Source organism: Scardinius erythrophthalmus (assembly GCF_964197995.2).
Source record: "Scardinius erythrophthalmus genome assembly, chromosome: 20".
Lineage (NCBI taxonomy): Eukaryota > Metazoa > Chordata > Actinopteri > Cypriniformes > Leuciscidae > Scardinius > Scardinius erythrophthalmus.
In genome coordinates this window covers 34,741,638-34,885,816 of record NC_138240.1, presented here as the reverse complement: position 1 = coordinate 34,885,816, position 144,179 = coordinate 34,741,638, and the positions used below count along the sequence as shown (strand labels likewise).

General features: G+C 36.7%; 5 protein-coding genes across 5 annotated transcripts in view; 3 read left to right on the top strand and 2 right to left on the bottom strand.

Annotated features, from left to right (window-relative positions):
- The window catches only part of nr6a1a (nuclear receptor subfamily 6, group A, member 1a), a gene marked incomplete at both ends in the record, with an annotated part of 159,276 nt that extends 144,280 nt beyond the window's left edge, over positions 1-14,996 (bottom strand). The window contains 2 exons of the mRNA XM_081349554.1: positions 10,666-10,707; positions 14,966-14,996. Of these exons, the coding sequence (XP_081205680.1) occupies positions 10,666-10,707; positions 14,966-14,996 (73 nt within the window). The remainder of the gene's footprint in view (positions 1-10,665; positions 10,708-14,965) is intronic.
- Positions 14,997-32,773: 17,777 nt separating this feature from the next.
- Positions 32,774-60,025, top strand: nadka (NAD kinase a). The gene is made up of 12 exons (XM_081348531.1): positions 32,774-33,036; positions 35,452-35,630; positions 38,350-38,433; positions 40,985-41,114; positions 41,599-41,704; positions 42,507-42,592; positions 43,162-43,264; positions 43,881-44,020; positions 49,803-49,902; positions 56,051-56,208; positions 57,124-57,206; positions 58,346-60,025. Exons 2-12 carry the CDS (start codon positions 35,452-35,454, stop codon positions 58,491-58,493), a joined length of 1,317 nt encoding a protein of 438 aa, XP_081204657.1. The 5' UTR covers positions 32,774-33,036; the 3' UTR covers positions 58,494-60,025.
- Positions 60,026-65,833: 5,808 nt separating this feature from the next.
- Positions 65,834-89,652, top strand: wdr46 (WD repeat domain 46). Its single transcript, XM_081348533.1, has 14 exons — positions 65,834-66,295; positions 67,289-67,435; positions 67,915-67,995; positions 69,859-69,971; positions 71,101-71,188; positions 75,691-75,752; positions 76,810-76,914; positions 78,753-78,903; positions 80,271-80,506; positions 82,702-82,855; positions 86,142-86,292; positions 87,734-87,924; positions 88,892-89,005; positions 89,383-89,652. Exons 1-14 carry the CDS (start codon positions 66,233-66,235, stop codon positions 89,497-89,499), a joined length of 1,773 nt encoding a protein of 590 aa, XP_081204659.1. The 5' UTR covers positions 65,834-66,232; the 3' UTR covers positions 89,500-89,652.
- Positions 89,653-101,922: 12,270 nt separating this feature from the next.
- tubb2b (tubulin, beta 2b) lies at positions 101,923-105,988 on the top strand. The gene is made up of 4 exons (XM_081348089.1): positions 101,923-102,078; positions 103,368-103,476; positions 103,624-103,734; positions 104,796-105,988. Exons 1-4 carry the CDS (start codon positions 102,022-102,024, stop codon positions 105,854-105,856), a joined length of 1,338 nt encoding a protein of 445 aa, XP_081204215.1. The 5' UTR covers positions 101,923-102,021; the 3' UTR covers positions 105,857-105,988.
- Positions 105,989-106,720: 732 nt separating this feature from the next.
- On the bottom strand, positions 106,721-131,816 carry bcl2l16 (BCL2 like 16). The gene is made up of 3 exons (XM_081348090.1): positions 131,606-131,816; positions 110,390-110,974; positions 106,721-107,833 (listed from the first exon to the last, which is right to left on the bottom strand). Exons 2-3 carry the CDS (start codon positions 110,855-110,857, stop codon positions 107,702-107,704), a joined length of 600 nt encoding a protein of 199 aa, XP_081204216.1. The 5' UTR covers positions 110,858-110,974; positions 131,606-131,816; the 3' UTR covers positions 106,721-107,701.
- Between the last annotated feature and the right edge of the window lie 12,363 nt (positions 131,817-144,179).

The following is a 144,179-nucleotide window of genomic DNA, read 5'->3' as shown; positions in this document are numbered from 1 at the left end:
GTTTCAAAGATGGCCGCCGAGTGCAATGACTCGTCTTAAAGGGACTTTGACATACTCTGATCTGGAACATTGTGAAAATGGATAAATGGAGAGATACAAACATTAAGAGCTGGGTAACTCTGGCCATCAAGATCCACTTTCCTGCAGAGTTTAGCTTCCATCCTAATCAAACACATCAGAACAAGCTAATCAAGGCTTCAGGATTACTAGGCTGTGTCCCAAATCGCCCCCTAAACCCTTAAACAGGGCACTATTTGAGGGAACAGCCGTTTGTAGTGGTGTCCGAAACCATAGTGGACGTTATGAAGTGCACTCATTCAATCCCACAATACACTGCAATAACAAGTGCACAACTGAAGAGAATAATAACCACTAGAGAATACCCATAATGCACTGTGAGAGTCGCTCACAGAAATTAATTCCCGAGTCTCGCCAGAAGATGGCGCTCGCAGCTCAATCATCTATCCATTTTCCAAACCGCTGGTCCAATGTGGGTACAGCGTAACATCATACAGGTATACATTCCTTTTTAACTGATTATTAAATTGTTTAATTATGGTTTATACATGCTAGTTTTTTTGTTAAAGATAAATCTTTACATTTCTAAGGGAGCTGCCAGTTTGCTAAGTTTCAAATGACTATTAAACAGCAAGCACAAACTATACAAAAGCAGGTATAGTTTTCAGTGTCCGAATTCACTCACTTGTTTTCATTCACTCCTTCAAGTGGACTATATTAATGCAGAATTGTAGAGAATAGTGAATGAGGGTATTGGGGGTTATTGTGAACACAGCCCTAGACAACTACAGGCAGGGAGTTTGATCAGGGTTGCAGAAAAAGTGGATCTCGAGAGCCAGAGTTGCCCACGGCTTAAACCTGCTGTTTTTGTAAAGGACTCCTCCATCCTTCCCTCGGGTCATTTTGACCCAAAACTCTTTTCTTTTTTTTAAATTGAGTGTTCATCAGCGGGATCCAAGACCCTAGGACTTTTGTCGCACTTGAAACACGAAATACACACAATGGTTGAAATTTAAAAAAGTAACAAATTCTAGGAATGAATGGAATGCGAAGAATGCTTCAGTACACAATAGAAAACTTAAAAAATGCTCAAAATTCACACTAAAAATCCTAAAACTTTAGCAAAAAATGATTTTATAATGTCTTCGTGTATCTGAAATCTGAAAACGGACTTTAGGACCCAGCGGAACACCTCGTTCCTCCGTATAGAGCTATAAGGCCATCTAGAGGCAAGAGTCATGAAATATCATGTTATTATATTTATTTTCACAAGAGGTGGGCAAAGACACCCAATGTAAGATATTTTGAGCTGAATTAAAAGGGTTACACATGAAATTGTAAGTTATTTTGAATTTAATTTGAAAGAATGTGAGGAATGTGCTTAAATTACTACGTATTTATTATTTATTGATCAAATCTAGGAATTTAAAGGTAAATAAAATAAAATCTCCCAAAAAAATGCATTAAAAAAATATTTTAAAAAATTATCAAAATGAAATAAAATAAGCTTTCTGGACAAAAAACAAAAAACAAATGAAGTATAATTTTAGGGGCTTCGGGTCATTTTGACCCACGAGGGGAAAGATGTGTTACAAAGTGCGAAGGAAGGATGACGGTTAAAGACTTTGTCTGCAACCGAACACAAGACCGATTCAAAATACATGCAACAACGTTCTCAGTGTATTCTGTGTCCTAAACAGCACTATTGTCCGGTTTTGGCTGACCTCTAAACACGGTCCATCGGGCTAAAATAGATCTGGCCTGAAATAGATTGCGAAAACCCACTCCTGCAAAATAAATATATAAACGAAGCCAACAACAGTTCCCACTGAGGAGCAAAGCAACACCTTTTTCACACTCATCTCTGACCTTCCCACACGAGCGGAGAGAGAATCCATCAGTGCACTCGCTTCTTAAAAAGCTCGTTTCCCGCTTTTTCAGCAGGAAGAGAGATTGAATCATCTGGAAACAATCCCGACGTAATTGCCCTGTTTGGTTTGCTTTACGTGCTGGGAAATTTCTAACACATTGACATTTTCCAGCCAGCCTAAACCAAGCTTTTGTTTTATTTTTTCTTCTCCTCCCCGGTCTCGCTCTTTCTCTTCTCTATTTGTCTTTTACAGTGGAAAGTGTCTGAGGTGAAGGAGGAATACGGCTGCGGCCCATATGGAGATTTTACTATGGTGACCAGACCGAACTGTGACTGAGAGAGACCTGACTCACAGGACTATAATAGCATTAAAACCCACAGAGAGAAAGAGTCTGACCACAGTCTTGGCCTCGCATTTCTTGCACCCTAAATTGGGCTTTTGCTGCAGAAAACTCACTTAGCAATAGTTAAAGTGATCCAGAAATTCACCCTTGTGACTTTCTTTTGTGGAACACACAAGGAAAAATTCAGATTGCGATGGTCAATCTTTTCCATGCAATTATAACGAATGGGCACCGAAGCTTTAAAACAGGGCGAAAAAGCATTAGCTTTAGAAATATTCTGAACTTAAGAACTCATAAGGGAAAACGAATGACCACGTTTTAATGTTGTTATTCACTGATAATCTTCCCTTCCAGTGAGTCAGTGAGAAGAAAAATCATATTCAATATATCATATTCAAATTCAAAAGAAACATTTATTAACGTTAGTAAATTGTAGCATTACTACGTCTCTAATGACCTCATAAATGTGTAGATGAAACATTTTAAGTGAACACCCCTGAATAAGAAGTGCACTATTATAGCCATATTTAAAAAAATGTTTTCAGACACTTAATGGTATATTAACTGCATACTGAATGAAAATGTATTGTATTTTTAATTTATATTAAAAGCAAAAAGGACCCACTTAAGTACATCTTTTTATGTCATTTCAAAAATACTTCTATTGTACGGACAAGCATTTATGATAAACTATAATACACTTTGATGTAATTTCTACTGAAACTTGTATGTCATGTACTTATTTGTAATTATTCATTTGTAATTTAATACATTTGAAATATATTAACTTAATATATTAACAACACACTACAGTTAAAATGATAATACTTTACATGTTTACATCTGCTTCTTTAGAGCACGCTAAAAGTTTATTAAAACAATGATTTAAAATGTACTTTAAACATCATTACAAAGTGCACTATTTAAGTCATGAAGTACACTAGTGTTAAGTCTATTATATTATCGGCAAGTCATTTTATTTTATTTTTTAAATTTACTTTTAAGATTTGAAGTACAATACAAGTGCACATTCAATAGAATTAAGAACACATGGGTAACAACTTAAATTTCAGTTTCTCAAATCTTTCATGGCTTTTGAAGAACACTGCACACAACGACCCCCTTTATAATACTTTTATTGCACTTGTGTCCATTTCAAAGCTTTTATAGCCATTCATTGTAACCGTATGGAAAAACATCTCTTGTGTTTCTGGAAGAAAGTCTTATGGGTTCATAAATTATGACAATTTTAAGTTTCAGGGTCAACGATTCCTTTAAATGTGAATTTGACGTCCAGATCACTGAATATGGATGTGAACTACAGATAATCAGCATGACCGTCAAATTTATTTAGCGCTTTATGTAAACCGAACGGTTGAAGCATGCATTTCAAGCATGAAAATCTGTTTAGTGTAATTGCAAATTGGGCTTCTGTTTCCAATAACTCGAGTATGATATGGGTTAATGAGATAATCACACAGCAGGATAGGAAATGCAGATCTGTCGCATAAATCCGTGACTCACGCTAGTTCTCCCTCGCTGCGCGCGCTGATGCTACATGAAGAGACAGGAGAACAGTCTGACCCACTTCTGGATGACCGGGAAGCAATCCGGCAGTCAGACGCCACAAGACAACACTGCATCAAGCTTGAAGAGAAGAGAACACCGTATACAACAAACCGTCAACTGTTCTGCTAGCTTACGAAGTGAAACAAAGTAATGTCAAAATGCACAGGGTCTCATTTGTTGTCATTGTTTAATTGATTTGTTTCACCTGCTTCTTGTTTAGCTGTTTGGTTTCTGTGTGTATTTATAGCCCTCGGCTTGAGTTGTTCTTGGTTCGTTCGCGTTTATTTTCAGTCGGTTGTGTTTCTCCCGCCTACCTTTATTCTCCTGCGTGTTTCTTATTTAGTTTCAATTGTTAATAAAGGGACTGCTGCGATTAGATCCTGCCTCAACTACTCTTCGTTTCTGAAACCAACTGTGACAGTTTTATAAATCCTTTATATTTATAACTATATTTGTATATTTACATTTTATTAATATATTATAGATCATGTCGAGCACCTAAACGCACAATATTAAAAACATAATAAATAAATGACATTTCGGGCCTGTTTAATCACCTTTATGTTTACAACAACTTGCTGTAGACTATTAGTAAATATGTACATTCTGATTAAAAACTAAATAAATGCAAATAAAAGCTAGTATTTTCCCTTTATTTTCTCTATCGATTTTGGTTGGCAATGTATTATTAAAAAGACTTTATTTCCTCATGTATATACGCTAAATAAAAGCTGCCATAATTACATCATCATCCTTTCTTTAACCACATCAGCTCTTGTGCATATTTTTGTTTGTTTTTAGAGAATTAGGCATTTCTGAATTTAAAAGAGCGCCCTATATTGGAGTGAATTGATAAAAATTGTCTCATTTTACAGAAAACCCTCTAAATTTTAACATAGTGGTGGAATATTGCATATATTTTATTGTATTTTTTCACAATTTTAAGATAAACAAATAAAAAGTCAGAATTTGATTTTGATTTTATTTGTACTAATTTTTAGAATGTTTCCTTTAATTCCACTAGGTGGCAGTGAACAGAAAAAATAATCTACTTGATATCTCCTTCTAAACAAAAGTTACTGAAATTTAAGCAAACTCTTCGAGGACACATTAAACTCTCCTCTTTTTATCACTTTAGTTAACGTTTTGTTGCATTTTTTTTATAAAAAAGTGCTCATATTTCTAGAAAATCCACTGGCTGGTTTTGTACAGTAAACCATTCAGTGTGACGTGTCTATATGCAGAGATACCCAACACTACATTCCCTCTCTCACACGGGTAAAGAAAGCAGCGGTGTACGTGTGTGTGTGTGTGTGTGTGTGTGTGTGTGTGTGTGTGTGTGTGTGTGTGTGTGGGGAGAGAGAGGGAAGGTATGTGTTATGTGAGGACAGCAGAGAAGCATGTGTTGGACTGGAGCCAGCTGTCTGCATCTGTGTGTGTGAGTTCACTGAGGGCACATGAGGAGCTCTGCACTGCCCTCTGCTGACACACACACACACACACACACACTCACCTGCTGGCTTTACTGTACAGGGGACAGTGGGGCAAGATGTGTCACCACTGTTGCAAACTGCTCAGAATAATAGGCAGATGCCCAAGCATTCAGAACGAGAGAGATGCAGGTGGTTAGCATCTTTAAAAGGTAATCGTTGCATATCAACATACATATTTTACAATTTTAAATTCTATCATTTATAATTTATCTTGGTGTAAAACAAATAAATAAGTAAGCTCTCTCAAGATTACTATAGTCAGATAAAACTAAAACCATAAAAACCTTGAAGTTAACTAAAACTGAACAAAAAATGTATTACAACTACATAAGAATTTTTTTTTAAATAATAAAAATTACAAAAAATAAACAAAATTAAATTAAAAACAAACTAAAATTTAATCAGAACATATAAAAATGTATTCAAAATATGAATAAAAACTACAGTTGTAGCTCAATGTTATGAAAATACTTATTTCACTAAAATAACTCATTTATATTTATATATATATATATATATATATAAAAGTTAAAAAGTATATATACAGAGTGAAAGTGTGTGTATGTGTGACTGTGAGAGAGAGAGTGTGTGAGTGCATGTGTGTGTGTTTGTTTGTTTGTTTGTTTGTTTGTGTGTGTGCGTGCGTGTCTGAGAGTGAGTGAGTGATTGTGTGTGTGTGTGTGTGTGTGTGTGTGTGTGTGTGTGTGTGTGTGTGTCTGTGTGTGTGTGTCTGTGTTTCTTATCATGCACAGGTCACACAACACAACCCTTGTGTCAGACACATCATCCCGACAGCGACCCGCTCCACAAATCCACACAAAAACACCCGATGCCTCCGCGGCTTTGACACACACCCCGTGCGCTGACTGGCCCCCTTTCCCAATAATCCCATTGGTCACGCCAGCCACACACACTGGGGATTGGACGGGGGAGCTGGAGTATCCATGGAAACCAGAGGGATGGATGGGGAAGTTGACAGGTTGCTCAGATTAAGGGCAGTGCGTTTCTTTATTCGGGGTTAAGGCCCAACACAACTCTATTAGCACTGAAACTAATGCTGAACTTACCCTGCACAACACACACACACACACACACACAGGGTCAAACTGACTATTTATTTTGCAACTGGATTTGGATTATAGACTTGCCAGAATGAAGGGGGATGTGCAGTGACTAAAGCATCACTTTACACAGCGCTTCCCTAATCCGGGCCTGACGGGTATCGTAATATAGTACAGTAATTACAGTTATTATCACTGTGCGTTATGTTCGTTATATTGTTGAGAGGAGGCAAAGTTTAGCTGCTCAAAACAATTCTATATAATAATAAAATGTAAATGTAAAATGTAAATATACAAATGTAGGTATAGTTAGGTATGTATGTATACAGACCCTTTCCAAAAGATTAGAATATCATGGAAAAGTTTATTTATTCCCATAATTCCATTCAAAACGTTAAACTTCCATAGATTATAGATTCAGGGCCCACAACTTAAACGATTTCAAGTATTTAGTTGTTTATTTGTATTTTTATGACTTTTTTCAGAGCCATGCATAAACTATAAAAATGTTTGTAATTATTTTACAGGAAAATACTGTACAAATGCTACAGTAAAAACCTTATTACCCCTCTGGTGCCATTCGGTCCGACAAAGTTTAAGTTTTTTTTTGTTTTTGTTTTTTTACTCCATCAGAATGGTACGAAATTTGGTAACGGTTTTGGCACTTACTGTGTGTGAACACACAAAAAAATTGCTTAAATGGTCCTGATAAGACTAGTCACACTTGCATTGTTCGCAGTCTAAAACATTGCGCATTGGAAACGAATGGGCAGCGAATTTCCTCTAGTGGAAGCGTTTGGTACTGCACCCGAACAACATCTGACTGAAAGCTCATTTTTTGAGATGTCAACCTTTACAGTAAACCTTTACAGTTTTTAGTTCTATTTTCCACTTCAGCAATAATCTGCCAAGTGTCGTCTTTAAAAACAGACCAAACTTCATTCTGTGCTCCGATTTACAACAGTTTCATTTTCAGGTCTATGCTCAAAAAGTGGTTAACAGGTAATACATGGATCATAACTATTGCAGAAATATAATTTGGTAGCATAAAATACACAAAAAATACAAAATATTAAATAAAAAAGCATCATCAAATTAAAATATAGCATATTAGTTTTATTAAAATAAAACAATATATATATATAAAAAAAAACACCATTTAAGCAACACCAAAGGGTTAATTGTGAGTTACCTTACCATATATGCTGAAAAAAAAACTATAAATGGTTTAACATAGCCTATGTAATTTTACTGTAAAGTACTTTTATTTTTTGTATGTAAAAACTATGAATTACCGTATAATTTACAGTGCAAAAACTGTAAAAGGATATTTCCCAGAAGTCCCTACATGACAACAGGTATGATTAGACTTGAATAGTTTTATTTCTTCTAATTTTTGTAATCAGTAATGTGCATTACAGTGTTTTGTGCATTATGTGGCTTTCTATGAACATTACATCACTAAATGAAACATATGGCTATAAGTTGTAAAATATACAAACACCAATATGCCACACAATCTTGTTACTGTATTTTTACAGTGCATTTCAGCCAATCACAGCTGTCATTTTAGTTTTACTGTAGTTTAACAGTATTTTTTCAGTCAAACCAACATGAATACAAAGAGTACAGATCTGAGTCTGACGAACTTAAACTACATTTTTAAACGATTTTAAAGTAAATGTGTAAACGTACTGTTTGGTTATTTTATTATTGTTGACACTCTTATATGTCACTGGTCCAAGTAAGAAAAGTAATTATATGTCACTGGTCCAAGTAAGAAAAGTAATGCCTTATGTTGCTGCACACGGTTTACATTCTCATAAACCGGCCGAGAAAAGGTTCAACATTCAGAATATTTCCATCTTTTTGAACTGAACTGCATGCATGTGGATGCAAAGCTCACCATTAGGTAAGCCATTGATTAATTTATATTTTTAGCCCAGGACTAACTGTGGCAAACGCAACAACACACTTTTCCTCGGAAGCACTCACAGTAAAAGCCTGGGAACTTGTAAACACGACTTTGTTCCCGGAGGACTGGTGAATGCCGGCAAACCCACAACTCTCAGAAACTGCAGTAAGTTTGAGGCTGTGTGAGTTATCAGCGTCAGCAGAGATGAAACGGACAGATCAGAGTTTTGGGATCTTTATGGTTTTAGACGTAATATTAATGTGTTACAAATCTTAAGGTCAACATCAAACTGACACGATTTACTTTATTAATGGTAATCTGATTATAATTCTGCATCATCAATGAGAGTGACTCTAGAGTCCTGTCTCTCGTGTGTTGCTGACGCCTCTGTCCCTCCTCAGTTTCCCAGAGGTTTATGGGAAGCGTTCACACTGAGGTCAGCAACAGCTGAACTGAAAATGACCTTTCACTCTTACAGCAGACAGACAAGCAGATGGAGAGAGAGAGAGAGAGAGAGAGAGAGAGAGAGAGAGAGAGAGAGAGAGAGAGAGAGAGAGAGAGAGAGAGAGAGAGAGAGAGAGAGAGAGAGGAGAGAGAGAGAGAGAGAGAGAGAGAGAGAGAGAGAGAGAGAGAGAGAGAGAGAGAGAGAGAGAGAGAGAGAGAGAGAGAGAGAGAGAGAGGAGAGAGAGAGAGAGAGAGAGAGAGAGAGAGAGAGAGAGAGAGAGAGAGAGAGAGAGAGAGAGAGAGAGAGAGAGAGAGAGAGAGAGAGAGAGAGAGAGAGAGAGAGAGAGAGAGAGAGAGAGAGAGAGAATTTGCATTCTGCAGCCAGGCCAGTAGATGGCGATGTCACACACACATATATATATATATATATATATATATATATATATATATATATATATATATATATATATATATATATATATATATATAAAAAACTGGCTTCTAACATACAAAACCTTGAACCAAAACTTTGTCATTTGAATGAATATGTAAACTCAAATGTAAAGGACAACGTTATAAATAAATCATATCATGTTCATTTGTGTTCATCATGTTCAAATCGCAGTGATTTCAGAATTAAAATTGAAATTTACATATAGAAACAACCAATCAAAACCCTATGAAAAATATGAATCCAAGTAACGTGACAGGACAGGAAGTAGATTGTATTAATATTCATGGAGCCAGACACATGATCACAAAGGTCAGAGTTCAAAAACCATAATACACAATCCTGGACTTCAACACAAAGTCACTCTTAGAAAGTTCAATAATGTTCTATAGAGCTTCTGTAGCTCCGCCCCTTTCAGTCCCACTCGTTCGGTTTGTGTTTTCACTGCATGAAGGCTAGATCTTACAGATTTATGAAACCTTCCCGGTCTACTAATATTTGCCATGACATCCGCTTCAAACATTACAATGCTCATGATAACTTTCCTTAACTCTACAGTAAGTTAATCCACTTCACTTATACTCTTTGACAGTGATGCCATAGAAATATGCAGAGCTAAACGGAAGTTCAAGCACAAATGTTTCTCTGTCGCATAAGGTTCAATGTAGAACTCTAGGGTTCTTGACTCAATTCTAAAGAACACTTCATGCCAAAAAGGTTCTATATAAGAAGAAACATCTTAAAAGATTGCATGATACTTTCATGTTTAACGGGTTATTTCAATTTTTTTCTAGTGACAAAGTATACGAGTTAATTCATAATATTTAATTAAAATAAAATAAAAATTAAAACACAATTAATTCAAACTAAATTCCTAAAATGATTCCATGGTGGAACTCTCAGAAGGTTCTATGTATGAAGTGTCTGACGGAACCGGTTCTTCTGAGAGTGAGCCGCACCCGAGAGCTGGAACATGCTGAACTTCACAGAGGCGTCGCTCACATCTAATGTTTTCGTACATTCTGTCTGATACGATGATGGACACTTGCTATATATATATGTGTATATGTGTGTATGTGTATATATATATATATACATATATATATATATATATATATATATATATATATATATATATATTTCTTGAAACAATTCTGCTGCCTTTGGTTTCAGACACAGCTGTGTTCAAAGACATTCATTGGATTGCATTCACCTCAGCAACTTTAGAAACTACAAGTACGGCAAACACAAACATCCATCTCTGCACAAATATGTGTTAACCGAGGAACAGTGTTTGCTCGCAGTGACAGGACGCCCTCTGCTGGACATTTGATGTTCACACACTAGAACCTGGATAGTAGGCTGAGATTTCTCAACTCAAAGTCTAAAAGGACATCTGAACTCTTTTGTTATGAAACTATGAGCATAACCAGAGGCTTTTAATTCAGAAGAATAAAAATGAACTACATTTTATTCATTTTAAAAATAAATTGACCTTACCTATCCCATGCTCCTCTGTATCCAGAAGATCACCACAGCAACCTGCATTGAAGAGAAAAATCTTAATATTACATTTATAGTTATTAGACACAGACAGTGCCTCATACACACACACACACACACACACACACACACACACACACACACATCAAACAGTGTGAAATATCCTCTGAATGTGAAAAAGCACTGCAACATGAGCGCTCAGCATCCACTCCTCTATATAGTGGGCTGTGATGTTAAAAGGGTCCGTTATGGCATTGGCTCTGTACATAACTCAACTTCCAGTCTTCAGACAGCAGTGAGTCTCCACAACATGAGCGCTTCTCTATCAGACAGCCTTCTGAGAACTAACAACTAACTTTTACAGCTCTAATCTCCCCTATGTGAATTATGGCAAGGCGTCGGTAAGTAGCACGTCCCATCTCTCACTCACAGCATGTTTCTGGGTCGTGGGGTAAAATACTCGTTTCATTTTTATTTTGGAAGTAAAACAAACGCCTACAGTGGCACAGAGTTTGTAGTCCTTAAAAAACTATTTCTGTAAAAGCAAATATCTCCGTTTGCTTTGAACTGTTGTTTATGCTCAAACAGCAACATTACACACTAACTAAAGTTAGAAAAGTCAAATCATAATCAACCACCCCTTTAAACAAGCACAATTTTTCTTCCATGTTTTAATTTTAACAGTAAAGCTCTGTTGTGCAGCACTTTGCTTGACAAAAAATGCTTGTTTTCATTTGATTAAAAGATAAATTAAATTAATGTTTGTATGCCTTAATTTGCCAAAAACAACAACAACAAAAAAAACATTTCATAGAAATGGAAAAAAAAATTAATTAAAATAATTAGATAAGCTTTTTGGTTATTTAAATTTAATTAAACAATTAAAATGGAATCCAGAAAACAGAGGGAAAAAAAACGTATATTTCACTCATAGGGCCCTAAACATGTCATTTTTGTTAAACTTTTAATAAATTGTTGTTAAATTGTTAAAGTTTAAACCATTAAATTGGAGTCCAAAAAAATGAAAATGGAAAAAAATGCAATCCAGAAAAATTAAAAAGGAATAAATGATATTTGGGGGGGAATAAAACTGCCAAATGTAACATATGGCAACCTGTTACACCGAGAACAATTACGTCGCATCAACCCCTAGACTCTAGATTATGAGTAAATGTACACTTTGTCAAATAATGACTATGAAGATATTTATTGTACAGGGTGGGCCATTTATATGGATACACCGTAATAACATGGGAATGGTTGGTGATATTAAAGTCCTGTTTGTGGCACATTAGTATATGTGAGGGGGCAAACTCCTCAAGATGGGTGGTGACCATGACATACACTAATGTGCCACAAACAGGACTTTAATATCACCAACCATTCCCATGTTATTACGGTGTATCCATATAAATGGCCCACCCTGTATAAAGCAATATTGTGAGAGAGGCCCTAATTAGTAAAGACTGGATTGATTGGCTGTTTCAGAACCAGTGACTGTATTTGACATGGAGGGTCTCCTGGGACATGTGATACAGTTACAGCTAAGAAGAAGGACGACTCTGGGGGTTTGAAGGACAAAGAGAGAAAACAACTCACAGAATTCACTTCAAACCGGCTAGTTTCTCTCTCCAGCACCTTCAGCTTCACTCCCAGAAAAGAAAAGAAAAGAAAAGAAAAGAAAAGAAAAGAAAAGAAAAGAAAAGAAAAGAAAAGAAAAGAAAAGAAAAGAAAAGAAAAGAAAAGAAAAGAAAAGAAAAGAAAAGAAAAGAAAAGAAAAGAAAAGGTGGCATTCATCTGATGTGCTATTATGCATATTTTGGAAATCACAGACAAATCTTGATGTGATTTGGCATAACAATATGCAAATGGTTTATTTGAAATCATTAATTATCTAGTCAGGATTGACAAAAAGCCATTGATCAGACTATAATTCAGTAAAAAAACAAAATGACATTAAAGTAATTGATCCATTCTAGCATTATTTATCAGCCTTATGTCATTTCAAACCCATGTGATTTCATTCGCGGGACACAAAAGAACTTCAGCAGAATGTCCACGCTGCTCTTTTCCATAAAGCGATCTATGATCAAGCTTCCATGATCTACTGTTCAAGAGAATCGTCGTGATCTTTTAAAACAGCAATGACTGCCTAGATGCTGACAGGCCAAATTATATCATGTGTCTTTCACGCTTGGTGTCGCATTTGAAAAACAATTCAACAGCAGTGCGATGATCAAATTGTAGTTTTGGTTTAAATGTTGGCTTCCAACGATTATGAAGACGTGATCCTTGTGCCGCATGCCGTTCCTTTAAAGCGGTGTGCTCTCGCCCGTCTTTAAAAGCCTAACTTAAAGGGTCAGTTCACCCAAAAATGAAAATTCTGTCAGTAATTACTCTCCCTCATGCTGATCCAACCCTGTAAGACTTTCGTTCGTCTTCAGAACACAAATGAAGATATTTTTGATTAAATCTGAGAAATTCTCTGTGATTGAAACTTGCCAGCCCTGAAACTTAGTAAAGACATCGTTAAAATAGGCCGAGTGACGACAGTGGCTCAACCTAGGGCTGTGCGATATAGCTAAAAAAATGATCACGATATAATGTTTCATATCATTTGGTATCGAATTATTGACATTTTTTATAATCTTTTTAAAAAAAAAAGACAAGTAGAAAAGTTTGAATTGAAACCACTGTTTTTTATTTTATTTATCCACATTAATAAGGCAAACAACAAATGATATTAGATTTGGTAGTCAAAAATAAAATGTTAACAAAAATATCTTCTTCATGTCTTATATTAAGATAAAAAAGTAAGCGTTAAAGAAACTCTTGAACGTAAATAAAATGTTACAAAATGTGTGCAGTGTAAAAGTGAAACTTTTAGTTTTATAAATGGGGGTAATATATTTGAAGGATGAATAATGTTTTTGTCATCGCATTAAAAAATAACATTTAAAATATGATAATATTTGAGTTTTGAAGTGCTGGAAAAAGATGTGTGACGTAAGTTACCTGAAAGCATTTTACCATTCCTGCCAAACTTCCATGGTTACAGTTAGACTAGTGTTACTACAGTAAATCCACTGTGAATGTTGCTGATCTGTGGACTTAAAGCCTATTACTAGTTAATTCATGGCACAACGTCTACGGAGAGCCTGCCCACTCCCTATTAAGTCCTATTGTACCGAATTTTGGTTGTAGTTCCACCAGAGTTCCACTGGGGGCGATCGCCATGAGTGCAGAATGAATGGGAGTCTATGGGGCTAGACGGCTAAATCTGTCTCTTTCACCCGATTGCCGTTGAGAAATCTCAGATTTGATTGTAGGTTTTGCAAGTTCAACATGGGTTATAGGTCGAAAGTTGAATGAACGAGTACTTATGTCCTTTCGATTTCTTACAAGTTGAGTTGTTGTTGCCCATAACACGCTAGCATTCTGCTAATGAACGCTGATTGGTCAGTGAAGGACTGATTACGACCAGAGATACCGCTTGATGGCATCGTGGCATCCGAAGCGGGACCAGAAACAAACAAAACAAAAACTCTTCTAGCACGTGTGTTTACCTGTGTCAGCTGTGTTGTCGATGCCTCGAGAGAAAAGAAAGTGCAGAGCGCGAAAGCACCAAAGTGACTGAAGGATTGCCGTAAAGCCGTATCTCTGGTCGTACATGTGTATGACGTCGTACATATAAAAGACTTTTTAAAGCAAATAAGTGACTCAAAAAAATCTAACACACAGCAGTGTGTAATTTATTTGCATCTCCTTTCGAATACAACATTCAAATTACAAGACAAAAAAATTATATCCTGAGAAAAGTGGATTTTGAGGGGTATAGCGCCATAGACCTCCATTCATTCTGCACTCGTCCTGTGAGCGCCCTCATATGGAGCCAGAGTGGAACTGCAACCAGTTCAGAAGCCGGAAGTGTACTGAGAGTGCAACTTCTCGCCTTATTAGACATTCTCTGGCTGCACTCATTGACATTGATGGTCCAGACTGATAAACGGTCCGTGAAGCACAAAATAATAGCGCAGTTTCGTTCCGCTTTCATTACGCTTGCCATTTGATGCTGGGCAACGTTGAGGTGTTCGCGCCAGCGATGCGCGCGCATTTGAATGAAAATATTGAGCGCTATATCGATTTGTTTTTATGTCGTTACCGACAATGGTGTACCGTCGATAAATACCGAAACCGTTTTATCGCCCAGCTAGCTCAACAGTCAAGAATACTTTGTGCGCAAAAAAAAAAATCGACTTTATTCAACTATTCATCTTCTTCTGTGTGGGCCTCTGACCCATCTGCGTCATCTTCTCACTCTCGCGCATGCGTCAGAGGCCCACACAGATGAAAATGAATAGGGCCTAGTTGAATAAAGTCGTTATTGGGGGGGGGGGGGGCGTTATCTTGTCGCTTGATAAACTTATGGTTGAGCCACTGTAGTCACTAGTCACTTGGACTATTTTAACAATGTCTTTACTTACTTTTCTGGTCCGGCAGATGAAATGACCTAGAAGCCTATGGAGGAGTGATCCAGCTCTCAGATTTCATCAAAAACATCTTAATTTGTGTTCCGAAGACGAACGAAAGTCTTACGGGGTTGGAACAACATGAGGGAGAGTAATTACTGACAGAATTTTCATTTTTTGGTGAAGTAACCCTTTAACATCAAAATCAGTAAAATCATGTAACGTGACTGTGATAAAATGCAGTCTAGGGACATGCTTTATTTTAAAAAGAGTTATTTAAACTGCAAAAGAGACTGATGCCTTTATAGAATGTGACAAAATGTCCACTTTGGCGAATATTTACATAATGACAGTCAGTTACGGCGGAAGTGAATAAACAGTTGGGAAAGAAATCAGATGCGTGTCATTATATTAGACCTGTGCATTCAGTCTTAAAGCCTCATGCAAATCCCTGCTGCCGTCTGTCATTAAAGCCCCACTGAAGTGCCTTGGATCGCGCAGCTTTGTTTGATGCGTTGACGTAATCTCCACTGAAACAGGAAGCTAAGGCGGGACATATTGAATGGCTCCTCCCCCTTTTCAAATAGCCAATAGCGTTTAGCTTATATCACAGACTGACAGCACCATGGAAGCGAATCCGAGCGCTGATGATACGTTGAATTCAATAGTAGAAGTTTAAATAAATTCTAGCCATTTCATTCCTAACCAACGTACAGTTGGAAGACTTCATGAAACTGGAGCGTTTGAGCAACTGAACACACACTCAAACCCATATCGCTCCGTGATGAGTCAACACTCGCTTTGGTCAGGTGGTGTTTATAGCATAGGGGGCGGAGCTTCAGATTCTAGAGCATGTGATTGGACAGAAGATGTGATGAGAGGCTGAAGTCTGTGGTGATGTCATAAAAATCCCTGATCCATTTCAGCGAAAGTGAGACTGTAAGTTTTGAATGCTTATAACTATTAAATGCGAATTTTGTCCTTGTTTTGGAGCACACCAGCTTATTCATGACCTTAAGGCTAGCATATTCATACCAAAAGCTTTAAAAAAAATTCAGGAGGCCTTTAATGTTCAACAAAAGACAAAATCACTCACTGCTCTTGAGTGAATAACTTTAGTAGTTTTAAGAAGAATCAGAGTAGGCCTATATTTAATTCATACAATAAAGACTATGCAGTGTTTTGAAGTTTAACTCAGTGTTAAATGACGAATTTGACAACTGATTGTTTAATGCAAAACTGTTTTAATTTGTGCCAAAGGGCTGCCTGCGCATTGTGCACAATATATCGAAATTATCGAAATATCGCAAATGTATATATCGCGATATGCATATCGCAACGGCTTGCAATAGCTGGGGTCATGAACTAAAGACAAAGAGAAAATCACTCACTGCTCTCGGCTGAATAACTTTTGTAGCTTTAATAAGAATTATTTAATTCATAAAGTGAAAACTAAGCAGTGTTTTATTTCTACATTTGATTATTCAGTTTATGTAGGATAACCTGAACCCTGTGGTTTACACTGATGTTAAAATAACACTTCTTATGCTACAGTAAAACACTGATGTTCACTTTAAGAAGTTGTAGGGATGTTTTCTTGTCACAAAAATAATGTGAAACACATATGTAGGTTAAATAATTTTAAAGATATTTTAAAGTTAATTTAAGTTTATTTTACACACTTTGAGCATATCGCATTTTTCTTTGTGCAGCCCCTAGTGCAAATAGATAAGTCCATAGGCTTGTTCCAGTCTGGATATTCTTGATAGTAGGCTACATCTCAAAATTGGGAAGATCGTGATTCAGATTCATTGTTTGTTAAAAGATTGTGATATGAAATTTTGGGAAGATGCCCACCCCTACAGTGAAAGTGAATGGGGAATGACGCTGCTGAGCTCCAAAAGAGAGCGTCCATTCAAAATCATTCAATCTTTCTGAAGTCATGGCTTTGGGAGAATTTATGACAAAATAACAATGATAATAAAATCTTAAAAATAATGAGACTTAATAGTTAAAAATTCCCCTAAGCCAAAACTCTCAAATTTCATCCGTGTCCACATATATCTTTTTTCATATATTTTCTATTTTGGGCAATATTACTGCAAAGCATAATGGTGCAATCCAGCCATGTCCTTTGAATGCAACTTCAATCAAATCAAATGAAAAATTGGTTTCCGGCTTCACTGTGAATCTTCTGGGATGGTGTGGTTCAGATAAGGAGGCTGATTAGATAAAGCTGCACAAATTCCTGATTGATCCTAGAATTTGCTGGATGGGGGTGCAGGTTTCCCCAAGTTCAAAAGTTCACATTTTACAAGCGCTTAAAGACCAGTGACCCATGTCCAAATAAAAGCTTTCCTGTTATTGACTCCTCCTCAAATCTCTCCTCCAGTTTAACATTTCACAGAAAACACATCTACTGTAAATACTGTAAACACTACTCTGAATATACAATATCATTGGTAAAGGTCATTTTAAATCAAAGGGAAAAGCACACTTAAAGAATTCACTGAATTAATCAAATCAAAACAATCAACATGATACTGATACGTTTGATTTAAAAGAAGAACCGTCTTACCGTTGTCTGTCGTCCGAAAATGTTTCCTAGAAAACTCAGTCCCGTGTATTTTGTCCTCCATATTTCTTGGATCCCTATCCACTTATGCCAGGAATAATATGAGCAAGTTCACAGCTTGCAGGATCACATCAAACTTCCATCACTCTCTGCAAGCGTGCTCGCGCGTGGTTATGGGCGTGGTTATCAGCCCTCCGCATCCAATCACCGCCGCCCGTGAGTGACGTACCAGGACCACACGCTGCTTACAGGGATGGGTTCAGAAAATTTAATTAGAATGAAAACAAATGTTATAATTAAATTAAACAATTTTGATATATGGATGTATTATTCCAATGAAATTAATAATAAAACTTTTACTGTACAACTTTTTATTATTTTGGGAAAATTTCATATACACAAGAAGAAATTTGCTCAGGATCCAATCCAAGCCACATTTTATTCATTTTCTTCAGGAGACTAAGGATTATTGCTCCAGTCTGGAGAACATTGTCAAGAAAGCAAGACTTGTCATAAATGTAATAAATATACAGTTTTTGATTAATTAATCAATTTGTACATTGGCATTTTTTACTTTGTTTTGTTTTGGGGTGTATTAATATGTAAATTATGTATACTATGTATACTACTAAAGTTCGTTGGATAATAAAACAAAACAACAACAACAACAACAACAACAACAACAACAACAAAACAATAAATTCCAAATGGACAAAAATATAAACATTCAGATGAAGAGAAAGATTAGGTTACTCCAAGAAGTAAATTCTATTGGGGCTCCTTTGTAATAAATGTAAATGGGAGAAAGGCCTGGCTTTTGCCAAATAAATTTTGTATATCCAAAAAGGTTATTTTATTTAAAACCCTTCATAAAATCTTTCCTGTTAACTCATCCATTTCTAAATATTCTGATATTGATGAAATTTGCTCATTTTGTGGTTTTGTTAAAGAAACAGCTGCCCATTTATTTTGTTATTTTAGTAATAATAATAATACATTTTATTTCAATTGCGCTTTTCTTATACCCAAAGCGCTACAAGGACAGTACAAAAGTAGATCCATAAATAAAAAATAAAAAAAATTGCAGCAACAGGTAGAATATACATCCAGTGTCTCCAATTAAGACACAAACACTATCTTCAAAATATGTGTTTTTAACTGTTTCTTAAAACCTCTTAATGTTGGGGCATTCCAGTTGAAGGAAGTGCATTCCACTTGGGTGTGTGTGAAGGTGAGAGATTTCTGGATTGACATTTGTGATGTCTTGACTAAGATTACTCAAATTTCATTTCCTGTTGACCCAGAATATTGCTTGCTGGGGAACTTTATGAAAATTGATAAACCACTTAAAAAATTTCAAATAAAATGTTTGGAAATAGCCCTGGCAGTGGCCAGAAAGTGTATTGCTGTCACATGGATGTCTGATTCATGAAGTCTGAAAAATGAAAATAAATTATTAAAAAAAAAGGAAGTGCATTCCACAACCTATAGGGGCTGTCGCAGAGGAGGCTCTCTCACCCGTAGTTTTAGTCTGCAAGAAAGCTGTTTAAGGAAGAGTTGGCGGAGCGGAGGGATCGAGAGTGCATTTATTGCGTAATTAAATCATACATATATGATGGTGCAGTTCCTTGTACAGCTTTATATGTTAAAATAAGAGTTTTAAAATCAAATGTGTGGACCGGAAGCCACTGCAGAACATGAAATCCAGATCCAGCCCCTCCCACCTTACATATACCTAAACCTACCCATCTCCACCCCCTGATCCCTAAACCCACCCCTAAACCTACCAATCTCCACCCCTTTTATGTGATCCAACCCCGCCCCCTGGATCTTGTGTACTGCATTGAGGTGCTACTGGGTTCCTAAGCTCCCCAGAGACATGCTGATGAGGAGTAAGTGTAAGAACACGTGCAGCTGAGTTCTGGATGTGTTGCAGGCGCTTAACAGACTTTGCAGGTAGGCCAAGATAAAGCTCATTACAATAATCAACCCTACACTGTAAAACTAAAAGGTGCCTGGAAGAACCTTTTGGGGTTCTTCACTTTGCCACACCGGCGGAACCGTCTGCAGATCCTCTAGGACCCTTTAAAAAGGGGCGGTTCTCTGAGGAACCACACAGGTTTCCTGAGGAACTCTTTGGGTGCCTTCAGGAACCAAATTAACTGTGCGGAACCACTGTGTGGAACCACTTTGGGTGCCTCCAGGAACCAAAAAAAAATTTTTTTTATTTAATTTCATGTTGTTACTATGGTTACCATTGACATCTATTATAATAAACAAACTGAACCAAATACAAAATAAGAATTGTTTATTACATATTTTAGATCCATTTTAATACATACACTTCCATGCACTTGGGAAAAAAGCTAGTAATAGATTAATATCAATGAATACACAAAAAAATTGTATAATACATAATCGACCATGTACAGTGGGGAGAACAAGTATTTGATACACTGCCGATTTTGCAGGTTTTCCTACTTACAAAGCATGTAGAGGTCTGTAATTTTTATCATAGGTACTCTTCAACTGTGAGAGATGGAATCTAAAACAAAAATCCAGAAAATCACATTGTATGATTTTTAAATAATTAATTTGCATTTTATTGCATGACATAAGTATTTGATCACCTACCAACCAGTAAGAATTCCGTCTCTCACAGACCTGTTAGTTTTTCTTTAAGAAGCCCTCCTGTTCTCCACTCATTACCTGTATTAACTGCACCGGTTTGAACTCGTTACCTGTATAAAAGACACCTATCCACACACTCAATCAAACAGACTCCAACCTCTCCACAATGGCCAAGACCAGAGAGCTGTGTAAGGACATCAGGGATAAAATTGTAGACCTGCACAAGTCTGGGACGGGCTACAGGACAATAAGCAAGCAGCTTGGTGAGAAGGCAACAACTGTTGGCGCAATTATTAGAAAATGGAAGAAGTTCAAGATGACGGTCAATCTCCCTCGGTCTGGGGCACCATGCAAGATCTCACCTCGTGGGGCATCAATGATCATGAGGAAGGTGAGGGATCAGCCCAGAACTACACGGCAGGACCTGGTCAATGACCTGAAGAGAGCTGGGACCACAGTCTCAAAGAAAACCATAGTAACACACTACGCCGTCATGGATTAAAATCCTGCAGCGCACGCAAGGTCCCCCTGCTCAGGCCAGCGCATGTCCAGGCCCGTCTGAAGTTTGCTCTATCAGATGCCAAAAACACACAACAAACAGTGCTAATATACACTCATTGTGATGTAATATTCCTGAAAATTATGATCCTAACCTTTATCTCTATTCCGAAATCTCAGATGGTTAGTTATTCAGCTATTTTGAATCATAAAATGTTGAAGTCTGGGATGCCGTGAGACTGGAGACTGTAATGTACACTGTGGCTTTTGAAAAGCTTAAATGTGTGACTTGAATCAACAGTGCTATTAAATGGTTGTTGAGTATTCTCACTAGAAACAAGATAGAGGAAGTAGAAGTAGAGGCTTCAACCGGAAACAGTATTCCTTATATGTCACAACAAGCAGAAAACATTTTCCATTTTAACAGAGTTAAGGTGCAGTAAAGTTAGCTGTTGTTCTGTAAATGTTCACTGGTGAATTCCAGTCATTTCCATAAGAATCCACACAATCAGCAATTTCATGTGTGGTCTAAAATTTCACTATGGGACCAAGGTGGAATTTGCTGGATTTGACCAACAGAAAGCTGCTTGAAAGTGACTCATGTGTGAGCTGTGCTTCATCGCTACACTGCTGACAGTGTTTTTTGTTTTTCCTCTTTTCTGGTGGATGGTCCAGGCACTTCAGTGATTTTCAGGTCTACAGGAGGATTTTTATTCTTGTTCAAACTTGTATTTCAGCTTACCGAGATCCCTGCAAAGTACAAAATTTACTGTTAGTAAGGTTATTAAAGTGATAGTTGTGAAATTTAAATAATTTCCTCAGCCTTGTGATGTTACAAACCTGTTTGACTTTCTATCTGTGGAACCCAAAAGCAGATCTCAGGCATAATGCAATCCCAGTCACCATTCACTTTCACTGCATGAAACAAGCAGAAAAAATTGTGTAAATCATTCATTAAACCATTCTTATGTACACTTGTCTAGTTCAATTCAATGCAACAATTTATGTAAAAAATTATATTCTGTTAGCTCAAAAAATGTCTCAGAAAAGATCCTAAAAATATGAAAAATGAAGGGGAAAAAATGAGTCCACAACTCATGTGTTATGATTTGTGTTGTAAGTCTTCTGAAGCCATATAATAGGCTAGCTTTTTTTGTCTAAAAAGACTAAACTTGAAGTTATAATTCAGAGTTCAAATGTCTTATATTCAAATGCAAATGATTAAGGTATAGCCTATAAAAAATGCATAGCATTATTGGCTCCAAACCTGTGCTATTATTTCTGAGTAACATGAGATTTGAGAGCATGAGGGAAGATTTTCAGTAACTGATTAAAAAACACAAGTACACAGTCAAACAATTCAATTTCACACAGAAAAGTTCATAGTAATAAAGTACTTGCATGTGGTGCAGGTAACTTACTGTAATTCAATGTTGCCACTGAAATGTTCAGATTATTTTAGCAATGTAGGGGTGAATTCAGGTTGATTGAGACGCTTTTTGCCTTTGAGATGACTGGAAATAAGTGTCCCAATCAACCTGAATTCACCCCTAATGGTTGTTCTGGGGAAACAAAAGAACAAAGCTGATTATATCCATTCACAACATAATATTTATTGGCCAGTAAATGGCTTTAAAATGGTATTTGAGACCAGTAAGTAAACAAAAAGACCAAACTAACATTATATTAACCACTTCATATTCATAACAAACGCCAATTACGACAGCAGGAATCAACTAAATCAGCAATTTGAAGACACAGTTGTAGGCTACACACAATACGCTGAATTGAATGGCTAAAACAATTTAAGACAACAAGTCAATGATTTACATTTGTGCATTAGAAGTTAGCATCGCGGCTAAAACCTTCATACACATCTGCAATAAACGAGTGGTTAACACTGTAAAACGTAGTAATGTAAAATAGTGAGTGCGACCTGTAAGTTTCAGTGAATGATGAGATATATTTAGCTAAATAAAATTATCCTGCCAGAAGAATTGCGCAATAAATTTATTATTTATTTTCCGTCCGTATCGTCGGTGAGCTTTTGAGAGGTTTTACGCATGCGCTGTAAAGGTAAATTTAGCGATATAAGGAGTTTTACAAAAGTTTCTCATCCACACTGAAACGTCGGAAAACGGAATTTTTTTCTGCAGGAAATGCCTTCATTCTTCAATGTAACAATAGCTTACCTATTTTCTCTTGCTAGTTCACATTTGCCTCCCATGGTTGCCACTGAATGTTTTAAAAACATGCAAATATGACCCTAACCTGGGGTAAAAACCATAGACCAAAAAGGGTAGAACACACCCACTATTTGACAAACCATGAAGCCTTAATTCAATTCAGCTGGACAGCACAGTCAACTGTAGACACTTTACTTTTATAGCATTATACCTGCGGTATACAGGTACATACTGCACTCATTTACAAACAAACTTTAGGCCATCATTGGAAAAGTTTAAGAATTATGCTGTTCATGTTATTTAATTTAGATCACTGATCAAAAATGTTTTGTTGTGCTGTAGTAAAATATATTACTATATTATAATTTTGTAATATATATGAAAAACATGGGGTATCCAAAAACTCTTGACTGGTAATGTATGTTTTTGGATTTGGATGATTTTCTTAGTCAGAAAAGGCTTTCCTCCCTTCTCTAAAGCCCAGACAGATGGAGAATACGAGAGATAGTTGTGTGAATAGTCTATGAGTGTGTAGTCTATGTGTGTGTAGGGAGAAACTAGTGTTTGCCAGAAAAAGCTGCAGCTATTAATGTTAATGTTGCTGTCGGCCTCTTGACAGCCCTGACCAGTTTTCTCTTTGTCTTTTCATCCATTTTAGAGGGACACTCTGGTCTTGATATTGCCGTTGTTGCGTCATACTTTCTCCACTGATGACTATCTTCATGGTCGATCTATCTAATGTCTGGGAAATGTTTTGTAACCCTCACCTACAGTAAGCGATACCTTTCAGCAAAGAGACCCCATCAATGCTTTGTAAGCTCATTGTGGCTCTTGTAGCAGCAACCAAGATGATGTCAGAAAAATCTTAGAGTTAATCACTCACTTCAGTGTGTAACTACACAAAAATGTTGATGATTACAAAATAAAACAGCTTGATGATTAGTTGAACAGTCAGCCACCCAGTTATTAAAGGGTGTGCACATTTATGCTGTTGGGTTGGTTTTTATTCTTATCTCTTTTTTCTGAAATGTGTCACTTTGATTTTCAGTGGCATTGCTTAAAGCCTGTGGTGAAAGTCAAGCTTTTAAAGTTGTTTATATGTGGTGTTTTTAATATGCTTGCATGTGTAAATTCATAAGTCGACAGCATTGCTGAGTATTTTCTCCTTAAATCTGCATCAAAGACATCCAAAAACATGCTTTGAAATCGCTGGTGTTTCTGACTTGTAACCAGTCAGATCAACGGGGCTCATTTGCATATTCATAGAACCATGAATATACTTTAAGGCATGAAGATTTTTTTCAAGGAAAAAAATGTTTAAATATGTCATTTTGGTGATCAAAGATGAGTTTTAAGGGATAAAATTATCAACTACAGGGGGACTTTAAGTTGTAATTTTTACATTAAAGGTGCAAAAGTAAAAAAAATTACATCACAAAAAACAGCCGTTTTAACAGGGGTATGTAGACTCTTTAATTACAACTGCACCACAAAATCAAACACACAACACTCACCCTGTGGCTCCATCACCTTCATGTAAAGCCAGCAGATCTTCCCCTCTGCACGGGCTCTGGGCGCACAAAATATAAAATACCCTGTGGCTGCTGGGAAAGTAAGATTTGGGTGGGAAGAAATATTGAATTTCAATACAGAATTTCAATAATATTTTGCAGTGCCAACAATAAATGCAGTCGCTCAGCTGTGGCTGATAATCTCAGTTATCGGAGCTCTGAGACAGCTTTCAGATCTTGCTGGATCTGTCTGCTGCTTTTGACACACCAGATCCTCCTGTCAAGTCTCAAGATGAAAGGCATCTCAGGAACAAGTCTTACCTCTCAGTCTGTCCTTGCAGGGTGTCTTAGAGGGGTGAGTCTATAGGGGTCAGCACCCCTATACCTAAACTCACTATAGTCGGGGAGCCAAAGTCTCAAAAATGGGTTGAACCTGACATGGTCTGTTATACTTTTTATTTGTGTTTTTTCTGTTAACTTTGACCCTAAGAACCAATAATTGGAGGGTCTGCTCTGCCGGAAATATCGCGAAAAAAAATTGTGGCCATTTTAGTGTATGCACCCTTTATTTTTTATCAGAAAAATGTGAAAAATGATTTTTTCCCTCAAATCCTCAGTGGGTTTGGTAGGCTGTCAATAAATGCATTCCAGATACAAAGAACACATTTGCTGACAACATCCACTGAAAAAATAACTCTTAAAACACATTTCTACATGATTTTGCATCAATTTAATGCAAAAAATTAGGCGTTTTCTCACTTTTTTCCAATATTTTCATCTTTACTTCATTGGCAATCAACTATTCCCCCAAGTTATGACATCAGTCAATATGTCATTCTTTTCACCAAACAGTATACTCACTCCACAGAAAAAATCATAAAAATCCAACCAAAATCAATGGATCTGTCATGATTTCACTAATAGTTGATCAGCAGAACCTCAATAGAATTTTAGGCTACTCTCAAAATTCCGAAAGACATGTAGTCCATGAGCCGGGGGGGTTGATCGGTATCATCGGGGGAAAAAATGCTATCATTGTTATTTGGCAAGGTATACACCCCTAGTATTAGAAAAATCACTATAGCAGTGCAGGGGTGGTAGCGAAATCACTTTTTTCAGCTCATGAAGTTACTAACCCCCTAAGATAAATTCCGTTTTTGAAATCTGGTGTATATCTGGTTTAGGCTCATGCTAGGGATATTGTCAATATTCTATAATATGGTGCTTGGTATCACTGGAAAGGGGACCTTTTAGGCTTTCATTTAAGCCCAGTACTGAATCTGTCTGACAAACACAGAGGTCACATGACTTCTTTAAACCAGAAATAACACACATTTTTTCACAATTTCTGCCTAAACTAAAAATCCGCCTAAAATCGCTGTGCCATGAAAGAACACCACGGACACAAAAGTCAACAACTTCAATACTCAAGGCACTCTGATGACTCAGAAAATGTATAATATACCCATACTATTTATTTGTGAGAGCCTTAAATTAGACTTGTGCAGCCAGCACAAGTCTTCAAAATAGAATAGAGCCAATAGAATGGACAAATAGAATACCCTAGTCCAGGGCCAAATGTTGTAATAAAAACACTTGTAATTGGTGTAACAAAATGTTTCTATCATGTATTTTGATATTCACCCACTTTCAGTTAGAATGTCAGAATGTAGCTCATGCACTGAATGTTGATGGATTTTGACAAGGTTTTGTCAGTTTTGTGAAAAGATTGATGGAATCAATCGCTGTAAAAATCTGTTATTGTCTATCCATTCTAAAAGTGCATCTATCCATTCTAAAAGTGCATCTATCCATTATAAAAGTCCATCTATCCATCATAAAAGTGCATCTGTCCATTATAAAAGTCCATCTCTCCATCATAAAAGTCCATCTCTCCATCATAAAAGTCCATCTATCCATTCTAAAAGTCCATCTCTCCATCATAAAAGTGCATCTCTCCATTATAAAAGTGCATCTCTCCATCATAAAAGTCCATCTATCCATTATAAAAGTGCATCTCTCCATCATAAAAGTCCATCTATCCATTCTAAAAGTCCATCTCTCCATTATAAAAGTGCATCTATCCATCATAAGTCCATCTCTCCATCATAAAAGTCCATCTATCCATTCTAAAAGTCCATCTCTCCTTTATAAAATTGCATCTATCCATCATAAATGTGCATTTATCCATTATAAAAGTGCATCTGTCCATTATAAAAGTCCATCTCTCCATCATAAAAGTCTATCTCTCCATCATAAAAGTCCGTCTATCCATTATAAAAGTGCATCTCTCCATCATAAAAGTCCATCTATCCATTATAAAAGTGCATCTCTCCATCATAAAAGTCCATCTATCCATTCTAAAAGTCCATCTCTCCATCATAAAAGTCCATCTATCCATTATAAAAGTGCATCTCTCCATCATAAAAGTCCATCTCTCCATTATAAAAGTGCATCTCTCCATTATAAAAGTCCATCTCTCCATCATAAAAGTCCATCTATCCATTCTAAAAGTCCATCTCTCCATTCTAAAAGTCCATCTATCCATTCTAAAAGTCCATCTCTCCATTATAAAAGTCCATCTCTCCATCATAAAAGTCCATCTCTCCATTATAAAAGTGCATCTCTCCATCATAAAAGTCCATCTATCCATTCTAAAAGTCCATCTCTCCATTATAAAAGTGCATCTATCCATCATAAGTCCATCTCTCCATCATAAAAGTCCATCTCTCCATCATAAAAGTCCATCTATCCATTTTAAAAGTCCATCTCTCCATCATAAAAGTCCATCTCTCCATCATAAAAGTCCATCTATCCATCATAAAAGTGCATCTATCCATCATAAAAGTGCATCTATCCATCATAAAAGTCCATCTCTCCATCATAAAAGTCCATCTATCCATTATAAAAGTGCATCTCTCCATCATAAAAGTCCATCTATCCATTCTAAAAGTCCATCTCTCCATCATAAAAGTCCATCTATCCATTCTAAAAGTCCATCTATCCATTCTAAAAGTCCATCTCTCCATTATAAAAGTCCATCTCTCCATCATAAGTCCATCTATCCATTATAAAAGTGCATCTCTCCATCATAAAAGTCCATCTATCCATTCTAAAAGTGCATCTGTCCATTCTAAAAGTGCATCTCTTCATCATAAAAGTGCATGTCTTCATGTTCATTTTATGAAGTATACTTAAGTCATTTTCAGGTATATTTTTAAGTATACTTTATGTAGTAAGTATACTAATATCAATGTGTACTTGTAGTAAAATTGTGTACTATTTCAATACTGCTTAGGACTAAATTGGCTCACTTTTCGTATTTTTAGTATTTGTAAGAGTAGTAAACTAAGTACACAACTAGGTTTCTCATTTGTAATGCATCTGTACTACAAGTGAACTTATAAGTATACTAGTTTACTGTTTTAATACAAGTAGTACATTTTTTAGTTTATGAAAGTACACTGATGTGTACTCTCAGTAAACTACTAGTTTCGTAGTTTATACTGCAAGTGTACTTGTAAGTTTTCTTTAAGTAAACATAACATTATACTTTGCACTTAACATGTAACATTATTATTTTTGCACTTGAAAAATACCTTTAACTGTACTTTAAATTTAAAAACATATTAGCTTCATGCATCCTTTTTTAATCTTAACACTTGAATGTCAGTAAGTTTCATAAAGAAAGGCAACATTTTAAACAAAAAAGTAGAATTAGAGTAAATTGATTTACACGACCAGTGGACTAGCCTACAAAAGAGTTACAGTTTTTTTCAGTCGCTAACAAGCGTTTGTCCAGCCAGTGTTCACATTTTCAAAACTCTAAACACAATTAGCACAGCATCGGCCTTTTGTGGCCATACCATTCACACATTTCTTGTCGTTTTCACACAATATGCAGTCAGTGAACACATTTCCATAATGCTTAAATTTTCTTAACAGACAATCTATACCTCCCAACAAAATTATGGATTGTTTTTGTAGTATTTACAAATGTTAACACACAACATCCCACAATAGCAAAAACAATATTCCAAACCTTAGATACAGTATGGACTGCATACATTTACTGTATTTACCATTTACATGAAACTTTTACCATTTTTGTAAATTTCATGATTTTAGCAAAATGTGATTTTGATTGCTAGCAAAATGTGTTGCTTTTGAACAATGTCATGAAGAAACAAGCTTTTCGAGTCCATATGCATCTTCCTGGAGTAATGATGCTGAAAATTCAGCTTTTCATTACAGGAATAAATGACATTTTACACAATTTATTACATGGCATACATATTTTTAAACAGAAATCAGTTATTTCAAATTGTACTAATATTTTACAATATGAAAGTTTATAAAAACCTCTGCTTCTGCAATGATATCAGTTCAAAAACAATATATCAGTGAGAAAGTCAAGGAGCTACAACGACAATATGTCCAGGTATAGTGTAGTATATTCAATTCAATGTCCAGTTCTATAAGCTTTGCACTTTGCAAGTAGGTAACCTACACAGTACAGTATAGTATACAGTAATGACATGATTTACATAATCTTTGTTTTGAAAGTTATGGAATTGGAGGCCAACAGGCCCCTCATGAATTCATATACATAGATGAGGCAGGATTCAATCTGGCCAAAAGGCGTCGATCTGGACGAAATGTAATGTGGAGGTGGAAGGTTTACTGTATGACCATCAGCCACATGACCTGATGTCCTTCCTTGAAGCCATGGATGCTGGCTCCAAGGGTGGATCCGACATACCAAGCAGTTTTATCCCAGGTGCATCGCCTTGGATGATATCAGATGTGATCTTGATGAAAACATGAGGCCTAACCCTGAAGATCGCATAGATAAGATACAGTAATTTTATGTTTTTTTGTCCCCTTTTTTTTTGCTGTTGTTTTTTTGTTCACAATGCTCTTGTGAGTTTAATGGATATTTTGTTCACTGTAAGCAATACTGTAAAACTTTTTCTGTTCTATCAAACCGTGTTTCTACTGTACCTCCTGTAGTAAACAGTAAAGGAATAAAAACTGATTTGCTTTTTACTGGAATGATTATGAATGTGACTGTACTGTACATGTGGACATACAGTTCCCAACCAAGAAATTTAGTGTAAAACGGTGAATTGCTCGTTTTGCATGCAAATACCTGTAAAACTGAAACATAAAAGTCTATGCAGTTTTAGAAATGTCAACAATAGCCAGTATTTTGAAACCTGGTGTACTTTGATTGACTGCATGTACCTCGTGAAGTGAAAACAAGTGTTATTCTTTGACAGAATTATTTCATTTTGAGTCAGATTTCCAGTGTTTTGGTAAAGTTAGTGTGTGCACAGAGAAACATGTGTTCTGTTTTGAAATGAAGAGTTAGTATATATTTAACAAAATGTGTTTTTGAGAAGACAATTAACCATTTGGCCAATTGTGTTTTGTAGGTGTGAGTCTGTGTTAAGAGTTTAGAAAAAGTATCTGAAGTATGGGTAAGCGCTTGTTAGCGATTGAAAAAAACTGTAACACAACTACAAGACAAGTATACAGTACTTTGAATTCTTAATTATTCTTTTAAGCAGGGTTCACCAATCTCGGTCCTGGAGGGCCGCTGTTCTGAGGACAGCGGCCCTCCAGGACCGAGATTGGTGAACCCTGCTTTTAAGTATATCTGGATCAAAAGATTGAGTTCAAGTACAGGCCAAATATACCCGGGCCCGTATTCATAAAGAATCTTAATGCAAAGAGTCGCTCCTAGTGACAAAATTCTAAGAAAATTCTTAGAAATGTGGCCGTTTACTCTTAAAATTAAAGAAAAAAATCCCAGTAAAGAAAAAAGTAATTCAGAAAGCATCTTAACCCTTAAAAGAGGTCTTAAGGTCAAAATTGTTAGGAGCATGGACGAGGACTTTTAAGAGGCTGAAGAGTTTCTTCAGCAGAGGAGAACATGGCAGAAAGAAGAAGGAGAAGAAATCTGTTGCAGACAGTGGATGACAGTGAGTTAATAAGACGCTAAAGATTAGATCGTGCATGGATCATGTTTGTGACTGATCTTAGAGACGCGCTAACATCTCCGACACCGCAGAAATGCAATAGCGCCAGAAATGAAAGTAATCACTACATTACGATATTTGGCAACTGGGAAAATGCAACAATGCAGCAGTGTGTAATGTACACAGTCGCATGTAATTTCAAAGTGAAGGCTTAGAATAGACAAATCACAATTTTTTTCCTTCTTGGACTACCAACCAATCACAGTCTTCAAAAGATTGTGTCATACATAGCAACGGGGTCAGCCCCGCCTCCTCACTAAGATGAAAGTTTTTGTCTTTTCCTTGCTCAGAGTTGTTCTCAGATTGGCCCCGAATCGCTCTTAAGCTAAGACTCCTACGTAAAAGTTTTTAAAGGAAAACTCCGGTCAAATTTAACATTGAGCTTATTTTTTTGTAAATTTGGAGTGCTGTTAATACAGAGAACAACGACAAAAATCGGTGTTGCCTACACCATTTTATCCACTTTTTAAAATTTGCACCCTGTTGACTTCGATGGGGCAAGTTTTAAACCTGCTTTTAGCCTCTTAACATCCTTGATGTGTCATTACAAGTGCACAGCCATGTGAGTGATTCCTTCAGAGTGAACGCGGGTCAATCTGACTGCAGTAGATGTGAAAGATATGGATAAAAATGATAATAATTCAGCCAGCGCTCACATGGCTGTGCACTTGTAATGACACATCAAGGATGTTAAGAGGCTAAAAGCAGGTTTAAATATTGCCCCATTGAAGTCAACAGGGTGCAAATTTTAAAAAGAGGATAACATGGTGTAGGCAACACTGATTTTTGTCGTTGTTCTCTGTATTGACAGCACTCCAAATTGACAAAAAAAATGAGCTCAATGTTAAAATTGACTGGAGTTCTCCTTTAAGCAAAATTAAGAGTTTTCTGAGAGGATTCTTAGAATCTTTATGAATACGGGCCCTAGACTTTTCTCTCAGTATACATCAAGTACACTGAAGTGTAATTTTAAGTATATTTCTGAGAAGTACATAAAATGTAGACTGAAAGTATACTTTCTTATTTTAAGTTTAAAAGAAGTATACTTAGTGTGAAAAACACCAAGCTTACATTAGCTACTGCTACTATTCCCCACCAATTCACAAGCACAAGAGAAAAAGTATTTTGTACTTACATTGAATACCCCTGGAACTCAATGGATGTTGATTGAAGATGGTATAGTTATAGTGTTTTTATAACCAGTCAAGTCAACTGAACCAACAATCTTTTCACAAAACTGACAAAACCTTGTCAAAATCCATCAACATTCAGTGCATGAGCTACATTCTGACATTCTAACTGAAAGTGGGTGAATATCAAAATACATGATAGAAACATTTTGTTACACCAATTACAAGTGTTTTTATTACAACATTTGGCCCTGGACTAGGGTATTCTATTTGTCCATTCTATTGGCTCTATTCTATTTTGAAGACTTGTGCTGGCTGCACAAGTCTAATTTAAGGCTCTCACAAATAAATAGTATGGGTATATTATACATTTTCTGAGTCATCAGAGTGCCTTGAGTATTGAAGTTGTTGACTTTTGTGTCCGTGGTGTTCTTTCATGGCACAGCGATTTTAGGCGGATTTTTAGTTTAGGCGGAAATTGTGAAAAAATGTGTGTTATTTCTGGTTTACACTAAAATGGCCACACTTTTTTTTCGCGATATTTCCGGCAGAGCAGACCCTCCAATTATTGGTTCTTAGGGTCAAAGTTAACAGAAAAAACACAAATAAAAAGTATAACAGACCATGTCAGGTTCAACCCATTTTATTGAGCTTTTGAGACTTTGGCTCCCCGACTACTACTTCAGACGTATAACTTACGTGCCCTCCAGAAGCTTGTGTTCTGCAAGTGAACAGCGCGTTGTGGTGCCATCATCCCAAAGAGGCACAAAATAATTTTCACGGACCTTCACCTGGCTAACTCAACCAGAGACTTCAGCCATTTTCAAGAAACTGCTGGAGACACATCTTTAGCGTCAACAATTTACAATTTATATGATATATCATTTAATTAATACGTTTATTTTATTTTATCCAAGCCATTAAAAAACAATAACTTTGGTTTAGCATCTCAAACGTGGGGGAATAACATTATTTAAAAAAAAAAAATATTTGTAATCTTTGTGCTTCGTGAAAGACGCTTTAAGAAATGAATATTCATTGGCCAAGCCAAGCCAAGCCCCGCCCCATCAGAATGAGCCAATGGGCGCAGAGGTTTGATGTCATCTCGAGGAAGTGTTCGCTCGTGTATATATGACAGCTGAAGAGAGAAACCTGTTAACGTTAGCCTTTGATCCGTCCAGAAACATATAGCGATGGAAGTATTAATATTCTACATCCAGAGTCACAGGGGATAACGCAGGCTGTACTGCTAGCCTTATAGTGGGCTAAACATCAGCTGTTTTGTTTAGTTTTTTTGAAAGGATCGGGATCGAGCCCGTGTGAGGTACAGTACTGTGTCTCTCATTAGCGGCTAACTCATTAAACCTGTGCTTAAATGCTTTTATTTCATAACTCTTCTGTCAAACTGAACCGTTTATAACGATTGCGTATTGTGGCTCGTGTATGATTGTGGCCATCGCAGGTGTATGTATTGTTTTTGAGTCGGATCACGACAAAAATGCTGTCTAGACGAGCTTAGAAACAAGATTTTCTACTAAAGAACAATCCGTGTGTAAACTTTCAGGCTTTGTGAAATAGTATAACGAAGCCTCAGTTTATTGGGTCATGCCGTGTCAACTCAACCAGAGCCAGAGTTCACCAGGTGCAATGTTTGATTTTGATAATTAATCTGGTGAAAGAAATACATAAATGAAGAAGAAGAAGAAGAGACAAAATATTAAATGTCATAATTGGATGTATATTTGCTGAGTAGTTCACTATTTTGTAGAAGGGGTTAAAATGACAATTTTCACATGAGATGTGGAGGGTTTTTACCCCCAAATTACAGGGGTTAAAAATGACTTAAAGGGACAGTTCACCCAAAAATGAAAATTCTGTCATAATTAACTCATTAAAATCCATAGTATTTTTTTTCCTACTATGGAAGTCAATGGATGTTTGGTTACCAACATTCTTCACTCCATCTTCATTTGTGTTCAGCAGAAGAAAGAAATTCATACAGGTTTGGAAAAACTTGAGGGTGAGTGAGTAAATAATGACAGAATATTAATTTTTGGCTGAACTTTCCCTTTAAGAAAGATGGCAGCAGCATTACTTTATTTTATACACAGAGAATGGTTGGTCTATTAGTAAAATCTGCTGACTTAAGCAATCATTGTTACATAACAGTGACAGTTCAAAAATGGGGAAAGGCACTTCTTGTGTTATTACCCGAAGTTTGCATGTCTGTAACTCAGGAATTATTTAAGATCTCTTAATATACTTTTAGATTGCAACTTTTAAAGAGGAATATATGAAGAACTAATAATGTTGAAGATAGAAATGTAGGCCTATCTCGTTTTTTTTTAATTTTCATTTAAAAGGCCCTATACGGTTCACTCTCATAGATACGGCGATCTCAATGTGGCTCCATGTTCAAATTGTAAAACTTTACCCATTTTCAATGGTCGAAAACCAAATGTGGGTAACTTTCAAACAGCTGATACTTATTGTGTTTAAAGAGGAATGTCTTAAGGACAAAGAAAATTGGTAATGTGAAAGCTGTCATGCGAACCCGAGACTACCTGTAGGAGTGGCCTGAGTTTGAAACTGTGGCGCTGTTTGCATGAATGTTGGTGCGTTCAAGTCATGTCGAAACATTGTACTTACAAGTTGTATGTAAATACGAGTGTGAAGCTCAGGCTTTTCTTTAAGCCCCGATTTTTAGCTGTGAGGTTGCCAGGCTTTTTTATTTACAACACAATCATCTAATTCCCTGCGCAAAATATAGTAGCATTGTAATATAACAATATACTATGTAACGCTAAACTTTACAGTGGCTTAACAAACTAATTTAAAAAAAGAAACCTGATGCACATTCTTTAATTTTTTTTTTTAGAAGTTAACCCTAACCTAACCCTAAGTTTAAAATCATTGCTGTATTTTTGCGTAGTTAATTAAGAGAAGATACAAAAGTGACCTCGAATTTCCAGGAGGACTTCACTGTAAAAAATTATTGCTGGCTTAACTTAAAAAAGTAAGTTACCTGGTTGCCTTAAAATTGAGTTTATTGAAATCAAATTTTTTAGTTAATACAATGAAGGAGATTGGTTTAATTAACAGAAACTCGGAAACACATTCATTATCTAAGTTGATTGACAAAAGAAAAAAGTCCTCAAAAGAGTCTGCCTTCATGCAGATGAACAGATCATACAATAAACTCAAGTGTCGTTCACTCTGCCGTGCTTATTAGCACCAATAGAAAACACAGTATGTTTTCTATCATGTGCCATGCACGTTTGCGACGACGTAAGATGAACACAAATGCACCAGGGTTCAATAGGGTCAAGTTTTAATCGGGGGTCATTGTGCTCGGACTCTGACCACAGCAAACGTGTCCGGTGTGAAAGCTTCCTGAATCTGCAAGTGTTCCCAGCTCAGAAAAAGAATACTTGCACAAAATACCACAGAGAGAGCAACTATTTGACTTTTTGACCTTAAGAAATTGCTAAGTGACAGTTCCAACATTCAGGTCATTGTATTGCAGGTGCGCAGAACATTGACCATTTCAAGAAGTGGAACATTGTTGCTCTCTGTTAAGTGTTGTGTTGTTTTTTTCCTGAATGCGGCATGTGTCATGTTAGTGTGTGTAAGTCTGGGAGAAACTTGGCACTGTGAGACTGTGTCTTTCTGTGTGTATGCAGTGTATTTGTGAACTGATGCTCATATTTTATCTTTTTGTTCCAACGTTGCCATCCAGATGGAGAATTCTGGCGAGTCTAAATGGACACTAAAGTCAGATGCGAGCTCAGAGCCTTTTCCCAAGTGTTGCTCAGCCTGTGATAGCAGTGAGGAGCCTTTCCGTGGGAAAGTCTTCCGGAACAGGACTAAAACCAGGAGTATGTCTACGCCATCGGCACATTGCTCTTCTAAGTTCAGGTAAAATAACTATTTAGACTTAAAGAGGAACTATTATGTAAAAATACGCCATAGATAGTTTATTATAGCTTGTCAAATTTGCACCCAATTTGGGCGTGAGCAAAAACAGAAGAGGAGCCTTTACAGCTCGTGCTCCGGATACTCCGGCAACAACAAAACTGTAGAATGTCACGCAGCCACACTGTCATATATTGCAGATTGTCACCAGTCGTGGGCGGGGCTTATCTGGAATCGCTTGTTGTTTATGATTTATGGTAGGGCTGGCCGATAAATCGATTTTATCGATTAACTCGAATGTGTAGTTTACGTCGATTTGTTTGAATGAAAATCATTTTCTCTTTAACATTCGCCGACGCTCCCCTCTGGGCTCCCGTAGCTCTGAACGGGCTCAGCCCTCCCCCTGCGTGTTTGCCATAGAGATACACAAACAACATGGCAAACGAACAAGACCGCGGCAGCACAAGCACACCCGCCAAAAAACAACCTACAGTCTTACAAACTGAATCCGCAGGGCTGCCAACTCTCACGAATTCACCTTGAGACTCATGCAATCGTCACTTTTTACACGCTCTCACGCCACACATCCATTTTCTCACGCAGAGAAAAATCGCGAAGCAAAGAGGACACTGACACCGACAGACAAGACGGAGAAGGTTACTATTGCAATGAAACAAATTCTCAGCTCTCAGATTCTGTCAATATAATTTCGAAATTCAAACAATAAACACCGTTTTGTCGCTTGTAAATGTGACGTGACAGATCGCTGACAGAGTTCAAGCGGCACGTGAACCGATCTTCTGTTACTCTTTACCACTAGTTAATAGTAGGCTAAATAAACACGAATGATCAATAGGTAATTTGAAAGATAGAGTTCAACTTACCGAAATGAAATAAAATCGATCGATCAGTGTTTTTCAACCGCGGAAAGAGGTCCATAAAACAGCTGGAGAACAATTCGTCCCGTACCGTTACTTTTACCTCAGGAAAGCCATTTAATGACCATAGCACGTTAGTGGGACTTTAAAAAAAATTGCTGTAGAGAGGAGTATTTTGCTAAATATGATAACTATATTACATATTATTATGTTGTTGTTATAAAAAACGCATTATTTTTAATTTGAGATGTTATTTTTAACTTTTAATAACAATACCAGCTGACAGGGCTCTGTATGTTTACAGCATTAGGTGAGATGATTTTTATTTTTTTATTTTTTTTTTGGAAAAATTAACATGTATCTACTGTACCTAATATTTATCCAAAGGAATCGATATTGCATCAAGATCAGAATCAAATCACAAGAATTGTATTGAAATTGTGAAAGCAATAATAATACCAGTCATTGTTCCATGTAAACATTGTGTTGTCACTAAACTTAATAAAATTCTGTTTAGTTACCAAATGTTTTGACAATCACAATACACTTATTGTGATGCAAGTTTTTTTTTCTTCTTTTTTTTACATTCCCCCCCAATCCCAATCCCAATCCACCCATTTTATGTTATGTTACGTTATGTTATGTTACATTTTCACTGTTTACAAAGGCAGATCCTGCCATCTTGTCTTTTTGGCTTGTTGTTTCTGATTGCACCTTAACCCCAAGGGGGAAATCCAGATCAAATCCTAGAAGGGAAAATCAAAACAAAATAAAGTTAAAACTTGTTTTGAACAATTTCTTTGTTATCTGCAGATTGATTTTAAGGAGGGGAAGAAAAATAAATCGATTTAAATCGTAAATCGGATTTTTTGTGAATCCGACAAGGCCAAAGCCATATCGCCCAGCCCTAATTTATGGGGATTATAAAAAAAAAAAAAAGGAGTGGGTGGATTTGACATCACCAATTCATTCTTCAATTTTGCTGGAATTATATCATGGGCCTTTAGACTCGAAGTGCCTTTAATCGTGTCTGTTAGTATATATATTTCAGTTGACAAGGTGTTAGTGCTGTTTTATTGGAAAAGAAACACAGTCCTGAACTGATTCAACTGCAAGTTACTTTAGGCAAAGTTATTTAAAACCCAAGGACATGATGGGAGAACTGTATGGATGGTCTGCAGTATACAGCTTTCCGAAATACACAACCTATAGCTATGACAGTGAAAACACCTGTTTGGATGATGTATTACAGTGTCACTATCAGTTTCTCTCAGAAGTAGTTTCCTGGTAAGAACCTGATCTCAACAATTGTGTATATATATAGTTTCATCCAACACACAATTGCCTTATCTTACCACATAGTTTACATAACTACAGTCTTTCCACACTTGCAACACTTCTGCTTTACAAAATGTTTTACTAGTTCTGTACTGTGATATTGAATGTCATGTGGGTAAAGGGGAAGATATATATATATATTTTTTTACTTTCTTTTTACTTTCTTTAAAGTAGAAAACTTTTTCCTTTTTCCTATACACCATATATACCACTGCAGTCTTCCAAAAGTTTAATGCACCATTTTAAAAGTTCATGACTAGTATAGACTTGGGGAATACTGTATATATTATCATTATTTTTTATTTTATTTTACAGAACAACAGATATAGACATAGTCCTCTTTCATTTTAATGCATGTTCTCACTGTGCATTGTGTTTCTAGAGACACCAATTTGCGATGGGACCATAGTGCTTGGGCCCGTTATCGCTGCCTGCAGCTATATTATATACTTAAAATTAGAGGTCCATGCTATAGTCATGTTTGTCATCTCTCTGCTCTTTTAAAGGAGGACACAGTCACTTCATGGACCAAGCCCTGTCACCACATTCGGGCCTAAAGCCTGCATGCTGAGGAACCCTAAAGCTGTCATGTGAGTCGTTTTACTACGGTTGCCTTTTACTACAGATGCCGAGGTTAAATAATTGTGAAGAGTGTTGACTATAGTAAGCATAAAAGGTTGCAGCACTGAGACTTTAGCCCAGCACAGTCATGTCTGTTATGACCATGAATGCAATGATCTCACAATTTCACTAATGCTTTCATCATAACAAACACAATGTAAATAAGAGTTTCATTGTGAAGTGTAAACCGCATCATTGATTAAAATGGGGGTTTTGGCGAGAGCTGCACTGAACGGAAGTGCTTTTCGTAACGGATGATTTTCATTTCTACTAAGGGGAAGAGTTTTGATGGTTTGGTCACTGGCTTGATTTATGCCCGGTTTCACAGACAAGGCTTAAGCCTATAGAGGGTTTGCGTTGACGTCACTTTCCTGCAGGAACACACTCCCTCAGCCGGACTGAGTGGCAGAAGAGCTGCTGAGTGACTGGAGTTAATAGAGGGAACTGCGAAAACACGAGTAAAAAAAAAAACGATTATCGGTTTAAACTAAAGCTCGATATAGTGTTCCTTACAACTTACCAAAGATCCAGTGATCCACAGATATTGACATGCAGCAGGAATCATGTGTCCTGACATTTATATGAGCCTGATTTCGACGCCGGGGAAATACGTAAAGCAAATTTGCCTGTGAACGCTTTATATAAATACAATATAGGCAGATCTAAATCCATGTGATCACTGACATCAATGTTATATACATCATCATATCATCCAGCACTTAAACTTGTATAGTTTTTTGTCAGTGTTTATTTAAAAACATCAAATTATGCAGAATATACGATACAATATATAACAATACAATATATAGGGTATGATTTTACCCTTAAATCCAGCATATTGACTGCAAATCCACCTTTCTCTGCCTGGATCCAGTTGTTTCTGTGATTTGCAGTGATCTATTTGCTTCTCTGTTCTGTAGCGTTCAGCAGTCTGTAAAAATATACCGCAGATATCTTTTCAATCTAGTTGTACTGTCAATCTCAAAGCTGTTTTGTGGTTTTCAGTATTCATGCTCATTATCAACCAGTGCTGCCTTTTTGCCACTCAGTGTTTCTGCCACTCAGTGTTTCTGCCACTCAGTGTGTGTAACCGCAGTCACTCCGGCCGACGGTGACGTCATACCCTCTATTCTCAGACTAAAAAGCATGTTTGAGATATCTTAACTGAAAGCAACTTGCATTGACATATGCACAACAGTAATGTTTTTTCTAAGACACGTTTATAAAAGCTACTTAAATATCCTAATTTAACTAAGGCCTAATCCTAACTTAATCTATCTAAGGCTTGTGTGTGAAACCAGGTCATAGTGCTGCTTAAACAGCATTAAATGATTATGTGACTAAGAACGTCTGACTGTGCACGAGTCTTTGCGTATCAAAAATCTCTTATCACAGATTACACATTAGAATTAACATTGTTTCTTACATGTTGCAGCGTTATTATCAGGACCATCTTTCTATCAGAGTCTGTTTGCAAAGCCTATGCCAAATGGTGGCTTGTTTACTAAATAATCCACAGTGAAATGAACAGTTACAGAAATAATAATACTCTACTTTGACATTTACATAATTGAAAATAAACAGCCGCTCTTCTAATTCCTTAGGATCCTTAATGTCATTTTTAATTGCAGTGATTTAGACTGAGTAATTCTCCTGTCTGTCCTTATTACTGCACTTACAATGCGATGATGTAGCTGTTGTTACTCACTCGGCTGATCTCTATTACATCATAAAAACACAAGGAAGTAAATGAGTCAACCTGGTTTCAATAAGATCTCTTCTTGGACTTACAAGGAAGTCAGTTTCAATGGTATGTTTTGTGTGTTTTACAGCACAATAATCAGTTGCATGTAAAAAAAAAAAAAAAACTCTTTAATCCTTAACATGTTTAAATATTCTTTCATCACCCACTGAACGTCAAATGTTAAATGTAACAACACTATATTGTAGGGGTGTAACAATATATCGCAATACAAAAATGCAACAATATGTATCGTGGATGGTGACAATCTATATTGTGTATAATTCACCAAAATGAAAATTACTAGGAGAAAAAAATCAAGTTTTCAGAGTTTTAGTGTCAGTACTACATTAAACTATATGTAATGTTTGATATAATGTATACTAATGCAATGGGGGAATATTTGTGGGTCCTGATAGTGATAATGCCAATTATATTATGTTACCAGTAAAAATGGCCTACATTATTTTAAATATATCTAGTCAGAGTTCAAGCATATTCATCTAAAATAATACTGTATTTTCAGCTTCAGAATCATGAATATTGTTATTCTGGTGTCTCTATTGTCCTGTGCGTTGGGTTTCAGCACCAAGTCCAAGACAATTCATTTACACACACAATTTAACACCAAATTTAGCTTTTTAATCAGCAGTACATTTTTTGTTAACTTTTTACCATATGTCTTGGAGTATCGTGAAATGTATCGAATTGTGACGCGAGGTTATCTTTACACCCCTACTATATTGACAAAAGTGTGTTGTTCATATCTATTCACTCAGGCATATACAAGATCCAGCCAGTCAGAGGTTGACATGGAACAAGCCACCCAAAAGTGTCCTTATTATAAAGAAAATCAGAGACGCCAGTCTGCTGCAGCCTTTCAAAGATCTCTGCGTTTTTCTGACACAGGTGAGAAGACAGAATAAAAAAGAGAAAATGCAGATGTGGCCGTGTAGTGTGTGCATCAAAGGGAAAAGATGGTTCAATGGAAAGCAGTGCTAATGATGATCTGCAGTTAATAGAGGTTCCCTCACAATATTGCGATCTTCGTGGCCATTGAATAGATGCAGAAACTGTTTCAGCTACACACTGGTACGGCGGTATGTAAAAAATTCATATTGTACGCGAACTTGAGACTGGATGAACCGGTGTACCAGCCAGCAATACTGTGTAATATGCACATTACTAAAGGCCACATCTGTTTGTAAATTTGTGGCAAATTTGAATGAGCATCTTTGATATGTCACTGATTGCATTAACAAAAATGCTTTTGTAAAGTGTTTTTTTTTTATTCAAATCAGTTGAGTAAAATCAAAGCATAATGTTTCCTGACATCTGTTCATATTTGCTCTTTTCTGTCGTTGTGTTTGTTCTCTGCATCAATGGCTTCTAGCAAAAAAATATGATTGTTTATGTGGAGAGAAAAGTCATTGAAGATCCAGCCATTGCTAATGAGAGCTTTGTCTCCGTCAAGAAGAACTTTTGCACTTTTAGAGAAGGTGAGGATTTATCCAAAACTACTTTGTTATTCCTTATGTAATTTGTTTGTGTGTGTGCACTTCAGTGTGTGAATGCACTGATGAATACATAATAGAATATTATCAAATTGTGTGCTGTCAGTTGAATATATTTCCATTACTTTTACACAACCACGTAATGTGCTACTTTGAAACTGTTACAATTATTTTAAAGTCCCTTTGTAGTCAATAATTTATCCTTTAAAACAAAATTACATATTTAAATGTTTTTTTCCTTAAAATATCTTGAATGTAACTCGACACCCTTGCCTCATTTAGTATACGCGGTTCTATGAATATGCAAATGAGCCCCGCCTCCACTCACTCACTCAGCTCAGAGATCCACTGGTTGACGATCACACATTGATCTGATTGGTTACAAGGTAGTTTGTGACGTCAGAAACACCAGCGATTTCAAAGCGTGTTTTTGAGACTGTCTTTGGTTCACTGCAGTTTTAAGGAGGAAATACTCAGCAATGGTGTCGACTTATGAATTTACACATGGTTTGTCTTAAAGCATATTAAAAACACCACATAGACACATAAACAATGTTAGAAACTTGATTTTCACCACAGGGGGACTTTAAACAGTTAATTCAAAGTAGTTAAACTACAGTATATTGTCAGAAATAGGCAGCTACATTTAGTTGACGACTGTTCTCCAATATATAAGGGAAACCATTGCAGTGATTATAAAATCTGCTTAGGACTTAAAAACTGAAGTGTTCCTGAGTAAAGATGTAATGTGTAAAATTTACATGTGACCTGTTGACCTGTTTCATAGATTATGACGATATTTCCAATTGTGTCGACTTCATCATTTGCTTGGGAGGAGATGGGACTTTGCTGTATGCTTCCTCTCTTTTCCAGGTTTGAAAATATTTTAGTGTTTTTATTTCCAAATGCTTTTCAGAAGCATCATTTATGCAGTTTGGAACGCAGTATATTTTGATACACTAGAATCATGGACTGACAGACAGCTGCTTTTAGTTGCGAGAGTGAGTGAGTGAGTGAGTGAGTGAGTGAGTGAGTGAGTGAGTGAGTGAGTGAGTGAGTGAGTGAGTGAGTGAGTGAGTGAGTGAGTGAGTGAGTGAGTGAGTGAGTGAGTGAGTGAGTTTTTCTGCAAACACTCATCAAACCTTAAACACATCACGAGTTGATGTAAATGGAATTGTCACTCTTTGTTAATCATGGCATCTGTAATCATAATCTTGATTATCATTTTTTTCAATGTATTTTGCGCCCCTGGTCATTGCTCATTTGCATAAAATTAAACTTTTATTTTCACCGCATTGTACATGCTCACCTTATGATGTTTATGTTGCCAGAGATTGCAAACTCAAATTGAAATTGAGTGGCTTCTTGCGGCTTTGTTACTGCAAATTGCTGTCACTGTGAACACCCTTTAAAAGCCTAAATATAAATGTGTGTGTGTGTAGGAGAGTGTGCCTCCTGTCATGGCCTTCCATTTGGGTTCTCTGGGATTTCTTACACCATTTAACTTCGACACATACCAATCTCAGGTCAACCAGGTTATAGAAGGTAAGTCATTACACAGTAAGAGGACATCTGGTTTTTCACAGTTTATATTTGTGACACTTTTCTCAGGTTCCAGGTTGTCAAAACGGTCTGAAATATTAAACTTTCCCATCTGGTTTCTTTCAATAATCTTTACACTTCTGCGGCTGTATTGTGCTTCAAAGTATCGATTTATAGGAATGATATTGCTCTCGTGTCACAGTAGTGAGGTAAATTGCTTATGAAAACTGCTTTACCTGGGACCAACAATAGACATCAGTTCAATCTAATAGATTTTAGAGTGATTTTAGAAGTTCAGCATGTAAAATCAAATGGTTACACTTTATTTCGATGGTCCTCTTTAGACATTCTACTGACTAGAAGTAACTTTGCAACTACTAACAGTCTACTAATACTCTAATGAGTGTCAGTTGACATGTAGTTGCAAAGTTACTTATAGTTATTAGAATGTCTAAAGTGGACTATTGAAATAAAGTGTAACTGATCAAATTCTTTATTATGGCTTGTTTGGGTTCACGCCGTCTCTCTTTTCATGAACAGCATTGTTTTCATGCAGTGTAGAAATGTAATGGTTGTATGTGTAGAGGATTTATGCAGTGTTTTCTTGTTCTGTTTGTAGGAAATGCTGCGATTATTTTACGCAGTCGTCTGGAAGTGAAGGTAGTGAAAGAGTGCAGAGAGAAGGGACCTGTGGAGGAATCGAGCTTAATCATCACTAACGGAGACTCTGAACCCAAACACAAAACTATGCAGTATCAAGTGAGTGCCACATTTCCTGTAATGATCCAGGGAATTACACTTCTTTTCCAGTATTCTCATTACACTGTTCAGTAGCTTCTTGCATTACATATTGGATTTTTCATTTTAAATGTCCCTACTAAATTAAAATGATTGTCCTTTCAATGTTTGCATGTCCGTCATCAAGCAAACCATTTAAAAGGGTCATAACATGTTTTTTTTTATTATTTTAATAGAGATTTTAATTGTTCCTTGAGGTTCACTTATAATGTTAATAAAGCTTTGGGTTTTTTTTGCACCAAAAACAAATGTATATGAGGAAAACTATTATTTTCAACCCTCATTCTTACCCTCTGTCTGAAATGATCCGTTTTTATTGGCTAACGTCATTGCATAGGAAACAGTATCAACACCCTCTCACTATTGATAAAACATTATCCATAAACATTTACAGACAAAGCATTATAAAATCATTTATTTGCGGTTTACGATGCAGCTGCTGTCTGATCCAATACAATCGCTGCTTCATCTTTCAAAAAAAGATTCTTTGCAAACTCTCCATTACACTGTGCCTTGCTGACTAAATAATATGCTCTGAACAAACATATAATCCTCGACGTGATCCTCGCCATTAAAATAAACATCCACTTGTTTCTGTTGCTGAGATCCTTCTTAATTCTGTACAGATACGCAAACAAGCTTTTTAAACTATACGCTCAAAGTGAACGTTCTTTCACTCTTACATTTGTCCTGTTGTTGACAGACTCAAGCACGTGGAGTTCGTCAGAAGCTGAACACACATCTGTATACTGTATCAGTGTATCAGCGTCAGTCATTATAATCTGAACACACATCTGTATACTGTATCAGTGTATCGGCGTCAGTCGTTATAATCTGAACACACATCTGTATACTGTATCAGTGTAGACAGCGTCAGTCATTATAATCTGAACACACATCTGTATACTGTATCAGTGTATCAGCGTCAGTCATTATAATCTGAACACACATCTGTATACTGTATCAGTGTATCAGCGTCAGTCATTATAATCTGAACACACATCTGTATACTGTATCAGTGTATCGGCGTCAGTCGTTATAATCTGAACACACATCTGTATACTGTATCAGTGTATCGGCGTCAGTCATTATAATCTGAACACACATCTGTATACTGTATCAGTGTAGACAGCGTCAGTCATTATAATCTGAACACACATCTGTATACTGTATCAGTGTATCAGCGTCAGTCATTATAATCTGAACACACATCTGTATGCTGTATCAGTGTATCAGCGTCAGTCATTATAATCTGAACACACATCTGTATACTGTATCAGTGTATCGGCGTCAGTCGTTATAATCTGAACACACATCTGTATACTGTATCAGTGTAGACAGCGTCAGTCATTATAATCTGAACACACATCTGTATACTGTATCAGTGTATCAGCGTCAGTCATTATAATCTGAACACACATCTGTATACTGTATCAATGTAGACAGCGTCAGTCATTATAATCTGATACAGTATACAGATGTGTGTATCAGTGTAGACAGCGTCAGTCATTATAATCTGATACAGTAAACAGATGTGTGTATCAGTGTAGACAGCGTCAGTCATTATAATCTGATACAGTAAACAGATGTGTGTATCAGTGTAGACAGCGTCAGTCATTATAATCTGATACAGTATACAGATGTGTGTATCAGTGTAGACAGCGTCAGTCATTATAATCTGATACAGTATACAGATGTGTGTATCAGTGTAGACAGCGTCAGTCATTATAATCTGATACAGTAAACAGATGTGTGTATCAGTGTAGACAGCGTCAGTCATTATAATCTGATACAGTATACAGATGTGTGTATCAGTGTAGACAGCGTCAGTGATTATAATCTGATACAGTATACAGATGTGTGTATCAGTGTAGACAGTGTCAGTCATTATAATCTGATACAGTAAACAGATGTGTGTATCAGTGTAGACAGCGTCAGTCATTATAATCTGATACAGTATACAGATGTGTGTAGACAGCGTCAGTCATTATAATCTGATACAGTAAACAGATGTGTGTATCAGTGTAGACAGCGTCAGTCATTATAATCTGATACAGTATACAGATGTGTGTATCAGTGTAGACAGCGTCAGTCATTATAATCTGATACAGTAAACAGATGTGTGTATCAGTGTATCAGCGTCAGTCATTATAATCTGAACACACATCTGTATACTGTATCAGTGTAGACAGCGTCAGTCATTATAATCTGATACAGTATACAGATGTGTGTATCAGTGTATCAGCGTCAGTCATTATAATCTGAACACACATCTGTATACTGTATCAGTGTAGACAGCGTCAGTCATTATAATCTGATACAGTATACAGATGTGTGTATCAGTGTAGACAGCGTCAGTCATTATAATCTGATACAGTAAACAGATGTGTGTATCAGTGTAGACAGCGTCAGTCATTATAATCTGATACAGTAAACAGATGTGTGTAGACAGCGTCAGTCATTATGTAAGGGATAATGTATAATCCGCTTCGCGTCGGGATCCCGTTCAGCCTGTCGGGGTTGTTATTCACTATAACAACCGGCTCACTATACATTATCCCGCTTATTACATGGCTACCTACAAAATAAATAAATAATTTGCCGCGAATTATTGATTTAAAAAGGGGTTATTGATTTAAAAACGATTGTATTGCTTCCGCTAAAGAAAATAGTCCGTTCCGCGTCCATAGCAACGCGCTGTTTTTCATGGCAACGGTCTGTTATACTTCGCAGCGGTCTGTTATAAAGAAATAACAGACCGCATTCTATATCGGAATTCAGCCAAGCCATGTAATAAAATCTGATACAGTATACAGATGTGTGTATCAGTGTAGACAGCGTCAGTGATTATAATCTGATACAGTATACAGATGTGTGTATCAGTGTAGACAGCGTCAGTGATTATAATGGCTTCTGTTTGCTGTTAAGCAACTGAAAACCAATGGGCGGGGCCTATGGTGCGATGATGTAAAACAATTCGACGATGTCTTGCTCTCGAGGCAGTCATATGCAAATGTGTTTGCCCGTGTGACATCACAAATCCCGCAATTTAAAATGAGCCGTTTTTGGAGCTTTAAATGCTTTGTTTATAATGAGGAGAGCTTTTTAATCTATGAAACTTGCAGGATGTTTTAAAGGGCACCTATTATGCCCCTTTTTAGAAGATGTAATATTGGTCTTGGGTGTCCCCAGAATGCATTTGTGAAGTTTCAGCACAAAATACCCCACAGTTAATTTATTATAACCATTTGAAAATGTCATTTTTGGGGCCTGTTTTAAAAAGAGCTGTTTTGGCGCCTACCACTTTAAATGTAAATGAGCTGCATATCCCCGCCCTGCTGCTGGACCCAGATGATGAAGAGACTCCGGCACAGAATAAACACGAATGAGAATGGACTAAACGTCTCGGAATGGTTATTTGATACATTTATGTACTTACAAAGTTTTAATCGCGTCCCCTTTGCCATTATGGATGTGCAACACACACACACACACACACACACACGAACTGTGATAACGTTCGCGCAATTTTTTGAAACTAGTAACGTTACACACACACACACACACACACACACACACACACACTACTGTGATAACGTTTGCTAAGTACAAACGATTTATTTATTTATTTATTTATTAAGGGGAGGGAGATAGATGTTTATATAGCCTACTGTCTATGGAGATAGAGCAGACCTTAATTTATTTACATTTGTAAATGCTGCAAAAAAATGCCTAGGTGACATAAAACTGTCTGACGTTGTTTGTTGAGACATCCTATGACGACGACAATAAATAGCTTTAGACGCATTTGTTGTTGAACTGGCTGACATCGATTGAAATGACTATTTGCTCAAAAATCATAAAATACACTTACTTCTTCTGGAGGTGATATTGGATCGCGAACTGTAGGCAACGATCCACACTTGAGGATTAACTTTGACCCTCGTTCACTATAAACAGTCAGTCAGAAAATGAATCTCGTATTTAGGAAGTTTAAGTGGTGCCTTTTCTTCATAAATAAAATCCATCCGCTGCGTTTTCGGTGGCTCTGATGTCAGTGAAGCCTATGTCCATTCTTACATCCCACAACAGAACACCTACTGCTACACTTCTTAGGAGACATTACCGGCTGTCGTTGATGGAGGATGCAGATCACCGAGGGCGGGGTCTATGCCAAAACCAGATGTCAATCAAATCACGTCGGTGTGGCTTAGCTAATTTCTACGTCACAGTGAGAGAAATCTAGAACAGGGTGTTCTGAGACAGTGCTTATGATTTATTGAGATAGTAAAAAAACTATTGGGTGGATTTTTATCATTCTAGGGTGGTTTTGCTCACACACTGCCAACACACATTTATGTTCAAACACCATGTAAAAGTGAATTTTGCATAATAGGTGCCCTTTAATGGTGCAAAGACCTATTATATATCAAAAGATCAAGGCAAATTTGATTTCTCATGTTATGACCTCAAACTGCATGCAATACAAAAGAACAACATTACACTAAAAAGTGCAATAAACATTAATTTAATAACATAAGATGTAACATAATACCCTAATGCACATCACTGATAACAAAAAACTAAGAAGAAATGATAAGTGCAAAAAGCTGTTATTGTCCTACATGTAACACAACATGGTGTGGTGCTCCTCGATGGTGTCTTGTAACATCACAAACATTGAGATTGCTTTCTTTAATAATCAGCGACGCTGCCTGCACTGCAAACAAGAAATTCTGCACGCTTACATTGCACAGTAAAGCACTGCATGCTGTCAAACCATTTATTAGAATAAAAGCAGTACTTTTGTAACAAATTCTATGCAGTAGTTTGCTCTGTGCAGTTCTCCTTTTCTTATGCAGAAATGATGTGTGTGACTGATAGTATCATGTACTGAAAGGTCATTTAGCATATTTACTTGTTGAATATCTCTGTCAGAAGGGCTAAGATTAACAACTACAGTATATATCCATGTCACTAAGAAATGCCTGGTGTATATGACTCTTAATAATAAAAGGCTTTCTCAGTAGTTACTTGTCTTTCAGGCAGCCAACTGACTAATTAATTTTAAAGGGGACCTATTATGGCCAAGACGTAATACAAGTCTCAGGCGTCCCCAGAATGTGTATGTGAAATTTCAGATCCACAGATCATTTATTATACCATGCCCAAAATGCTACTTTTTGTGTGAAAGCAAAAACTTGCGGTTTTGTGTGTGTGTGTGTGTGTGTGTGTATGTGTATCTTTAAATGCAAATGAGCTGCTTCTCCCGCCCCCTTTCCAGAAGAGGGCGGAGCCTTTACAGCTCGTGCTTCGGATACGCCAGCTAAGCACGTCTACATAGAAAAGCAATGGACAAGTGAGATGGAAAAACGTGTTCTGTGTTCATTGATACAGGATCGTGGGCGACACAATGTAGAGAAACCGCGAACGACTCATTTTGAGTCACTGTTTATGATTCATGGACAATATAATAAAAGGAGTGGGTGGATTTTTACCATTATAGGGTGGTTGTGTACACACTGCTGACACACATTTATGTTCAAACACCATGTAAAAGTGATTTTTGCATAATAGGTCCCCTTAATCCTTAATCTGATATCATGTTAATATAACCAACTTGAACAATGATATTTTACTTTTTGGGCAGTTATTCAGTTGTTTTATTTGTTGCTTTCAGATATTTTCATGTGTAAAGCTGTTGTTATTTTCTGTAAATGATAAATCTGTCTTCCTCTGTCAGGTGCTGAATGAAGTTGTTGTAGACCGAGGTCCATCGTCCTACCTCTCTAATTTGGACTTGTTTCTGGATGGTCACCTGATCACCACCGTTCAGGGAGATGGTTAGTGTGAACCAGTGTAATCCAGTGAATTACTCATGTTATGACAGTCTATCAGTCTATTATACTGCAAAAAACATCAGTTTTATGTCCTTTCTGTTTGTTTCCTGTAAAAATAAAATACCTACGTCCTTAATGGATTAATTTACGTTTGAAGTTCCCCTATTATGCTATTGTAAAGGTCACTAGTTTTGTTTTGGAGTCTCCTACAATAAGTTTACAAGCATCCAAGGTAAAAAAACACTCATAATTTCCATTGAAGCATCAGCTCTTTTCTCACAGTGTCTGAAACGGTTCGATCAAGGATTCAGTTTCTCTAAACCTGATTGCTCTGCTCTGATTGGTCAGATGGTCCAGTCTGTTGTGATTGGTTGACTACTTACAATGCGTATCGGAAACCAAACTCCCACTAGCATATCTGAATTTCAGCTCTTCCTCAGCCCTTGATACACAGTGATACGGTTTTATAGTATTTTTTTTATCTGTAAATTTTAGAAATTCTTTTTGCATAAAGGTTCCTGACAACAAGCGAGTCACTGTTAAACTCAATTCATGTGAGTCAAGCAGACGGAACGCAAAAGAAAGGAAGCACAATAATACTGACTAAAACATACAGTTTGCTAAGATATTTCTTATCCAAAAGGGGAAGCACTTTAAACCTCTTCCTCCATTTTACACCATAAACTGCAGTACGAAGATTTCACCGCAATATTGATAGACTTTTTTTAAAGACCGAGCCAAAGACTTCATGATCTATACATCACCTTAAAACATTTCTTTTCGCCAAACGTTTTTCCGTTTCATTTTATGTATGCTTATCTGTTTCTGTACGTGTTCTCTATAATTGCTGTCATGTTATTTGTTATTGCATTGTAAAGTGACCTTGAGTTTGCAGAAAGGCGCTGTATAAAATAAACTTGTTGTTTTTTCACCCCTTCTGTACCAAAAACATACCGAACAAAAAATAAGCATGTTTAGCATGCACACCAATATGCTGATAACTCACAAAAATCAGCATAATGAAATAACCTGTTGTCCCAGTTTGCATGCAAACTAATAAACTGACAGTGCAAGTGAACTGTGTTTACGAGACTTTACTAATAAATCAGGTTATTTCCCGGAACGTCAAAACATAATCATTCATGTATCTGACTCGGAGTATTCCAATTGTTATGTGAGTTGTGATTTTAAATAAAGCGTTAAAAACACTCGTGTTCCAACATGTCGGCTCAAGGAAGGAGGAGGCGGGAACCAGCAAATGTAACTTTACTCACAAAATAAACCAACACAACAAAACAAAATTAAAGCAGCAGCTCCTCACTGACGACTCACAACTTTATGTAATTGGTGGTATGTTCTCTTTGTCAAGTAGGTCAATTTGATCTCATTTTACAAAACGACCACAGATTAGGATTAGTTAGGCTATCTGTTTAGCCTTTTTTTCTGTTCCAAAAATAATAATTAAGGTAAATTAATTAATTGACTCCAAATGAGTAAAAACGATTTGTATTATTTTAATATGAGATGTATCATTACTCACATCATCACTATGCCTGCTTTTCATATATTTGAAAACATGAAGCCTACTATTTTAAACCTTATTATTTTAAGCAGTAAATTTTACTTTTACTGCTTAAAGTAAAAGTAAAAAAAATTATCCAGTTTTTCTCACTTTAATTCATTGAGATGTGGAAAATATGGCATGCTTTAGTTTAGAGGGAGGATTTCTGTGCAAAGCGCCAGGCGCGACGCAAGTGTTTATGCTAGTTCCAGCCTGAAGCAGTTTTCATCTTTTACATTGTTTAAATAGCAAATGCATTTGCACCTATTTGTGTGCCCATGGGCGGCTGGTCTGAAAACCAGGTGTGTGTTCAGGCGCATTGTTGGTGTGTTGCTATTTTGAGGAACTGAAATAGACTGAGCCATTGACCGACTGAAACCTGCTCTAAAGTCAATGGCACATACGATAATTAAATAAATAAAAGCGCTGTTATGAACATGCATGGAGCGTCTCAGCGGCTCAGTTTACAAACTCCATCTCTGCACATGCTGTGAGTTTGGGTTGCTTATAACGTTCATCTGGGAACACAAAATGCGGCATTTCATCAGATTTGTAAGATCTCAAATCTTACATCATCGCGATTTCAAAATAAAAGTTTAAACCTTTTCTCTGAGTTTGCATGTTTTGATGTCCACATGTTGTTTTTCTTTCATAAGTATCAGAAGTGGCCAAATATTAAAGATTTCAAACGAATCTTTAATATGACTCGAGAACAACGAGTTGACTCAGAGAGTGATTCGTTCATTTTGTGTTGAACGTGCATGCGCAACGTCCTATAGGTTCTGTACAGAAAACAGAAATGATTAGTTCACCTCTCGAGACTTCGAGTCGTTCGTTCTATTGTTGTATTGGATACCACAACTCCCAGCCTTTCTTACAAACAAGCTTTTAGTTATTTATTTTTTATTATTGGAGTTACGTGACGCGTTTCTGGTCTTAAATTGTAGCTTTTCTATTTCTTATAATTGATAAATTTGTGAATTTCTGTCATGATGGTAATGGTTCTTTTCCATAAAATTGAATATGGTAATAAAGAGATGGTTAATGCTTTAAACTTTATCCGTATGATGGAGAAAGTGTTGTCTTTGTTGCAAGATACTGAGCCGGGAAGAGGTCACATGACAAAAGAACGAACGACTCGGACCTGAAGACTCGAGAGGTGAACTAATCATTTCTGTTTCCGGTACAGACTGTATAGCTTCAGACTGGGGATGTGACGGGACAAAACAAAAGGGCGAACGACTCGGACCGGGAGGTGCAGGTGAATTAACACCTTGGCTGTATTATAGTGTTTTTCTTATTTGAAATGTGATTAACGTTTCATAAGTAGATGCGGTGGGGAATTTGGCTATTAACATGTAACATTTTAATTGTATTCTGCTGAAATTAACGAAATGACTTGAAAAAAGATTAATTTATTTTGATGAACGAGATTCAAAGATCCGAGTCTGTAAAATGATCCGAACTTCCCATCACCAGGCCGCTGGCGCCCTCTGCAGGCATTTGATATAATGCGTAATGTACATAAATTGATTATATTTATATTATGTATATTAGAGTATGTATTTTAAGTAGGGCTGTCAACGTTGTCGCTTTAATTTTTTCCAGTTTAACGCGTTGAAAATATTTAACGCAGCATCCGTTTCTTCTGTCATCCGTTGGCTAGCGTTACATTATATGACCACTCTCCTATTCATGCAAATGCTTTTAAACTATTCAAGTGCAACAAATCAAAAGAGGACGCGCTGCCTGTGAATATCCTCTTTATGTGACACACATAAGACCCACAGAAAGACGCGTGCCAGTATCATAGACTGTAAAAAAATATGGACGTAGTGTCCGTGACGTCACCCGTATGTTTCTGAAGAGAATTTTTATAGTGGGCGGAGCCGGCCGTCGCCATCTTGGCAGCGTTACTCCCTGATAACCGTAAATGCAGCGAGGTGGATTAGCTGAGGTGACGTGATGCTAACAGACAGCAGACAAACAGCTAGTAGTGACATCAGCGGCAATCCACCTGTCACTCAAGTGGCCACGCCCTTAATTATGCAGAACTTTAAGGCTTGATATAATTTAAACGGATGAGTTATAAAAATATTCACCCCCCTCACAGTCGTCATGAAGGGCAAAATTAGCCATATAGACCAAAACCACTTTTTGCACCAGGCTGTAAACATGTTTTTTGCTGCAGTAAAGTTGGGCATTTTAACATGCGGGTCTATGGGATTGACTCTCTTCTGCAGCCTGTCTCTAGTGGCCAGTCGATGAACTGCAGTTTAACTCACTTCTGTGTTGGAGTCAAGAGAGAGACTGGAAGTTGCCGCTTGGTCAGAATCGAGTTCTCTTTCGCGCTTGAACGAACAATAACACAGTTATGCCAAACTGTCAGTTTTGTCGAGTATCCTCATAAGAGCAGTTTTAAATGAGTTAACCAAAGTCTTAAATGAACGTAAAGAGTTGTGAGAGAATGAGTGTGAGATCAGCAGCGGCTGCTCTTAAAGTGACAGCAGCCACTAATTCTGTCTGTTGATTTAGCGTGCTTGTTTATTTAGCTACTCATTTAATAATTTACTTGATTTTATCACAGGTAATGACATATGCAAAATCTAAATCTCTGTCCGTTATTTTGCAAGCAATTGTTGATAAAGGAAATTTTTGCACAATATTGGAAATATTTACATTATAAACCATGAAGGCGAGTCAGTGGATATCACAGAAGCAATGTGCAAACTTTGCTCTAGAGTTATGGCGGTGGAGAAGTCTGAAACCCCAGTCAATTATTACCTACAGAAGGAGAAAGTAAAAACGTGACGCTGCATTAACAGTGCACATTCTCTCAGAGACGATGAGAGCTTAATCTGCTTTAACGTGCTGTTTGCGGTATATAACTGTCTTCATTTATTTTCTTAATATTTCTCTTGTGGACCAAAAGTAGTGAAAAAATTAAAGAGAAGTACTTCGTTTTAAACAAGTTGTTTTTGAAATGAGGAGTAAGCCAATCTTACTCGTCTTAGATTTTCCTCGCAGCTCGTCGGTTATGGGGTGATGCGCTATAAAATTATTGTGGGGAAATTGAATTGTAGCTAATAGCCTATTAGTTTAATAATAAAAGTAATAATAATCATTTATTGGGCCTACATTAATTGGAAATGTCAAATCCTCTTGATAAGGCCGTTAGCTGCTGCTGATCATCTTCTGATCATCGTCTATCGTCCGCTACGCCACTGAGAACCACGTAGGAATTAATCAAGGGTGTCGAGTTACATTCAAGCTATTTAAAGACATGAAGAATTTTTTTTTCGAGGAAAAAATGTTTAAATGTGTCACAACTGTTTATGTTCACTTAAAGTCCCCCTGTAGTCAATAATTGTATCGCTTAAAACTTATCTTTGATCATTAAAATTACATATTTTAATGTTTTTTCCTTGAAAAAAATCTTCATGCCCTAAAATATCTTGAATGTAACTCGACACCATGGCCTCATGTAGTATGCAAATGAGCCCCGCCTCCACTCACTCACTCAGTTCAGAGATCCACTCAACCTACTTACTGAAGTAAACTCTGCACAATGGTTTCGCTCTTTACAACGTCTGACACATAACGGTAATTAATATGATTGATTAGCCTTTTGCTTGACTGTTATCAAACTGCTAATTATGTTCCTGTTCGCATCTCAGCAGCCTAGAAACGCTACAACTCAGAACGTCAGTGGAGAAAGGCATATAATTCATCATAAAATCATTATATACATCACATACATAATTCACCCGCTATATTTCTGAATGTACCCGATTTTTCATATCAACAAAAACATAGGCTGGGATTGAGACTCGCCTGCTAGTTCACTGTTAATGATATGCGAAAGCCCACCGGCCTCTTGACCTTGAAGGTAGTTTGTGACCTTAGAAACACCAGCGATTTCAAACTGTGTTTATATGTCTATGTGGTGTTTTTAATACGCTTTAAGACAAACCATGTGTAAATTCATAAGTCGACACCATTGCTGAGTATTTCCTCCTTAAAACTGCAGCGAACCAAAGACAGTCTCAAAAACACGCTTTGAAATCGCTGGTGTTTCTGACGTCACAAACTACCTTGTAACCAATCAGATCAACGTGTGATCGTCAACCAGTGGATCTCTGAGCTGAGTGAGTGAGTGGAGGCGGGGCTAATTTGCATATTCATAGAACCACGTATACTAAACGAGGCAAGGGTGTCGAGTTACATTCAAGTACATCGACATTATCAAGTAAAGTAAAAAATAAAATTTCAAGGAAAAAAATGACATTTTGGTGATCAAAGATGAGTTTTAAGGGATAAAATTATTGACTAAGGGGAGCTTTAAGCCGTTTATGACTCGTTAACATGACCACACCTAAGCATAATCGGGTTAAGAACGTGCATGTTAATGCGCTTGGAGACTTGAAAACAAAGGTAGAGACCAAATCATCATCATCATCTGTTCAGATATTTTACTGAAAAAGACAAAATACCAATGAGGAAATTCATGTTCAGAGATTCTCCTTTCTAAACATTTACAGTCTTTAAAGAAGATAAAAGCATCACTGCGCTCTCTCTGCCCTGTCTCAGGTGTGATCGTGTCGACTCCCACTGGAAGCACCGCATACGCAGTTGCAGCAGGAGCTTCGATGATCCACCCAAACGTTCCTGCCATCATGATCACGCCGATCTGCCCACACTCCCTGTCCTTCAGACCCATCGTGGTGCCGGCCGGCGTGAAGCTCAAGGTGAACGGCCTGTGTGTTTACTCCCTGTCAGACGGGAAATCACATGAACATGACATTATTATGGGTTTATGTGAGGAGTGGTGTTGAAGATTTTATGATTTAGAAAATAAGTAATTTAGCTATATATTTGTACATTATTATTTCCTCTGTGTGTGACTTTGGTTTTAAATTATTCCTTTTTGGAAGCCTGAAGTATGTCACATGGTACAAGAATATCTATAGGGTGTGTTACCAATTTTGGGAAAGGATGTATGGTATATATGTGTGAGCTGGGCAAAGGTCTTGAGTGATCTTCTGCAGGAGATGCTCGACTTTGTTGTGAAATAAAGTAATATTTCTGGCATCAGAGATCTCTGAGAAAGTGATTTCACAAAAGAGAGAAACCACAACATTGGAAGGGTTTATGTGAGGATTGTTTTAAGTTCACTTTAAAAACGTTGAAGCCTAATAAATTAAAAAAAAAATCTATAGCTTTCAATGACACTGTAATGTTGAATGGCTATAATTAATGTTTAAAACTGGGGGGAAAAATCATTTTCATCGAGACATCGTGTAGACATCAGTGATACTGGCCTTCATTCGTAAAAAGATGCCATTAAACAAGCATTTAAAATATATGTCTTTATGTTGTCTCTACATTAATTTGGAGATTAACTATGAAAAGATTACATTATAAAATATATTTAAAAAGTGATTTTAATCTCGATTAATCACAGCAAAAATGTTTGATTAATCTAGTTTTTTTTTTTTTTCATTGATTGACCGCACTTATTTTAAGCAGTGTTGTTCAATAAAACCGTACAATCACTTGCTTTTATTACTTTATTTGAACCAATTATTGCCCCGTTGTCCACAGCCTCTGCTCGTGGTCTTTGACTGCACGAGGACCTTCACTGAACCCTGATGTGCTTTCAGATTATGCTGACCCGTGATGCCAGAAACACGGCCTGGGTGTCTCTCGATGGAAGGAAGCGCCAGGAGATCGCATATGGGGACAGGTACGTGACTTCAGCTTCCACATTTAATGCTTTCAACACGGGGTGTCGACATGCACATCCCACAAAAGAAGAACAGGATCTACACACATCATTTCACTTTAAGAAGTGTTTCTCAACATTGCAACACTGCATGTTTAAGCAGCTCCTGACGAACACAATAATTGTTATTTGAATTATCACTCAGTGAGTTATTTAACCATGTTTTACTGTCTCTGGAAGGCTTTTGTCCATCAAACAATTCCCGTAATGTCATGTGTACATGCACTGTATGCGATTCACCAACTTTTTTTCAGCTGAACCTCTTTGACCTAATATGTTCACTTCAAGAACGCTCTGAGATTTTAAGTTAAAGTCCCCCTGTAGTCAATCATTTTATCCCTTAAAACTCATGTTTGATCACCAAAATTACATATATAAATGTTTTTCCTTGGAAAAAAATGACTTCATGCCTTACATGCTTGAATGTAACCCGACACCCTTGCCTCATTTAGTATACGCGGTTCTATGAATATGCAAATGAGCCCCGCCTCCACTCACTCACTCAGCTCAGAGATCCACTCGTTGACGATCACACGTTGATCTGATTGGTTACAAGGTAGTTTGTGACGTCAGAAACACCAGTGATTTCAAAGCATGTTTTTGAGACTGTGCTTGGTTCAACTACCTTGTAACCAATCAGATCAACGTGTGATCGTCAACCAGTGGATCTGAGCGAGTGGAGGCGGGGCTCATTTGCATATTCATAGAACCGCGTATACTAAATGAGGCAAGTTTGTCGAGTTACATTCAAGATATTTTAAGGCATGAAGAACATTTTTTCAAGAAAAAAAAAACATTTAAATACATAATTTTGGTGATCAAAGATGAGTTTTAAGGAATAAAATTGACTATAGGGGGACTTTAAATGGATTACATTACTAACTACATTTTTGTCATGTAACTTGGAATCTGTAACCGACTACAATTTGTATGTAATCTGCCAAGCAAAGTTGATTAGCATGGAAAAGATGCCTTTTATGTGTCACGCCAATGTTTTTGCATCACGTCTGGTTAGGGTATGATGTAAGCATGCATGTCAAAGCAGACTGGCGTGTGCTTCCTCGTAAACCTGATGCATGATTTTCCTCTCTACTCTCTAGCATCACCATCACGTCTTCATGCTTCCCTGTTCCTTCCATCTGTTTCCGTGATCCGGTGAACGACTGGTTCGAGAGTCTGGCTCAATGTTTACACTGGAACGTTCGCAAGAAACAGAGTCATCTGTGTTCTGAGGATGAAGAGTTCTGAACACATTCCCAACACTATTACACGTCTTTTAACAGACTTTTAACAGTCTATCTTCATTAAAACAAACCACTCCCATTTCAACTAATTATTACAAAATTATATTTTGCTTAAAAAACAACAACTATTTTTAGGACCATTAAGACTTTTTGCATTGTGACAGTTTTGCCCCAAAACTTTCTGCGTGTGTAATTCTGATGATTCTCAGTACTGTAATAGCCATTATTATTGAATGACAGTAGAAAATGACTGCAAAACAATGATTGTTTTATTTAAATATGCATAAAAGGAAGACCGTACAACTACTACAGCCATGATGTATAAATACTTAAGAGGTTCAATTTTTTTATTATTATTTTTCGATAATGCAATTGTTTTGCATTAAGGTAATGAGATTTTTTGGGGGCACGAAATAAAGGCATCGTTTATTTCGTTTTCTTCTTCACGTTTTGGGTGAAATGTGACCCCAACATGCGTGGCCACATATTACGGCACATTTACTTTTTAATCGTCATCTGTTCATTCCATTATAACTTTGGGTAAAGTATCATGTATTGTCATTTTTTGGCTGACAAGGTCCTTTAAAGCAATAAGTGAATTTCAATAGATTATATTGTGCCTTATAGAGCATTGCATCAAAGTCTGTAATTTGGGGGAAATGTATTTATGGCATATTTAGAATGTATCATACATCTTGGTTATTGAGATATTACATATCTGAGTTTGAATATTCATTGGCAATTTTTCTTTTTTCCACTGGATTTTGTCCCGTTGTAGTCTTACAGACCAACAAGCAGCCGGATTAACTATGAATTCAGCAATGAGTTTCTTAAAAACTACAACAGGGAAAGTGAACACTACAAAAAAAAGTCCATTATGTGTTTTTTTTTTTTTTTTTTAAGTTAAGTCAGTTGTTTCCAGTTCTGTTATGAAGGTATGTAAAGATGGGCAGAAGCAAATCAATAACCATAATACTTATGAAGGAACCTGAGAATCATTCAGGGTGATGTTTGCAATTTTTCTTCAATAGGCTATTCAATTGAAATGTAAGCTTTTTATGAGATATAAAACATTTTGTAACAGCTTCACAATTAATCATTGAGCGTTTACTCTGTTTACATCATATCTGACCTCTGCTTCTGTGTTATACCACACCCTGTCAGAAGCCAGGTTTTATTTACTGTCAGAACTTTTTATTATTAAAAAGAACATTTTCATAGCAAAAAAAAAAAAAAAAAAAAAATCTGTTTATCCTTCTCGTCTCTTTATGTTTTCAAAGGTTGGTTTTATAGCTGGTAATTGTGTATTTGCAATAACAAATTTGTAAAGTGACAATAATATATTTTTAATGAACTTGAGACATAACTGCATCTTTTACAAATTTAGAGAAATAAGAATGCATTGTAGTTGATAGACTGATATATTTCTCTTTTTTTGCTCTTTTGTGACACCATTAAACTCATTCTAATTTATGAATCATTATTTTTCATAATTTACATTCATAGATAAGACAATAAAACTCCACTTTATCACTGGCTTTCTCTTAGTGGTCAATTAAAGAAAATTGTGTCATGCATTATCTTTGTTTGCCTACTTCGGCCCTGTCCCAAATAGCACACTTCACATGCATCATAATGATCGGAAATATCCCACTTCCCACTTCTGAAGTCATGATTACGAGCTCATCGCATTCAAATTTTGACTTCAGAGGTCATTCTGACTCGTCCATGTCCAATTTTTTTAACTAGGAAACTAGTATTTACGATAAACTAGTAAGCACGATCGTCACAATCATGGTGCACTGTGGTCTATGGATCTGTCTGGAATGTAGGCTACATGTTGGCAACTTGGCATAGACAGCATGCTGGCTGCATCTGAAATCACACTTCCCCACTATATAGTAGGCGAAAAACAATAGGCCTATGTGATAAAAGAAGTACAGTGAGGAAAATAAGTATTTGAACACCCTGCTATTTTGCAAGTTCTCCCACTTGGAAATCATGGAGGGGTCTGAAATTGTCATCGTAGGTGCATGTCCACTGTGAGAGACATTCTAGCTGATAGACAGGTGTTCAAATACTTATTTGCAGCTGTATCATACAAATAAATAGTTAAAAAATCATACATTGTGATTTCTGGATTTTGTTTTTTAGATTATGTCTCTCACAGTGGACATGCACCTACGATGACATGATAATGACAACATGGCGAATGTAGTACGTCTGGGACTCTGTTTAACTCCACTTTCAGGTAGGCCTATAGACTCTCGAACTTCCCTAAGCACTTCCCCTCGGGGGAATTCCCGCCGCCATTGTTGTGTTTCATTTTATACTTACAAAATGTGAAAATGTGTAAAAGAAATGTGTCAAGAACTTGCTGTTGAATTCTGCCATTTTGAAACTTCCCCTCATGGGAATCCATGCCACCATTTTGACCTGCGTTCAACTTCGTCAAGTGGGCGAGGGAAGTTTATTTGGACACTTTCATGCAGATCCATAGACCATAATTACCTTATTTTACCCCCAGCCCACACAACTCTAGTGAGCTATTTTGACATTTAACCACATTTAATAGGCATACGAGTAGCTAAACTGACTGTTTTTACACAGATAGTTTATTGTATAATTTTCGTTTGTGTATTTTTTTTAAATATTTTCTCAAAAAGCCCACATACAGAATGAAACAAATTCATAAGGGGAAAAAACTATACATAATAAATAATTTCCAGTGTGGATTGTGATCAAGGGCTTTAGTGCGTTACATTTAAACACATTTCAAGGGCTCCGCCAGTAGTGGGCGCTCGCGCAACGTAACCAATGATGTACAGGGTGGGCCATTTATATGGATACACCGTAATAACATGGGAATGGTTGGTGATATTAAAGTCCTGTTTGTGGCACATTAGTATATGTGAGGGGGCAAACTCCTCAAGATGGGTGGTGACCATGACATACACTAATGTGCCACAAACAGGACTTTAATATCACCAACCATTCCCATGTTATTACGGTGTATCCATATAAATGGCCCACCCTGTACATCCGAGTGACCGAGAGGACATGCATTCACTCAAGATAGTATGCGATTTCGAACGAGGGGTCGAGGGTCAGTCCAAATAAAGTTCCCTCGCCCACTTAACGAGGTTGAACGCACTTCAAAATGGCGGCGATTGGGAAGTGCTTAGGGAAGTTCGCGAGTGCATGAAAGTGAAGTAAAACGCAGCTTGTGAGTGTTTACTGTGCCATTTGGACAGTGCCTATAAGCTCTTCCTTCTTCCTTGTTCCTGCACTCTTTCATGAAATGGGCATTGTTTCACAGAAGAAAGGGTGATGGCTGTACAAAGATTACACTGCTTTATTATGTAATCATGAGGTAGGGTTTTTTTACACTATAAGTTTCCTTATGTCACTTTAACTTTCCTCTATTATCGCTTGAAGCAACAATAGATTGACAGGGAGTTTTCTCTGGTCTAGACAAAGAAAGAATGCCAGCAGGAAGTCTTAGAACATTTAATAAAAACATAACTAATGAGTGATCTATTTAAGTGATTTCTCTGGTGCACACATTTTTTACTTCATTCAAATATAAATTCACTAAACGTATAATGTAAAATATCAGATTTCCCCTCCAAAGTAATATCAACTAAATAAATGCCATGGTATTAAAAAAAAGTGAAAAATACAAAAGATAAAAACAAATCCAGATTCCGTCAAATTACTGTAAAATACTGTTTTGTACAACTATGCTACATGCAATAAACTATAAAAATGCAGAGCATATTTTACAGCCAAATGAACTGTTGATCAAATAAATTGTCAAAATACATTTAAAACAACTACATTTCAGATTATTCTCAATGTAGGGCTTTTATTAAAGTTGCTCTGTATATACAATAATTTACCTTTAGAAATAGCCCATTTCTTTCATGTACAATAACTAAAATAATAAGTTTATAGCTATAAAAGTGTTTATGCCAAAATATTGGGTTCTATATGTGGCTAGACTCGAGTGGAGGGTAAAGTGACTCACTATTAAATTAATCCGACTACGCCACCCTGGTGGAGAGCCAGGGAAATAACTCCGCATAAGGACACACAGGTAAGTTTTACCATTTGAAGACAGAGATGACGTGAGGAACAATACAAAAATACACTTTATTATAAAATCAACAGCGTCAATAAAATTCTCGCTCTCAGGAATTTCCCAACATGACAAAAATAAATCTCCAGGGCCAGGCGTAGTGGGAACGAGGCAGGCCGGCTGCAACTCAGGAGGTCGTCCAAACCCACCTCAAATCACAACAGATCAAACGCCACGCACCCACACAATAAAGAAGTGTTGTCAGCACACACACAACACACGGTGAAGCACACAGATGGCCTCCCGCGCTCCACACCTAGTCCTCATTGGCTCCTGGAGAAAGAGGGAAGAGACACACATTAACAAAGAATGTTGCCAAAGGCAAAACGAACAAAACTAATACAATGTTGGCGAGAATAAAAACAAACAAAACAAAGAAAATGTTCCTGGGAAGCAAAACAAACTCACAACAGGTGATGCGGCTTTGTCTACCGGCCAGTGTTCCCACACCTGCTAACCTGTTGTTACTCCTGAACATATCATCATAAATACCCCAAATTCAAGCGATCAAAATTTAGTGCAAATAGACATACCTGAAAGTGAACTCTGCCACAAACTTGCCACAATGCCAGCACCGCCCAATATTATCTGCCTGCAGAGCCGGAGGCTGCATTTTCAGGACCGCATTTCTAGGACCCTAGGTTTTTGTGACAGCGCCACCTACCGACTCGGAGAACCGCAGTCTCAGGAACGCATTTCCAGGACCCTAGTTGTGCCAGGCAGTATTTCCACCCACCCAGTTTCAACTACATTAGAGTTTTACAGTTTTATTACACCCAAATACTACTTTATTTATTGCAATTAAACCTGGTTCCTAGGAATGTTGAGAAATTATTGGGTCTAGCATAATATAATAACTCAAGTAAAATAAACAAGGAATCATGTTATAGTCTTTTCAGTCACTAGATCGACCACATTTTCAAGTATAGAGGGAAGACAATGACTCTGGGGGTAGATTGTGTATATTTTACAAAATAATATATCACACCTCAACTTGAACACACTAAATATTTTACAAAATAATATATAACAACTGAACTTGCACACACAAAATATTTCACAAAATAATATATAATAACTGAACTTGCACACACAAAATATTTTACAAAATAATATATAATAACTGAACTTGAACACACACAAAAACAAATTTGTTCATGATGTGGACCACAAACAGAACTTCATGGACAACATCATCACTGACTCCTAAGAGAGAGAGAGAGAGAAAGAGAAGTGAATTAAATAAGGAACATTTAGTTGAACATTTTCTACACTTTATTTTTTTTTTCTTAGTTACCAAACAGTGCACACATATCAATTAATGTTCATAATACTATTATTGCATACTGTTCAAAGATTTGAAAAAAAAAAAAGGTTTTGATGTTGTGGGAACAAAGGTTCTAGAAACACTCATGTCAATAAAGCCCATCTCAATTGAGAAATCTGAATAGAAATAACATTGACACGACTTTTTTTCTGACCATATATATATATATATATATATATATACACATTTACATGTATATAATATTTAAAGCACACATTATAAAACCATGTCAAAATGATGAGACGCATGTAGACGCATACTACACATAACTTGTATTGTGGGTAACGTTAAACAGGCTGACTGTGAGCACGTGACAGTGAAAACATTAAGATTATTTTAACTGACTTAAAATGGAAGAACAAGGAGTAATTAACAAGCTTTCAGAACGAACATGCTACAGTTTTATTGTGCTGTCAATAAGTCAACACAGGCTTATCACGCAACAGTTCCGTTAAATGAACGTGCTAACAATTCATTTTCAAGCATTAGAGGCTAAATACTATGGCTATGCATTCAAGACTATTTTTTTAGCAAATCACCATCACGTTTGCTACGTTAACTTTCCAATTAAATGCATCGCAATTGTAAAAATTTATTCGCATTTGATACTCACACTCTGATTGTCATCCATCTTCGCTGGTCCTCTAATTCGGTAGGTGGCGCTGTCACTAAAAACCTAGGGTCCTAGAAATGCGGTCCTAAAAGTGGGGTCCTGAAAATGCAGCCTCCGGCTCTGCAGGCAGACCCTACTCGCACCGCCAGACCCGCTCTAACTAACCTAGAAATAGAGCATATAACTAGAGCTATTCACATCAATACACAGTCAGAGAGAGTGTCAACATACCTCAGATGAAACGAGAATGCCAGAAGGTAAGAACCCAGACTTACGAGGACCCGTACACCCATCAAAATAAAGCTTCTACATCATTGGTCTGTCAGAGCAACACTTAACCAGAGCCAATAGGAGGGCAACATCACTTATCCTGCCACATATATAAAAATAAATAGGACATATGCCCACTTAAATTATCTAACAAATGATATATCCTTGGGTAAATGTTATTTACATTGAAGCTTCACATTCCTCAAAATAGGGAAACATGAAACATGCACATATTGCAGTCCAGAAACGACTGTACAGTGTGCGCTCTTATACTGCACAGCATTTGAAAGAGGATGATATGAGCCTGCAAGTTGCAAACATTCAGAGATTGCTGTTTGAGAGTGCCGTGTGAAATCAGCCTTACAAAGATCTCCTCAGCACAGGGCCGTAACCATCATAGACATCACTAGAAATGGCCAAATTGACCCCACCAATATTTGATATTGGCCCAGTCCCAAATGGCACCCTAAGCACTCACGGTCTTCCTACGAGTCTGCACTTTTGGGACGTAACGTCGCTTTGACTGTCGTCAAAAGTGCACATCAAGGGCACATATCGAAAGGGGACGCTCGCGGGCATCCTTCTACAAATCTAAAATGACAAATGGGACACCCTACGGTCTCATGGACTTCAAGGACAGCAGCAGCCATTGCAAGTCCACAAGACCGAAAGTGCATATGAAGTGTGCATTTGGGACATGGCCTGCGACGCTTTAGTTTTAAAGTCCCCATGAAATAATTTTTTTGGGGCTTTTAGTATGAATATGTTAGCCTTGCTGTTATCTATATTCAAAGCTTACAGTTATGGACAGAATGCTGTATTTTAAAGCGATATGGAGGAGATTAGGAGGAAACTGCTGGTCAATGGCTCTGGCCGAGCTGTGATATAAACTAAACGCTATTGGCTATTTCTAAGAAAAGGGGAGGAGCTGTTCGATATGCCCCGCCCTGTCTTCCTGTTTCAGTGGAAATTAACGTCAACACACTGAATAATGATGCTTCGCGTTTAAAGGCACTTCAGTGGGCCTTAAAGATCAGTTCAAACTACTATAAAGATAAAGATATAACTATATTCGATTCCACAGCAGCGGACAATATCATTCTGTTTATTATAAGCGCTCGCTTATATAAATTCCCTTAATTCCCCTTTAGAACTTATTTAATGCCTTTATGGAAAATGTACATTTAAATACAGAAATGCATTGTCATTTTACATATTACATTTCTAATTGAATATTGCTACCCATATGCTTCCATAATAGAAGACATGGTTACAAGAAGCAGCAGCAGCTTCTCCAGTTCGGCAGGGGACGGTAATTCACCTCTAGGTTGTTTGATGATTGCCAAATAGACGCTAGAAGAAGAGTTCTGCTCTTGTTGTCTTAAAACAAACATGGCGGCGCCAACGCCGGAGGATTCGTCCAGCACACACGTGGAGAAAAAGAGCAAGCAAAAGGTAAACATGATCAACCCCTGCTCTGGCTACAACAGCACTCGCTTTTCACTAAGATGTGAGAAGTCTATAGACATAGTATACATTTATTTTTTTTATTTCGGATAGTCAGAGTAAAGGTAAGATGTTGTCATCATCGCAAAATACGTCGCTTCTTGACTTTCACGGCTTTATAATATTATACTCGTCATTTCTTCCTGAACTTTTTGATAGAATGTAAGTAAAATCTATCGTTTGAAAAGTGTACAGTCAGTGTGGTTGATTGGTATCATGTGTGGTAAATAGCATATTAACTGTTATTTTCATAATATTTCAATACACCTCTTCTGTAATGAGCATGTTTTGAATTAATATTCATTAAGAAAAAAATTCTTATTGAGTAATGAAGTTCTTGAAAACATAAATATATTATCTATACTGTATTATTTACTTATCTTAATACACCTCTTCTGTAATTAGCATGTTTTGAATTAATATTCATTAAGAAAAAATCCTTATTGAGTTCTTGAAGTTCTTGAAAACATAATCTCATCATTATTTCCCAGAAAAAAAAAATATCTTAAAACATTTTCACTGCTTATTAATATTTGGAAACCTTTAATCCACTGAAACATTTGCAGACACTCATTACTTTCTGTATTTCTAAGAACTTCTAGATTTTTTGGGTTACCCTTTATTTTAAGGTGTCCGTGTTACAGTGTGTAATAATAATTATATGACTTACTATAGGGTTTGGTTTAGTTGCATGTAATTATTGTGAATAATTTATAGATATTACATGTAATGTGTAACAAGGACACTGAAAAATAAAAGGCTGCCAAATGTTATCATGGACAGTCTTATTTATTAACCCACCAAGGTGAATATTGTTTACCATTCAGGGACAAATGTTGTTATGATCATCTGCATTTATTTCCCATGGAAGACATTTGTTCCTGATTGAAAATGTAAAATAAAGAAAACATTTCTGAATGTGTTTGTCTTTTCCTCGCTCAGCTTTCAAAACGCTATTGGGAGGAATCAAAAAACACAGACCAGAAGAAACCCGAGGAAGAACTGAGTAAAGATGTGCAGAACCAGAGTGAAGCAACAGTAAAAGAAAGGTCATTAAAAAGGAAGAAAGGTGAAAGTGACCAACCAGTGGTAAGAGTTAGTTTTTCCATTCAGTGACTTTACTTTACTAGTATGCTATGTATGAATGTGCTAGTATGCTAATCAGATCAGTGCTTCTTCTCACGGCTTGACACGAGCTGTTTTGTTCAGCAGATGCTGTGACTTGTGGTTTTCCAAAGTTACTCAGCTTTGTCACTGGCCACAATTCTGACATATATCGACGATATCATGTCAAAATGATATTCGAATTCTGACGATATCATGTCAAAACATTTGAGAACAACTGCTTTAAGCATGAAATTTGCTTATTTTGCACCATTATCGTGGTTCCCAAATAATCACGATTAAGTGATTTAACAATTGCCAACGCACAACTTAATCACACCCTTAATTGTTTTAACTGCACCTTTGGTTTCCTGCACCTAGACGTTTTTGCTATGTCCTAATATGAACAATCAAAACGTCAATATTTCAGCAGCCCTTCTCATCGGATCATATTGTGTATTTAGAAAGAGGACCCTTTTCCCGGTCAGGCTCCGATACCGACAGAACGGCTCCAGAAGTTTCGGAGAGGAGAGAAACACAAAGCGGTGAGTCCCGATTTATACTTATACTTGTGACATTGTCCAAATGCGTTCCTGTATATTTTAACACTTGTTTTGAGTCTATTCGGCATATAGAAATGGATGCAAGTTGCTGTTAGGGGTGGGAAATATGATCTAAATCTTATATCACTTTATGAGAATTGAGTTTTTTGATGTAAAATTAATACATATTTTTACAATTTTATAAATATAAATATAATATAAATATTATAATATTTTAATATTTTTAAATAATATTTAATATTATAATATTAGATTATATTATAATAATATTTTTACAATACCAAAATGATAGATCGCAGTGAAATTTCATACATTTCAATACCAATTTCAATTCCACAGAAATAAGATATTTACCTCAAAATATACTGATAACCATCTGAACACCCTAATGTACACTACTGATGACAAAGATGTAAAAGTCACAAAATCACATGAGATCACGCATGGACTTCTGTGGGAACGTCCTTTTACTGATTTTCAAAGTTATACATCACTGTTTCTAGCCTTTGAGTTTGTTCCGTCACATCAGCGTTTCATTCACCAAACTTGCATACGCCATTGCTTGTATAGTGATTAGATTCGCGGTTTAGGATTGCAGTCTTAAACTAAGACTACATCTACATTAATCCGGATACGTTTGAAAACGGCGTTTTCGTTTATAAACGCTCTCTGTCCACACTAGCGTTTTCAGACGTTTCAGTGTGGATGAGAAACTTTTGAAAAACGCCTGAAAACGCTTAATTCACCTTTACTGCGCATGCGTAAAACCCCACAAACGGTCACTGATATGATTCAGGGGGAAAAATAATGACGTTATCGCGCATTTCTTCTGACAGGATCATTTTATTTAGTAAAATATGTCCAGGTCGCACGCAGTCACCATATGTTTGGTCTAAAACGCGACCGCTCTCATGTTTAGCCGCAGGACAGCAAATGTGAGTGTATTCTGTCATCTTTGCAGGACTGTGATATGAAGAGTGTGCAATGTAGAATATTAAGCGAACAGCACATAACAGGCACAATACTGGTATAAACATGAGTATCTATTGGTACAATATGCGTCACATGACTAAATTTACGTAATCGTTTTTAAATCCCACCGGTTTCACAGTCCACACTACAACGCAAAAACGGCGTTTTCAAATGTATCCACTTTGGAGAGCGTTTTCAAAGAGCTTCGTTTTCATTAATAAAAACGCCGTCTCAGTGTGGACAGAAGGCCAAACCGGAGAGAAAAATATATTAGTATTAGTGTGGACATGGCCTTAAATACAGAACTACACGACCAGTCGATGTTCTTGGCAGATTTTGTGAGATTCACACCAATAACGCTTGACACATTATCTGAAACTTTACATAAGGACTAGGGATGTACGATATATCATATCGGCCACACAAACGATGTGTTCATTTTCAATGTTATCGTTATCGGCCTGATAAGAACATTTGTCCGATATATTAAAGCCGATAAATAAGGTATTATTTCCTTCAGCTGAGACTCTTCAGATGCGCACTGTTCAACATTATGGTTTTGAATCGCTTGAAATATGATTGGAATCACTTCAATAAAGGAAAATGCAGTTCATGTGCAGTGCACGTCTGTCATATCGGCTGCATAAAATTATAAGAACAACATTATAATTGTGTGCTTGGGACATGGCTTTTAATGATGAGACTTTTGTTTTTATAATCCAAAATTTGGATTTAATTGTATCGTCCAGTATATTGGTTATCGACTTTTAAATATAAAGAGTTATCGGTATCGGCCAAAGGTTTCATAGAGGTGTATCCCTAATAAGGACTGTATTTCGGGTGTTCACACTCCTCCTCTCTGTGATGTGTCAGCCCGCAGGAGCCGGGAGAAAGCTGAAGGAGGCCATTGTGTTCTCGGAGTCCGTGTCTGAACTCGCTCAGAAACAGGCCGCACGATACGACCTCCTACTTCCAGAGGATGCTGGGTAATGTAGTTCACATATTGTGCCAGATGAAAAGAAGAATGACACTGACAAACACCCACATGATCTCATTCCTAAATGACAACGATTCAGCCATGTCTATTAAAAATACAGTCCTCTCAACCACACACACACACACACACAGTATCGTTATTTACGTTACCAATATTCAAATTAGCACGGATTTATATTTTGGCAATCAAAATAGAGCAAATCACCTTTTGAAAGTAGCTTAGCGCTTCAGATTACGATTGTGTCGATTACATCATTACACCAGTAGGTGGCGACAAGTGACTAAAAATGTATTTGTCATTGAATCATTCAAGAAATTCGTTCAGAAATGCTGATTCATCCAGTAATGAAAGTCCTTGAATCATTCATTCAGACCTATTTTTAAAATACATTACATATTATTTTGTTTGGTTGTCTGTTCAGAATCATGATCTGTGTTTGAAACAAAGAAATCGTAAATCTCAATTTATCCAGAATTGTGCAGCTCTACTTTAATTTATATATTTATCATCAAACTAATTATATAATCTTTTTCACATTTTTTTAAAACTCTATAAAGCTCCTCTGTGGTGAAAATCCAGCTTTTAATGTTGTTTATGTGTCTATCTGGTGTTTTAATATGCTTTAAGACAAACCATGTGTAAAGTAATGTGGAGTGGAGGCGGGGCTAATTTGCATATTCATAGAACCGTGTATACTAAATGAGGCAAGGGTGTCGAGTTACATTCAAGCTATTTTAAGGGTTTTAAGGGATATAATTATTGACTACAGGGAGACTTTGAGATTATTGGCCAGTAGGTGGCGATATGCACAATGTAAATCGCCATTAAACAACAATACTGTATTATGGCATGCTGGAACAAATAACCAGGAGTAAGAAAGATTTGGGTTAATCAACTGAGAGTTTGGGATTTATGTGAGGGTAAGTTGACCCTGCTTTCTGTCATTTCCCCCAGAAGCCTCAAACACTGAAGTTACAAATGGCAGTGGCTGCTCTTGGATAGAAAAGATTAGCTTGGACATTTGGTTTAACCACTGTTTGTGTGTTTGTATTCTTCATATATTCATAAATGTACACTACACACACATATAGAGCTCATGTCTGTCTGCTTGTCTTCAGCTTCCTGGAAGGAGACGAGGGTGAAGACACATGTACGATATCTCAAGATGACATCGCAGATGCTGTTGACATCACTTCTGGATCAAAGGTGAATTATTTTAGCACGTTTGAACGCTAGAAACTGCAGCGAGACCAATAATAAACAGAGTTTGTTGACTCCCCCCTTCACACACACAGTCTGTACTGGTAAAATACCGTTTAGAGATTGTATGTGAACCGGACTTTTTCAAAAATACCAGTTCTGTCGATTATCCAGTATGAAAAGTTGTAGGTTTTGGTATTGATTCAGATGTTACAATTCGATTCTATTTCGATTTTCGATTTCGATTAAATTTTCGATTTCGATTCTAAATTCTATTTCGATTCGACTCAATGAATATATATTTAATACAAATCCTATATTTATAAAAAATAAAAGAAGAAAAGTGAACAAGTTTACAAGTGGTTAATTAATAAAAAGAATTCATTATAAATTATAGACTAATCCTTATTAAAGTTACAAAAGTTCTTTAGTCAAGAGCAGTGAGTGTTTTTCTCTGTTCCCTTTGCTCTTTGATTAACTTTAGCGACAGAGATAATTAGTGGCTACTGTGTACTGTCCCTTTAAGAGCAGCCGCTGCTGACAGAGACGCGGATCTCATACGCGCCTCGTTCTCTCACGAGTCACAACTCTTCACGTTCATCATTAGACTGCTCTTATGTTATGAAGATACTCGACAAAAACACATTTTGACATAATTGTGTGTGTTATTGTTCGTTCAAGCGCGAAAGATAACTGTATTCTGGGCTGTCTTGTGCGCACGCACGATATTAGCGCGAGTCTTTCTGTGTGTCACAGTCAGGACATTCACAGGCAGCGAGCTCTTTTTTGTCTTATCGCGCATAAGAGCGGGGTCATGTAACACTAGCCAAAGGATGACAAAAATTAACAGATGCTGCATTAATTGCGTTAATAGCCCAAATATGTTTATTTCATCATAAATCACAGCATTTTGCGTCATATAATTGCGTAGGCTTGACATCGCGATTGCGAAATGATTAATCGTGCAGCACTAGTTGAGGTTATTTTATGATTAAGATAAAACAAACATAAAATCTCACAGCGTTAAGTATAAAATGGAGTTTGCAAGCCTATGAACAGTGGAGGAAAACTAATAGTGGCTTTTGGGTAATAGATAAATAAATATGGAAAAAAATCGATTCGTGGCGTTTGAGAATCGATTTTGAATCGACCACATTTTAAAAAACAATTAATTGAAAAATCTATTTTTTTTGCCCAGCCCTAAAAAGTTGTAACATTACCAGTATGATGCTATGTGTTAAGATTACCAGTATGAGGTCAAACGCGCTGATGTCAGAAGTCTATTATGGGCCAATCACAAAGCTCAGAAGGAGATGATGCGATTACTCCATTTTTCACCTAACATGATTTTTTTTTTTTTATTGCTTTATTTTTGTCCTTGCTTATAGACGAGTTTGACAGAAGTTAGCCACTTTTGTTCCAACATGAAATGTGTCGTCATCTATGAGTGTTTAGTGACATAATATCCCTATTAAGTGGATGCGTGAAAGAGACGTGAGACTGAATGCACTGAAAAGCCCCTGCGCTACTCGTCTATATATAAAAAATACAGTAGAGCTGCGCGATTAATCTTTAAAAGACTGTGATCTCGATTCAAACACGCACGTGATCTTCCGATTTGTCTGTCTATTAAACCTTTGACAAAATAATATCTCAACATTTAAAGCTGTGTTGGCGCTGACCCGGAGAGTCGTCATGAAACTTCGTCTTTTCAACTTCATAGCTTCATTATTTCTGATGCAATAGTTAAAATTATCATAGAAGTACTGAGATTAAAGTTTAAAGTTCAAATATGAACACTGATGTCCACAGTAGTGATCAAAATAGAGTAAATCAGTTTTTGATCTTAAACGTACAGTATGGAATTTTTCACCGCTAGGGGTCGCTAACCTATTTACAATAACAAAGGCGTAGATTGATGACACAACATTTGCTAAGAATTATGGATGTTGTCGTCAACGTCAAGCCGGCCGATCTAATAATGTTTATGGATGACTGAATACATCGATGTTTTTATCATGACTGTGATATGAAGCAGTTCGGGATTGCTAAGAGACAGCTATCAGCTCCACACGCGACGCGAGTCCCGCGGATATAAAAGGAATATGGACATTTCATTCTACCGAACTACACGCAGAATTACTACCCACAGGTCAGTTTATTAGACAAATTAAACTTGTGAGGTAACGCAGCGCTGTTTCACCTGGTCTAACATTACACTAGCACACTAAACTGCATTTGAATGTGTTGAAATGTATGTGTTAGTTTGTCTGTATGAGACTAGCAGTTAGCTAGATCAACATTAGAATAACATACAGATCATATTCTAACATTTTATCATTGTTGAACTGTATAACATTGATTAGTTTTATGTAAATGTGCTCACCTGTTCAATAAGTACATGTAAGAGCGGTCGAAGTCTCGGACGTGGAGCTCTGGTTTATATACTGTCTATGGGAGCTCTCGGCCTCTCGAAAACACCGCGCTGATATTGATTCTCGTTTTAGTTCTCCTTTTTTATCCAAAGTCTGCTTGCCATGGTCCATAATGTTTGAACGAAACAACAACAGCGTGCAGATAGACATTGCGCACTCCACAGTTGTCTGCGTCTGTCGCTTTGGTTAATCAGAGGGCTCTGCTCATAGCTCTGGTTGCCATGGCAGTACGAGCGGAAACCATAGGCGGAAACCAGGGACAACGCGGATATGACGCCATTGACTGCGACAAAACGGAAATAAAGAAACGTGCCGTGTCTAAAAATTAAATAAAAATTTCTCCTGGTTTGAAAGTTGTTGGAAACAGTCGGGATAATGTATGTACACAACAAAAAAAAATATATAACGTAGATATAGTGATTTTTGCTAATTTTAAAGCAAAAAAGTTACATATTGTGCCTTTAAACTTGGCACTTAAAATAAGGCATTTATCGATTACATTGTTCCGCCAGTAGGTGGCGACAAGTGACTGTAAAAAATGTATTGTTATTGAATCATTTATTAAAGAGAATGTAATATTGTATGATGCTTCTGAATAAAACTTGTAAAAATGACTCATCTTATACATGATGTACAGTCTGTATAAGTGTATGATTTAGCTTTTCCCGATGGTCTAGTGTTAAAAAAATCACAATGCATTGCAATATTGAATCGCAATACTTGTATAATCGTAATTCTTAAAAATCTAAATGCGTATCGGCACCCAAGTATCGTGACAGTATCGAATCGGGAGATAGGTGTATCGTCCCAGCCCTAGTTTTGAATAGTTTTGCTATTATACGTAAACTTGCGCTTGATGGACGTTGGCTGAGATTCATCATCACTGCGGCTCTGCTGTTGTGTGACGTCTTGTGTTTTTAAGAGCAAAAGTGCTTTCTGTGTGATCAGACCCTTTACGCCTGTCACTCAAAAGCAAAAAACGGTCAAATTGGACAGAAAGCGTCTGAAATGAAGACAACAGTGAAGCATTTAAGGGTCATTACCGAGGTTTACCGGTATTTCGGTGCTGATGGTCGCTTAATGGTAAAAAGACTGAATGTCATTAAAATTTAGATTTATGCATGATATGGAAGCTGAATAAATAAGCTTTTCATTGATGTATGATTTGTTAGGATAGGACAATATTTGGTTGAGATACAACTATTGAAAATCTGGAATCTGAGGGAGCAAAAAAAATCTGAACATTGAGAAAATCTCCTTTAAAGTTGTTCATTTATGTTGGCGATTGTGCTGCATTCACTCACAAAAATACATGTTTTATATATTTCCAGTAGGAAATTTACAAAATATCCTCATGGAACATGATCTTTACTGAATATCCTAATGATTTTTGGCATAAAAGAAAAATCGATAATTTTGACCCATACAATGTATTGTTGGCTATTGCCACAGATATACCCGTGCGACTCTGGTTTTGTGATCCAGGGCCACATATATAGTGTGTTTACCAGAAAAGTAAATCTGGTAATTTCACACTAAATTTAACATGTTTAATGTATAAAATATGGTTATGAATGTCACAGATGGAGGCATTATTATTAGCATTAGCATCACTGGTCAAAGTCTGGAATAAGGTGTTTTGAAAGAAGAGTCTGTTACGCTGCGTTTGTGTCCTCAGACTAAAGCCTTTCATAAGTGTGTCAAATCAGTCCCTGCGGCCTCGTCCCCGGATTCACAGATAAAAGCTTGAACATGAATGCTCTTTTCTGCTTAGATGTTCCAGTAATGAATCTATTGATTTATGTGCATATTTTTGGACCATATTTAATTGAGATCATCAAGCCACATGCAGCAGTGTTGCGAAAGAATCCAGAGAAATGAATCAAAGCAAATGGATTTACTTCTTTAGAAATCTAGAAACAAATCTTTGCTACTATACATTTGTTAAATATGACATTTTAGAAAACGAACAAGCATGTATACATATTAATCCGATTTTTACAGACCTACAGGTTTTTTAGCAGCTACACATTTGATATGTTCTACTAGGTGTTTCTTGTTCTCTCCCCACAGTACTTCAACCTGCATCTCTCCCAGTTTGGCCCGTATAGGCTGGACTACAGCAGAAATGGACGGTATGTGCTAAAGGTTTAAGAGTTCAGAACTGATGGATCACTGCATGTACTTGTGTTAAAAGGGTCAGTAACAACTAACAATGTCTGATATGATGGAAGGGAGAAACCTTTAGAAATACATGTTTCAGACATGCCAAGTTAAAACTTGTTTATTAATAAATGTTGGGAAAAAACACTCTTTATGCATTTATAAAATTAAAAACCCAGATGGGTTATTTAAAAGAATTCATTTACTCTTATTTGTTTGTCTAATATGTAAAAAAATGCACAACATTTCTTGTCTTGTCACTTCAGTTATGAATTACATGAATCATGTAAATTGTGCCATTTTCAATAAAAAATTAAAATGCAAAATTCGATATAAAACAGTTGAGTAGTTTACATCACTGGATATTACTGTCGATCATTAAACATTTATATCATAAAATATGAACAAATTTGTATTTTTATATGCTTGAAATTGGAAAAAATGTTTGACTATTTTTGTCGACACCTCAGGATTTCAATTATTGTACCTGTTTTTTCCTTCTTAATGTACATTGTTGATATCACTGTACCTTGTCTAATAATATTCAGACTGTTGGTTACATTGGGAGATTGTTTGGATTAAACTCGTAATCATATAAAGTGTGAACAGAAGTAGATTTCTGTTGCAATGCTCTTGTCTCGCTCACATTTACATGTACATTTTGGAACCTAGTAATTATATTTCTGTGTAAATCTATAAATAGGTTAAACACATTACCTGACAAAAGTCTGCCATTAATTAATTCAGACAACCCTGTTTTTTTTCCCCCTTGAATATCAGTTTTCTTGAGATTTTACCATTTAACTACCATAATTAATCTTATTAATTAAAGTAAACATTTAATCAGATTTTTAAGAAGAAAAAAGTGCTCTTTTTCTTTATGATCTCAGGACATATACTTCAATATACCATGAACATTTTAATCCAGAAATTTAAATCGTGTTCATTAAAGAAGAGGTTTATTTAAATTGCACAAATTTATGTGTATATGTGTGTGTATATATAATCAACTTGATCTGTCTGCCACAGGCATCTGCTATTGGGTGGAAGGAAAGGTCATGTGGCCTGTATCGACTGGCAGTCCAAAGACCTGATGTGTGAGATGAATGTCATGGAAACGGTGAATGACGTCAAGTAAGTGCACATTCATTAAGACGCGTCTCTTGATTTTAAGCTTTGCTTAGAAAATAATACATTTTTAGATTTTCTTTTGCTTGGCTGGCTAAAAAATCTTTTAATGCTAAGCAAGCAACCTCTGCCAAACTCTTGTCTTCAGTACATGAAGAGCAGTGCCACCGTCTGACTGGCCAGGTTTCAGTCCAGCTGATTTCTGCTTGTGAGCCTCATTTCTGTAATCTCTGGAAAATCAGAGGGAGTTTTTGGGTGCGGCAGCTTGAGTTAATTGTCTCTTACCATCTATAAATATACTTTAACATATCAGCCTGGCGGCAGCTTGCAGTCTTCGGGACTTGGTAGAAGGCTGGGTGATAAAACTGTTAAAATGATAATGTATATTGCTGAAGATATTTCTGCCAGTTGAAATATTTTTGTGTCATGGTTATACCACTTTCCGGCAATGCTGAATCTTCAAAAACAAGAATAACATTTTCCCAATTTGTCATTTTGCGGTCTTAAAGCTACACTGTGTAATTTTTTAAGTTGATTCTTAGCAAAAAACTAGGGCTGTCAAAAGATTAATCGCGATTAATCGCATCCAAAATAAGAGTTTGTGTTTAAATAATATATGTGTGTGTACTCTGTATAATTATTTTGTATATATAAATACACACATATGCTTGTATATATTTAAGAAAAATGTGTAATTTATATATAAAAAATATATATTTATATATAATATAAATTATATATAAATATATACAGTATATGTATGCAAATATTTCTTAAATATATACATGCATGTGTGTGTATTTATATATACAAAATAATTATACAGAGTATACACACATATATTATGTAAACACAAATTTTTATTTTGGATGCGATAATCGCGATTAATCTTTTGACAGCCCTACAAAAAACACTTTCTTTCAAAATTATATGTGCTTATTAATGTGTAATTACTTCTACCAGCTAATCAAGTATTCTCGTAAGCGTAGAATCTGCCATTTAGAATACATACGAGCGAGTCGCTTGAATGGCGGCAGCCATGTTGCGCCTCCATCTTGAAAATACATTAGCCTAAGAGGGACATACCTGGAAATTCAAGCTTCGTTTTAAAACTCAGTGGCACCGTGACGAATGCGAGGGGGAGATTACTCACGACTGCCGGCAGATCTGAAATAATACGGCCACCGTAGGAGTTAAAACGCCCTCGGGATGGGAGGGGCTAGAAAGTAATATTCAGTTTGTAGTGATATACAATTTCACCGCTAGATGGGAGAAAATCCTACACAGTGTAGCTTTAATCAGTGCAATGTTCATGACAATTAAAACTTTTTTTTTTTACTGTTTTTATTTTATTTATTTTTTAAGTGATTCCAATCATATTTCAAGCAATTCAAAACCATCATGTTGAACAATGCGCATCTGAAGTGTCTCCGCTGAAGGAAATAATCCGTTATTTTTAGCCTATCAGCTTTAATATATCGGCCAAATTTCCTTATCTTGCCGAATGCGTTAACATTAAAAATGAACACATATCGGCCGATAACGATATGGTGGCTGATATATCGTGCATCCCTTTTTTTATGCTTTTTTTGTGCATCCCAGATTTTAGACATTTTTGCTTCATTCACCCACCCCATCTGATCCGCTTCCTCAGCCAAAGCGAAGCAGCATGACAAAAACCCTGATTGCATTTCTTTGTATTGGACTGACACATTTGAAATTAAGTCAGTCCAGATTCAGTTTATTTAGGGTTTTTATCACTATACATCCTGTACCCCTGTGCTTCAGTAATGAGTATGTCTCAGTCTGGTCTCATTTGAAGCTCACTCTCTGTGCTCCTCCAGGTGGCTTCATACGGAGGCCATGTTTGCTGTGGCGCAGAAGAAATGGCTCTACATCTATGACTCTAAAGGTGTGGAGCTCCACTGCGTGAAGAAGTTCAACGACGTCTTGAAAATGCAGTTTCTGCCCTACCACTTCCTACTCGCCACTGCGGTGCGTCAGCAGATGCTTTTGGACAAACTTTGAACTTCTTTAACGCTTTGTTAACCTTCCACATAGGATTGACTGTGCACTGTTCTTTTAAAAGTAATGAAAAAGTTGTTCAATTGTCAATGTACAATGTATTCAATTCAGGCTATTCCAGAGATTAGGAGCCGAATGTGAGAAAGCTCTTCCTCTTCAAGTAGACTTGAATATCCTCTTGATAGAAGATTGGTTAAATACAAATGAGCTAGACTGTTTATGGCCTTATAATTTATAATTTAACAGGTAGACAATGTAGAGATTATAAAATGATATGATCATATTTCCTTGACCTGGTAAGAATTCTAGCAGCTGCTTTTTTGGATTAAATGTAGTGTTTATTGGAGATGCAGGACCTAGTAGTTCATTACAACAATCCAGTCGTTGCTGTCTCATATTGCACCCTGATCTTTAAAGAGGACCTATTATGCCCTTTTACAAAGTCTTGAATATGTTTCTGGGCTCTACTAGAACAGATTAATTCATTATTTTCCTCATATTCTCCATTGCTGCAGCTCCTCTCTTCCCAGTCTGTCAGTAACGCTCTGTTTAGTTCTGGTCTCTATGAAGCCCCTTCTCCTGAAAAGCACACTGTGCTCTAATTGGTCGGCTGGAGCAGTGTGTTATGATTGGTCGAGCGCTTCAAGAATGTCCCGCCCCTTACCATAACCGGCAGTTTCAACACGCTACTAACTTAAACAACCGCCCCTTTATTCTGCGTATTAATTATTTCAGGGATGCACCGATATGAAAATTTTGTCTTATACTGATAATTCTTTATATTTGAAAGCCGTTAACCGATATATTGGCCGATGAATCTAAATCCAAATTTTCATTTAAATTTTCAGACGACGACATCTTCTGATCATACGTCAGCCACCGTAGCTTCTCCTTCGAGTTTGCAATTTGAGGGATGGGCCATGAGTGACTGACTGTTTGCAATTTGTAAATCTCACCTCTAGATGCCACTAAATATCACACACTGCACCTTTAAAACCATCATGTTGAACAGTGCGCATCTGAAGCGTCTCAGCTGAAGGAAATAATACATTATTTATCAGCTTTATTATCTCGGCCAAATTTTCTTATCGGTCTGATAATGATAACATTGTAAATTACCATATATATCGGTCGATACCAATTATGGTGCATCTCTAAATTATTTAAATGATGAAAATTGTGACATGTTCGTTCCCGGAAGAAAACTCAAGACTCCAATGAAGGCAGTTCAGACAATCAAAGTTTTGTGTATGAAAAAGAGATTTCTCCCATTTGTATTTCAGACTGTATTCCTTACAGGTTTTCCATATGTCACTAATAATGTTTTGACCTTTCAGAGTGCCACAGGGTTTCTGCAGTATCTGGACGTGTCGGTTGGTAAAGAGGTCGCAGCCATCGGCACTAAACTGGGGCGTCTAGATGTGATGGCGCAGAATCCCTATAATGCAGTGGTTCACTTGGGTCACCCGAACGGCACCGTGAGTCTGTGGTCGCCCAACCAGAGAGAGCCGCTTGTGAAGATGCTGTGCCATCGGGGTGCTGTGCGTTCCCTAACCGTGGACAAAACCGGCATGTGAGTGTCACTATATACTGGGGGAATTCACTTCAGTGCCTGACTCAAGGATTTATACTAATGTGTCTGTTTGCTGAGTCTTGGTTCATTTTTTTATATATTAAGGCGTGCTCCAGTTCACACAGACCGAGACTGCTTTTTTTTTTTTTTTTTTACACATATTAAAGTAGACCTATTAAAGGCATACTTCACCGATTAGCATTCAGCTTTGCATCAGTAGAAACCCAGTAGTATTCTCGAGTGACCGTGCTTCCCTCCCTCATGTCCCCCTGAGACGAGAGATTTCTGTATTGTGTATCTGGGAAAAAACCTCAGATGAACAAAAATCGTAATTTATCGTCATCAGAGGATTTTCTGTCCAGAGGCGAGAGACTATAGGAGCTCGTCCCGCATGTCCTCAACCCGCACACAGGGGGATCTCACCATAAAACACCGTCTTTTCAGTTTCCAGTCGACTAGTAGCCTAGCTGTATCATTTCTCCTGATACTGCCCTCTGTAACCGGTAGGCGTGGCTTGGGTATGTCCTCGTAGGGCAGCGAAGCAAGTGCATTCTGGGAGTTGTTGTCTTTCATCCACATGAGCCAAAAATACATTTTCTGGCTTTTCTCAGTCTAGAAGGCACCAACTTCTAAAATAATTTCACATTTCTACTACATAAATGATAGCCTGGGTTTCCCCATGCTGCCTTGAACGCAGCGCAGTTTTATTCACGCTGCTAGGCAGTCTGGACACCATGGACCAGATTTTCCCCTCAAAAAGGGAACCAATCACAGAACGGGGAGGGAGCAGCAAGACGATGACGACGTCTTGAGACACACCGAAGCAGTTTGTTTATATCTATGGATCCAACATGGCAGCAGACGCGAAGTTGCCTTTCGATGCAGCCTTAGATAGTGTTCTAAGTAGTTTAGAACGCAAGTTTATTTAGTCTTCTTCCTCGTCGAATTTCTGCCGCTCTACATACGTCATCTGGTATAATTGAAACGATTGGATATGAGCTACGTACAGGCGCATTTGATAGACATTCGTATCGCCCAATAAACGGCTCTGGGCATTCGTAAACCACGCCTCAAATACGAGAAAGTGAACATGTGGTTCCCAGACCACGTCTCAATGAGAAGAGGTCTGACGTTAGCCAGGCTACATAAATGACCCCATTTAAATACACATTCATCTTTCCAGCGGTGAAATATCCCTTTAACAGTTTCGAATGATGCATTACTCATAATTATCTGTATGATAAGAAGTATTTTAAGTTGGCATGTGAGTATCACTATATACTGGGGGAATTCACTTCAGCGCCTGACTCAAGAAATTATATTGTTGACGCTGAGTCTCGGTTCATTTGATTATATATTAAGTTAATTATGTTTAAAAGTAGACCCTTAACAGTTTTGAATGATGCATTACTCATACTTATCTGTATGACAAAAACCAGAGCACTGTTTATACAGATCACTTTACTGGGGGAATTGAATTCAAGAAATTATACACATCTGGTTGTTGCATCTTTTAAGAAAAAGAAAAGAAAAACAAATTGTGCCATGGCAATACGCCAGTTCTTGTGCTTTCTGTGGGTATAGTTAAGTCAAGTCACCTTTATTTATTTAGTGCTTTTTACAATATAGATTGTTTCAAATTAGCTTTACAGCAGCTCTAGAATAAAGTTATTGTCCAGCTAAAGTCAGTTTTCAATTTATTCATTTTCATTTGTAAAAATCATTAGTTATTAACTTAGGGGCCGCTAACACGACACTTTTAATGTGCTCTGGCTGTTAATTTACACAAAACCGGTTTTGGTTTAGTCAGTGTGTTGAATCCATATGAAGTTTTGGTGGCCTGAGAACACAAACTTTGAAGTAGGTTTCAAAGGGCAAGTTATAGAAAACTCCAGAAATGTTATGGCAGTTTTTCAGAAAAAAAAATCCCACTGTAATCATAGCTTTAAAAGTTTCATGTTTGGACAACTTGGGTCATGAACTTTTCCTGCAGCATCTCATTGTGTGTCTGCTATTTTACAGATGCGTTTTGTACTTGTGTTCTTCACTACTGTAAAGTGACGTGACTATCAGATATTTTCCGTGTCAGTTTTAATTATAGCATCGATTATTATTGATTTAGTTGTTGCATGCTGGACCATACCTTACGAGACCCTTCATTTATAACAATACAATGTCATATTTGTTTATTGCAGGCACATGGTGACGTCCGGTCTGGACCGGAAGCTGAAGGTGTATGACATCCGAGCGTTTAAACCCCTTCACTCCTGTTTTCTCCCAGCTGGAGCCTCTTGCCTGTCTCTGAGCCAGAAAGGACTGCTCAGCGCTGCTACTGGAGATGTTGTACAGGTAGTGTACATGGACACATGATACACACACAAGATCAACATCCACTGTCCCAACCCAACCCTTAACAATAACCTATCCCTGAAATCAGACCAGCGCATATCCAGTTGCAATTATACCAAAACAAATCACTCTTAAGTCAAGTCATTTTATTCATGTAGCGCTTTATACAATACTTAATGTTTCAAAGCAGATTCAGAACAATAAACGGGGAAATAACACAATCAAATTCTGCTATAAAGCAGCTCTAAAAAGACAGTAGTGTCATTCTTCAGTTCATTTCAATAACTGTACATTTCAACAATAATGAAACGAGTTAATTTCAGCTATATGCAGCTCTACTGAAGACAAGTGTTATTCACTGAGTCTGTTCAGTGCTCATTCAGATCAACAACAGTGCAGATGTCGCAAACTTCATCAATTGTGTCATATTACTCCAGTGTTATTGCAGTCGAATCGATAATATTACTGAGTGTTAAAGTCCCCCTGTAGTCAATAATTGTATCCCTTAAAACTCATCTTTGATCAACAAAATTACATATTGAAACGTTTTTTTCCTTGAAAAAAAATTCTTCATGCCTTAAAATAGCTTGAATGTAACTCTACACCCTTTCCTTATTTAATATATGCAGTTCTATGAATATGCAAATGAGCCCCGCCTCCACTCACTCACACCAGCTCAGAGATCCACAAAAAACTGGAATCACCAAAACGCAAGAATTATTCTGATTTTATTACAATGTGTAAGTGGCGATTGATAGTGGACAATAATGTGTGTAATGTACTGATGCTGTTGAGGCTCGCGCAGACAAATGGATACAAATAAGCGCAGCTCACGCAAAAAACTCAGTTAATATACTGAGGTAAAAATTGAGTTTTTATAATTATAACATATGATACAGTTAAGCAACATCACACGATCAAGAGCGCTGTTTTCCTGAATACCATCATGATTGAAAGTGACACTGATTTCATTCAACAGTTCAATAAACTAGTAGTCACTTACATTTTAGATGTAATATTGAGTGTTTTTGTAATATTTCAGCAGCGAAAATAGATCCAAACAAAGATCACAGCAGAACCACAGCGCATCTCACAGCATCTCACTCCATTACTGAATGATCCAGCGTTTTGAACGAATCGGTTGAGTGAAAGATTCAGTGACTCACTCATAAACTGCCTCGTTCTTCAATGAATCAGCCGTTTGAATCAATGACTCACTCATAAACTGCCTCGTTCTTGAAAGAATCTGCCGTTTGAATCAATGACTCACTCATAAACTGCCTCGTTCTTCAGTGAATCAGCCGTTTGAATCAATGACTCACTCATAAACTGCCTCGTTCTTCAATGAATCAGCCGTTTGAATCAATGACTCACTCATAAACTGCCTCGTTCTTCAATGAATCAGCCGTTTGAATCAATGACTCACTCATTAACTGCCTCGTTCTTCAATGAATCAGCCGTTTGAATCAATGACTCACTCATAAACTGCCTCGTTCTTCAATTAATCAGCCGTTTGAATCAATGACTCACTCATAAACTGCCTCGTTCTTCAATGAATCAGCCGTTTGAATCAATGACTCACTCAAACTGCCTCGTTCTTCAATGAATCAGCCGTTTGAGTCAATGACTCACTCATAAACTGCCTCGTTCTTCAATGAATCAGCCGTTTGAATCAATGACTCACTCATAAACTGCCTCGTTCTTCAATGAATCAGCCGTTTGAATCAATGACTCACTCATAAACTGCCTCGTTCTTCAATGAATCAGCCGTTTGAATCAATGACTCACTCATAAACTGCCTCGTTCTTCAATGAATCAGCCGTTTGATTCAATGACTCACTCATAAACTGCCTCGTTCTTCAATGAATCAGCCGTTTGAATCAATGACTCACTCATTAAGATGGATTAGCTGGTGGTTTAGTTTCATGTTTAAATCCAATAATTTTTTCCTCAACATTTCTTATTTGTATATTAAAAAAATATTTAAAACAATTTCATAACATTTAACGCAGTTGTAATTGAATGTCAATTATTTAATTTGATTGATAACAGCCAGATAGCGCCTCAATATTCTAATTCCATTTATGGAATTTGAAATGAGATGAAGTATATCTTTAATAACATTAGGGAAAAATGCCCTTTTTAAAGGTAAAAAATGCCTTCGGGGTAAATATCACAAACATGCAGATTTAAATGTCAAAGCTGATAGAACACTGATGAGAGTATTGCTTCAGAATAAATTATATTTACACCACAAAAAAAAAAAATCCGGACAAGCAATTTTTTACTTGAGCGAGTGAATGACCAATTTATTGTTGAGCCCTGGAGACATTCCTTTATTTCTGATTTACTTGAGGACAAAACGGCATGTAACAAGACAGTACTGAATTCTTTTCAATATGTTATATATAGAAAATAATATGAAGAATATAAAGAAACAGCTGTGCATACACATAAGTTGCAGTTATGAATGTTACACAACAATTCAATATTGTAATATTAGAATACTTTCTAAATTGTAACATTGAAACAAGCTTTCTCTATAAAGCTGCTTGAAACAATATCTTTTGTGAAATACATATACACTATACAAATTAACTTGAATTGCTATTAAGCCTCATTCAGACCATCATTCCAAATTAGATTTTTTATGGATATCCGATTAGAATCTGAGTGTGAACGGCAAAAAAGCACACAATTTATATATATATTTATTTTTTTACAAACCCGTTATGAGCTACCTTGTGTTTTGAAATCAACTCAACTCAACTTTTATTTATAAAGCACTTTCAAAACCATTAGAATGGACCAAAGTGCTGTCCATAAATAGTAAATAACTCTAAAATACATAGAAACATAAAATAACATCAAAACATGACACCAAGAAAAACATACAACCAGTCACTCACAGTTCTCAGACCTAATATAAAATAAGTAAATCCCACTCAAATTGCATTTCTGGAAATACATTTCAGTCACACTGGATTTTGTGTGGTTTATGTAAGTTTCTTGCACCATGTAAAACATAAACATGTCAGATGTTCCTATACAGGAAACATGCAAAGTGTCAGACTACCAGAAAACAATATAATGGAGACATGTTTTGAGATCAATGCAGATATTCCGGAAAACTAAAGAGTGGCATGGACACACAAATCAGATCTGAACCGTTGTGATACATCATGTGGACAGTCAATACCTTAAATCAGATTCCAATCGGATTCACAAATCAGATCTGGACTGACAGTGTGAACGGGGTCTTAGAGTTGTCTGTATGCATCCACAGGTTTATAAGAACGCTTGTGGAAGCAGTACTTTATCCAAACCCTACATGGCTCACCGCCTGCGAGGGCAGGTTTGTGGGCTTGCGTACTGCCCGTTTGAGGATGTTCTGGGAATCGGACATGATCAGGGCTTCACCAGCATGATTGTACCAGGTAAGACACAAATACATCAAAGTTCACTCAAAGGACATGTTCACTCCTTCATACCTGCATGTATAGTCAGCTGTTTCATGAGCTCTGTTCCCAAACCTAGTGAAGGCAACATGACATTGTTTAATGCGAATGAGCAGCAGTTTTCGGGAGATAAGTCAGATAATGTAGTGTTTCACAGAGTTATTTTAGTGTTGAGATTTATACTTTTTCAGTATATTGCAGAGATCATGACTTTGGCCCTGTTTACAGCTGTATTAAGATGCGTTTTGGTCGATCGGATCACGAGTGGACGACTCTAAATACAGGAGTAAACGGGTCTAAAACGCTTTGAGCTCGTCCAGTTTCCTCCACTTCCAGAGTTAGTTGAAAACACATTCGACCGGATTGCTTTCGTAGTGTAAACGCTCATGTGACCGAATGTGTTCAAACAGCCACTAAAGACCGTCTTCTCTCCGTCTACTGATCTAATGCGGGAACATTATGGGAAGAGTGATAGAGCGGGATTTAAACTGTCGTCTGAAGACTCAAGTTTGGTTTGAAGATGAAAAACATACGAAGCTCAATGTTCTCTCTCCATTCCTGATTTCTAACACACACTCACAGTGTTCGGCTGATCTCGCGTCTGTCAGAGCACAAACTGAAGCTAATGCTCTCCGTGTGTTTCTCCGTCGTCTCCGTGTAAATTACGTGTGCTTATTGTCCATTAGATCGTAAGATCCGGAAAACCCAAACATTTCCTCACCCATAGACTCTCCCCTCGAAGAAATCAGGACAGAAGTGTTTGAAAGTGGACAGAAGTGACGGATTAAAACACCAGGTGTAAACGGGAATGTGTTTCCCTCGTCTACTTGTGATCCGATCAATTAAAACGCATCTTAAAGGGGTGGTGTAATTCCCCTTTTTACAATATGTAAAATATGTATTTTTTGTCCCCAGAGTGTGTGTGAAGTTTTAGCTCAAAATACCCCACAGATATTTTTTTATAGCATGTTAAAATTTTCCTTTTTTGAGGGTGAGCAAAAACACAGTTTTGTTTGTCCCTTTAAATGCAAATGAGCTGCTGCTCCCGGCACAGGGGGCGGAGCTTCAAAAGCTCGTTCTCAGCAGAGCCATATATAGCCCTTTGTTGCGAGGCGGGGTTTATGTAAATTCTAGGGTTGGTGATGTCACTAACCCGGGAGGAATGTTGTGTAGTCTCTACCAGCCGTTTATTAGTCCTTAAAAAGATTTGTGTGAAAGCAAATATCTCCCTTTGCTTTGAACTTTGAGTGTTGTAACTTTGCAGATGTTGTTTATGATCAAACAGCAACATTACACTAACTAAAGTTAGAAAAGTGAAATCATAATCACCCCTTTAATATCAGGTGTAAACGAGGTCTGAATGTACAGGTCACATTTCACTTCAAAAAAGGAGAATGCAAGCTCTTGAATGTCTCTCCAGGTGCAGGAGAACCGAACTTTGATGCCCTGGACACAAACCCGTACCGCAGTTTCAAGCAGAGGCAGGAGTGGGAGGTCAAGGCCCTGCTGGAGAAGGTGCAGCCTGAGCTGATCGGCTTGGACCCGGGACAGCTGGGTAAAGTGGACCACGCCAGCTTTGAGCAGAGGCACAAGGAACGGGTTGAGGCTTTGGTAAGTTCAGCACTGGTAACCCGGCACAAATACATATGGGCCAATATTTTCACAACATCAGAACATTTCATTTCACGATAAAGATGTATATCACGATTTGTTTTTATTTATGTTATAAAATATATATATGGAGCCCCTAGAGGGACATGAAGGGAAAAAATATGAGACGTGAGAAAAAATGTTTTAAGTTAATGCTTTTGCGTTCCCCCCGAGAAACTCAAAACGCAAGAACATTGAAATATTTATTTTTCCCTCTCATCTCACTTTTTCTTCATCACCATGTCCCTTTAGATGCTTTGTAAAAAAAAAATAAGAAGCAAATTAAAAATAATAGTACAAAGATACAAATTAGATCTCACAAAAAAAACTTTTTAACATGTATTAAGAAATACTGCAATAATCAAATGTAAAAAAAAAAAAAATACTGCATAGTATGAATGAATAAATTGATTCTTATTAAAGCTAGAAAAGTTATTCAGTCAAGAGCAGTGAGTGATTTTCTCTTTGTGGTTTAATTAACATTAATGACAGTTTTCAGCTTGTTTACTTTTACTTCAGACTAGACATGTATCAGGATTCGGTAATATATATCGCAATAATGAAACGTGCACGATACTGTTATCGTGGGCACTTCAAAATACTGTGAATAATTATTTATTCCAAATAAATAACATTTTTAGAGTGCATTTTAAGAATACTTTAACCATTTAAAATGCAAAAAAAAAATAACCAATAGTGTTTTAGTTTATCTCACAGTTCAGCCAGAGCCGTTGACCAGCAGTTTCCTCATAATCTCCTCCATATCGCTTTAAAATACAGCGTTCTGTGCAGAACTCAAATGATGTCTGAGATGTTTCCTGGTCTAACTCGATCATGTGATCCGCTCTGTGTTTCGTGTCTCCTGAGCTTACGAGAAACCAGACGGTTTGATGTCATTATTTCAGACTTTGTCTTGTCTTTATTTCAGGGCTATGATCCATTAGCAAAAGAGAAGTTTAAGCCCATAAAAAAGAAGAAAGGAAGAAGTTCGGCAGGTTCTGTGGAGAAAAGAAAGAGGAAAGTCGCCCATGAGGATCAGAGGGTATTTACTTTTTACTTTCTCTCTGTCTGTCTTCTTTAATGTATTTGCATGTTCAAGCTCAAGAGCACCTGACAATGTTTGTATTAGTGGTGTTTGATAGTGATCATGTTTGAGGTTTGTTAAAATCATTAACCCTAAGTATTAGACTGGTGTGTTTGGAATCGTCTTGCACTGTTTGAGACACATGTTTGCTAAGGAGGAGAGGTAACTTTAACCAAGCAGATTCAAATTTTGGTAAAAAATATAGAGCGTAACAGGCCAGAATATCATAGACTTGAGGGATTTGTACAGTTAAAGGTCTAACTTACCCACAAATCCTCTCTCAGTATAGTGTTTCTCTTTGCTCACATCACTTCCTCTCTCGTGTGATTCTGCAGGATATAATTCGACAATCTGTACAAGAGAAAATGGAAAGACAGAAAGAGCTGGAAGAGAAGTCCAAGGAGAAGAGAGACTTGGGAATGAAGACGACTCTTGACCGTTTCAGGAAGTAGAGCGGCGATCCCCGACCGCTGTGAACACGAGGAGTAATGCAAAGCAGAACAGACATTTTTATAACAGAACCTCCGGGTGTCATTTCCACTGTTCCTTGATTGTGTACAAAACTAAGCTATTTGCTTGTTTAATAAATTTCCTAGAATATCTATAAGAAATTGCACATGTATTTATCTTTAAAGACCGAGGAATTGTTTTAAACGCTACCCACACACACTTGCTTTTTGCAAAAGTTTCTTGTCCACACTGAAATCATCTTCACTAAGATCTCACTGAGACGATGGCGAGAGACCAGACGTAAAGTTCTAATGCTATTCTGTTCTGATCATTTTATTAGCAAGCGTTCGGGTCGCACTCCATGTCTGGTCTAAAACACATTCGCCCTTATGTTTTGATGCAGGACAGCAATTGGGTGTAAATCTTTTGTCGTCTTTGCAGGATATACAATATGAATATTGTATGAAGTAACATTTATCTTCATCAACACTGACAGTGAACAGCACACAGCAGTATAAACACATCTCTATGGGTACAATATGCATCACATGACTAAACATGTCATCGTTAGGGTTTGGTATAGTTTGAATTTTAACGATTCCGATTCTCGATTCCTAATTTCAATTCTAAATAAAGGTAAAAAAATATATATATATATATATATATATCATTCACATTTATTGTCTTGTTGCAAAACATTTCATTGTAGCTGAATACCATGAACACAAATCAACAGAGGAACAGAGGTTTAGAAAAACCACAGCAAAAACAACTAGCCTAACTAATATTAACAACATTTTCAAGCATTATTAAAGACAAATAAACAGTCATTTAAATGTAAAATATCTATTATCACACAAATAAATACAACTGAGCAGAGATACGATTGAAATAAAGTGTTTTAAGGTTTTCAGGTATTCAGAAACTTTTATCAAATGTAAAATAACTGCACTTTATAAATAAAATATATACATTTATAGTTAAGAACAGCGGGTGCCATTGTTTGATTACCGCTATTATAAAGACTGCAGAGGGAATATTAGGCCGCTGTCACTTTAAGAGCTGCACGGATCCAATACACTGAGACATAAATATGTCAACTGTTTGTTAACTTAAGATACAAGTTATAACCGACTGTTCACGGAGATATTTTGCCATATTTTTGTGTATTTGTCTGTTCAAGTTTTGAGGAGATTCCCCCTTCCATATGTAAAGCGCTTTGAGTAGCCTACTTAGAAAAGTGCTATATAAATGTATAAAATTATTAATTATTATTATTCAAGTGCAAAAAAACACGGAAGAAACTCAGTCCAGTATCACGCACTAAACCGAATGAGAGGCGGCTTTCTGTGAGTGCGCTTTGGATGTGAAAACAGAAAACAGCCTGCGGGTCTTCATGCGCTTGAATGGTTTAATATCATTTTTCCAGTATATCTGCATTAGTGTAGACGTGTCTGAATCAAATCACCGGGTTTGCCATGATTCAGTGCTTTCCTTTTCTCAACATGCAGAACTTCACTGGAAACAATCATAAAGGCATGTCTGGCTTCAGCTCAATCTTGCACCACAACATCACTGTTCAATAGGGGTCAACAACCACTCAAAATTGATTTAACCTGTTTCAAAAGATGTGACAACCAATATAAGCCAGTTCAGAGAGAACACAGGTTGTTGAAGGTGGGAAGGAACTCTTCTGCTACACACTCAAAAGTATGCACTTTTTCCTCAACAAAAAGAGTACATCCTTTTAGGGCATTTATGTTATATTATGTTATATAGTATAAGTAGGCGAATAGGCTAAATGCCATGTGAAATGGTTTAAGGAATTGACAACAGACTGCACAATTAGCTAAATGAGTTCAGGCAACTGAGAACTTTGTTCAGCCAATGGGTTTTAGTGTTTTAGCAATTGAGAAAAACTGTAATATGACGTGGCCACGACGAAACTGTGAACTGAGCATGTCCCCTCCCGCTCACCGTAATAATCTGCCAATGAATGGCACTCTGTGAACACTAGAGGGAGCCACAGTTATTAGTGAAGTAAAGCTGGGCGAGGCCTCAGTTCCCCACAGCGGAAGATGGCGTTTACAACATATGCTTTTCAGTGCCTTATTAAAATAGTGTTACTAATACAGCTGAATGACTTTAGTGTTCTTTTAAAAATGTCATTACTATAGTAATAACTATAAATTATGCATAATAACATGCAACTAACCCTAACTCTATAGTAAGTACATTTTAATTAATATTACTCAGTACCTAAATGTGTAATTATAGTGTAACAAAGACACCTTGAAATAAAGTGTAACCCTGTATTCATACGACACAAGATATCAGTTGAATCCAAATGAAAAAGCTGTAAATACACAAACAAGTATTCATGACTTCAATGAGCTCGTTGTTTCTGCCTTCAATTATTACATTGTTTAAATTAAGACGTTTTTAGCTAACTGTGATTTTGTACATGTACATTTCTGAAATACATAACTTAGACAGATCCTCTGATAATAACAGATCACTCTAAACTGTAATGTGGACTCACGATGTGTGTTGTGAAAAGCGCTATACAAATAAATAAAATTTTCATCATTTTTACAGTGAAATGTTTAAACCAATTCTTTGCATTAAATTGTAAATCTGCATCATGCTGGTACCATGTAAAAAATATTTTTCCAAGTTTAAATGAAACAATTTCAGGTTTTTGCAAGAAAAACAGGTTTTCAACTTCAAATTTTTGCATTTCTTCGTGAAATTTCCTTGCAGTTTCCGGAACAGCAAGATAGGCTAGCTCGTAATGATTAACCAAGATAATCTTGCTATAAGTATATAACACAAACCACTATATTCTGTGTACAGCAGAGTGACTTCCTTCTGTTGCGGCGGCTCACTAATGACCTTTGGTCCATATGAAAGTCTTGCTATTGATTGGGAAGATGCGAAACCCTCCCCCTAAAACCAATAAGCATCCAGAGCTCAACAAGGCCTTCAGGAAAGGAAAAGACAAAATGAGCTGTCCGAAGCTTAGTTAGTTTGCATAGCACATTTAAATACAACACGAGTTGGCCAAAGTGCTTTCCATTAAAACAAGATTCCAACAGCATAGCAAAAATACAAAAAACAGTAAACGCCAAACCAAAGGACAATTAAAATGCAAGACAACAGTGAAACGTAAAAGCCTGAGTAAGTAAATGCGCCCTCAAACGTGATTTATTAAAAACCCAGTGTATGACAACATCTAATATCCAAAGGCGGATTATTCCAGATTTTATTGCCGCAACTGAAAAGGCACGATCGCTTTTGGACTTTAGATGAGATTAAGGATCTTTAAAAGTGATATTTGAGATGACCTCACTGGCCTTGTCGTCTGATAGGCCTGGATAAGATCCGACATGTATTCGGGAGCGAGGCCACGCAAGGCCGTACAAACAAACAGTGAAACCTTAAACAACATTGGCCGAGTTCCCAGTATGACGAACCAGTTTCATAATATTATTTTAACAATAAAATGTGCTTCTGTAGCAATCTGTGCCTGTGTATTGTCAAACATATTCATAATGCCAATGGCAGCAGACATTGTCATTGGGTAAAACCGATATATAGTAAATATTTAAATTGAATAATATTGTTTTTAATAACTAAAGGAACTACAATAATACAAATATAAAGCAGATTAGGCTTTTTTCCCTACGTTTTTCCTCATTCCCCTGTGCAATGTTATCCTTGAATATGTTGGAGGGTTTAGAGTAGTCCAATAAAATGAATACATTTATGAGATCAGTGATAATGTTATTTTATATTTCTTCCGTGTTACACACTATACACACTATCTCAACATCAATGTCAAATCAGGTTTTTTCATGAATAATCATCTGCAAATTAATCATTTTATTGAATGACTTTTTTTGGTGACAAATTTTTATAAAAAAAATTACAAACGCAGTGTGAATAGATTGCAAAAACCACATAATCTCATTGTTAACACTTTGTAAAACTAAAAAATGGTTTCCAAATTAATTATATCCTCATTACATATTTTTTTACACTTTTAAAATCCTTATTCATCAATGACCCGTGTATCTATGCAGTGAAACGGTGTGTGTTCTGTGTGAGTCTCCAGGGTCTCATCAGCATTCCCTGCATGTGGAGAGATGGGGGGGGGCAGTCCATTAGCATTAGCATCAGAGCTCATATCCTGCTAGCGCTTCCCTAGAGAGACAAGAGCGCTTTAAACCCGCGTCTCAACCCCCACAGCACAACTCAACCCAGCATAACACACACCGGCCACTGTGAGAGAACTCAACTCAACCCAGCATACACACACTGTGTATCAGCCCAACCCAACCCAACCCAACCCGTTTACAGCGCGTCGAGGACGGCTTCTGCGATTCATTCCAGCTCATCAGAAGAGAGTTGAATATGAAAGGTGATTTTCTGTGGATGATTGACTTGCATGTCAATGATTTACTACAATGGAGGAGCATTACTCCACTCATACATATGCAAACCCCCTCCGGCCATCTGGATGTTTCCTCCAGATCCTGATCTCCATCTGCTCCAGTGATGAGGACCACAAGAAGCTGCATATACAGTTGTAGTCGAAATGACTCAGCCCCCATTGCAAATCAGGTTTACTGGCAGATTTACAGACGTTCAGCTGTTTGCAATGAACTAATCAAACAAAAGTGACTGAAATAGCTCAACACAACACACGTTTCAAGCGGTTTCCCTAAATTCAACTGAAAATGCAACTTTTAGTGACTCCTGTGTCTCTAAATTATTTCTAGCACAAATCTGCAGATTCATCTCTTGACTATAATATAACCATAATATAATATATGAAGAGTTCAGATGCAAAAGCCTCTAAGTGCCATCTGAAATTTTCTTCTAGAATGATCATTTTTATCAAGCTCGTATATTTAAGTTCAGTAATTTCACTTAAATGGCAATGAAAATTACCTATTAATTGTGATTTAAGTGAAATTACTGAACTTAAATATACAAGCTTGATAAAAATGATCATTCTATTGAAGAAAATTTCAGATGGCACTTAGAGGTCATAATTTTACATAATTTGAGGTCATAAAACATAATTTTAATGTTACAGTAGATTTCTATTTCAAATAAATTTTGTTTTTGTAACTTTCTATTCATCAAAGAATCCTGAAAAAAAAAGTATTGCGGTTTAAATAATAATATGAAGTGGCACAAATGTTTTCAACAGTGATAATAATCATAAATGTTTCTTGAGCATCAAATCATCATATTAGAGTGATTTCTGAAGGATCATGTGACACTGAAGACTGTAATGTAATGATGCTGAAAATTCAGCTTTAATCACAGGAATAAATTACACTTTACTATATATTCACATAGAAAACAGATATTTTACATTGTAATACTATTTCACAATATTACAGATTTTACTGTATTTTTGATCAAATAAATGCAGTCATGGTGATCAGAAGAGACTTCTTTCTATCATATTCAATAGGCCACTTAAAAGTATCTATAAAATAGCTTTAACAGATTAACCGGATATTTGTGTGCGATGTATTTTATGCTTATTACAGTATTACATTGTCAGCTTAGCAACATGCTAAGTTTTTAAAATAATAGAGCAAAAGAATGATCTCATGGTTTGAGCCTGAGCCAGGGCTGTATAAAGAGAGATCGTCTTGGGGTCATTGAGTTGTGTGTGTGTGAGAACAGCTGACTGTGGGAGTGGAGATGAAGTGTGTGTGACTCAGGATCCTGTGGGGGGAAGGGCAGCCGAGACACAAAGACCAACATGTTAAAGGGACAGTTCCTCAATAATGAACATCTGACGCAGCGGCTCATAACACTGCAGTTAATGCCTTATACTATATATATATATCCAGCGCTGGATTACTGATCATGACGTATCGATTTGTGTGGATCGGGATCATGATATCCTGTGGGATCTGGTGAAGCTCAGAGAGAAACAGCTGTTCATATGAGAGATATTCTGTGCTGAGATCTTATTCATGAGTAATGAAGAACTGCAGCCTCTGCTTTACCCAACACACACACACACACACACACACACACACACACACACACACACACACACACACACATTGACAGACACACACTCTCACACACGCACTCAAACACTAACACACACACACACACACACACACACACACATTGACAGACACACACTCTCACACACACACTCAAACACTAACACACACACACACACACACACACATTGACAGACACACACTCTCACACACGCACTCAGACACTAACACACACACACACATTGACAGACACAGCTCAACACACACGCACTCTCAGACACTAACACACACACGCACAAACACACACACTAACACACGTGCACACACACACACACTCTCACGCACACAGACATACACACACACACACACACACACACACACACACACACACACACACACACACACACACACACACACAAAAACACACACACACACACACACACACACACACTCACTCACTCACAAACACACACACACACACACACACACACACACACACACACACACACACACACACACACACACACACTCACAAACACACACACACACACACACACACACACACACACACACACACACACACACACACACACACACACAGGTTATTGCCCTGCCCTCGTCATCGAGAAGAGAAGAGAAGAGAAGAGAAGAGAAGAGAAGAGAAGAGAAGAGAAGAGAAGAGAAGAGAAGAGAAGAGAAGAGAAGAGAAGAGAAGAGAAGAGAAGAGAAGAGAAGAGAAGAGAAGAGAAGAGAAGAGAAGAGAAGAGAAGAGAGGAAGTTATTCTGATTCATCATTACCAGGAACAATAATGATGTGCATAAATCATTTAGTATAAACACTGCAATAGCCCATAAAAAACGAGAATTGTACATTTTGATTTACAGTTTTTTACAATCACTTTGCTACTATTTTCAGAACCTTGATGTCATTTTTCAAAACTCTAGACACAAAACTCAAAACGGTTATCACTTGTAACACATGCTGTCTAATGTTCAAAACATTGCATTGTGCATTCACATCTTTAAAGAAATCTTGCACTTGCACAATCATTGGTTCAAAAAACAAATTTACTGTGAATTACCGTTGAGACATAACTATAGATCACACACACACAAGCAACTGATAGTTTCATTGTGTCATTGTTCGTACAATCATTAAATATTGTAGAACAAAATAGTTGATACAGGTTTCATTATGGTACTACATGTACAGTAAATACATCTCTGTAAAAGTACTGCAGTTGTAGACAGAATACTAGACAGTGGAATCATTGAACAAAGTTTGTAATATATTGATGCAAAACACTACAGTACAATCACAAAAGGTTTATTTGAATCAAAGCAAAAATACAGTAATTAGCTATGAAATAGAAAAGACTGTAAAACATCAAATGAAGTGTTCCTCAACTTGCTTGCTTGTACTGTAAGAAACAGAACAGGAGTGATGATCTATACAGTGCAGTGCTGTCAATACTGTAAATAGTCTAAAAAGGTAGTACAGTATTTGGGACCATAGACACAGTGTCTGATGAAGCATTATGATAAAATATTAGGCTACATCCATGGATATTGTAGTCTAATTGGTTCATGCTCCACGCTAATTGGTGACAATGAATCTCGTTATCTTGAAACTTTCATGATTTAAACATGGAAGATTGTTTGTCTGTTTCCATACAACTATGCATTAAGAGTAATGCAACAGTAACTTATCATTTTGAGCAGTTGTATCAATTGATAGTTAGATCATTGTAAGGAAATGAATAGACACTCATTTGAAATGTAATGTGTGAATTGCCTTTTGAAATAGTAGTACTTTGATGTTAAGTTGTGTCATATTGAACAGGTGATTTTTGTTGAATGAACAAATGATCTAAGTTTTATGTGTATTGTATCCAAGCAATTGAGAAAAGGGTTAGAGTTTTGAAAAATGTGCATTTTGATCATTGGTTGTGAGTTTTGTGTCTAGAGTTGTGAAAAATGACATCAAGGTTCTGAAAATAGCAACAAAGTGATTGTAAAAAACTGTAATGGTACATAAGTATATTCAGTTTATTATTTATGTAATAAGTAATCTTTTTAAATGTATGCTAAAGTGTCCATTTCCACAAGAGTGTTTCTGCTTTACCAATGCAAACACTAATGCTAAAACAGACGACTGCTACTCTCTTCCTCATTAGTGTTCACAGTTCTAGCATCTAATAACCCTTCTGATATTTGATGATAATGACCAGAGAGATTTTCATAAGAATGATGTCGGGAACACAGGATTTATCATCCAGCACATGAGAGATCTATAAATCCTGAGTGTTTAATGCTTGCTTTAGCGAGTGCACTGGACCCACAGAGACTGCAGACGACTCAATAACACCACACACACACACACACACACACACACACACACACACACACACACACACTGCACTGCTCTCTCATGCTGTCATCCGGCATCGGTTAGATGGACAAAACAAAACAGAGTAACAACTTAGATGTGCAGCTTTGGCTCCCCTGTGGCATAATTGCTTATGTACAAAAAATGCTGATGGTGAAAGAAGAAAACACTCGAGTCCTTCCTCTTTTGCACTCATGCCATTCTGAAAAGAATTGAGCTTAATTGCATTGAGTGAAAAGATGAAATAAAACGCCACTTAATTGAACTTAAGTAGACTTTCATGACTGCTTCTAACAATGTCTAATGAGACGTTTTGCCTAAAATTTCAATCATTATGTTATAATGACGTAGACATATTTTGATGAGGTGTGAAGAGAGACAGGGTGTGGAAGATTAATAAGTCTTCATAATGTCTCTAATGTGATTTTCTGCAACACTAAGATGGACACTGAGTGAAAGTCAATGTGAATCTCTGTTTGCAACACATTTTCCTTCTGTAATGTCACATATTTCCAAATGAAACTAAGATATTTAACCAGGAAGAAAAATGTGTGACTCTAGTGGGGAAAAAAAAATACTAAAATGTATTTGCAATACATTTATTTTATGCTAAGTATACGATAAAATACATTTACATATTTATGTACTAAATATAAATACCCTGTAGTGTACTAAACTGATATACTTAAAGCCTGCTAAACTGGAACAACTAATTTTGCACTTAATGTACTTTAGTTTTCCAGAAATAGTGCTGAAGTTCAACTAAAGATATACTGAAGTATATTTGATTGTGCTAAAGAGAAACTATTGCAAGTATACTTTAAATATCTTTTAAATACTGATATTATACACTATGCTAATAGTGATATTAAAACATTAATATATTAATCATTAATTATGATATTAATATTAAGAAATGTGCATTGTGCAATAAAGAAGTGCTCCAAATAAAGTTTAACTATAATATTTATATCAGTAAGTATCAAGTGATATGTTAATAGTTTTGAAGTATAGTTCGTATGTCTTTTAAATAGATGTTTGCATAGGTTTTATACCAGTGGACTTCACTGGATTGTCTCGATCTGGCTATTATTGGGAAACATTACTGAGATGACTAGGTGACATTAATAGAGAAGGAAAGTCATTTCCGAGGAGGATCAAGTTTTCACATTTTGATTAAAGTCGTGATTAAGTGTAGAAACAGATCTTTTGTTCTGTATTGTGAAGGACATCTGAGTGTGATGGACTTGATGCTCTGCATTGGTTGTTGATTAAATTGCACTCAAACATGAATGTGAACTGGTTTTCAATTGAAGGGATAGTTCACCCTAAAATTAAAATTCAGTCATCATTTAATGCTGTTCTATTGTCGTATGCCCTTCTTTCTTTTATGGACCGCGAAAGGAATATTTAAAAAAATAAATAATTAAACCATCCGTTTCTTCACTGAGTTTAATATCTCCAGAAAGACATTTGAAGGATGTGAATGCAATAACTTCTTGTTGCGTCGTACACAATGGATATACTCACCTCAGAGAAGAAAGTACATTTATCGCGTTTTTGTTCAAATTGATTTCTCACAGTCGGAGTGAGACTAATAAACCATATTGTAAAGTGTTAACAATATATTAGATCTCACAAATATGATAGACATCATAAAAATGAAACTATATCTATAAACATGTATGCACATAACGTCTTTGTTTGTTCTCACTTTTCATCTCCACCCTCTTGTACTCACACCTTCCCTGGGAAACGAGCTCTTCATATTTCTCACTGCTTATTATATTATAGGCCTGTTCCTCATTCTTCAGCGTGCAAAAGCATTTCCAATGTGTTCAACATAAGAAAAAAGTCTTATGAGTTTGGAATAGTGCTGTGCAACGATTAATCACATCCAAAAATAAAAGTTTTTGTTAACATAATATATCTGTGTGTACTGTATATAATTATTTTGTATATATGAATACACACCCATGCAAATATTTAAGAAAAATGTGTTATTTATATATAAAATATTTATGATTATATATAATATAATTATATATGAATATATATATATAGTATATAAATGCAAATATTTCTTAAATATATTCATGCATATATTTGTATTTATATATACAAAATAATTATACACAGTGCATATATTTTGTAAACACAAACTTTTATTTTTTCGCGATTAATCGCGATTAATCGTTGCCCATCACTAGTAATGTGGGTTTGGAACGACAAAGGGGCAATAGATTTTGACCAAATTGCAAGCATACCTTATATAAAACTAACTGGAACTCATTAATACAGAAAAGCCTTCATGAAACTGCCATGACTCACCTGACTAATCTGCAAGTATTCACTGTAATTGACCTATTTTAATCGTGAAACAATAGTAGTACATAAGCCGTCTCACTTCAAATGATTTGAATCCCAGAGTAGCATCTGCTTGTGTAACAGTATCTGCAGTCTTATCTGGCCAGCCCTCGGAAAACCCCGAGGACTTTACCCATGATGCAGCAGGACTGGGGCAAACCCTCATTCTCCAGGTTTAAGTCACAGCAACTGCGCCATGGCAGATTACATTTCCATGCATTCCCTCTCCAGATTAGTTTTTAATAATACAACTGCACCCAAACCAGAGATGTGTCCGCCTGTGAAACATAAAACCCCAACACAACTACATTTCTCTCTTCTTCACTTACACACATACACACAAGACTTTTAAAGGGTTAGTTCACCCAAACATGAAAATTCTGTCTTTAATTACTCACGCTAATGTCTAGCCAGACTTTCGTTCATCTTCAAAACACAAATGAAGATATTTTTTATTAAATCTGAGAGATTTCTGACAGGCTACGCAACTACCGCTTTCAAGCCCCAGAAAGGCAGTAAAGACATCATTACAGTAATCCAGTGCTTCTGATTTATGGTAAACTTGGAGATTAATATTTTGTAAATAAAGTGGTAAATTGTGTTTCTCGTGTCGCTTCATAAAATCGGGGTTAAACCACGGTATTCACATGGATTACTTTTATGTCTCTGAAAGTGGTAGTTTCAGTAGCTGTGTAAATGAATAGTCTTGGACTTGGTGCTGGAAACCCAACGCACAGGACAATAGAGACACCAGAATAACAATATTCATGATTCTGAAGCTGAAAATACTGAATTATTTTAGATGAATATGCTTGCACTGTCACTGACTAGATATATTTAAAATAATGTCTGCCATTTTTACTGGTAACATTTGGCATTATCAGGACACACAAATTTTGCCCCATTTCATTATTATACATTATATTAAACATTATATATAGTAGTTTAATATACTGACACTAAAACTCTGAAAACTAGATTTTTTTCCTCACACATTAATTTTCATTTTTGGTGAATTATACACAATAAATATGGTCACTATCCACGATACATATTGTTGCATTTTTGTATTGCGATATATTGTGACACCCCAAGAAACAAGTGCTCTATGTAGTAAGTAAACGCAGGACAAATTAACAGCAATGTATATTTTTATTTAACACTTTGTGTACTGAGCTATTCTGTTTTTTGTTAAATTATGTATTCAGCAAAGCTTTTTTTTTTTTTTTTACATTCGTATACATTTTACTAGTCATGATCTTTATCCTTTTTTTTCCCTTCTTTTGCCTGCAAATAAAATTGTACATCTAGTTATTATACTAAGCTTGGGAACACATAACATTTCAGAGCCATAAACAAAGAAGTGTTTTCGAAATGTACAGCTTCATTACAGGGCTTTGCTTCTGTGGTATGTCAACTATTCTCTTTCTTTTTTTTTTTTATACAAAACAGTGCTGCCGCAGAAAGTCACACGTTAACATCAAATTTGATTGACAGTCGTTTAGGGCTAATCAGCATTCTCTGTCTCTACTGTGATTGGATAGAATGACAGTTGTGGGCGGGCTTTAGGCAGACAGCTAATGGTGTTCTGATACATACTAACCTTGTGTGTCCGGGGGCGGGGCTTGAGGAGTCTATTTATATGGGGGAAGTGTCTTTTCTCAACCAGTTGAAGAAAGAAAAAGGTTAGTTGCCTCCTCAAATCTTATTACCCAAGAGTGAAAATGAGGGAAATCGTGCATCTTCAAGCCGGACAGTGCGGTAACCAGATTGGAGCCAAGGTTTGTTTTTTTATTTTTTTCATTTTTTGTAATTATTAGATTTTTTTAATCGACATTTGCAGTTGTTGTTGGTTTAAAATGTGGTATTAGTGTTTATAGAATAGAATATGTAATAATAATAAATAAATAAAAAATCTAATCGTTAATATTTTCTCTAATGTGCCGTAATTGTTCACAGTCCAATAGTCCAAACTACTCTGATCTCGTTTGAATGCAATCTAGGTCATACATGTGCTTCCTCGTTCGGGTTTATTTGGTTTGATTGAAACGATTAAAAGATTTTCAAAGATTATGTATTTTAGCAGTTGGCCAAAATGCATATAAATAAGAAAAAAATTCCATGTCAATTCTTCGTCTCGCCGGCGTCTGTCTGGGAGCTTCCCTTTGTGAGATTCACTGCAGTGCGACAAAAGGAAGTGAACGTGTAAGCGCAGTCTAAATATAGCCATATCCCAGATTTTTTAAGGAAATAATGGCAATAAATATTACAAAAACAAAAATCTAATAGCACCGGCCTGTTAATTCGGATATTTATTTATTTCCGAAATGTAGACGCCCAATAAATCGATTAGGGTATGAGCGCACCGGAAATGGATTTCAGCCAACCGGTGCGCGTGGCGCGCGCGCGAGTTTTGCGCGGGAGGAATTCAAAGAAGATCATTTGTTAGTGACGTTGTAACTAATTTTAACCGAAATTAAAATATATAAAAGCGCTTTATATGTAACCATTTTGTATACACCGTATGAGGCCTAAAAGCATGTTAATGCGAAATATGGGTGGGAGTTTGTGAACAGTTGTCTTTTGTTAAGCCCACTTGGTGAATATTTGAAAAATATAGGTTTAATGAAAGAAAGACTTTATTCACAACAGCGCCATCTTTAATTTGTAACGGGAATGAAAGCGAGGCTGTGAGGGATAGACATCTCTTCAGTCTGTTATTTAATGTTTTTTTTAATTGTTCTGCTCATGAAACACTACAAAACATGTCTTTCCGAGACATGTGTTGAAAAAAAATCCCAGGCGATTTGAGCTTTGAAAAATAATTAATCTAGGAGCTTTATTCAGTTTACAGCAGATAACAATAAAAACACTTAAGTATCCCTCACAGCCTCTCTTTCATAAATCTCCGCTCTGAATAAGGTCTATTTCAGTCCACAATATACAAAAACATTGTTGATTTTAAATCTAGCATGGATTACTGAGAACATCGTTGTTAATTGTGGCATGTATGTAGCTTTAAGCACAATCTACTCAAGTCACTAATAATATTGTTTATTATATTCCGTAGTTCTGGGAGGTTATCAGTGATGAGCATGGTATTGATCCCACCGGCACATATCATGGTGACAGCGACCTCCAGCTCGACAGGATCAATGTCTATTACAATGAGGCATCAGGTACTTCCACATATCAATACTACCAAGTGCACATTATGATTTTTTTATTATAGGAAACATGGTAAAATAATTTTGTAATAATTTTTATTTTATTTTTGTATTTTATTTTATTAAGCCATATTAACCCTGTGTTTTATCATGTTTTAGGAGGCAAATACGTGCCCCGTGCTGTGTTGGTGGATTTGGAGCCGGGGACCATGGACTCCGTGAGGTCCGGACCCTTCGGCCAGGTCTTCAGGCCAGACAACTTTGTTTTTGGTGGGTATTGTCATTGATAGTGTTGTCACTATACTGGAATTTCCAACTTCGGTGTGATACCTTGAATAAATATAAATTTTTTGAGAATTTGGGTTGATTGTTTGGTGTTACATTGTGTGTAAATGAATAGGCTTTGACTTAGTCCTGGAAACCCAATGAACAGGACAATAGAGACACCAGAATAAACAATCTGAATAAAAAAATGTAGTAATTTTGTTGTGATGGCTTACACACTGAAAAGGGAGGCTTTATTTGAATCGTTGAACTAAATTGACCCCCTCCCCCCAAATTGCAAATGATAAAACGTATAAATGCAATAGAATAAAGAGACAAATTAAATAAACATGGCTTTAAGTTTTTCAGGTTTCCTAACACTAATTTGTGTAGCATTTCTTAACTGAATACTAAAGTAATCAAATGTACAATAACACTGTATAGTTTTCATTTTTAAAAATTAAATACAGATTAATGCTTACAATTAATGTTACAAAACAAGATCAACGAGTGATTTTCCTTGTCTTTTGTTCTTTAATTAACATGACCGACTACAGCAGGTTTATAAGGCTGTGGTCACGTCAAGATCCAATATACTGTTACACAACATGCGTTTTATCTCAACTATTCACGCTCCAAAACTGACTGTTCACCTAAATACTCTGCAAGACGGGCATTTCGACGTTTTTGTATGCATTTGACCATTTAATTGCAATAAGCAATAAGAAAAAGAAATTGCAATAAGCCATGGGAAAAAAAGGTACATTTGGATCTCATGGCTTTATGAGAGTGCAACTTCTATAGATCAGTGGTGCATGCATATTAAGTGGTGAAATTATGCGCTATTCTACCGGAGCGAATAAGACGAGTGAGTGACAGGAGGCGGGTGTGTGTCAATTAGCTGTCGTAGAGAAGAGATAGTGTATCAGTACTCCAGAAAAAGAGTATTAGAGCCATTTCCAATATTTCAGTATCAAAATATCAATATTTTTGACAACACTAGTTATTAATTAAACAAAATGCCATATAATTGTACAAATTGAGGATGTTTTAAATATTATTTACAGGTCAGAGTGGTGCTGGAAACAACTGGGCTAAAGGCCACTACACGGAGGGAGCGGAGCTGGTGGACTCGGTCCTGGATGTGGTTCGTAAAGAAGCCGAAAGCTGCGACTGCCTGCAGGGCTTCCAGCTCACACACTCTCTGGGCGGAGGAACCGGCTCCGGCATGGGAACGCTCCTCATCAGCAAGATCCGCGAGGAGTATCCCGACCGCATCATGAACACCTTCAGCGTGGTGCCCTCGCCTAAAGTGTCCGACACCGTGGTGGAGCCCTACAACGCCACACTCTCTGTGCATCAACTGGTTGAGAACACAGACGAGACCTATTGTATCGACAACGAAGCGTTGTACGACATCTGCTTCCGCACGCTTAAACTCACCACTCCTTCATACGGCGATCTGAACCATCTCGTGTCCGCTACTATGAGCGGCGTCACCACCTGCCTGCGTTTCCCCGGCCAGCTAAACGCCGATCTGCGCAAGCTAGCCGTGAACATGGTGCCTTTCCCTCGCCTCCACTTCTTCATGCCCGGCTTCGCTCCTCTCACCAGCAGGGGAAGCCAACAGTACCGCTCCCTAACCGTACCAGAGCTCACTCAGCAAATGTTCGACGCCAAGAACATGATGGCGGCTTGCGACCCGCGCCACGGACGCTACCTCACAGTCGCCGCCATCTTCCGTGGCCGCATGTCCATGAAGGAGGTCGACGAGCAGATGCTCAACGTTCAGAACAAGAACAGCAGCTACTTTGTCGAGTGGATCCCAAACAACGTCAAAACCGCCGTTTGCGACATCCCGCCGCGCGGGCTCAAAATGGCCGCCACCTTCATCGGGAACAGCACTGCCATCCAGGAGCTCTTCAAGCGCATTTCCGAGCAGTTCACCGCCATGTTCCGGCGCAAAGCTTTCCTCCACTGGTACACAGGAGAAGGCATGGATGAGATGGAGTTCACCGAGGCCGAGAGCAACATGAACGACCTGGTGTCCGAGTATCAGCAGTATCAGGACGCCACCGCGGAAGAGGAGGGCGAGTTTGAGGAGGAGGGAGAGGAAGAGCTGGCTTAGATCTCTCTTAATATACATGTCGTTTTCCAAGGTGTATCATTTTGCTCTCGTACAAGGAAAAAAATCAATTTTCTTTTGTTCTTGTCTCTTGTTTGTACAGATGTCATTAAAAGGCCTTTTCTTCTGTTAAAATGTCTTCCTCTTTATTTAATTACAGTAGTCAACATTTGAAGTAGATCAAACCCTTTCATCAAAGTTATACATGAATTACAACAATACCCGTTTTTGTCTTAGGACAACTTTGATTACCTTTTTTTGATCCACTTCAAATGTGTGTACACATGTCATTAAAAGACTTTTTCTTCCGTTAAGATGTCTTTCTCTTTATTTACTTAGTTTGCACTCAAAGGAACCCATCCTTATTCTTTACTGGTCACAGATCCTTGTCAAACCTGTCGAGTGTGCCTCCAGACATAACTGGTTGAGTTTACATTAACAACATTATCAGTCCAAAGTATATTTACGTTACCAGTCACAAGTTTTATAATCCTCCTTACATTATTAGGAGAATTTTAAACCCATACAACATGGTTCTTTATGTTAACTGTGCAGTTACTATTATGAAATAGAAATGAACAGTTTTTTACCATATTTATTAATCTTGATGTTAATTTCTATACATATTAATGCATTTTAATAATTAACAGTGAAAAGGCTCTGTTAGAATTGTTTATGGATACAGAAGAATGTATGTCTTTTCTTAGTTCATGATACAAGTGTTAAGTTATCAAAACTAATTACAACTGGTTTAGTTGTGTAGTGACCAGAAACGTTGAATATAGTATAATTTACTCATCTTCCTGTATGAACGACTTTATTCAGTAAAACACAAAAGAAGATATTCTGAAGAATGCAGGAAACCAATTTAGATTGAGCAAACCCTTTAATATCAAAGGGAGGTAATGACCAACGTTTCAGTCATGTACAGCAAACAAAAAAAAAATAAAAAAATTAAGCAGTATTAAGTCATAATTGGACAAAGGACGGTTACAATTAGCTGTTCTCACTAGAAACTTAATTTAAAAATGAAGGTTTATTCTTCACAATTACTTATACAGCATTATATAACAATTTGAGTTTATAGCTTTAAAACTAGTAATACTCAAATAATTATGTTATCATGATCTTACATTGATGCCTCATTAGCGTCCGTTTCCGCCATATTGGAACGGTCAATACCGGCCAGTGAACGACAGTGAGAGCAAGTTTACTGAGTGTCTGCAGCCCTATGTGTTCCAGGGGTGCCTGATTCTGCTCCTGCCGATCGACTGTCTGCACAGTTCATCTCCAACCCTAATCAAACACACCTGAAGCAATCAATTAAGGTTTTCAGGATCACTTGAAAATGAAAGGCAGCTGTGTTTGATTAGGGTTAGAGATGAAGTGTGCAGGACAGTCGATCGGCAGGAGCAGGATTGGGCACCCCTCATCTCTGAAATAGACTTCAGCAGATGATTTTGCTAAACTAACACAATGCAAAAAGACAAAGGCGTCAGCTAACACAACATTAACAAGTTACCATATTAAAAGTAAAAACATTAGAAGTAGGCTACCATAGTAAAAACATGTAGTAGGCTATTACATTTAAAACAGAAACCAACACGTTATCACTTTTAAAAAGTTATCCCATTTCTTTCCTTCGGAAATTTAAAATTGAAATCGAACATGTGCAATGTTTTGGCATCATTGATTACAGTGACTGACGACACGCTGACCGTTGCAAGATGGCGGGCGCGCCAACGTGTCTGGACTGGAGCGGCATCTACGTATACAAACCTATGCTTACCACGACCAAGCGAATCACCAGTGTCTTTATTACAGTTTCTCAGCAGATGGCGCTGTTGTCTAAGTTTTCCTTTTCGTCCATACAAAGTAGGATACGATCCCAACACACAGCAAGAGCAGAGACCAGCAGCAAGCCCTCTTCACCTGGTCTTCAAGATTCTGCTTCTCGCCAAAACGAGTGATAAAACCCGACTGAGAGCAAAGCACAAAGTTAGATATGTAATAACAATATTATTAACAAAAACAAAACAACAACATTTAATTACAATATGTAATAAAAAATCCACTTCATTTTGCTACGCAGAAATAATGCGACTTCCAATTAATTACCCGTCTTCCCATGGCTAAAGAATAACTGCAGTAAACGGTACAAATATGTGCTGTATGATTTATAATTGCGATTATAAATAAAAATAAAATCATAACAAATATCAGTTTACAACATACTAAAATAACAGCGGAAGCGTCGCACGTGTACATTCAAGTTAAAAAGAGCTCTCACTCTCACCTTAAAATTAAGGTGAATAAAATGTATTTTTTAGAGTTTACCACAGCACTAAATATTTTCTAATAAATAAACTGACAAATGTTTCGTTTACTCTACGCATATGATGGTGATAATAAATAAATAAACATGGTCATAAAATATGTCCCATGAGAGAAGCATGAAAAACCATGAATTTCTGACTAGATAAATCATGCTTGTTTTGCTCAAATCAGGGCATTATTACACTGATGACATACACATCCTAGAGGGAAAAGACAGTTACCAATGATGCAATTTGCTCCTACAGCTGCCATATTAAATTTTGATTTTCTTTTTTCTTTTCATATTTTCTCTGCTGAAAATAAATAAAAATCAGTTTGTTACAGTGCATTAAACTAATAGGACAAACTATTTTTCCAAGCATAGCAGTAGCATCCCCTTCCCTCACCTGTCGAAATGACCCGAAGCCGTAAAATTATACTTATTTTTTTTCTGTCCAGAATGCTTATATCATTTCATTTTGATAATATTTATTCTATTTGTTTATGCATTTTTTGGGAGATTTTTTGTAAAAATATATATATATATTACGTCTAAATTACTATATTTTATCAATAATTTAATTTAATAATATAATTTAAGCACATTCTTAACTTTCTTTCAACTTCGATACAAAATAACTCCAATACCTGCAGAAACTTGTTTAAAAAGCACAAAAAGTCCCACATTGTGTGTCTTTGCCGACCTCTTGTGGGAAATTAAATTATATAACATGATATTTCATGACTCTTGCCACTAGATGGCCTTATAGCTCTATATGGAGCAAATGAGATGTTTTTTTTTTTCTTCAGTATGCATTCAGGTATATATTTATTAAAAATATTCTTTTATATTTTATATTATAAAATAATTTTTGGGAAAGTTTTAGCATTTTTAACATTAGGTTTTTCTATTTATACTGAAGTGTCAGATATTGTAATGATTTAGATATTAATTTAGAATGAAAAAATGCTGTTATAATTTCACCATTTATTTAGCATAAAATATTCACCCCCCCCTCACAGTGTTCATGAAGGGCAAAATTTGCAATATAGACCAAAACCACTTTTTGTACCAGGCTGTAAACATGTTTTTTTTTTCTGCTGTAAATTTGGGCATTGTAACATGGGGGTTTATGGGATTGACTCTCTTTTGCAGCCTGTCTCTAGTGGCCAGTTGATGAACTGCACCTACGCATTCTGTAACTAATCCTTCCATTTAGGGTCAAAGCCCTAAAATTATACTTTTTTTTTTGTCCAGAATACTTATTTTATTTAATTTTGATAATATTTTTTATTCTTTTTTTCTATTCCATTTAACTCACAATTTCATGCATAAATCTTTTAATTCAGCTCAAAATATTTTACACTGGGAGTCTTTGCCGACCTATTGACATGATATTTCATGACTCTTGCCTCTAGATGGCCTTATAGGTCTACATGAGGAACGAGGTGTTCCGCTGGGTCCTAAAGTCAGTTCTTCAGCATTCAAACACACATGTAGACATTATAAAATAGTTTTTTTGGTAAAGTTTTTGCATTTTTAGTTTGAATTTGGGGCATTTTTAGGTTTTTATATGTGTACTGAAGCATTCCTCGCATTCCATTCATTCCTAAGGGGGTCAAATTCACAAGGGAAGGATTTGTTACTTTTTAAAATTTCAACCATAAAAACTCCTCGAATCCATTACATTTTTTTTGTGTTTTTTGGTTCAAGTGCGACAAAAGTCATGGGGAAAAAAACTCAAAAAATCAAAAAAAAAAAATCAAAAATAATGTCAGGGTCAAAATGACCTGAGGGAAGGATGAGGGATTCAAGAGGGAGACAGGAAGGTTGCCGTTTGGTCCTGATGCTTAAAGGTGCAGTCTGTAAGAATGACAACTAGTGGTCGAAATAAGTACTGCAATCCAATTCAAAATATCGGAGATCGTCGTTTCCCCCGCCTCCTCAGACTCGGCGGCGCTCACACGGGTCGCCAGTTTGAGGACACGCAACAGGAACAAGCGCAATGGACAATGAAAACTGGCAACGTCAATATCACAGACCAAAACAAACCAAACATTTCAAAGTAAAATAACTGGCTGTAGAAGTGTTTTCAGAGAAACGAGTATGTGAACTTAGCATGTTTCCTCAGTATATGCAAACATATAATGGTATTTTTATGCTTTAGTAGAGAGAAAAAGTTACATCCAGCACCTTTAACGGGAAGAGAAGACACTTACCCATCCTCCTCGGTCCCTGATCTCGGGGCAGACGACTCTCTCTACGTAACTGCCCACACACTCCTGGATCTGGGGCAGGACCGCAGACATGCCCCTCTCCTGGCAGTGCAGAGCCAGCTGTCCCGCCAGAACGAACACGGACAGCACCGCGCTCCAGGCCAGCTCCCGGCGTCGAGAGGGGGCGAAGTGCTCGTCCAGGATCGACACCAGGGTCGCGCAGGCCGTTCGCTCCGTGACGTCCTGGAACACACGAGGCCAGCGGCGAAAGAAGATCGGGAAGCGATTGATCAGCTCGTCTCCAGCGTGTCTCAGCGCGGCCGAGGCTCGGGACGGGGCCGGACCCAACGGGACGCCGGGTTTCACCGTCATATAGTTGATGTAGTCGTACGCCATCAAATAGGCCTCGCGCACCAGAGGGTCAGGACTGTTCAGGCCTCGGCCGATCACTGCGCTGTCCGACAAGACCATCACTTCAGATTATAGCAGTCAATGTCCAACAGCGTCTCTCTTCAGCACACACTCATGTCAGATGTTAGACTTTACGATGATCGTCTACATAAACGGCCTGCTCGAATTATCCAGGTTCTTGGGAATAAAAAGAAAATTCAAGATCAGATGCTTCAGATTAAACCTCATGTCAGTGATTCTCAATCTTTAGACCTTGTCCACACGTTTGAAAAAGCATATTTTTCTCTCTGGTTTGGCCTTCTGTCCACTGGAGTAAATGTAATTACTTACTGTATTTAAGTTTCTTTTTTGGCTACTTTGTAGTTTTACTGAGTTTCAAATATATGTACAACTTTTACTCTCTTCTTTGACTACATTTTTGAATAAGTAAATGTACTTTTTTTTGTGTCTCAGCGCGGCCGAGGCTCGGGACGCTTTAGGCCTTGTCCACACCAAGGGCGTCACTAGGCTTGTTTTAAGAGAGCTTCAGCCCCCGTAAATTTCCACCCAGACCACCTAAAAGTTTACGATTAACTCCGTAACATGTACACTAATTAGTGATCGCCTCAGTCCCCTTTAAAACTCACATGGAACTGGCGGCAGGCTTCGGCTCATCCCTGTATTTTAATCCATAGCAGCGCAGCGTCAGAAGCAGAGGACAATGTGTGTGCATTTATTGATAGATTAGGATATCTGTGTAGTTCACGAGTTCACACTTACAAATAAGTCGGATAGATTAAATTGGTAAACGTATTTGGCGTGCTATCCGGGGAGAGGGCTCTGATCTTGGTAATTGGCCTAAACACAGAGTGTTTTTGACTGTGATTATATATGGTTTGCTTTCATGCTGATTGGGTAGATATGTTGATTAGTGATTGTAGACAGCTGATGATACTAGAGTATTTGTTGATTAGTGAGTGTAGACAGCTGATGATACTAGAGTATTTGTTGATTAGTGATTGTAGACAGCTGATGATACTAGAGTATTTGTTGATTAGTGAGTGTAGACAGCTGATGATACTAGAGTATTTGTTGATTAGTGAGTGTAGACAGCTGATGATACTAGAGTATTTGTTGATTAGTGAGTGAAGACAGCTGATGATACTAGAGTATTTGTTGATTAGTGAGTGTAGACAGCTGATGATACTAGAGTATTTGTTGATTAGTGAGTGTAGACAGCTGATGATACTAGAGTATTTGTTGATTAGTGAGTGTAGACAGCTGATGATACTAGAGTATTTGTTGATTAGTGAGTGTAGACAGCTGATGATACTAGAGTATTTGTTGATTAGTGAGTGAAGACAGCTGATGATACTAGAGTATTTGTTGATTAGTGAGTGAAGACAGCTGATGATACTAGAGTATTTGTTGATTAGTGAGTGAAGACAGCTGATGATACTAGAGTATTTGTTGATTAGTGAGTGTAGACAGCTGATGATACTAGAGTATTTGTTGATTAGTGAGTGTAGACAGCTGATGATACTAGAGTATTTGTTGATTAGTGAGTGTAGACAGCTGATGATACTAGAGTATTTGTTGATTAGTGAGTGAAGACAGCTGATGATACTAGAGTATTTGTTGATTAGTGAGTGAAGACAGCTGATGATACTAGAGTATTTGTTGATTAGTGAGTGTAGACAGCTGATGATACTAGAGTATTTGTTGATTAGTGAGTGTAGACAGCTGATGATACTAGAGTATTTGTTGATTAGTGAGTGTAGACAGCTGATGATACTAGAGTATTTGTTGATTAGTGAGTGTAGACAGCTGATGATACTAGAGTATTTGTTGATTAGTGAGTGAAGACAGCTGATGATACTAGAGTATTTGTTGATTAGTGAGTGAAGACAGCTGATGATACTAGAGTATTTGTTGATTAGTGAGTGAAGACAGCTGATGATACTAGAGTATTTGTTGATTAGTGAGTGTAGACAGCTGATGATACTAGAGTATTTGTTGATTAGTGAGTGTAGACAGCTGATGATACTAGAGTATTTGTTGATTAGTGAGTGTAGACAGCTGATGATACTAGAGTATTTGTTGATTAGTGAGTGTAGACAGCTGATGATACTAGAGTATTTGTTGATTAGTGAGTGTAGACAGCTGATGATACTAGAGTATTTGTTGATTAGTGAGAGTAGACAGCTGATGATACTAGAGTATTTGTTGATTAGTGAGTGTAGACAGCTGATGATACTAGAGTATTTGTTGATTAGTGAGTGTAGACAGCTGATGATACTAGAGTATTTGTTGATTACTGATTGTAGACAGCTGATGATACTAGAGTATTTGTTGATTAGTGATTGTAGACAGCTGATGATACTAGAGTATTTGTTGATTAGTGAGTGTAGACAGCTGATGATACTAGAGTATTTGTTGATTAGTGAGTGTAGACAGCTGATGATACTAGAGTATTTGTTGATTAGTGAGTGTAGACAGCTGATGATACTAGAGTATTTGTTGATTAGTGAGTGAAGACAGCTGATGATACTAGAGTATTTGTTGATTAGTGAGTGTAGACAGCTGATGATACTAGAGTATTTGTTGATTAGTGAGTGTAGACAGCTGATGATACTAGAGTATTTGTTGATTAGTGAGTGAAGACAGCTGATGATACTAGAGTATTTGTTGATTACTGATTGTAGACAGCTGATGATACTAGAGTATTTGTTGATTAGTGATTGTAGACAGCTGATGATACTAGAGTATTTGTTGATTAGTGAGTGTAGACAGCTGATGATACTAGAGTATTTGTTGATTAGTGAGTGTAGACAGCTGATGATACTAGAGTATTTGTTGATTAGTGATTGTAGACAGCTGATGATACTAGAGTATTTGTTGATTACTGATTGTAGACAGCTGATGATACTAGAGTATTTGTTGATTAGTGAGTGAAGACAGCTGATGATACTAGAGTATTTGTTGATTACTGATTGTAGACAGCTGATGATACTAGAGTATTTGTTGATTAGTGAGTGAAGACAGCTGATGATACTAGAGTATTTGTTGATTAGTGAGTGAAGACAGCTGATGATACTAGAGTATTTGTTGATTAGTGAGTGTAGACAGCTGATGATACTAGAGTATTTGTTGATTAGTGAGTGTAGACAGCTGATGATACTAGAGTATTTGTTGATTAGTGAGTGTAGACAGCTGATGATACTAGAGTATTTGTTGATTAGTGAGTGTAGACAGCTGATGATACTAGAGTATTTGTTGATTAGTGAGTGAAGACAGCTGATGATACTAGAGTATTTGTTGATTAGTGAGTGTAGACAGCTGATGATACTAGAGTATTTGTTGATTAGTGAGTGTAGACAGCTGATGATACTAGAGTATTTGTTGATTAGTGAGTGTAGACAGCTGATGATACTAGAGTATTTGTTGATTAGTGAGTGTAGACAGCTGATGATACTAGAGTATTTGTTGATTAGTGAGTGTAGACAGCTGATGATACTAGAGTATTTGTTGATTAGTGAGTGTAGACAGCTGATGATACTAGAGTATTTGTTGATTAGTGAGTGAAGACAGCTGATGATACTAGAGTATTTGTTGATTAGTGATTGTAGACAGCTGATGATACTAGAGTATTTGTTGATTAGTGATTGTAGACAGCTGATGATACTAGAGTATTTGTTGATTAGTGAGTGTAGACAGCTGATGATACTAGAGTATTTGTTGATTAGTGAGTGTAGACAGCTGATGATACTAGAGTATTTGTTGATTAGTGAGTGTAGACAGCTGATGATACTAGAGTATTTGTTGATTAGTGAGTGTAGACAGCTGATGATACTAGAGTATTTGTTGATTAGTGAGTGTAGACAGCTGATGATACTAGAGTATTTGTTGATTAGTGAGTGTAGACAGCTGATGATACTAGAGTATTTGTTGATTAGTGAGTGAAGACAGCTGATGATACTAGAGTATTTGTTGATTACTGATTGTAGACAGCTGATGATACTAGAGTATTTGTTGATTAGTGATTGTAGACAGCTGATGATACTAGAGTATTTGTTGATTAGTGAGTGTAGACAGCTGATGATACTAGAGTATTTGTTGATTAGTGAGTGTAGACAGCTGATGATACTAGAGTATTTGTTGATTAGTGATTGTAGACAGCTGATGATACTAGAGTATTTGTTGATTACTGATTGTAGACAGCTGATGATACTAGAGTATTTGTTGATTAGTGAGTGTAGACAGCTGATGATACTAGAGTATTTGTTGATTAGTGAGTGTAGACAGCTGATGATACTAGAGTATTTGTTGATTAGTGAGTGTAGACAGCTGATGATACTAGAGTATTTGTTGATTAGTGAGTGTAGACAGCTGATGATACTAGAGTATTTGTTGATTACTGATTGTAGACAGCTGATGATACTAGAGTATTTGTTGATTAGTGAGTGTAGACAGCTGATGATACTAGAGTATTTGTTGATTAGTGAGTGTAGACAGCTGATGATACTAGAGTATTTGTTGATTAGTGAGTGTAGACAGCTGATGATACTAGAGTATTTGTTGATTAGTGAGTGAAGACAGCTGATGATACTAGAGTATTTGTTGATTAGTGAGTGTAGACAGCTGATGATACTAGAGTATTTGTTGATTAGTGAGTGTAGACAGCTGATGATACTAGAGTATTTGTTGATTAGTGAGTGTAGACAGCTGATGATACTAGAGTATTTGTTGATTAGTGAGTGTAGACAGCTGATGATACTAGAGTATTTGTTGATTAGTGAGTGTAGACAGCTGATTATACTAGAGTATTTGTTGATTAGTGAGTGTAGACAGCTGATGATACTAGAGTATTTGTTGATTAGTGAATGAAGACAGCTGATGATACTAGAGTATTTGTTGATTAGTGAGTGTAGACAGCTGATGATACTAGAGTATTTGTTGATTAGTGAGAGTAGACAGCTGATGATACTAGAGTATTTGTTGATTAGTGAATGAAGACAGCTGATGATACTAGAGTATTTGTTGATTAGTGAATGAAGACAGCTGATGATACTAGAGTATTTGTTGATTAGTGATTGTAGACAGCTGATGATACTAGAGTATTTGTTGATTAGTGAGAGTAGACAGCTGATGATACTAGAGTATTTGTTGATTAGTGAGTGTAGACAGCTGATGATACTAGAGTATTTGTTGATTAGTGAGAGTAGACAGCTGATGATACTAGAGTATTTGTTGATTAGTGATTGTAGACAGCTGATGATACTAGAGTATTTGTTGATTAGTGAGTGTAGACAGCTGATGATACTAGAGTATTTGTTGATTAGTGAGAGTAGACAGCTGATGATACCAGTGATGGGAATAACGGCGTTATAAATAAACGGCGTTACTAACGGCGTTATTTTTTTCAGTAACGAGTAATCAAACTAATTACTATTTCCTCCGTTACAACGCCGTTACCGTTACTGTCAATAAAAATGCGGCGTTACTATAATTGAGATCACTGAAGCGGTTTTCATCCGAGTAGGCTCTCTCTCAACCATATGAGCTGCAAAGTTTTTTCTCTGGTGTGTGTGTTTATGATGCGCCGGACTGGACATAAGCGAGGCGAATGCCGCGAGCGCACTCGATAGTGCGCGAAAGAGACCAAGTGTGTCCGAGAACGCGCTAGATAGTGCACGACAGAGACCGAATGTGTCCGAGCATAAATACTTTATTTATAAATAAATTACACATTTCAGCATTAGAATAATCTCTGTAGCATACATCATATGCAATGTTTTGATTAGTTTATAACAAACTCCAAAATAACCTGCAGGGAACGTTCAAACATTCAAACACATTCGAACGTTCAAACACACGTGCGGCAAACATGACTAGAATTTGGCTAAAATAACCTCTGATGATGACGTTCTCTGTAGGTTATAAAAATAAACCCCCAAAAGGTTATATTTTATTATTATTATTTATGTTGGTACATTGTTCAGTATTATATTGAGAGCACTTTTTGTTAAACTTACTATTGTGAGGAAGAAAATACTTCAAGTAGGCTATACAGAATGTCTACCAGTTGTAAAGGTGTGTGAGTTTTATCATTTTAATTATATGCACTAGTGTATGTATATTTTTTTATTACTATTTATTTATTTTTGGTACATTTCTTAAGAAGCATGATTTATTTTTAGCCTTTATTCTTGGCCAGTTATGGTCTGTGCAATAAATATTAAATGTTCTATTGATTGTGTTTTGTTGTTCCATTATAGTAGTGATAATATTTTAATATTTAAGTTAATAGGTGTCTCTCACATTGTCCCACAGCAACATTAAACTAGTGTAGATTAGTGTACAATGTTTTAGAATAATAAGATGTTCTATTTAGTGTCCATTTAATTCATTTAACATATTTAATATTGGGGGTATCCAAGTTATTTCACATATTTAAACTTTTTTTTTTTTTTTTTTTTTTAAAGTAACGCAATAGTTACTTTCCCTGGTAATTAGTTACTTTTGTAATGATGTAATTCAGTTACTAACGCAGTTACTTTTTGTGAGAAGTAACTAGTAACTATAACTAATTACTTTTTTAAAGTAACTTACCCAACACTGGATGATACTAGAGTATTTGTTGATTAGTGAGTGTAGACAGCTGATGATACTAGAGTATTTGTTGATTAGTGAGTGTAGGCAGCTGATGATACTAGAGTATTTGTTGATTACTGATTGTAGACAGCTGATGATACTAGAGTATTTGTTGATTAGTGAGTGTAGACAGCTGATGATACTAGAGTATTTGTTGATTAGTGAGTGTAGACAGCTGATGATACTAGAGTATTTGTTGATTTGTGAGTGTAGACAGCTGATGATACTAGAGTATTTGTTGATTAGTGAGTGTAGACAGCTGATGATACTAGAGTATTTGTTGATTAGTGAGTGTAGACAGCTGATGATACTAGAGTATTTGTTGATTAGTGAGTGTAGACAGCTGATGATACTAGAGTATTTGTTGATTAGTGAGAGTAGACAGCTGATGATACTAGAGTATTTGTTGATTAGTGATTGTAGACAGCTGATGATACTAGAGTATTTGTTGATTAGTGAGTGAAGACAGCTGATGATACTAGAGTATTTGTTGATTAGTGAGTGTAGACAGCTGATGATACTAGAGTATTTGTTGATTAGTGAGAGTAGACAGCTGATGATACTAGAGTATTTGTTGATTAGTGATTGTAGACAGCTGATGATACTAGAGTATTTGTTGATTAGTGAGTGTAGACAGCTGATGATACTAGAGTATTTGTTGATTAGTGAGTGAAGACAGCTGATGATACTAGAGTATTTGTTGATTAGTGAGAGTAGACAGCTGATGATACTAGAGTATTTGTTGATTACTGATTGTAGACAGCTGATGATACTAGAGTATTTGTTGATTAGTGAGTGTAGACAGCTGATGATACTAGAGTATTTGTTGATTAGTGAGTGTAGACAGCTGATGATACTAGAGTATTTGTTGATTAGTGAGTGTAGACAGCTGATGATACTAGAGTATTTGTTGATTACTGATTGTAGACAGCTGATGATACTAGAGTATTTGTTGATTAGTGAGAGTAGACAGCTGATGATACTAGAGTATTTGTTGATTAGTGAGTGAAGACAGCTGATGATACTAGAGTATTTGTTGATTAGTGAGTGTAGACAGCTGATGATACTAGAGTATTTGTTGATTAGTGAGTGTAGGCAGCTGATGATACTAGAGTATTTGTTGATTAGTGAGTGTAGACAGCTGATGATACTAGAGTATTTGTTGATTAGTGAGTGAAGACAGCTGATGATACTAGAGTATTTGTTGATTAGTGAGTGTAGGCAGCTGATGATACTAGAGTATTTGTTGATTAGTGAGTGTAGACAGCTGATGATACTAGAGTATTTGTTGATTAGTGAGTGTAGGCAGCTGATGATACTAGAGTATTTGTTGATTAGTGAGTGTAGACAGCTGATGATACTAGAGTATTTGTTGATTAGTGAGTGTAGACAGCTGATGATTCTAGAGTATTTGTTGATTAGTGAGAGTAGACAGCTGATGATACTAGAGTATTTGTTGATTAGTGATTGTAGACAGCTGATGATACTAGAGTATTTGTTGATTAGTGAGTGTAGACAGCTGATGATACTAGAGTATTTGTTGATTAGTGAGTGAAGACAGCTGATGATACTAGAGTATTTGTTGATTAGTGAGAGTAGACAGCTGATGATACTAGAGTATTTGTTGATTACTGATTGTAGACAGCTGATGATACTAGAGTATTTGTTGATTAGTGAGTGTAGACAGCTGATGATACTAGAGTATTTGTTGATTAGTGAGTGTAGACAGCTGATGATACTAGAGTATTTGTTGATTAGTGAGTGTAGACAGCTGATGATACTAGAGTATTTGTTGATTAGTGAGAGTAGACAGCTGATGATACTAGAGTATTTGTTGATTAGTGAGTGAAGACAGCTGATGATACTAGAGTATTTGTTGATTAGTGAGTGTAGACAGCTGATGATACTAGAGTATTTGTTGATTAGTGAGTGTAGGCAGCTGATGATACTAGAGTATTTGTTGATTAGTGAGTGTAGACAGCTGATGATACTAGAGTATTTGTTGATTAGTGAGTGTAGACAGCTGATGATACTAGAGTATTTGTTGATTAGTGAGTGTAGACAGCTGATGATACTAGAGTATTTGTTGATTAGTGAGTGTAGACAGCTGATGATACTAGAGTATTTGTTGATTAGTGAGTGTAGGCAGCTGATGATACTAGAGTATTTGTTGATTACTGATTGTAGACAGCTGATGATACTAGAGTATTTGTTGATTAGTGAGTGTAGACAGCTGATGATACTAGAGTATTTGTTGATTAGTGAGTGTAGACAGCTGATGATACTAGAGTATTTGTTGATTTGTGAGTGTAGACAGCTGATGATACTAGAGTATTTGTTGATTAGTGAGTGTAGACAGCTGATGATACTAGAGTATTTGTTGATTAGTGAGTGTAGACAGCTGATGATACTAGAGTATTTGTTGATTAGTGAGTGTAGACAGCTGATGATACTAGAGTATTTGTTGATTAGTGAGAGTAGACAGCTGATGATACTAGAGTATTTGTTGATTAGTGATTGTAGACAGCTGATGATACTAGAGTATTTGTTGATTAGTGAGTGAAGACAGCTGATGATACTAGAGTATTTGTTGATTAGTGAGTGTAGACAGCTGATGATACTAGAGTATTTGTTGATTAGTGAGAGTAGACAGCTGATGATACTAGAGTATTTGTTGATTAGTGATTGTAGACAGCTGATGATACTAGAGTATTTGTTGATTAGTGAGTGTAGACAGCTGATGATACTAGAGTATTTGTTGATTAGTGAGTGAAGACAGCTGATGATACTAGAGTATTTGTTGATTAGTGAGAGTAGACAGCTGATGATACTAGAGTATTTGTTGATTACTGATTGTAGACAGCTGATGATACTAGAGTATTTGTTGATTAGTGAGTGTAGACAGCTGATGATACTAGAGTATTTGTTGATTAGTGAGTGTAGACAGCTGATGATACTAGAGTATTTGTTGATTAGTGAGTGTAGACAGCTGATGATACTAGAGTATTTGTTGATTACTGATTGTAGACAGCTGATGATACTAGAGTATTTGTTGATTAGTGAGAGTAGACAGCTGATGATACTAGAGTATTTGTTGATTAGTGAGTGAAGACAGCTGATGATACTAGAGTATTTGTTGATTAGTGAGTGTAGACAGCTGATGATACTAGAGTATTTGTTGATTAGTGAGTGTAGGCAGCTGATGATACTAGAGTATTTGTTGATTAGTGAGTGTAGACAGCTGATGATACTAGAGTATTTGTTGATTAGTGAGTGAAGACAGCTGATGATACTAGAGTATTTGTTGATTAGTGAGTGTAGGCAGCTGATGATACTAGAGTATTTGTTGATTAGTGAGTGTAGACAGCTGATGATACTAGAGTATTTGTTGATTAGTGAGTGTAGACAGCTGATGATACTAGAGTATTTGTTGATTAGTGAGTGTAGACAGCTGATGATACTAGAGTATTTGTTGATTAGTGAGTGAAGACAGCTGATGATACTAGAGTATTTGTTGATTACTGATTGTAGACAGCTGATGATACTAGAGTATTTGTTGATTAGTGATTGTAGACAGCTGATGATACTAGAGTATTTGTTGATTAGTGAGTGTAGACAGCTGATGATACTAGAGTATTTGTTGATTAGTGAGTGTAGACAGCTGATGATACTAGAGTATTTGTTGATTAGTGATTGTAGACAGCTGATGATACTAGAGTATTTGTTGATTACTGATTGTAGACAGCTGATGATACTAGAGTATTTGTTGATTAGTGAGTGTAGACAGCTGATGATACTAGAGTATTTGTTGATTAGTGAGTGTAGACAGCTGATGATACAAGAGTATTTGTTGATTAGTGAGTGTAGACAGCTGATGATACTAGAGTATTTGTTGATTAGTGAGTGTAGACAGCTGATGATACTAGAGTATTTGTTGATTACTGATTGTAGACAGCTGATGATACTAGAGTATTTGTTGATTAGTGAGTGTAGACAGCTGATGATACTAGAGTATTTGTTGATTAGTGAGTGTAGACAGCTGATGATACTAGAGTATTTGTTGATTAGTGAGTGTAGACAGCTGATGATACTAGAGTATTTGTTGATTAGTGAGTGAAGACAGCTGATGATACTAGAGTATTTGTTGATTAGTGAGTGTAGACAGCTGATGATACTAGAGTATTTGTTGATTAGTGAGTGTAGACAGCTGATGATACTAGAGTATTTGTTGATTAGTGAGTGTAGACAGCTGATGATACTAGAGTATTTGTTGATTAGTGAGTGTAGACAGCTGATGATACTAGAGTATTTGTTGATTAGTGAGTGTAGACAGCTGATTATACTAGAGTATTTGTTGATTAGTGAGTGTAGACAGCTGATGATACTAGAGTATTTGTTGATTAGTGAATGAAGACAGCTGATGATACTAGAGTATTTGTTGATTAGTGAGTGTAGACAGCTGATGATACTAGAGTATTTGTTGATTAGTGAGAGTAGACAGCTGATGATACTAGAGTATTTGTTGATTAGTGAATGAAGACAGCTGATGATACTAGAGTATTTGTTGATTAGTGAATGAAGACAGCTGATGATACTAGAGTATTTGTTGATTAGTGATTGTAGACAGCTGATGATACTAGAGTATTTGTTGATTAGTGAGAGTAGACAGCTGATGATACTAGAGTATTTGTTGATTAGTGAGTGTAGACAGCTGATGATACTAGAGTATTTGTTGATTAGTGAGAGTAGACAGCTGATGATACTAGAGTATTTGTTGATTAGTGATTGTAGACAGCTGATGATACTAGAGTATTTGTTGATTAGTGAGTGTAGACAGCTGATGATACTAGAGTATTTGTTGATTAGTGAGAGTAGACAGCTGATGATACCAGTGATGGGAATAACGGCGTTATAAATAAACGGCGTTACTAACGGCGTTATTTTTTTCAGTAACGAGTAATCAAACTAATTACTATTTCCTCCGTTACAACGCCGTTACCGTTACTGTCAATAAAAATGCGGCGTTACTATAATTGAGATCACTGAAGCGGTTTTCATCCGAGTAGGCTCTCTCTCAACCATATGAGCTGCAAAGTTTTTTCTCTGGTGTGTGTGTTTATGATGCGCCGGACTGGACATAAGCGAGGCGAATGCCGCGAGCGCACTCGATAGTGCGCGAAAGAGACCAAGTGTGTCCGAGAACGCGCTAGATAGTGCACGACAGAGACCGAATGTGTCCGAGCATAAATACTTTATTTATAAATAAATTACACATTTCAGCATTAGAATAATCTCTGTAGCATACATCATATGCAATGTTTTGATTAGTTTATAACAAACTCCAAAATAACCTGCAGGGAACGTTCAAACATTCAAACACATTCGAACGTTCAAACACACGTGCGGCAAACATGACTAGAATTTGGCTAAAATAACCTCTGATGATGACGTTCTCTGTAGGTTATAAAAATAAACCCCCAAAAGGTTATATTTTATTATTATTATTTATGTTGGTACATTGTTCAGTATTATATTGAGAGCACTTTTTGTTAAACTTACTATTGTGAGGAAGAAAATACTTCAAGTAGGCTATACAGAATGTCTACCAGTTGTAAAGGTGTGTGAGTTTTATCATTTTAATTATATGCACTAGTGTATGTATATTTTTTTATTACTATTTATTTATTTTTGGTACATTTCTTAAGAAGCATGATTTATTTTTAGCCTTTATTCTTGGCCAGTTATGGTCTGTGCAATAAATATTAAATGTTCTATTGATTGTGTTTTGTTGTTCCATTATAGTAGTGATAATATTTTAATATTTAAGTTAATAGGTGTCTCTCACATTGTCCCACAGCAACATTAAACTAGTGTAGATTAGTGTACAATGTTTTAGAATAATAAGATGTTCTATTTAGTGTCCATTTAATTCATTTAACATATTTAATATTGGGGGTATCCAAGTTATTTCACATATTTAAACTTTTTTTTTTTTTTTTTTTTTTTAAAGTAACGCAATAGTTACTTTCCCTGGTAATTAGTTACTTTTGTAATGATGTAATTCAGTTACTAACGCAGTTACTTTTTGTGAGAAGTAACTAGTAACTATAACTAATTACTTTTTTAAAGTAACTTACCCAACACTGGATGATACTAGAGTATTTGTTGATTAGTGAGTGTAGACAGCTGATGATACTAGAGTATTTGTTGATTAGTGAGTGTAGGCAGCTGATGATACTAGAGTATTTGTTGATTACTGATTGTAGACAGCTGATGATACTAGAGTATTTGTTGATTAGTGAGTGTAGACAGCTGATGATACTAGAGTATTTGTTGATTAGTGAGTGTAGACAGCTGATGATACTAGAGTATTTGTTGATTTGTGAGTGTAGACAGCTGATGATACTAGAGTATTTGTTGATTAGTGAGTGTAGACAGCTGATGATACTAGAGTATTTGTTGATTAGTGAGTGTAGACAGCTGATGATACTAGAGTATTTGTTGATTAGTGAGTGTAGACAGCTGATGATACTAGAGTATTTGTTGATTAGTGAGAGTAGACAGCTGATGATACTAGAGTATTTGTTGATTAGTGATTGTAGACAGCTGATGATACTAGAGTATTTGTTGATTAGTGAGTGAAGACAGCTGATGATACTAGAGTATTTGTTGATTAGTGAGTGTAGACAGCTGATGATACTAGAGTATTTGTTGATTAGTGAGAGTAGACAGCTGATGATACTAGAGTATTTGTTGATTAGTGATTGTAGACAGCTGATGATACTAGAGTATTTGTTGATTAGTGAGTGTAGACAGCTGATGATACTAGAGTATTTGTTGATTAGTGAGTGAAGACAGCTGATGATACTAGAGTATTTGTTGATTAGTGAGAGTAGACAGCTGATGATACTAGAGTATTTGTTGATTACTGATTGTAGACAGCTGATGATACTAGAGTATTTGTTGATTAGTGAGTGTAGACAGCTGATGATACTAGAGTATTTGTTGATTAGTGAGTGTAGACAGCTGATGATACTAGAGTATTTGTTGATTAGTGAGTGTAGACAGCTGATGATACTAGAGTATTTGTTGATTACTGATTGTAGACAGCTGATGATACTAGAGTATTTGTTGATTAGTGAGAGTAGACAGCTGATGATACTAGAGTATTTGTTGATTAGTGAGTGAAGACAGCTGATGATACTAGAGTATTTGTTGATTAGTGAGTGTAGACAGCTGATGATACTAGAGTATTTGTTGATTAGTGAGTGTAGGCAGCTGATGATACTAGAGTATTTGTTGATTAGTGAGTGTAGACAGCTGATGATACTAGAGTATTTGTTGATTAGTGAGTGAAGACAGCTGATGATACTAGAGTATTTGTTGATTAGTGAGTGTAGGCAGCTGATGATACTAGAGTATTTGTTGATTAGTGAGTGTAGACAGCTGATGATACTAGAGTATTTGTTGATTAGTGAGTGTAGGCAGCTGATGATACTAGAGTATTTGTTGATTAGTGAGTGTAGACAGCTGATGATACTAGAGTATTTGTTGATTAGTGAGTGTAGACAGCTGATGATTCTAGAGTATTTGTTGATTAGTGAGAGTAGACAGCTGATGATACTAGAGTATTTGTTGATTAGTGATTGTAGACAGCTGATGATACTAGAGTATTTGTTGATTAGTGAGTGTAGACAGCTGATGATACTAGAGTATTTGTTGATTAGTGAGTGAAGACAGCTGATGATACTAGAGTATTTGTTGATTAGTGAGAGTAGACAGCTGATGATACTAGAGTATTTGTTGATTACTGATTGTAGACAGCTGATGATACTAGAGTATTTGTTGATTAGTGAGTGTAGACAGCTGATGATACTAGAGTATTTGTTGATTAGTGAGTGTAGACAGCTGATGATACTAGAGTATTTGTTGATTAGTGAGTGTAGACAGCTGATGATACTAGAGTATTTGTTGATTAGTGAGAGTAGACAGCTGATGATACTAGAGTATTTGTTGATTAGTGAGTGAAGACAGCTGATGATACTAGAGTATTTGTTGATTAGTGAGTGTAGACAGCTGATGATACTAGAGTATTTGTTGATTAGTGAGTGTAGGCAGCTGATGATACTAGAGTATTTGTTGATTAGTGAGTGTAGACAGCTGATGATACTAGAGTATTTGTTGATTAGTGAGTGTAGACAGCTGATGATACTAGAGTATTTGTTGATTAGTGAGTGTAGACAGCTGATGATACTAGAGTATTTGTTGATTAGTGAGTGTAGACAGCTGATGATACTAGAGTATTTGTTGATTAGTGAGTGTAGGCAGCTGATGATACTAGAGTATTTGTTGATTACTGATTGTAGACAGCTGATGATACTAGAGTATTTGTTGATTAGTGAGTGTAGACAGCTGATGATACTAGAGTATTTGTTGATTAGTGAGTGTAGACAGCTGATGATACTAGAGTATTTGTTGATTTGTGAGTGTAGACAGCTGATGATACTAGAGTATTTGTTGATTAGTGAGTGTAGACAGCTGATGATACTAGAGTATTTGTTGATTAGTGAGTGTAGACAGCTGATGATACTAGAGTATTTGTTGATTAGTGAGTGTAGACAGCTGATGATACTAGAGTATTTGTTGATTAGTGAGAGTAGACAGCTGATGATACTAGAGTATTTGTTGATTAGTGATTGTAGACAGCTGATGATACTAGAGTATTTGTTGATTAGTGAGTGAAGACAGCTGATGATACTAGAGTATTTGTTGATTAGTGAGTGTAGACAGCTGATGATACTAGAGTATTTGTTGATTAGTGAGAGTAGACAGCTGATGATACTAGAGTATTTGTTGATTAGTGATTGTAGACAGCTGATGATACTAGAGTATTTGTTGATTAGTGAGTGTAGACAGCTGATGATACTAGAGTATTTGTTGATTAGTGAGTGAAGACAGCTGATGATACTAGAGTATTTGTTGATTAGTGAGAGTAGACAGCTGATGATACTAGAGTATTTGTTGATTACTGATTGTAGACAGCTGATGATACTAGAGTATTTGTTGATTAGTGAGTGTAGACAGCTGATGATACTAGAGTATTTGTTGATTAGTGAGTGTAGACAGCTGATGATACTAGAGTATTTGTTGATTAGTGAGTGTAGACAGCTGATGATACTAGAGTATTTGTTGATTACTGATTGTAGACAGCTGATGATACTAGAGTATTTGTTGATTAGTGAGAGTAGACAGCTGATGATACTAGAGTATTTGTTGATTAGTGAGTGAAGACAGCTGATGATACTAGAGTATTTGTTGATTAGTGAGTGTAGACAGCTGATGATACTAGAGTATTTGTTGATTAGTGAGTGTAGGCAGCTGATGATACTAGAGTATTTGTTGATTAGTGAGTGTAGACAGCTGATGATACTAGAGTATTTGTTGATTAGTGAGTGAAGACAGCTGATGATACTAGAGTATTTGTTGATTAGTGAGTGTAGGCAGCTGATGATACTAGAGTATTTGTTGATTAGTGAGTGTAGACAGCTGATGATACTAGAGTATTTGTTGATTAGTGAGTGTAGGCAGCTGATGATACTAGAGTATTTGTTGATTAGTGAGTGTAGACAGCTGATGATACTAGAGTATTTGTTGATTAGTGAGTGTAGACAGCTGATGATTCTAGAGTATTTGTTGATTAGTGAGAGTAGACAGCTGATGATACTAGAGTATTTGTTGATTAGTGATTGTAGACAGCTGATGATACTAGAGTATTTGTTGATTAGTGAGTGTAGACAGCTGATGATACTAGAGTATTTGTTGATTAGTGAGTGAAGACAGCTGATGATACTAGAGTATTTGTTGATTAGTGAGAGTAGACAGCTGATGATACTAGAGTATTTGTTGATTACTGATTGTAGACAGCTGATGATACTAGAGTATTTGTTGATTAGTGAGTGTAGACAGCTGATGATACTAGAGTATTTGTTGATTAGTGAGTGTAGACAGCTGATGATACTAGAGTATTTGTTGATTAGTGAGTGTAGACAGCTGATGATACTAGAGTATTTGTTGATTAGTGAGAGTAGACAGCTGATGATACTAGAGTATTTGTTGATTAGTGAGTGAAGACAGCTGATGATACTAGAGTATTTGTTGATTAGTGAGTGTAGACAGCTGATGATACTAGAGTATTTGTTGATTAGTGAGTGTAGGCAGCTGATGATACTAGAGTATTTGTTGATTAGTGAGTGTAGACAGCTGATGATACTAGAGTATTTGTTGATTAGTGAGTGAAGACAGCTGATGATACTAGAGTATTTGTTGATTAGTGAGTGTAGGCAGCTGATGATACTAGAGTATTTGTTGATTAGTGAGTGTAGACAGCTCATGATACTAGAGTATTTGTTGATTAGTGAGTGTAGGCAGCTGATGATACTAGAGTATTTGTTGATTAGTGAGTGTAGACAGCTGATGATACTAGAGTATTTGTTGATTAGTGAGTGTAGACAGCTGATGATACTAGAGTATTTGTTGATTAGTGAGTGTAGACAGCTGATGATACTAGAGTATTTGTTGATTAGTGAGTGTAGACAGCTGATGATACTAGAGTATTTGTTGATTAGTGAGTGTAGACAGCTGATGATACTAGAGTATTTGTTGATTAGTGAGTGTAGACAGCTGATGATACTAGAGTATTTGTTGATTAGTGAGTGTAGACAGCTGATGATACTAGAGTATTTGTTTTAATCAGTGAGTGTAGACAGCTGATGATACTAGAGTATTTGTTGATTAGTGAGTGTAGACAGCTGATGATACTAGAGTATTTGTTGATTAGTGAGTGTAGGCAGCTGATGATACTAGAGTATTTGTTGATTAGTGAGTGTAGACAGCTGATGATACTAGAGTATTTGTTGATTAGTGAGTGTAGACAGCTGATGATTCTAGAGTATTTGTTGATTAGTGAGAGTAGACAGCTGATGATACTAGAGTATTTGTTGATTAGTGATTGTAGACAGCTGATGATACTAGAGTATTTGTTGATTAGTGAGTGTAGACAGCTGATGATACTAGAGTATTTGTTGATTAGTGAGTGAAGACAGCTGATGATACTAGAGTATTTGTTGATTAGTGAGAGTAGACAGCTGATGATACTAGAGTATTTGTTGATTACTGATTGTAGACAGCTGATGATACTAGAGTATTTGTTGATTAGTGAGTGTAGACAGCTGATGATACTAGAGTATTTGTTGATTAGTGAGTGTAGACAGCTGATGATACTAGAGTATTTGTTGATTAGTGAGTGTAGACAGCTGATGATACTAGAGTATTTGTTGATTAGTGAGAGTAGACAGCTGATGATACTAGAGTATTTGTTGATTAGTGAGTGAAGACAGCTGATGATACTAGAGTATTTGTTGATTAGTGAGTGTAGACAGCTGATGATACTAGAGTATTTGTTGATTAGTGAGTGTAGGCAGCTGATGATACTAGAGTATTTGTTGATTAGTGAGTGTAGACAGCTGATGATACTAGAGTATTTGTTGATTAGTGAGTGAAGACAGCTGATGATACTAGAGTATTTGTTGATTAGTGAGTGTAGGCAGCTGATGATACTAGAGTATTTGTTGATTAGTGAGTGTAGACAGCTGATGATACTAGAGTATTTGTTGATTAGTGAGTGTAGGCAGCTGATGATACTAGAGTATTTGTTGATTAGTGAGTGTAGACAGCTGATGATACTAGAGTATTTGTTGATTAGTGAGTGTAGACAGCTGATGATACTAGAGTATTTGTTGATTAGTGAGTGTAGACAGCTGATGATACTAGAGTATTTGTTGATTAGTGAGTGTAGACAGCTGATGATACTAGAGTATTTGTTGATTAGTGAGTGTAGACAGCTGATGATACTAGAGTATTTGTTGATTAGTGAGTGTAGACAGCTGATGATACTAGAGTATTTGTTGATTACTGATTGTAGACAGCTGATGATACTAGAGTATTTGTTGATTAGTGAGTGTAGACAGCTGATGATACTAGAGTATTTGTTGATTAGTGAGTGAAGACAGCTGATGATACTAGAGTATTTGTTGATTAGTGAGTGTAGACAGCTGATGATACTAGAGTATTTGTTGATTAGTGAGTGTAGACAGCTGATGATACTAGAGTATTTGTTGATTAGTGAGTGTAGACAGCTGAGGATACTAGAGTATTTGTTGATTAGTGAGTGTAGGCAGCTGATGATACTAGAGTATTTGTTGATTAGTGAGTGAAGACAGCTGATGATACTAGAGTATTTGTTGATTAGTGAGTGTAGGCAGCTGATGATACTAGAGTATTTGTTGATTAGTGAGTGTAGACAGCTGATGATACTAGAGTATTTGTTGATTAGTGAGTGTAGACAGCTGATGATACTAGAGTATTTGTTGATTAGTGAGTGTAGACAGCTGATGATACTAGAGTATTTGTTGATTAGTGAGTGTAGACAGCTGATGATACTAGAGTATTTGTTGATTAGTGAGTGTAGACAGCTGATGATACTAGAGTATTTGTTGATTAGTGAGTGTAGACAGCTGATGATACTAGAGTATTTGTTGATTAGTGAGTGTAGACAGCTGATGATACTAGAGTATTTGTTGATTAGTGAGTGTAGACAGCTGATGATACTAGAGTATTTGTTGATTAGTGAGTGTAGACAGCTGATGATACTAGAGTATTTGTTGATTAGTGAGTGTAGACAGCTGATGATACTAGAGTATTTGTTGATTAGTGAGTGTAGACAGCTGATGATACTAGAGTATTTGTTTTAATCAGTGAGTGTAGACAGCTGATGATACTAGAGTATTTGTTGATTAGTGAGTGTAGACAGCTGATGATACTAGAGTATTTGTTGATTAATGAGTGTAGACATCTGATGATACTAGAGTATTTGTTGATTAGTGAGTGTAGACAGCTGATGATACTAGAGTATTTGTTGATTAGTGAGTGTAGATAGCAGGTGGCAAAAGAGTAGCTTATTTTGATGTGTTCCTCCCGAACTACGTTAATAAAACATAATTTCTTTGTCATAAATGCAGTTTACATAATATGATGCGGCTTCCCATCCACTTTAAAATCTGGGTTTATTATGATTTATGATCTAAATGGCTTGAAACTTTGTGACTACCTACTCATGCTATACTTTACAAAATTGCTAAAAAATTGGCATAATATTAATTTTATAATAAATCCAAAAGCAAAACACGCGAAAAGAACTATGAAAGGGAGTGGAAATGTCATTTGTGCTCATGAGTGGTCCTCTGCTGCCATCTACTGGTTATAGTGGTAATTTCATGTCATTTTCATGTTAAAAGTGTTTGTTTTCCACCAGGTGACAGAAATCCTCCACTAAAGCATGGCACATTTTCCATGTTATCTCCATGAATGAAAATAATAAATGTAGACCTTCTTTGAAGTTAATTTTGCTGCACAAATGTAGAGTTAAAAAAATGAATATTTGTTTAAAACATTAGTGTTGATAGACATTCATGTTTATACCTGTATTGTGCCTGTTATGTGCTATTCACTTTCACAAAGCTGCTAAAATATGTTACTTTGCACACTCTTCATATCACAGTCCTGCCAAGATGACAGAATTTACTCACATTTGCTGTCCTGCGGCTAAACATGAGAGTACTCACGTTTCAGACCAAACAAATAATGGTGAGTGAGAGCGACCTGTACACATCAGATATTTTGCTATATAAAATGATCCTGCCAGAAGAATTGTGCGATTGTAGGTGTAAAAAAATATTTTTCAAGAATTTGAAGACTTCTTCAATAATTCTTAAATAATTATTTTTTACTTTTTACTTTAAACTATTTTACAGTCATTAAAGTTTGATCTTTTCAAAGTCATTTTCAAAGCCAACATGAAAAGAAAGAGTACATTTCTAAGAACTTGGCAAGTGTATTTTAAACTAGATTAAAAAAAATTGATTGATTGTTGAAACCATTGTTGCATTTGACCTCTCTATAAGCAGGCGAAACATTCAAAGAAATGAAACATCTTAACCTAGCAAAACCATCAGCAGAAGCCTTTCATTTAAACGTCCAGATTGTTGCATTACTGCTCCGATCATCAATGAAAGGAAACCTGACATTCACACACACTGCAGCGAAGGCCCAGCGACTCACCCTTGTTGAATCATGCCGTAACTAAACGGTTCGGATTAGTTAACAGCTGACCGAAGGACAATCACAACAGGAGATTCTCCAGAGTGAGCCGATGTCTGTGAGATTTACATGTTGTTGTCCGACTCGGACTATATTTAGTTCCCTTGTCTGTAACAGATCCAGGAGCTCATTGCACACACAGTCCTGCGGGACACGACACCAGGACAGACTCGGGTACAGCTATAAATACTCAATGCAGCCAGGATCATCAGCCACTGGGTCTATACAGTGTGTTTGTCTATAACCTAAAGCTCAGAGTAATATCAGGCTGACGTGCATTGAAATTTAACAATAGGTAACACTTTATTTTACAGTGTCCTTGTTACATATGCTACATGTACTTACCATAGTAATAACAGTAAATTCTGCATAACTACATACAACTAACCCTCAACCAAATCTTAATCCCTAACCCTATAGTAAGTACATGTAGTTGCTTAATATTACTCAGTACTTAAATATATAATTACACTGTAATAAAGTGTAACCCACTTTAGAAAACTGTTCCTTCATTAATGAAGAACTAACAAATGCGCAACACTCTATTAACATTACTACTTTTAACTAACAAGAAACTCAGTTGAATGTGGTAGTTCAAGAAAAAGTAAAATTACACAATTTTTAAACTACTCAAAAAAGTACATTTTCAAAAAAAAAAAAAAAAAAAAAAGACTTAATTACAGTAACGTGAGTATTTGTAATTTGTTATAGACAGTTGTCTCATTTACACACAGGCGCAGAACACGCATTCTAGCTGACAGTCGGCTGTAGTTCTCTCGGCGTGCTCAAGTGCAGCTTCTCCCCCGATGCGAGGCGACGTTGGACTGCAGTACCTATTCCGACCACTAGCTTTCATTCTTACAGACTGCACCTTTAAGTAAACTTCATCTAAACAAGTATCAATCTTACTTTCCGGGATTTTGGCAATATTTATTAGCTAATTGTAGGCTATATGTTATTTTTAAATGAAAAGAAAGCATGCCGAAGATTGGTGCGCACACGGTAGCTCAGGTAGGTCAAAAACACACGAGGAGAAGCGTTAGGATAATTGAACATCAGCAATCACAGACACTGGCATTTCTCAGAGTTTCCCAGAAAACACCAGGTAATTTGCCCTGGAATTTTTACAGAGGTTGTGTGAGGAAAAACACAGACTTGGCAGATTCGGACGGGATTAAAATCGCAAAGTACAGCTGTGAATCACGAATTTCTAATAAAGCTAAATTATTTTCTGATATTTCTGTTTTGGTAGAAGTCTGAACAGTTGGTACGCCTAACTTAAAAAGTTAGTTAAATTGGCTGGTGTGTGAAAAAGTTAATTTCAAACCATGCAGACAATGTTTTGCAGACTTGCAAAATTGTCTAAAATAAATGATAAATTGTCTAAAAAATAATTCTTCACATAGGCCTACACTGGTCCCTAAAATGATGATTATGTCACAATTACAGTAAAATTTATGAATGTCAATGCATCATATAACAAATATGAATGCAATTTTCCTCAAATAAATTAAATATAGCATTAAAAAAAGCTTGAGATGCTTCATAGGCCCATCCACTATTCACCTTGGCACGTTAATTAAAAGTCTACAGCATTAGTTTGCAGTTGTCACTGGTTTTGATAATTGCATCTCCATTTTGTTCTTCAACTACTATTAAATCAATTAATAAAACACAACTCAGTGTGTGTTCAAAACTATGCATGTGATAGGGTGTTTTAAAAGAAAAATACCCCCCTCCAGACTTACTGACCACTAGGTGGCGTTGTTACTCTTATAAATGACCTGTACAACCAGTCCAATATCTTTAGTTGTTGCCTATTCTCTTTTCAGAAATAACAACATCAGATGGGGTTGCTCGCTGCCATGTGTGTGAATTATTCATTGAATGCATTTTAAACGGTGATAATTAATGAATCATTAATATTCTGAACATGATGTAGCCCATATCACCCACAGAGCGTTTCAAGTAGACACATTACTAGTTTCACACAGAGTAGATAGACTAAATAATTTTAATAAGACTAGACTTAATTATTCCAAGTGCACTAGTCATTAATAAGCTTGTAGCCTACTACACAGCTGCATAATCACACGAAACACAATGTGATAGGCCTATTGAAGGGTCCTTAATTATGGTCTTTCTTAATAGTCTCTTTTAATTAAAATGATTACCCCCCGTGTTTGAATGATTGACCTTGATTTGCAAAGGTGCTGACATTTATTTGCAAATAATTTTGGAAAGGACAGCGGAGTGCGCGTGCACGCTGCGCGAGTTGGCGCGAGAGATTGACAGCCGTCGTCATATTCTTCACCGGTCCACTTTAAAACGCTGTGATTTTTCAGTGATTATTTTCTCATTTCGGAGCCTCTATGGTTTACGGGTAATTTTAAAAGGTTTTTAATTTCCTGTCGAGTGCAGAGCGCTCAGATGTTCCCGTGTGTGTGTGTGTGTGTGTGTATGTGCGCGCGCGCGGGGGATTTGTGTGTTTGTTTTTACAGCGTGCTGTGCTTAGCGCTGGGCTCGTGTGTCATGTAGGATTTTAATACGTAGCTCATTTCCTGAAGCATCTAAGATAGAGATCAAAGCCTGTGCTTGCTCTCATTGCTAAGTGTGGGACAGTCAGGAAGGTTTGGTCTTCTGCATGTTTAAGCCTTGTGTCATTAGTTTTCTCTCATATTGGTCTCATATCGTTCATTGTTTTACCTCATGTTTGTACTTTCTCTGCTCTAAACCGAGATAATTAAGTTTCGGGACTCTATTACACAACTATACTGGCATGTCCGGTCATTATTAGATTGAATCTGGCTCAGCCCACTGACTGCATGCAGAAAAATGTTAGGCCTACACTTGTGCTACAAATGTAAATTGAACTGGTTCTAGCTGTGTCACATGACTGAATAATAAGATTGTACTAAATAGCTAACAAAATATTAATTGCAATAGCACTATTAACATGCTAAGTTCTAAGCATTACTCGTTGAGCACATGCACAGCCTAAGCAAATGCTCCACTCATCTCTGTAACAGTAACTTAAACGCATAAAAATTCCAACATAATTGAACATTAAACACTGATAAACACTATCAAGTCTTCCCCTATTTCATCTTGCTCAAAAACAGAAAAATAACACTTAATATCAACATATTTACTCTCCTCAAGCAAAGTCTCAAGCAAAGCATGCTGGGAACTGCAGTTTCAGCAAAAATCATTTTCGAGTTCTTGACATTCACATTCAATAGTTCGATCTAATAGATTGCACATTTTAGAGAATTACAAGTTAATTGAAAGAAAAGAATTCAAGTTCAGAAGAGAAACAATTTTGTTGCATTGATCGCTAATAATATGATTGAGTAAATTGGACAATATGTGTTGCTTTAGTGTTAATTTTTGCTTGTTTACTTTTAACAATAAAAATAGGCAAATGTCAAGGCCCTTTCACACCTTAAGTGAAAGGAATAAGCCTCAGGCTGAAGGAAATGCAAATTTACAGTTAATAAAGTGAGATTAAATACATAAAGTATATTTGTTAAAGTTTGCATGTTACTGTTTCGATTCATTTTGTGCGAATACTGAATGTTATGTTCACATTCACTTATTTCACAAAGTAATGCGTTGCTATTATGTAACTTGTGTTACTTAATTGTAATGCTTACACTGATGCCAATATTATGGTTTCTAGAAATCTGAAAAAGAAAGTGGCATGTATTAATATTTCTCATGTAAACATCTATTCACAATAGAATGTAAATGATCATTTCAATGCATGTCCAAACAAAGCTCTGGATGCTGCTATAAAGACTAACTTTCTTCTTATTTGACGGAGGAGTAAAAAAAAAAAAAAAACACAATGACTGGTAACACTTTACTTACAGCCTTTATGTATAATGCATTATAAAGGTATTAATAAAGTACATTATGACGCACTGCATATTTTCATTAATAGTTGTAACCAAAGTTAAAACGCATTATAATATTGTGATTGACTGTGGTTAAAGTTGCTCATAAGAACATGCATTACAAGGAATAATTAATGCATTAAAAAATACTTTTATACAGACTTTAAAGCTCCAGTATGCGACTTTGGTATTTGACCACAAGAGGGCGCAGTTTCAACAATAACAAAGGCGAAGCTTGATGACGCTATGAAGGAGGTGACGATGGGAGATGTCGTTTTTAATGCGTTTTCACCATCTAGCGATGTATCTACATGGAATTAATGAATCATGATCACGGATGAGGTAATTTATTCGTTTTTGTATTACCTGTATGTCTGATCGTATTATTTTATTTCATCATAATTAATGAACTGCAAGGAACGTGAAATGTTATGCTATATTATCCCGTTACAACATACAGCTATTTGTCAAATGATTTGTTTGGTTAATGTTGTGCAGTTTTACGTTTTTATGGTTAATGCCGTGTTGTTTAACGTGTTCAAACCAATATCTAAAAGTAAATTTGAACGAACATTTGCAAGTAATGACTAAATATATTTTTTTTAACATCATATCCGATTGTATTTTAATTGTACTGTCATAAGCTCGGTCACCACACGTGATAAAAAGCCTTACCAAAGTACAAAGAGCAATATAACTTTGTTTATAAGTGCTATTATTGACAGTTGCATGTCTTACCTGTCTATCAATACACTCGCGAGAGCAGAGTCTCGGTCAAGTCCAAGATTGTCGCGCAGCCCTCTCCATCTCGAAACGCCTGGCCGATATTTATCCGGGTTTTATTCCTCCGTTTGTCACACAGTCTGAGTGTATCCGAATATGGACGCTTTCGTTTTGTTGGCACTTCAATACTCGCCAAAGAGTTCGTGATCCATAACAGCTATAACCATACAGTCTATGGCTATAACGCTTTAACCACCACTTCCGCATTTGACAATGCGATATTCCGGTGTGGTGGGTCATATTTTTTATTTTATTCTTTTTTTATTCTTTGTCAGACGTCTTTATTGTTTATTGTGATAAGAAAAAAAACCTCAATAAAGTTGTTGTAAAAAAAAAAAAAAAAAAAATCCCGTGTGGTGGAATATCCTATCACATGGTCCACACCGGAAAAAAGGGATATTGCGTCACTGAGGCGCGACATTTCTTTTCCGGGACGGCCAGTTATTTAAAATCGGAATTTCTCTGAAATAAAAAATCTTTGGAGACTTTTGAGATATTGTAAGTACACAACTGGAGGAAATATATCACACTGTGCAAGTTATTTTTGGAAATTTTATTACAAAATTCCTACATATTGGAGCTTTAAGTAAAGTGTTATCAAATAAGTTTTTGAACCGTCTGAAAATATCAGGGTGGAAAATGTCAGTGAAACTTACTAAGTATGATATGTAATTACGAGTAAGTGTGTTACTTTCGAATAAAGGCACGCAAAGCCCGGTTCTTCTCAAGAAAGATTGGTTGGTGCGAACCGTGCCTCGATCACGAACGCTTAAAAAGTGGACATCCTGCAAAGATCAATTCAAGAACACAACAGGCAATCCTAAAAGAAAACATGTAAAAAACCAATTCTGCCAACAACGAAAATAAAAAAAGGAGTTGGAGAACCCAAACCACCTGTTTTTTCCTACAACGCTTTGTGAAAATGTTCAGTGGACATCTGAGACAAAAGTCACTCATGTGTTTTCTGTTGAAAAGACCATATTTAAGAAATGAAGTCGCTCTCAGAAAAATGTTCACCAAACACAACAGCTTGTACCTTATTTACTCCTGAAAGGTTTTAAAGGGATAGTTCACTTTGAAATTAAATTTGAAATTAAAAGTGCGGGCATCTCCTGGTGTGTGACGTGTGCGCAGACTGGTGCATAGATATATACACTAGATGTCGCATTAAAGACATCCGTTCCAATGAACTGCCGTAGCCGAGGCGACATCTAGTGTATATGAATCTATGCACCAGTCTGTGCACATGTCACACAGCAGGATGCGCTCGCGCCCTCAAATCACTTGGACGTGGCTGTGTTACAAGAGGTAAAAACGATATAAATACTGTTCGTTTTCTCACACAAACCGCTCGTTTCGTGTCTTAGGCCATCAATGTGTACTTACGATGGGGAATTGTTTAATTTGGACGATGGGGAATTGTTTTAATTTGGACTCTGTGCTTGTGTTTTGATACAGTGACCATAGACCTGCATTATATGACTGACAGACAAGAACGGTTTGATCTAAAAATATCAAAATTGAAACTACTGCGGAAACAAAGACACCTACATCTTGGATGCCCTTGAGGTAAGCTAAAACATACCAACATTTAATTTCAAAGTGAACTATCCCTTTAAGGGTTCATATTACTCTATGGTACTAATATGCACCATTTAATGGTATAAGGTTATTGAAGATTGCAATAATGAAGATGATGCCTTTCACATTTAACCTGTGCTTTTAGTAAATACGACACGACTGTTTCATAACGTGAACACCAAACCGACACGTTCTTTAAAATAACTTTTTGTTTTATTGCATATGACCTTTTTCCATTTGCTGTGATTTCTGAAATGGGTTAGCAGACATCAGAAATCTTTTCTGTGACACAGAGGGAGGGAAAGAGTGATAAAAGAGCGAGTGAGCATGTGTGATTTGATAGAGAGAAGAGCAGGGAGTCACTGCAAATTACAGGATGTTTTTATTGTATTGCACCAAGGGCACTTCCAATCTCCCTCCTCCCCAAACGCCTAAACCCCTGCCTCTCACAGCTCATCTTTACACCCTCTCAATCGCCCCTTTCCCAAAGTGGAGGACGACATCGAGCGGAAGAAAAGAGGGGACATTTTCTCTGTGTTATTACTGTAAAAATAGGGATGAGACGAGAAGAGAAAGAGGGTAATTTAGCTGTTTGGGAGTGCTAGGCTAATGGCCTCGATGGGGCTCAAACAATAGCTAAGTCTTCCTATTGACACATCCAGAGCAAGATTATGAGAATGAAAGAGAGACTGAATCTATAAAACATTAGGAGGTAGAAAAAGAGGGCCAGACTCTGATTAAAGTGTGCTGTTTCAGCCCGAACATCTGGAAATGAAATACATATCAGACAGAAAAAGAGCTCTTGGCTGTGCTCAAACCGTCAAGGAGAAACCCTTGTGAAGAAGAAGTGCGCTTAATTGAGTGTGCACTTGTAGTGTACTTCTAATCTTAAAAGTATATTAAAAACTGCTCGCAGATAATATGTGACCCTGGATCACAAAACCAGTCGCACGGGTATATTTGTGGCAAGATATTGGTCAAAATTATCGATTTTTCTTTTATGCCAAAAATCATTAGGATATCAAGTAAAGATCATGTTCCATGAAGATATTTTGAAAATTTCCTACTGTAAATATATCAAACTTTTATTTTTGTGAGTGAATGCAGCACAATCGCCAACATAAATGAACAACTTTAAAGGAGATTTTTTTGCACCCTCAGATTCCAGATGTTCAATAGTTGTATCTCGACCAATATTGTCCTATCCTAACAAACCACACATCAATGGAAATCTTATTTATTCAGCTTTCAGATGATGTATAAATCTCAATTTCATAAAATTGACCCATGTGACTGGTTTTGTGGTCCAGGGTCACATATAATATTACTGAAATAAAGTGTACTTAAAGAGAGCAAATTTTCATGATGTTACTTAACACACTTAAGTGTCAAATTAAAAGTTTTACTTTAAAGTAAATTTTAAATCATCATGTTTTAATAAACTTTTGTCATGCTCTGAAGAAGTACACTGATTTTGATGTGTTGACTAACATACAGCACATGTGAAGTACTTACTTAACTATAGTTTTTATTACATAAATGTGTAACTTCATTACAAATGTGTAATTACAAACACGTGAAATACAAGTTTCAATAGAAATGACACTGAAGTATATTTTAGTTTCTCATAAATACTTGTCAGTACGTTTGGCAGGACACTTTAACCATATTACAATGAGAATAGAAATATTTATGAATTACATATAAAGATGCTTAATTTCTACTGGATGGGTCAAAAGCACTTAATAATTGTAAATAACACGCAGTTAAGTGTCTGAAAACATTACACTGTTACTAAAGTATATTCTTTTAAAGCATATTATATCTGTTTTACTCTTTTCAATATGCTAAACTACTTCTTTTTTAAAAGTGACTGCCAAGCTACATGTCACTCATATTTTAAAGTAGTTGAATTACAGTCAAGCTAACCTTTATCTACTTTAAAGCTAAGAGAACAATTTTTTTTTTAAATGATCAGATGATACAGTTTAATTCTGCAACCACAACATTTATCTGTCAAAAAAAGTGAAGTGCATCATTGAGGTATTTGAAGTGTCCTTCTTCTTGTTGGAATTTCAGTGGCGTTTCACACACTACTCACACTAATACTATAAAATGGTATAGAATCGTGCAAATTGGGATGCACAAATTGGAAACATCCTTACTTTTATATCATTAGAAATTATTGCATGGTGTCTTGGGAGCTTGTCTGAAATCAGTTTCCTTAAAATGTGCTTTCATACAAAAACTCATGCATAGTGCATAATTTAGTCAAAAGTCAAGTTTCAAGGCTTTCGAACATTATGATATTGTTAATGTTACTATTGTTAGACTTACATTATATAATGGATAACACAAGGGCAAACAAGTCACTTTTATAGAGGTTGTTGTTGTCACTACAAATACCATTATTACTAATGCGTGCTTTCATGCAGAAACTCTTTTGAAAGTGCATCATTTCAGCAAAAGTCACCAAGTTTCAAGGCTTTCAAACACAGTCCGAATGTTTGTCGAAAGACCTTCACTATTCAGTGTAAATGTGCAAACGATCTTTCCTCTTGTGTTGACAGACAGTGAGCTGAAGGTGACTGTGGGAGAGCTAACAGGGGATTGGTGTGTGTGTGTGTGTGTGTCTCCTCCTCTTCAGCGTAGCAGCAGGACGGTAGCGGTCATCCAGACGCTCTCTCAGGCCTCCATTATTCTCACAGTGTGAAGCCAGGACACTGAATGGAAGAAATTACACTGAATCTTCCAATCATTTAAAACGCCGATCGCACCTTATGGTCCGATCCCCTCCGAGCACGAAAAGACATGGCTCTTTCTCATGGCTCTTTCTTGGTCGGCAACTATCTCTCTGTGCCGCTCACTCACGCGCACCAGCTCAAACAAAGGACGAGCGTTTCTCTTTGATTATCCTGAAGCACATTTAATGGCCCTCTGTTTGTCCCCTACTGCACAGAATTGATGCAAACTGGTGGCATCCCAATTATTGTCTGCTTGCAGGATAACACACACACACACACACACACATAAAGAAAGACACCACTATGGTAAATTGCAGGTATTGATGCTGTACCTTTGTATCTGTGGGCCCAGCAGGACCAGTAGTTTAGGTAGTTAAGGGGAAATCGGGGATCCTCAGGTGGAAAAAGCTTTTATTGATCTCCAAGCCCTTTATTTTATCATGGCACCAGGTTTACAGAACATTTTCAGAACAATTGTTTGCTTGCACAAGCTTCTTGCCATCGAATTGCTAAGGAATGCAAAACAGAAAGGATAGTCTTCATTATAGGGCTGCTCGATTACGGTAAAAATCATAATAAATGGTCAATATTATAATCACAATTGTTTATTTTTCGATTATGATTGGGCCATATGACTAAAACCATATATGAGTCATTTATTTAACAATAAGCTGCAGAAAAACAAAAACAAGACTGATAATAAAAGCAAAATAAGTGAATATAAATAAATGGTAACACTTTAGTTTAGGGTCCAATTCTCGCTATTAACTAGCTGCATATTACTATGATATTGGCTGTTTATTAATACCTATAAAGCACATATTAATGCCTTATTCTGCATGACCATATATTCTACATCCTTTAATCCACCCAATACCTAAACTTAACAACTATCTTACTAACTACTAATAAGCAGTAATTAGGAGTTTATTGGATTTAACATTTACAGTTTTTTTTCAATTGTTTACACGCAATTTTGAAAACCGGGTTCTTTTTTTCAAAACAGAATCACAATTATCCAAACACCACACTCAATTTGCATAATTCCTATAGATTGTTTGCAAAATGACACACTTCAGTCAAAACATATACACATATTTGTGAAAATGCTATTAGTTTTCATTTAACCAACACAGTCCTCAATGATCAGACACTATTTCAGCCAGTTACACACAGCTGTGATAAATATAAAACACATTTGTAAAAAAACTAATTTTAGGAAATAGCATGTACCTGATTTTTGGCCAGACATTGTTATGTAAGGGATAATTTAGATGACAAAAAAAAAAAAAAAAAATAGTGACATACCCACAACATTCTTCATGATTAGTTTGAGATATAGGGAGAATGTACACAAATAGGCCTACTATAAACTTACCAAGCACTGCACAACACTGATGCTGCAGACTGAATATTTCAAGTATTTATTTCAATACATACACAGTATTTCTTACCATAATCAGTTACAGTAATCAACCAACAATGAAATCAATGAAACAAATAAAATCTGTAGACAAATAAAAATTACTGCATGAAGTACATACACTTTGACTCTGAAGAAAACCTACTGTAAAAGCAACAAGAATACTGTAACTATTCATCATCTCTCCGTCTGGCTGGATCAGGCCATAAGATTTCATCCACATCACAGGCTATGACTTCAATGGCATAAGTCCTTCCCTACCTCTTCCTCTACCTAGGCCTCTTCCTCTACCTCCTTCTTCTCCTCTTCCTCTACCTAGGCCTCTTCCTCTATCTCCTTCTTCTCCTCTTCCTCTACCTAGGCCTCTTCCTCTACCTCCTTCTCCTCTTCCTCTACCTAGGCCTCTTCCTCTATCTCCTTCTCCTCTTCCTCTATATCCTTCTTCTCCTCTTCCTCTACCTAGGCCTCTTCCTCTATCTCCTTCTTCTCCTCTTCCTCTACCTAGGCCTCTTCCTCTACCTCCTTCTCCTCTTCCTCTACCTAGGCCTCTTCCTTTATCTCCTTCTTCTCCTCTTCCTCTATATCCTTCTTCTCCTCTTCCTCTATCTCCTTCTTCTCCTCTTCCTCTACCTGGGCCTCTTCCTCTACCTCCTTCTCCTCTTCCTCTACCTAGGCCTCTTCCTTTATCTCCTTCTTCTCCTCTTCCTCTATATCCTTCTTCTCCTCTTCCTCTATCTCCTTCTCCTCTTCCTCTAACTAGGCCTCTTCCTCTATCTCCTTCTTCTCCTCTTCCTCTATCTCCTTCTTCTCCTCTTCCTCTACCTGGGCCTCTTCCTCTACCTCCTTCTCCTCTTCCTCTACCTAGGCCTCTTCCTTTATCTCCTTCTTCTCCTCTTCCTCTATATCCTTCTTCTCCTCTTCCTCTATCTCCTTCTTCTCCTCTTCCTCTACCTGGGCCTCTTCCTCTACCTCCTTCTCCTCTTCCTCTACCTAGGCCTCTTCCTTTATCTCCTTCTTCTCCTCTTCCTCTATATCCTTCTTCTCCTCTTCCTCTATCTCCTTCTTCTCCTCTTCCTCTAACTAGGCCTCTTCCTCTATCTCCTTCTTCTCCTCTTCCTCTATCTCCTTCTTCTCCTCTTCCTCTACCTGGGCCTCTTCCTCTACCTCCTTCTCCTCTTCCTCTACCTAGGCCTCTTCCTCTATCTCCTTCTTCTCCTCTTCCTCTATATCCTTCTTCTCCTCTTCCTCTATCTCCTTCTTCTCCTCTTCCTCTACCTGGGCCTCTTCCTCTACCTCCTTCTCCTCTTCCTCTACCTCCTTCATCTCCTCTTTGAGCTCCCCCTCTCATTCTCACTCTTCTTCTTTTTCTTCTAGCTCCTTCCATCTTTGTTGAAGACAGGTGAACTCACCTGCTGCCTTTTACAGCACACCTGAGTGCTGCGTTTTCAAATTAGCACATGTGTGCTTCCACACCTGGTGGTTGTGTTTATCCAATTCGTTCATTAGTGTTGTCATTGGCAATCCGGGGCTTTGTAATGACAAGGAAGTAACCTCACAATCCTTAACTGTGTCTAAGGTGTGAAAATGTGTGTAGAGTTTTACAAATCACTGTGTGTAATGTTTTGCAAAAAGGGTGAAGCAGACATTGTGTGTAATGTTGTGCAAATCTGTGGAGGTGTTTTGCTCCTTGGAGTAGAATTTTGCAAATTGTGTGGAAATTTTTATTTTAGTGTGTAAACAATCGTAAAAAACTGTAACATTCAGCAGGCCAACATAAATACATAAATACTACAGAACAAAGACTTAACATAAACTTGCTTTTCAGGTAGGTTTAACAGTTTCGGGTACAGAAATAAAGTAAACAAATGTAAAATAGGACTGCATATTCTCCACTGTATAAATTAAATACATATTAATCCTTATTTAAGCTAAAAAAAAAAAGTTATTTAGTCAAAAAGTAGGCTACTGGGCGAATTTCCTTTTTAAATATTCATTATTCCTGTGGTAGAAACTCTTGTGGCACCGAGATAGGCGACTATGAAGGGGGTCCTCGGGTTTGCAGTGCGGGCCTGATCACACACAACGCTCAAGGTTTCACATGTGAA

Excerpts from the sequence above, each read along its gene's own strand:
- tubb2b (XM_081348089.1), top strand. The coding sequence starts at position 102,022 with ATGAGGGAAATCGTGCATCTTCAAGCCGGACAGTGCGGTAACCAGATT. Across the intron at positions 102,079-103,367 it reads GTAACCAGATTGGAGCCAAG|TTCTGGGAGGTTATCAGTGA; the intron begins GTTTGTTTTTTT and ends TATATTCCGTAG. Across the intron at positions 103,735-104,795 it reads GCCAGACAACTTTGTTTTTG|GTCAGAGTGGTGCTGGAAAC; the intron begins GTGGGTATTGTC and ends TATTATTTACAG.
- wdr46 (XM_081348533.1), top strand. The coding sequence starts at position 66,233 with ATGGCGGCGCCAACGCCGGAGGATTCGTCCAGCACACACGTGGAGAAA. Across the intron at positions 67,436-67,914 it reads GTGAAAGTGACCAACCAGTG|AAAGAGGACCCTTTTCCCGG; the intron begins GTAAGAGTTAGT and ends TTGTGTATTTAG. Across the intron at positions 71,189-75,690 it reads ACATCACTTCTGGATCAAAG|TACTTCAACCTGCATCTCTC; the intron begins GTGAATTATTTT and ends CTCTCCCCACAG.
- bcl2l16 (XM_081348090.1), bottom strand. The coding sequence starts at position 110,857 with ATGGTCTTGTCGGACAGCGCAGTGATCGGCCGAGGCCTGAACAGTCCT. Across the intron at positions 107,834-110,389 it reads TCAGGGACCGAGGAGGATGG|TCGGGTTTTATCACTCGTTT; the intron begins GTAAGTGTCTTC and ends CTTTGCTCTCAG.
- nadka (XM_081348531.1), top strand. The coding sequence starts at position 35,452 with ATGGAGAATTCTGGCGAGTCTAAATGGACACTAAAGTCAGATGCGAGC. Across the intron at positions 41,705-42,506 it reads CTTTTGCACTTTTAGAGAAG|ATTATGACGATATTTCCAAT; the intron begins GTGAGGATTTAT and ends CCTGTTTCATAG. Across the intron at positions 57,207-58,345 it reads GAGATCGCATATGGGGACAG|CATCACCATCACGTCTTCAT; the intron begins GTACGTGACTTC and ends TCTACTCTCTAG.